Consider the following 142,573-nt stretch of genomic DNA (forward strand, 5'->3'; position numbering starts at 1 on the left):
GTAAGGCAATGGGCACGAACTGGAAAATAGCCTGTGGTGGGCATGGCAATAGAAGGCACATCTGTGCTGGGACTTGCCCTCCTCCTGGGTTTCCTTTAGGTGTCTGTCTGACCCTGTCCAGGATGGGTGAGCACATAACTGGGGTGGTGTAGGCTCACCAACAGTTGGCGGGTATGTGAGGGTTGTTCTGTGTCCACATCCACATGGTAAGGTGTGTGTATCACCGCGTTCCAGGTCTGTGAGCCTGGCCTTGAACTGCCAGACCTGGGTCTCCTTCTGAGTATTGTCCCTCTGGTGGCCAGTGCCCCTTTGGTAGCTTGGTGCCCCATGGCTTCTGAAAACTCTGTGTTGCTGAGCTGGCTAGGCCCCACCCTTGCTGGGAGCATGATGAGGTCAGGCCTGCATTTGCCTGTGTGTGACCCAGCCGCACCCGAGCTGTGGGTGGAGATGTGGAGTGTTGCAGGTATTTGACCCCAGCCTGGGCCCCCAGCTCCAAGGCAGGTGTGGGGTGAAGTTGGCCAAGGTGTCACTGGGCTGGGTCTGTCCTAGGCAGGCAGGCCCTTCTCAGTCAGTGGCTGCTTCATGGTGGCAGTGATGTGGCTGGGCCCTGGCTCTGCTGTGTAGGGATGAACACTGCCTTCCTGACACCCAGCATTCTGCAGGAACGGGGCTGTGACATTGCTTCAAGGTCAGTGAAAGGTGGATGACAGCTAGGTCTAAGGAGCAGGTAGACAGAGGGGCAGGAGGATGGGGTGATAGGCCTTGTGGGGGGCAGATGGCCCGAGTGTCTGGATGTCCTTACAAGACCCTGTGGGTCTGGTGGGTGTCAGGGCCTTCCTACGTACACTTTTCTGTCAGCCTCTCCACAGCCTGGAACACAGACACCCATCTCTTTCCAGGGCTTCTCATTTTATGGGCTCTGCCCTGGGGCAGGCGTAGGGTCAGGCTCCAGCTGTCACCTGGAGTTTCCCAGGGGGCCCACTGGAGTGCGGGTGGGCCTTGTAGACTGTGAGTCATGGTCTGGGGAGAAAGCAGCTTCCTGGGGGAAAAGAAGTGACTGGGCAGGTGACTAGGGCTGCTCTTGTGCCTGTGTCTTGGGTGCTTGTGGGGTTGAGTCTTTGTCCGTTGAAAGGCTGTCTTTTCAAGCTTCCCATGGACAGCGGGGGGGGGGGGGGGGGCTGGCCCCAGCCGGACGTGTGCTTCATTTCTGTGTGTAGCTCTCCGATCTCCTCCCCCTCTGCCGAGCATCTCAGCTCCGTGCACTTTGCCGCCTCCTGGTTTCCTCATTCTTTTTGTGCTCTTGTGTCATAAGGGGCCAGCTCCACACTCTCCTTGCAGAGGTGCCTGGGTTGAGATCAGGCAGGAAGGTCAGCGAGGCCAGACTAGGGCGCTGCAGCCCTCCCTGGGCCTTGATGGTTGTTTAGACCCTCGTATTGCTCTACCCACTGGCCTTGACTCAGGCACCTGGGTAGCAAGCTTTCTCAGGCCTGAGAGTGTGGTCCCTGGAAAGGGAGGGGTCCGGGTCACGGGGTGTCATGGTTGGGAGGGAGACACAGCCCCCTTCTTAGACTTGCTGGGTGTTGATGCACACTGTGCTCTGTGTGGGATACTGGTGTGGTAAATAAATAATGGCTTCAGGAGAAGTCCTCTAAAGGAGGCTGGGCGCAGGGCTGAGAGGGACAGACATTCCTGTGCCTATGCTGTGATTCGCCTCATGGTCACTCTAGAGGGGGGTGGATACTCTCCTCTTCCTCCAGTTGCCAGGCCCCCTTATCCACAGTGACTGCTCCCTTTTGTCTTCGCCCGAAGCTGCCATGCAATAGATCAGAAGCAAAGCGATTGTACTGTTGAGGAACTGAGTGGCCAGGCACCTGGCAGCCCTGAAGCCACTGTTATCCAGCGTTCTGCGTGGGGCCCCCAGAGCCCTGAGGAGGAGCTGCAGGGCAGGGGATCTGTTGCCTGCCCTTTTCTCTTTCCTGTTCTTGGGAGGACACTTGGGAGGTTCCTGTCATTTGGACATGACTTACACATGCCTCAGCTGAGTCCTGGCTTTTACTGCTATCATCATGCCCATAGTCCAGGCCCTGCAGAGCCATCAGTGATATTTGCTGCTTAGAGTTGCAGCGTGCCCACTGACGTGAAGGACAGCATGCCCGACTGAGTCCTGCAAGTGTGTGCAGGGAGAAGGGCCTATTGGTGAGGCGAATTTGGGTTAAGGCCTTTCTTTTAAGTGTGGCAGCAGGTGGGGTTGGTTGAACCACATGCACGACGTAAGGATTGACGAAGTGATTACTTATATTGTTCGATTATTAAATAAAACTCGGGAGTCAGATATTGGGGTAAAAACCTGATTGATCAGAGAAGAGACAAGGTGAGCTCCTCTCTTTCCTCAATCCAAAAGATCTCAAAACTGGGCAGTGGACCAGTATTTATCCCTAGTGCACAAATGGACTTCAGGAGCCCATTCCCCATGGAGGGATACTCTCTTAGCTTAGATACACAGGGGAGGGCCTAGGCCCTGCCCCAAATGACTTGACAGATTTTGATGATCCCTCCTGGAAGGCCTCACTCTCCCTGGCGAGTGAATAGGGGATGGGACTGGGGTGAGCAGGTAGGGAGGGGGCAGGGGAGGGTGGGAGGGAGAGGGAACTGGGGTTGATATGTAAAATAAGATTGTTCCTAATTTAAATAAAATTTATTAAAAAGGGGGGGGACTTGAATCTTTCTAAGCCCCTCCCTACTACTTCCTGTGTCTGTAAGGTCAGCTAGTAGCTAGCTCCGCCCTCTGATTCAATGTAAACTTTATTGACAGTCTCAGGAGTGTATGATCAAAATATCCCACAGCAGGTTGAGGCTTGACTGGCATTGGCTGCTTGCTGAGGAAGCAGTTTGCCATGGGAGGTGGCTGTTGTTCATAGAAGGCCTCGCTGTGGTGGGTGGCTGGCTAGGACAGCAGGCTGCTGATCAGGCGAGGCAACTTTGGGAGCTTGCACCTGGCAAATGTCCACATTGTCACTTTGTGGGGACACCAGAGAGTAGAGAAGTCAAGGGTAATTGTGGGCTGGGCTGACCCCTGCCGGCCCAGGTCTCCACTCAGGATCAACTCCAGTCCTCTGGCCAAGCCCGCTCATCTGCAGCACCCAAGTAGGTCTGACCACCGTGTGTCACATGCAGGCACACATCTGACATACACCCAAGCCATGTCCCATGTTTCACTCCCTGCTTGATTCCATAAGGGTAGCTTGGTCCCCCGTTGACATTCGGTGTAGTATCTGACACCAGTGGGTACTAGGGACTGTGTGCAGGTGGGTGTGAGTAGGAGTGTAGTGGGATATTCACGTTGTCTCCTTCTGTGGCACTGACCACGCCCATTGGTGGGTGGAGCCAGGGGCGGAAGTGACCTGTGGAAGGGGGGTCTGAGGAGGAGCCGGCGGGTCACAGAGAGGAGAGGTTCCGGTGGAACTTGCTGGTGTTCATCTGCCTAGGTTGTAAGTTATTTCTCCCTGAATAAACATCTATTCGGCCTATTTGTTTATCCTGATCCTTATTTAACCGCAATATAGGAGTGTGTGTGTGTGTGTGTGTGTGTGTGTGTATGAGTAGAGGGAGTGTGTGTGTGTGCAGGTGGGTGTGAGTAGAGGGAGTGTGTGTGTGTGTGTGTGTGTGTGTATGAGTAGAGGGAGTGTGTGTGTGTGTGTGTGTGTGAGTAGGAGGGTTTGATGTGTGTGTGTAGGTGGGTGTGAGTGGTAGGGTGTGTGTGTGTGTGTGCAGGTGGGTGTGAGTGGGAGGATGGTATGGATAGGCAGGAATGTGCACAGTTGGTGTGAACGGGTAGGTGTGCATGGTACTGGGGAGGGAGGCCCCTTCTTTTCAGATCAGGGGACATTTCTCCAGAAGGCCTGGCTGCTTACAACAGGCAGAAGGCCAGGCAGAGAGTTGAAGTGGAGAGAAACAGCCAGTAGATAGGGTGTTGGTGAGAAATGGATCAGGCAGCCAACTGTACTTTTCTGAGGTACAGAGATGAGATTTTAATCTGAAGGGAGCAGAGAGCTGTTGATGTTCTGTTTATTCTTTTTATTACATTTATGTAGTGTGTGTGTGTGTGTGTGTGTGTGTGTGTGTGTGTACTTGTTCAAATGGAGGCCAGAGGCTGCCTTTGGCCAATGGATTCCTGAGATCCACCTGCCTCTGTCCCCCAAGTGCTGGGGTTATATGCATTGCCACCTGCTTGACTTTTACATGGGAGCTTGAGACCCCAACTTGGATCCTTTTGCTTATGTAGCAAGCACTGAGCCACCTCCCGAGTCCCTGAGGGTGTCTTTTTTTTTTTTTTAAATAAACATTAGTCAGAGCTGAATTTTAGAGACAGTTGTGCAGCTGTACTGTGGAGGAGTGGAGAGACATGTAAGCGGAGAGACGGTTGCAGAGCACGGCGCAGCTGGTAATAGTGGGTAGTTACCAGTCAGCCATCTGGGGGCCTGTGCTCTTCTCAGGAATTGAGTAGCTGTTGGAGTGACAGCCCACACCCTGCAGTGTGAAGGCATGTGTATGGGCAGACGCTGGTGCGGTTTGCATCCCTCAGCCCTGAGAGCTAGAGGCAGTTTGGTCCTGACACTAGAGGCTGGAGGTGTGTGGTTGCAGGCGCTCAGGGTGGAAGCTCATTACTCTGGGCAGCAGATGGCAGCAGCAGTCATTGTAAACCAGTGCCTTGGTTGCTGGGACCTGTGGCTCCTACAGCAGCTAGTGTCGGCTAGTGTCGTGACTGTGAAACCTAGGGTGTCTCTAGGACTCGGTAGCTCTTGGATCCCTGTGACCAAGGCCTACATACACTCCCTCATCTTTAGCTCTCTGCAGCTCTGTCTGGGCTGGGTGTGGTGATACACACCTGTATCCTAGCATGCCCTCGGGAGGCTGAGGCAGGCTGATCTCTGTGAGTTTGAGACCAGCTTGATCTACACTGAGTTTCATGTCAGTCAGAACTAAACGGTGACACTCATCTCAAAAAAGAAAAAGCCCTTTCTGTACTTTACTATCTTTTGTCTTCTCTGTTGCTGGGCACTCAACTCTTCAGCCTCTCTCTCTCTCTCTCTCTGTGTGTGTGTGTGTGTGTGTGTGTGTTTATGTGTATAGTTGTGTAGTTTTTTTTTTCTCTTTGCTCTTAGGGGTCCCTCCTTCTAGTTCCCAAACAAACAAATAAATAAATACATACATACATAGAGACTTACATACATGAATGCCCAGCCTTGGCTTTAGCTTGGCTTGTTTCTTGCCACCTTTTCTTAATTTATATTATCCTATTTGTCTTTAACTATGTTTTGTCTTACTTTTCTTCTTACTCTGTGTCTGGCTGTGTGGCTGTGTGGCTGGCCCCTGGTGTCCCCCTCTCCTCCCTCCCTCCCTTCCCCCCTCTCTTCCTCCCTCCCCCTCTCCCTCCCTTTCTCTCTCTCTCTCTTTCTCTCTCTCTCTCTCTCTCATTCTCTCTGCCTACCAGCCCCATCTGTTTCGCTCTCCTGCCTAACTCTTGGCGGTTAGACCCATCAGCTGTTTTAGACAGGCAAAGTAACACAGCTTTACAGAGTTTTATTTTTTTAAAGCAACATAAATAATGCAACACATCTTTGCCTCAGTAAACAAATATTCCACAGTGTAAAGGAATATAACACATCTTAAACTCTGTTCCCACAACACCATGTTGGTCCTCGCCTTCTACCTTGTTTGAGACGGGGTCTCCTTATCGTTTGCTTCTGTGTACACTAGGCTAACAGGACAGTGACTTCTAGGGACCAGGGATTAGCCGGTCTCTGCCCCCCTCACTGTAGGAGTGCTAGGGTTACAGCCTCACACCGATATGCCCAGATGACCATGGGTTGTGAGGGTCGCCGAGCCATCTCCCCAGCCTCTTCCGCTGCTGTCTTGCTTCTATGGCTTCTCCTGGTAGCACCGCCACCAGCACAGCTGTCTCCGCTCCGACGTTTCCTCTTGATGGTGCCAGCTCAGACCACTTAGCTTTCTGATAAAAATCTGAAGTAGGCAAAGAGCATTGGAAGAAGCCTTTGCTTGCGACACCAGAGGACAGCACAGGAAAGGGTCTCCCGACTAACCTGAAAAGTGACGCAGTCTCGCTACATGGCCAGGAGCAGTGTATGGCAGGGGTGTTTGTCCCGGCCACAGCCTCTCTCTCTGCCCCCTCTGGTCCAAGTGAGAATATCCGTTTGATAATCTGGAGATTGATGCAGCAATCCCACCCAGCTCTGTCTGAGTGGCTGTGACTGGAGCGTGTCTTCAGCCAGGGTTGTAGTGTCCTCCACAGCCGCTGCAGTGTCCTCGGGTGACCAGGAAGGCCCAGAATGGCCTGGCTGACATGAGGGCACCCTAGCTGTTTCTTGGGCCTGTGGTTTCCTGTTCAATACCTGCCGTGTGCCTACTCCTGGCAACTTTAATCACATACAGGCAGCATTGGGAGGGTGTTTCCAGTGCAGTCTTAGTGGAAGCTCAACACAGAACTCAGAACTCTAGTGTTGTGGAGTAGTGTAAAGAATGGATAATTCAATTCTGCGTAATTGTGTTTAACTTTTCTCCCTTCCCTGGTTCATCGGGGGAGAGATGGGTTCCCTGACCCGTGTGTGTGGGGGTGGGCATGAGAAACCAACATAATGGTCCTTGGTGAGTGTGGCTAGAGCTCCCAGGACATGGTGGGTGTAGAGAGAGGGTGCTAACATGCTTGTTGGCTATGTTGTTCCATTCTGGGTGAGCTAGATCAGGCTGGCCTCAGGTGTCTCAGACCTGCTACTTCCTCAGCCTGTGGTAACCTGATGACGGTGACCCAGCGAGCCCACACTGATGTAGATGTATTATGTGGCATGTTCTTGCAGCAAAGGGAATGAGTTTAAGATTGTGAGTGGTGCCGAAATGTGGTGACATGTGGTGAACTTGGTCATGGGTCAGACAGTTTTCATTGGGCCTTAGCTTGTACAGTAAATTCCTCGCTAGCTATTCTTTTTCTTTCTTTCTTTTTTCATTTTTCTTTTTTTTTTTCTTTTAGGTTTTGTTTTGTTCTAAGAAAAACACACATAATTTTGAAAATAGACACCCACTCTTGCTTTTTTACCATAAGCAGATTGATGCATTGCATTGTGGGGTCTGGGTTGGCAGCAGAGGCCTTCACCGTTTGCTGAGCTGGTACCTCTGGGACAACCAAACCGAGTTCTGCGTATTTGGGGAGGTGGGTGGTGCTTGCAGGCGTTGGAAAGTATGGGCCTCGGTGCTAATTAAAAGCCTTCGAGTTTTTTATGTTGTCTCTAATCTCTGAAGAAATATTTAGCTCTGTGGATGAACTGTTCTCCAAATATTACAGCTGAGGTGCCTGGGCCACCCTTGCGTTCAGGTCTGGCTCAGAGTCATATAAGACCAGGTAAGGGGAGCACTTCTAAGGGATCTAGCATGTCTGTTCTTCCAGAGGGTCTCAGCCTCACACTGAGTGACTGGGGGGTGGGAAAAGCCTTGAGGCTGTGGGCCATAGATTTAAAAAAAAGTTTCCTCCATAGGTCAAGAAGGTGGCCCTTGGCGGTGCCTGGTAGGCAGTGGCCTATGGAGCATGTGTGCTGGGCAGGGTTAGTCCCGTCTCTTCAGGTCTAACCCCCAGTCTCTAAGGCAGCCTTTTCTCCTTCCTTAGCTTGCTCCATGCCCTGAGTCAGCCCATATAGGAAAACAATCAGGCCCACATTGTAGAACAGCCCTGCTATTTACAAGGCAGAGAATGGGGACAGGCTTGTCCCACGACCTGCAGAGAAGGCTCACCACAGAGCCTTGTCCCGCAGCTGAAGGGTGCCTTGTTGTAACAAGAGTGGAGCCGGCCGCCTGCGGCACGTCCCCCTCACCCCATTCCAGAGTGTAACCCCAACTCATTGCCAGAGATCCCATGGTCAAGACAGATGTCTCAGGCAGGTCCAGAGGAGTCCTGAGTGTCGCTCCTGCTAGCAGCCAGGGACACAGTGGCCAGAGCAGGGCTGGGAGCCCAGCTGCAGACAGGTATGCAGGACTGGTAACGGGCTTGGTGTTCCCTCTGGCTTTTGCAGATGGCTTGGGGCTAAGTGGGGTACCCTGAGAGTGTTCCTTCCTTCCTGGAGCCCAGATGCCTGGTGCTTGGAAATGGAGGAACCGGGTACTGAGGCAGAGGGTGGAGGCTTAGTCTGAGCTCACGGCTGTCCTGTACCTTGAAGGCAGTGGGCGTGGCCTGGCTACAGAGCCAGCCAGTCCATCACTCAATGGTTGGTTGGTGCTGCAGGGCCTGGGGCTGACCCTGGGTCCTTCTCGGAGGTAGCTAGTTGTCATCTGCAAATGCTGATGCTGTCTGGGCTCTCCCTCTTCTTTGTTGCTTGAGTTCTTTTATCTCAGGTTTCTGTCTCATACAGACTCTGTGGGGAAGGAGTGGTGGCCCAGGGCTGCTGGCGGGCTGCCTGTGGGTGTGGCCCTGGCAGGGACTTGCCTTGTCCCAGAGCCCAGGGAAGGAAACCTGTATATTTGCTTCAGTAGGCCACAGATGTGGCTGCTGTGTAGGACAGTGGTGCAGCTGGAGTGCCCTCATGTCACTGGGGACTGTAAATCAAAGGCCAGTGTGTGTGGAAGTCAGAGGGCTGGGGTGTGTGTTGTTCTAAGGATGGAGACAGAGAGGGGCCCAAAAAAAGTACAAGCCAGGACCAAATGGCAGTGCCTGTCTTGGGGCTCCTGGGACTGAAACCCTGGAACCAGAGCTCAGAGATTGGGGGCTTCCAGTGGGTGTAGTGACTTCTAAAGCCAGAACCATTTGGTCCGTGTGTTCGCTCCTGCAACTTTCCATGTTCTCCGGGGTCCCGAGGCTCTTACTCAGTCCACAGCCATTGCTCACACCCCTGGGCCTGCCCCTTCTCTGCCTGACTCCAGTGGAGTTCCCATGGACCACACGCTGTGGCAGGTATGCTGAAGTGTCCTCCAGTGACCCTGGTGAACACAGCTTGTTCAGACAGCTGACTCAGGTGTGGGTAGTGTGGACTTCCGCTTACTAAAATACTGGTCTGTTGCTTCCCAGCAGAAACAGGCTTCACCTGAAACAGCAGCTAACGAGTTGCGTGCACTGTAGGCATCTTCCTGAAGGCTGGCAGCTGCCTGTGAGACAAGATGTTGGCTGTGTCCTCAGCTATGGGTTAGCGAGCCCTTTCCCTTTCCTCCTCCCTCATTGGTTCCTAGGAAGTCCATGGACGGACATTCTGGGCCTTGGACTCCCTGAATTCCAAAAGAAATCAGAAGACAGACATTGGCAAAGGAAAAAGGATTAATGTACAGTTTGGCCTAATCGGAGAGAGAAGGAGGCTATGGCCAGCTTTTGATTTCTAGAAACCATGAGACAAAGACCAGGAGATCTGCAGACCGAGCCGTGGGAGAGCTTAAGGGGTCTTTCCTACAGTGGGGGTCTGAGACAACTAGCATAGGTTGCTTGCCTTGGTCTCAGCTGGTGGGGCTGTTATTTACATACAAGTAAATGTATGACAAGTTGGGCTGTAGACAGATACTTACTTGTTTGTCTTTTTAGTGAGTTTATAAAGCAACATGTTTCCTTATGGCATTGGTATACATCCTTAGTTTTGGTTGACTCCCCATGCTTTATTCTTCCTGCTCCTCCTCTCCTTTCTCATTTGAAGCATTTATCCCCCTTCTTCTCCTTTCCTGGCCTCTCCCCACACCCACTTCTAGTTAAATATTTAAGTTAGTAGCTAGGATCTGCATGAGAGAAATACAGAGAAGATTTTTGTTTGTTTGTTTCTTTTTAAGTTTGGCCCAGGGAAAAAGGGTAGACATTACATCTCGGTGATTCTTGTTTATGGAAGAGTCTTTCGCTCGTTAGTTTTATGGGATGGCACGTGGAAAATTCCTACCTGCAGAGTTCCAGCCTTTGTTGGATGCAGGATGCAGGTTTTTCTTTGGAGGTTAGCTTCATGCTGGCTTGTGCTGGACTGCCAAACATACTGATTTTGCTAATGAGAAGAAACCATCCAATGGGTAGGGCACAAGTGTCTCTTCTGCTCTAGCCCCTTCTCTCAGTTTTGGATTTTAATGACAGGTGTGCTATTCTGGGGATCTGTAGGGGGCTGAATAAATGTCCCTGAAGACATGTACCACTCACATCAGAGCCTGTGACTGTTAGGTGACTTGTTGAGGCGGCCTAGCAGAAGATATCATGATCTGGTGTGGGGCCCTGAGGTGGGAGACTGTCCTTGATAATACAGGTGCTCTGAAATGTAATCATCAGGGTACTGCTGGGTGGGTTGGCTGCTTTGGCAGGGTGGGGGGGCACCCCACTTTCTAGGCTCTATTCTCTGCGGCCTGTGAAATAAACTAGTAAAAGACAGATCAAGAGGAGACAGGCTGGCTGACTTTGATATCTTCATGTGTATCGGTGCCTCTCAGAAAAGAACTCAGACCCCAAAGAAGCAGACTCAGGCTCAGATCCATTTAAATAAATGGCGATAAATTACAGAGAAGGGATCAGACAAAAGGGGGTGTGGTGAGGATGTGGGTTGTGTCACAGTGACCTAGAAATGTGGCAGAGGAGGGTCCATTTCTACCAGCCTCGTCTCCTTTCTGGGATATCCTTTCTCGTCTATCCTTACTGGGATAGACACTACCTGTACAGATGAAAATTGATGTCATGGCACTTGGCCCAGCTTTTGTAACTGGAGCAATTAGAGTTAGAGCCTGGGGCCTGGCAGCCCCAACAAGCCAGGCTACCTGTCCTCAATAAGCCAACTAAAAACAAACAAACAAAAAAATTAATGGTGGAAAGCAGAATACGGAGATTTACTCAATGTGATCCCACTGGGAAGAGAAACAAAGAGGTCCCACCACATACACACCAGGACCATCTTCAGTGTCCTGAGCCGTCTGCAAAGCTAAGTAGTGCTGACCATATGTGGTTCCAGCCATAGATGATCAACCATTATTTCAGCTCTACCCCCCCCCCCCCCACCAAGGTGTTCTGACAAGTTGTGGACCTGTTTGAGCTCTCTTCCTCGGAGATGAATTCCTTCTGGCATGTCCTTTTCCCAGTGTGAGATTCCTGAGGAAATTCCAATTTCCTGGGGTCCATTGTTTCAGTGGGCTGATAGCCAAAGGGCAGGGTATAGCGGTCTCTTTAGAATATCTTCATTGCTGCCAGGACTGGGAGAATCTTCACCTGCCTTCAGATCTCAGCAGTGCTGGTGACAGAGCCCTCGTTGGCCTGGGACACTGGGATCCCATTTGCTGGCTGTGGCAATGGAGAAAGGTCCCTGGTACGGGCATCCTTACAGAAATGGGAGGAGCCCAGCAGTACATCCAGGAGCCTAGGCAACCCTGAGATTTCAGCCTGCCCTCTGCGAGCCGGCCCTCTACAGCTGTTCTGTAATGTGCCGGTATTGTTTCAAACCAGTGAGTTTGGAGTCTGTTTCAACAGCAGCCTGAGGGAGGCATCCATACCTGAAAAGATGCTGTCCTTACGGGGAGGGGAATTATGCCTTTGAGAGACAGATGAGGTCAACGATGGCATTGCTGAGCAGGGATGCAGGAGCTCTCTGTGCCAGTGTTGGAGTTCAAAGGACATGAGTTCATTCACCTGCTGCCACTGTCATTGGCCCAGCAGCAGCTTGCAATGGCACTCTGGACCACAGGTGCTGCAGGCCTCAGCTAAAGGCAACACAGAGGGGCTGGACAGATGCCAGGGTGGAGGCTAGGTGAGATTTAAGGACCAAGGAAGGTGGCTTATGTGTCCTCAGTCCTGGGAAGGGTCAGCAAGGTAGGGAGTGTGATGAGCCTCAGTATCCCCACAGGAAGGTTCTTATGGGGATTGGGCACAGCAAAATGCGCCAGAACCCAGCATTGCTGTGCATATGGGGAATCTCAGCTACTCGGGAAGCTAAGGCAGGAGAATCATTTGAGCTCAGTAGTTCAGGGTCATTTTGGGCAACCGAGCAAGACCCTCACCCTGCATCTCAAACTAGATGAAACAAACCGAAAAGTTAGACCATATTGGTCATCTGAGGAAGGGCTGCAGAACAGGCCCTTCTTTGTTAGCACAGCCTCAGCCCCAGGGATGTGCTGGGGTGTGCCTTTTGTGTGAGTCTACTATACGTTTAGAACTAGGCAAGCAGCCACAGGCTCTGGGCTGGCAGAGCAGAGGGGTCAGCATGAACAGAGCCTAAAACCAAACAGTTCCCTGGTGTTTCTTTTGGGTGTGCCCAGGAAGTGGAACCAGTCAGCAAGGTGAGCTTGTAGAGGGTTAGTGGCCTGGCTGCCCTTCTGTGTTCTCTGGGAGGCAGTGGTTTCTGGTGCAAGGTGCTTAAGGTGTCATGGACACTCGGCACGGGCAGGAATGTGATCCCTGGTCGTCTTCTCAAACTGTCTTCGCTGCACATGCTGGTCTGGTGAGCATGGATCCTATGGACTGGTCCCAAGCCCAAAGTAATACCACTGTTGCCATTGCTGGCCTCTGCGGCCTCCCAGCCACTCCCGGCCACCTCTGTGACAGTTCTCTGCGCACAGGCTGGCTCTCTCTAGTGCTTGGAGAAGATTCTCTTCTTATTGTTGTCAAGAGGCATCATGACCAAGGCAAGTTATAAAGGAGCATTTTATTGGGGGCTCGCAGTTATAGAGGGTTAGCGTCTGGCTGTTATGGCGGGGAGCATCATATCATAGCTGGTGGGCAGACATGGCTCAGGAGCAGTAGCTGAGAGCTCACATCTTATCTAAAAGTTGGGCCTCCGGAGTAGGCTTTTGCAGCCTCAAAGCCTACCCCAATGACACACCTCCATGCCTTAATTCATAATCCTCCCCAAAGCAGTGCTGCCAGCTAGGGACCAGGCATTTAAATATATGAGCCTTTGGGCACCGTTCTCATTCAGACCACCACACCGTGGCTGCCACTCGGGCATCTTTTCAGCTTGCACGTTTGCAAGAGACCGAGAGCACTATGGCCCGTGTAATAATGAGGGCTTTCAGGCCCACTTGTGTCTGGCCTCGTGGCCAGCGGGCCCTTTCCTTTGCAGATGGCCTTAGATGGGGTGTCACACCATCTTTCATTTTCTTTTTGTGAGAAAGGGACTCAGTGGGGCCTAGGCTGTCCCTTAACTCTTGCTCCTCCTCTGTCTCCTGTCAGAGAGCTGAGATTAACAGGTGTGTAACACCATGTCTGGTTTATACAATTGAATCTCCAAGTCCCCTTCTTTGTATTGAGACAGGGTCTTGTTTTGTTGCCTAGACCGGTCCTTGAACTCATGGGTTTGAGAGATCCTCCTGCCTCAGCCTCTGACCAGCCAGGACTGAAGGTGCCACCCCTCCAGATATGTGTCTGTATGGAGCTGCCTGGCCCAGCCTCCAGGCTCCATCTTTGGGACTGTGATTTTAGCCAGGGTCCCTGACTTAAGTGCTCTCCTATTGTTTGGCATTTAATGCTGCATTGTGTTGGTACTTGCTGAGAACTGCTGATGTGCCTGGGTTGCATACCCCGCTGTTATTATTTACTTAACCCTTCCTGATGGGCAAGCATATGTTAGGGGGATACTTTTTGCTCAGAAGCCACCCTGTAAATAAGTATCTCCAGGCTGGCAACCCCTTGAACTTGAAGGATAGCTCAGGCCAAGGAAGTAAGCATGGCAGAACTGTCAGTCCCCAGCTAGCTACCCTCATCCGGGACCTTCTGCACAGGGGACAGTGTAGAGCTGGGGCCAAAGGGTTTGCAGGCCCCTCTGTTGGTGGAGGTAAGGTGAGGCTGGGTGTGGCTAATGGGTGGGCTGTGTATGTAGGGCTTGCTGGCCGGGGCAATGTTGCTAAAAAAAAAAAAGAAAAAAAAACTTCCTCTCCTTGCGAAATTTTGCGATATACTCACTCCTGTGCTGAAATCCCCTTCCTATGACTGAACTATTCCCTGAACTTTGTGTCACCACCCCCCCCCCCCAAGGCTGGCCAACTCACAGCTTGTGATTTTCCCACCTTTCATTTGTAGAGATCAGTTCTCTTTTGCCTTGAGACAGGCAAGCCTGCCATGGTCAAGATACTTATGGAAAATTCAGGGTCTGTATGGAACCTGCCCCTCCCCACGCGGGCTTGTCTTCTTGGGGTGGCTAATGTGAATGTAGCACACACCCCATGAGTAGCATAGCATGAGGGGTAAGGACAGGTGTGTGCATGTCTAGCTTAGACCCAATGCTTTTTTTTGGCACGTGTATTTGTATGAGTGCATGCTCACATGTATGTAGGCACACGTAAGTATGCAGGCATGGTGTGCAAGTATGGAAGCCCGAGGTCCATGCCTAGAGTCTACTTCCACTGGACCACCGTTTTTTCACATGGGCTCTGTGGATTGAACTTAAGCCCTCAGGCTTGCCAGGCAAGCACTTTACCCCTGGTCTATTTCTCCGAGCCCTGACTTTCTGTTCCCTTAAACACATGGATGCCTGACAGCCCTGACACATGGGAACCCCTTGTGGTTCTAAGAGTAGAGCCCCCACTCTTGCACAGCTGCCTCTGGTCTGCATTTGGGGCCTTAGATTCTCTGCCACCTGCATTCTTCTGCCTGTGGACACAGGAAGAAGATGGAACGGGCCTGGTGGATACATGTGAGGAGTCTTCCTTTCATCCCAATCATTGGCGTGGAAGGCCCTGGAAAGTTCTGGGCTTCTGGAGTGGACACTGAGCTCAGTTAAGGACAAATCATTGTCATGAGGCAGGGATGAGGCTCCAGGGCCACCTGTCATTTGCATATGCAGCCTAGCTTATCTTGTTGAAAGAATGTTCTAGAACCTTGGCTTTTCTAGCTGCTGGGGTTTCTGACGTTTGGTACACCAGGCTTGCCATGAGGCAGTTCTGCTTATCCACCCAGCATTCCTTTCCCATACTTAGGGCTGAGTCCATCACCTTGCTGTGCCCCCAGAGAGATGCAGCAGTGGACCATGCCACCTACAGCAGCTATGCCGCTGGAAGACGATGGTGCATTGGTGTCTGATGCCAGTGACTCACCAGCTCCCCCATCTCCTAGTCAGTGACTCACCGAGCTTCGCAGTCTCAATCATCTGGGCATGGACTGGGCATGGACACAGCACTGAACAGGAGACCTGCCACCACTCTGATACTCCTGGCCTATAACATACTGTTACAAGCCACACCAGACCAGAGGTATGCAGGGCCAGGGTCTAAAATTCAACCCAGAGTTCTAGACCCTGGGGCCCTGCACGGGGATCTAGGCTGACAGGAGCAGAGGGGCTCTCGTTAGAGGGATAGTGAGGCTCGGGTCCTACTTTCCTGCTTGGGGTGCGCAGAGGCGTCTCTGATTTCTGGGTCTAATGATAGCGAGATCAGTTCCTGGATCCTGCTGGCCACCTCGGGGACACAGTGAGTCCAGCTCTGATGGGGCTATCTTTCTAAATTATTTTCTACCTCCAGTGACTTCTAGCGCCTATAACAGATGCAAGGGCCCCTTGTAGGTTGTGGCCTTATTTAAAGTTGTTTCTTGATGCTTGTGGTTCGCTAGAGCAGCTGTTCTTAACTCAAGAACCACTGGTCTAGAGGAAGTCAAGAAGACGTAGCTCCTCTGAGTGGCTTGAAGAATGGGTAAAGGAAGCTTGAGGATCATTTGTAATCTGGATCGTGGTGAACCAGCCTCTGAAGTGTCGTGTGTGTGTGTGTGTGTGTGTGTGTGTGTGTGTGTGTGTGTGTGTGCGCGCGCGCGTGCGTGCGTGCGTGCGCTGTGCATATGCATGTACAAGCTTGTGTGCCATAGCACATGTGTCAGAGGACTTGACTTAGACACCCATACTTGCTGAGTCTTCTTTCTAGCCTGTTACATCTTGCCTGAGGGCCATCTGGTATTTGGTGACTAGAGATCCTGGCTGGAAACATGACTTGACAGTTGTACCGTAACTGTCTTGGGGCACAGGCACCCCTGGCACCCTCAGCTAGAGAAAAGCACTCCAGGACTTCGTAGCACTTACCTCTTCCCCATGCCGTGCGCAAGGTTGTCTTGTCTCACGGATGACACTTTGGTGGTCTGTCTGCGCATCACAGTGACCACATGCTGAATGTCAATCAAATGTTGGCTACTTTTCCACTGTGGTTAAGAAGCAGAAACACTGAGCTGGGTGAGGTGGCGCATGCCTTTAACCCAGCATTAGAGAGGCAGAGGTAGGTGGATCCCTGAGTTTGAGGCTAGCCTGGTGGTCTACAGAGCGAGTTCCAAGAGAGCCAGGGTTACACAGAGAAAACCTGTCTCAAACAAACAAGACAAAAGCAAATTAAAGAAGATGCAGAGACATGCTCTGTCCTGAGGCTGAGGCAGGAGCCTTAAGATGCAGTGGAATATGAAGTATGGGGTATGGTTGGGGGGGGGCACGGATCCATTAGTTGCTCAAGGTGACTGACACATGCTGTGACAGTTGGCAGTTAGACTGGAAACCCTGATCAGGCAAACTCAGAGAGCTTGAACGTGCAGGGGTTTCTGGAGAGCAGGCAGCCCCTCCCATGGGTGTGCCACATCTCTAGGAAGGAGTCAAGAGATAACTGCCCACTGACCCAGGTCCCTGTGTCTAGTGAATCTTGATTATGACCCTTGTCAAGCTAGCCTGATCTTGTAATTTTGCTGTGCATTTCTGAGGAATTGCTGGAGATGAAAGCAGTTTGCTAGGGTAGCACTTAGTGGTTTGAGGACTTAGAAAACAAATCCCAGTTGGCCATGGCCCTGCCTCTCATGCTATGTGTGTTCATCCATTACCTATGCCTGGAATGGGACTGAGAATGAACAGCAGGGATCAGGAGGAACCCCACAGTCCATAGCCCTGGACAAGGCCAGGGATCTGGGGGTTCTGCTGTATTTCACGCCTTACTCTGTCCAACCCAAGCTTGCTGCTGAGAGTAGAGGATGTTCTGGAATTTAAGATATGCTATCCGGGCCTATAAGCATTGCAGGATGAAGTGGTTCAAAGACCTTGTTGCGTGTAGGGAAGAGAGCTGAGACAGGATCTGATGTAGCCCAGGCTGGCCTTGAACTTACTATGTAGCTGAGGATATCCTTGAACTTCTGATCTGCTTGCCTTTGCCTCCACGGCTAGGATTATAGCCACGCACCACCACCAAACCCAGTTTTAAACAGTGCTAGGTGTCACCTTAGACTTCATACGTGCTAGCCAAGTATTCCACCATCTGAATGCATACCTATTCTACTCTGACCCTTAAAATGCTTCAGGCACATTGAGAGCGAATGCAGCTACACTCTGTGTGTGTGTGTGTGTGTGTGTGGCTGAGCCATCTCAGGGAGGCCTTTGGGACAGGCTGCATTTTACCGGTAAGGGTGCCACCCAGTTAACACTCAGCAGCTAGATCGTCAATGGGTGCCATGCTCAGGAGTTAAGTTCGTCACACTAGATCAACTTCAGACCCTCAAACCACAGGAGAGGCAGTGACCATCACAGGCAACTGCTGTTTGTGAGCTCATCTTCTGAAGGGAGAATCAGGCCTAGAGAGACCCAGCACCTACCTTAAGACCAGCATGATGGAGCCAGACTTTGAGCTGGTTGTTTTGACCTTAGCATCCCCACCCCAGCCCAGCCCAATCCAGTTACTTCTGGGAATGTAGGGGAGAGAAAAGCAGGCTTCTCCTTTTGAAAATGGGAAGCCTTTCTTTTCTCTTCCTTTATCTGGCAAGCCACCAGCAGGTACTTTGTTGAGGAGGCTAAGGGTGCTTTCATATACCCACACGGGAGGGGGGGGGGAATCATGCATGGTAGGGTGACCGGGGTGAGAAAACTAATTATATCTCGTGTGGTTTGTGTTGAGGAAGCAGGAGGAAACGGTCTGAGTATGTGGTGAACACAAGCTGGAGGCCAGGGCCTGAGCTGCTGCTGCAGCCAGAAGCAGGTTGTGACTTGCATTTGGGGCTGGCTGGGTCAGAGATTGGATGGGGACATGGGAACCTTGGTGGGCAGGAAATGGGTACAGACAGTGAGTGCCACTGTCAGAGGCCAGTACGAGAGGGACACAGAACACTCTAGCGACACAGGGACACACTGTCATCCCTGCCCTGCAACAGAGATGACGGGGTCTGGTCAGGCCATATGGAGCAAGCAGCCCTGGCTGTTCCTTCATTCATGAAGTGGCAAACGTATAGAATGCCTCCAGAAAGAGTCTTTTCACTTCATAATTCCAGGCCTTTTCAGAATATAGTGTACAGGGGGAAAAAAAAATTCAGGGTCTTCACGTTGTCCTGTATAAATCCCTTCCTTTGTCTCCCTGGTTTGTTTTCTGTCCTGACCCCAGGAGACTGCCCCTCTCACTACCCCTGTGACAGTGGGTCACCCTGTATCGTTTGCAGAGTCCCACCGGGACTGGCATAGGACTCAGCAAATGGGGTCTCGCTGAGCGGGCTCAGTCTGGCCTGCTCCCGAACCCTGCGGGTTTTCCCTCTGGGTCTGGGAGCATGGGGTCACTGGTCAGGGAGCCTGTTTGGAAGGCTCTGTCCCTGATGCTAGTGGATGTCCTAGAGAAGCCTGGCCCCATTCCGCAGTGGCTACTGTTTCTGTGTAGCTTTAAAACTGCCATGAAAGGCAGGAGAGGGGCTGAGGTTGGCTCCGAGGTGGATTGCTGACCTGGTGTGAGCCAGTCTCTGGATTCTGTCCCAGCAATCCCTAAAACCAACCAAACAAGACAGGGTGAGCACCGTTTACTTCTCATGAGTATGTCGTCTGTGGTTTTGTTTTGCTTTGTTTTGGGGGGGGGGTTCCTTAGGAAGATGAAAAAGATACAAATCTCAAATTAGGATTGGGGAGATGTCTTAGCCGGTAAAGGTGTTTGCTTCTTCCTCAGTTGCCTGAATTGGATTCCCCGGGTCCCACCTCATCGAAGGAGAGAACGATCTCCTGCAAGTTGTCCCTGAACTTCCACACATGCTGTGTGCGAGTGTGCCCACACATATGCACATACAATAAGTAAAAGTGGCAATTGGAGTTTTAAAAATCTGAAAAGAATAAGGGTTATACTCGTTTTTGTTTTTGAGCCTGGGTCTCTCTCATGTAGTCCAGGCTGGCCTTGTCGTGTAGTCAGAGATGATCCTGAATTCCTGATCATCCAGCCTGGGCCTCCCGGAGTTGGGATTACACCACCATGCCCACTTCATATAGTTTATGCAGAGCTAGGGATAGAACCCAGTACCGTCTACATGCGAGACAGGCCTTCTAACTGAGCCTGGTGGTTCTTTTTCTAATGTGTGGACTTTGCTCTCCGTGACGGGACCGTATGCACACACAGGGCGTGTGTTACTCGAAAGTAGCTGTGGTGCCTGCGTGTAGTGACACACACCTGAAATCTCAGCAGTGGGTAGGCTGAGGCAGGAAGACAGTAAGTTTGAAGTTAGTTTGGGCAGCATAGCAACAACCTGACCACAACTGGTTGCTTTTAAATGTATTTATGGTGTGTACATTGGTGGCTTGTTTGCTTAAATGTCTGTGTGAGGGTGTTGGATCCCTTGGCCCTTGAGCTATAGACAGTTGTGAGCCGCCATGTGGTTTCTGGGAACTGAACCCAGCTGATCTGGAAGAGCAGACAGTGCTCTAAATCTCTGAGCCATCTCTCGATAGGTTTTTTTTTTTTTTTTTTTTTTTTTTTTTTTTTTTTTTGAGAAGGAAAAAGAAAGAAAAGAAGGGGAAAGGGAAGTGGTTATGAGGTAAGGCTAGCGCCAGCGGACTCACACTGTACTTCCCCTTTGCTGGCTACCCAGCACCTCAGTTCCTCTGCAGGGTACAAGCCACATAGGTCCCGGATACAGAGGTCATCTGCTTGGGGCCATAAGTTTAAGCAGGAATTTGTGTTCATTGTCTGGAAGCCAAGCTGGGCCTGAGGGGCTCGACTCTTGGTTTCTCATTACTTGCAGAGCAGTCTTCCTGAAGACTCCTTTCTGTAAGTGCCAAGAACGACTCCAGAGACCCACCGTACAGGTAAATCGTTTTGTGTGTGATTTGTGTGCCCAGGTTAGCCACTGATAGCTTCTAGAAGCCTCCATTGGATATAATGAACAATTGGGTACCTTGTTGCTGTGTGTTCATTGGAGCCAAGATTGAGGCATGGCCACCATCCCTCAGGGCAGCATGGGGTTTCTATGTCCTTCTCCATGTTCTCCTCCAACTCCTGTCCCTCCTGGGTTGTGGTTGTTAGTGGCACGATGGCCCTGTGTGCCCCGTGTGTGTCCCTGTGTGTGTGACATGTGTACGTGGCCCTGTGTGTGTGTCCATGAGTGTGTGTGTGTGTCTGTCTGTGTGTCCCTGTGTGTGTTCACGGCTTCACATCTGTGTGTTTGTCTGTGTGTCTGTATCTCCCACATGACCATGCATGCCTGTGTGTTTGTGAGTGTGTGTCCCGGGTCAGTTGTGTCTCTATGTGTGTCTTTGTTGACCAGCACATCCTCTCAACATGGTGTGGGTCGTGGCACCCATACTGGCCTTCACCTTTCTGCCATGGGGAGGCACAACACCAAAGGAGGGCTCCTGATGGCACGCTACCCAGGAGCTGTGGTGCATTTTAGTTGGACAAAGCTGAGAGAAAGAGCCCGAAGAGTGTATAAAGAAGCCTGCCCTCCGTCATCCTTCTCTTCCTCGATGCACGGGGCACAAGTTTTGCCTCTCCTCCACAGAGAGTGAGCCTGGCAAGGCTGTGGTGAGGGGGGAGGACCTCACTGGGAGTGTGGAAGCCATTGTACACACACACACACACACACACACACACCAGACCTATCTAGGTGCACTGGGACAGGGACCTTACTTATGTGAGTCCGGGCACGCACATGCATGCCATAGCCTGCCAGTGGAGATCAGAAGGTAACTTTCAGGTTTTTTTCCTCTCTGCCCACCACGGGTACCAGGGATTGAACTCGGGTCATCGGGCTTGTGTGGCAAGTGCCTTTACTGAGTCACCTCACTGGCCTGAGACCTCCTTATTCCTCAGGAAGTCTAAGTTGGCAATGGGGTCTGACCATTATGTGCTGCTTCTCCCCCTCCTTCCCTGCCCCTTCTGCCTTTTGACCGTTTGTCTTTGGACTTTGTTGGTCTCTGAAATGTTTCTCAGGTTCCTTAGATATGAGGAATTTGAAAGTACAGGCAATTTGATGCACCGAGTGCCACATTAAATAGTAAGAGCCCTGGTCCGTCTGCCCCCCCCCCCCAGCACCGGCACCAGGGGAAAGTGTCTGTCCCTGAATGCAGACCAACACTTCCTCCATGAATGCCAACCTACACCCTTCCTCCAAGTGCAGTGGGGGTATACAACTGGCACCCTATGGTCCAGGCGCACCCACCCTGGGCTCTGACTGTGAGGGTTATCCCTGCGTGCCCCAGCTAGCCTTCTCCAGTCAAGGAACCAGTGGCTGTTTCTGCAGTCCAAACAGTGTCGTGAGTTCTTGCCCTACTGTTCCCAAAGCCACCAGGGGGATGGAGTGTTGCCATGGCTTAATTTCTGTTGTCCCTCCCTGCCGGAACCTTTGTCCCCCAACATCACCAGCACTGGCTGGGACACTATGTGGTGTTCGATTTTACATTTCTTTAGAGGAGTTGGGCATTCGTGTAACTAGAAAATTTGCATTTTTCATGCTTCTTTCTTATAAAAGAGGTGCTCTGTAACCTCTTTAATGGGAATGTCCTTTCTGTCTTTGGGGACGAAAGCACCACTGTCCTGCCCCCTGAGTAAGTACTGTCTGCTGTGTATCTGGGTTTTGATATTAATTGGCTCTCGGTCGTAAGCAGTACAGCTGTCTCAGTTCTGCAGTCTGCACCCAGGACTGAGCCACTCAGGTTCAGTGTCTGGCGATGGCTCGCTCCTGCCTGTCCCCACCTGATGGAAAGGGAGAGGGCCGTAGCTCTGTGGAGCATCTTAAGAGGGCCTCATAACCTTGAAAAGGCCTCACTTGCCTCCCATTACCATTGTTCTGCCAGAGGGAGGAGACTCCACACAGGAGTTTACTGTGTCACAGTAACATTTGTGGTAGCAGCTGAAGGTTACCCAGGGCCAGAAGGCTGGGGCTGGCCAGCCACTCTCAATACAGATATGCACCGACTCTGGGATCCAGGACAGTAACCTGGAGTCCTGCGGGATAGTAAGAGCCATTGTGAGGCCAGGCTTGTACTGAATGAAAGCTTGTGGTCCCGAGGAGCTGACAGAATGCCACCCTCATGCCACAAAGCCGGTGGAAAGAGATGGTGTTGTTAGAATCCATTTGAGGTAGCCTGCCTTTGCCTGGGTGTCTGCAGATGGTCACTGGTCCCCATGGAACCCCACTTCGTTCCTGGCTCTACCTGCCTCTTTAGTGCAACCCTGTCACCACTGCTGTTCAGTGAGCACTGTGGCCATCACTCCACCGGTCCTGCCTTGCCTTATGGCTTCCCAGCCAGCACAGCAGCCACCCACCTGGTGCTCAGGTTTGGGTCTTGCCTGCCCACAAGGTGGCTTGAGGTTGAGTGCTGACCTAGATGGCGATGCCCAGCTGCTCCCACTAGCTGTGTCTTGCCAGTGTTACTACAGTAGAGCATATCCCTGCCATCTGGAGACCTTGGCTCTGGGGATATGCTCTGGGGCCTGGGAACACCAGAGCTGGGACAACAGCTTTGTGTTAGGCAGCCACTCAGGAGCTCCTGGACCCCTCCTGGAACTCTCAAGGGACAGGTCCTCTATAATTCAATGTTCAGGCTATTGGCATCAGCATCTCTGGGATGCCAGCATTATGGGGGTGGGGTGCCTGGCTACTGGCTGGCAGGGAGTGGTTGGAAGGCCACACCCAGCTGGAAGGGAAGATGCAGCTGGATTATCCTCTGTCCTATAGTAGCCAGAGTTTCACCTTATGTCTGAGCAAATGAGCAGATAGGAAGTAGACAGAGCAGGCTCCTGTGGCCAGTGTCTTCAGGGGGCTGGAGTCCAGGGGACAGTCTGCCTTACCACAGCCATTCAGAATCCCCTGATGTGTTTGGTGAAGTTCTCAGGAGGATGCTTAAAAGTTCGTGTGGCATCTTGCCCCCCACAGGAGCACCAAAGGGTATCTCCTCTGTGATCTGCCCCCTCTATCAGATCCCAGTAAGAAGCCTTAAGTCTAAGATGCAGTACACACACGCGCGCGTACACACATACACACACACGCACGCACGCTTGTGTGTAGACACATGCACACACAAACATAGACATACATATTTGCACACATCTGCACATATAGATTTGTGTGCATGCATACATTTATGTGCATGCTATATACAGATATACACATTTAACTTGGCATTTACAGGTGTGGCCATGTACCTGAGTGTGTACATGGGTAAACACATGTGCCTGGTTGACATGATGTACACAGGCTCACACGCACAGTGCATTGCACTAAAGCACAAACACGCACACACAATGCTTTCAAGGTCATTAGCGACTGCAGGCCTGAGCTAGGTACACACCCGTCTTTGACCTTGCCCTGGCTGAAGGTTGTTCCTGTTTTCAGTTGCACCCCTTGCTGAGATTTCCAGGGTTCCCTGGAGGTGGAGAGCTGCCCTCTGGCAGCCCAGGCAGGCTGGCGGGAGGGGCTGCAACTCTTTCTCCCGGGTTGGTTTCCAGCAGGCTCTGTGTGGTAAATGGGGTCTTCGTGACCCTGTCTTTAATGGGATGCCAGGCCCTCTTCTGAAAGCACTAGAGTGACAATTGACTGTCACTGCAGAGAACAGGAGGGCCTCAGCTGTCAGTGGGAGGCCCCAGCTTCCCTTGAGGGAAAGGTGTTGCATCCATTTGTTTAAATTTAAACACAGAGGGCAAGGTCCTGAACTTGGCATTCAAGGATGACTGTGGAGCCGTTCCTGGATGGCACTGTGGCTGCCTGTCTGCGTGGGAGTGGCAGGCGCTTTGTTTAAAGTGAGTTTTAAATTACACCAAACAGTGAGTAGTGTAGAGAAGGGGGGGGGGTCAAACCCAATAGCCCTCCTCCTCCCCTTCATTTTCCACCTCTCTGCTCCCTTTCCCTCTCCAGGCCTCCGGGATCCCTGGGGCTTGTTTTTAAGAGCAGCAGGGTCTAGGCAAGGCTATTGCCCTCTAGTGTCTGCCCGTGAAATAACTGCGCTGTGGGGTTGGGTCTACAAGGTAGGAGCCTGCGGCTGTAGTGGGCACAGAGTGGCTGAGCATGCCCTGTGCTTCTGCAGGCAGTGTCACGGCCCTGGCGGACCCCCCAACACTGTCCTTAACAGTTATTCAAGGTTGGCAGAGGAGTTGCTGCCGGCTCCCACAGAAGGCCAGAAGGCTGTGTGGGATCTCCTGGAACTGCATAGATAGCTGTGAGCAGCCTTGTGGGTGCTGTGAGCGTGCTTATCTGCTCTTAACTGCTGAGCCCCCTCTCCAGCCCTACTTGATGGGTTTTATAAAGCCTATATCCAGCGGCAGCCCTGGCCAGTCTGACCACCCCGGGGCAGTGAGGGGTTTCCATTGTTTCAGTCACTTGGTATTTTCCTTAAAATTTGTTGTAGCTTGTGTCCTGGCTTTTCCATTCCATACACTGTATTGGGTTACAAGCTGAGGCTCCTGCTCTCTGCCCCTTATCTTGAACCTCTACACCCCTCAGTGAGGCCAGTGAGTTATCTCTCCCCCGCCCCTCTCTCTTACACACACACACACACACACACACACACACACACACACACACTCACTCACTCACTCACTCCCTTTTGGCGACTGAGGCTGCACACCAGGCCATGGTAACACATTTTGACTACATTTCTGCTATAGACCAGTCTCTTCCCCTGGGCTCTAATTGCTCCATATTGAATGTGTTTGGTAATAATTCATTCTTTGACTGCAAGAAAATGCAGGTGCAGCATCTTAGGGCCCAGCCTCCTGGACTTCCCACTTTGTAGTTCATAGAATGAGATCCTTATTCTTATGTCAGCCCAGCTCTTAATGTAGCCCAGGTTGGCATCAAACTATGTAACTGAGGATGGCCCTGAACTTTCCTTTCATCTGCCTCCATCTGCCGGTGCATTGCCGTGCCTGAGTTTATGAAGGGCCGGGGGTTGAACTCAGGGCTTTGTGCATGATAGGCGAACCCTCTACTGAAGGAGATACACACCCTGCCCTGAAGGAATGTTTTCTTGTAAACATTTTTTAAGCAGGCAACAGAGTGGCATGTGACCCCTGCCTGTAGGACCTTGGCTGCTGTCCAACCTCATCTGTTGTCACCATTACCTGCTTCCATCAGGAGATCTCCGAGGAGGAGGGAAGAGGCATTGTCCCTATGCTACCTGATCCTCACAGCTGGAACCTTGTGCATACAAATCAGAGGGCTCCCTGTCTGTCACAACCCCCTTGCTCTGGCCACCTCCAGTTTCTGCAAAGCACAGGGCCTTCTGGGCTTAGATCTGTACCATTGTACCTTAGGCATGCTGTAGAAGCTCTGTACCCAGAGGCTGCTCGAGATCAGGTTGGCATTGCTGTCCTGGCTGAGTGTAGACACTCAGCGTTGGAGGGAATTTGGCCCTGGCTCTAGGATTCCCATAGTTTGGACCCCAGCATCACACATCTCCATTCCATACCATGGCAGGAGAGCGGGCTCTATCTAGCAAGGCAGGATGGACTGTAGACTTGCTGAGCAGAACCCAGAGTTCGTACTTGTCTGGGCCACCTCTGTCTGTTTCCCAGCCGCTGCCTCAGCTCTTGGCTTCCTGCTCCTCTGGATGAGGGTAGGAGTCGCCCTCTTGGTGCTGGGCTGCTGTGAATCTGTAAGGTAGGACTGGGGCTGGTCTGATTCCTGTTCTGTGATGCCACTGCCTGTAATTGGAGTCACCCTTCTCGAGTCAACTATAACTGCTTTTGAGCTATAGCAACTGTCACTTAAGGAGAAGATCAGCTGCACTGGCCTAGAACATTCCACTCCTTGGAGGAAGGAGGGGTTCAGGCTATCCTGGCTTTAGGAAGCTTCTAAATGCATTGGGATAGAGGCCAGCCAACCTGTCAGGGCTGCACTTAAGGACAGGACAGACTGGAGACAAATGCTGGAGCAGCTGGCTCCACCCTCTGTGGGAGGCAGAGGAGGCCTGGCTGATGGGAGATGCCATTATGTATAGATGTTTCTCATACTGGTCAATGAATAAAGCACTGTTGGCTAATAGATAATTATCTATGATAGTCAAAGCTTAGAGTTAAGTTAGTTAGGTTTTTCAAGATACACAGAGACATATTTGAGATAGATAGACATTCTTCAAACCTTTCAAAGACCTATAGAATATGGCATTTAAAAATGGTTTAGGGTTTTTCTTGACAATGAGGCACAATTGCTCCTGGCAACACCACCTGCGTCAAAAGGAAGCTGGACATTAAAGAAACTCATTATGGAGTTTACTTCCAATATGGCAAGTCTAGCCATTTAGACAAGATCCTACTCTAGTATGGACTGTTTGACTTTATGCTGTATAAACTGGACATACAGGACCCACAAAAAAGTGACTACTGATTCAAGATGGACATTGCTACAGAATTCCTGCTTCATGGAAGAGTCTGCCAGACAGTCTGTAGGACACAGAGAAAAGTGACTGACAAACTTCCAATAAAAAAAGACAGTTTAAAGTTTCCTACTTTACAGAAAAGTCTGCCAGACACACTATGGCCTATGGGCTAAAGATGGAAGATTACAAAAGAACTTCAGGTGACCAGCAGTGAGATGTCTCTGTCATTTCTAGAGTTTATATACTATCCTTCTGTGGTCTTTGAGGGACTTGAGGACAGAGAGTTATGGTTATAGTTTTCCTTAGTATTAAAGATAGTTACTTAGACTTTAGACACACAAAGATAAGATAGATAATGGAATATTTTCTTCAAGTCTTACTAAATGTTAATGGACTAAATAGTGTTAACTGTGATTCTTATTTGATAACTGTTATGTAATATATTTTGCTATGTTAAGGTTAAAACCCTTCTTTTTATTTAGACAGAAAAGAGGAGATGATGGGAGATGCCATTATGTATAGATTTTTCTCATACTGGTTAATGAATAAAGCACTGTTGGCCAATAGGAAAGGAAGATAGGAGGGACTAGGAGACAAGGAGGAAAGAGGAAGTAGGAAGGAGGGTCAAGATGGAGAGACTGGGGAGACCAGACACCTGCCCCACTCCCCAGTAAGGAGACCACGTGGAAATACATAAAAATGGGTTAATAATTAAGACAAAACTAGCCAATAAAAAACTAATAACGGGCCAACAGAATTATATCAAATACAGAGAAGAGTCTCAGTGTGTTAATTGGAGCTGGCGCGGTGGCAGGACAAGACCAACGGCAGGAGGAAAAACCTTACTCCTTACACCTGGCAGGTGGGTAGATGCTGTGCCAGCATTGGGTTCACATCTGGGAATTGTGCTCTGTCATCTCCTACTGGTCACACTCAGAAGTGAAGCCTACCTGTGTAGCAGGGCCACTGGTGTGTCAGAGCACTGGGCTGTGGTGGTCAGGGCCAATAGGCTCAAAGGCAGGGGTCCTGGTGTGTCAGGCCTAGCTGGGGCAGATGAGGACAGGGTCAGGCTCAAGAGCCCCATGGCCACAGTTCCACCAAACAGAAAAGCCTGGTTTTATGTTTCTTGTTTGGACAAATCATAGTTAATTGCTACTGTTTCCATGGTAATTAACTTCTTCCCAGTGAGGCAGGAAGAGCTCAGATGACCTCCTAGGCTGGCTGTGTGTCCTCTGTGGAGGCCAACTACTCCTGCAAAAGGAGGTCCTGAGAGCATGTTTCCATGGGTGTAAAGGTCAGTGTGTGTGCTCACCTACTGCATGTATGTGGGCACATATGTTTGTATACACTTATGGCTACAGGCACTTTTGTGTGTCATCCCACACACGTGCTCTCTTGTATGTATTTTCAGGCATGCGCCTGGTCCCCACAACCTTCTCATGACTGGTAATTTTCCTGGGTTGGCATGTCAGAAATCGGGAAGTGAGCCTTCCTGGGAACCGAAACCTGGCTTGTTCCTTTCATTTGTGGCTTGTCACTGTCCCTCTAACTAGTTATCTCTTGGTAGATCCATCTTGATGTGCTTAGCCTTGCTGTGTCTCTCTGTAGGATCTGCCTGTCTGGCAGCACCACAGATCCTGGATGCCTTCCATGTCCCTTAGCAGGCAGATTCAGACAGGATAAATGGTGGGAAGGGATGGAGGGGACGAGAACCAGCTGGAGCTGTTGTGACCTGTAGCTTTTCTTTCCTTCTTTTGCAGATTGGAAGGGAGAACCAGCATGAGGTGGTGAAGAAGACCACTGCTAATCTGACATGCGGGGACTCAGGAGCCTCACCACTCATGGACTCCAGTCTGTGCTGCTGGCCCCAGCCCCGGGGCTCTGAGAAGTCCTTGCTGCCACACCACAGCAGCCTCCTGCCATCTATGTGTGTTCACTGCTGAAGGACTCGGTGGCCCTGGCCATGAGGATGTATGCCCCCATTAGGGGGCTGTTCTTGGCCCTGATGGTAGTGTTGGGGACAGTGGTGGCATATGCACCTGTGCCTCGGATCACCTGGGAGCATGGAGGTGAGTTCTAAAGCTGAGTGTGGGTGGCTCTGGAGAGCATGGAGATGCATGCTCTGGATGCTCTGTGGGGTTGGTCAGGGCAGGCTTAAGTTGCTGTGATGGCCGAAGGATGTGTGAGCAGGTGACCCTGGTGCCAAGCTTTAGTCAGTGTGGATGTGACCTCAGCAGCTCACGATTGAAGGACTGCTGACTGGAGGCCAGGCACTCGTGCTGCACTGCTGAGATTACCTCAGCCTCAGAGGTGTTACTGGAGTTTCCTTGTCTCACCAGGTCCCGCCGCTTCAGCCCCAAATGAACACCCAGATGCTATTTTAGTTATAAAACTGTTGGCTGATGACTAGGGCTTCTTATTGGCTAGCTCTCTTAATTATTAACCCATTTCTATAAATCTATGTATTCCCATGTGGTCTAGGCTTACTGTAGAATGCCCCGGCCTGTTACTCCTTTCTTGGCTACATGGCATCTCTTTTCTGCACCTCTCTGCCTACCTTTCCCAGAGTTCTCCTCATCTCCTATTCCCGCCTAGCTTCCTGCCTCTATTAGCCAAACAGTGTTTTATTCATCAACGAATAGAAACGTATATACAGAAGGATGTCCCCCATCACAGAAGTCTCCAGGTCAGACTTCCAGGATGGGGCACACAGGCTTTACAGCATTCCAGGGAGGGAACAGCGTGAAGACAGAGGGTTGGGAGCAAAGTACAGTAAGAATGCCCAACTCTGAAGCCACCTGGGCATGAGGAATACTTGCTTGTAGGCAAGTCCACAACACTTACCACTACCAGCTCATAATGCCAAGCTAAGCGCCCAGTACGTACTGGGAACCCCCACGCTCAGGAGGAGGAGGCAGGAGGGTTATGAGTTCCAGGACTGCTCATGTGCTTCCTAAAGCTGCTGCAGGTACAAAAAGAGTACCACTTATCTCTGGAAGTTAGTAGTAATGACTAGAAACTGCTTAAGTGAGAGATGTGTCCACCCATTTTTAAAAGAGGGTTATGGGAGAAAGAACATGGGTCCTGCAATACTAGGCAAATGCTATACCACTGAGCTACATCCTGAGACCTAATACTGGATTTTTGTTGAGGATTTGAAGTAAGGCATTTATTTCCTGAGTAGGAAGGTCCTGAACTATTACATTCTTTCTAAAACCAAAGTGGATGGTTAAAGACATGCTAAAGAAAAGAGGGTAGACCAAGTGTCTGGTCTGTGATGTGCTAGAAGCCCCCATTGTGAGGGGTTCGGAACTCAACGGGACTAAGGGACAGAGAGGGAGGTGGGGGGGTAGCCTAGGGATGCATGATGCATGCCGGCCTCAAGGCTCCCAGCCACGGGCCAGCTCCTCTCACATTTGATGGATGCACTGAAGTTATCTAGGGCCCCAAGTACTACTCCATGCTGGCCGGAGCAGTGTGACACAGTTGTCCCTTGTGACAAGTCTGCTGCTGACACCTAGGTGAGACCCAGGTGCATGCAGACTAAGCAGTGATTCCTTGGCCCTTGTTTTCCTTCCCTCCTCTGCGCCCACAGAGGTAGGTCTGGTGCAGTTTCACGAGCCAGGCATCTTTAACTATTCGTCCCTGCTGATGAGTGAGGACAGAGACACTCTATACGTGGGGGCCCGGGAAGCTGTCTTCGCATTGAATGCACTGAACATCTCTGAGAAGCAACATGAGGTAGGTCCTGCCCTCCCCGCCCCACGCATACCCAAATGGGACTCCCTTGTGCCCTCACCTCCATGCAGATGTGGCTCAGGACTCCACCAGCAAGCTGACCCACCCAAGAAAAGTCTAGGCTGTTTCTGTGTCAGTCATTTCTATGTTTCAGATCATTTGTGTCGAGTGGTACTCCACACGGTCACCTTTAAAAGGACGAGAGAGTAACGGGCTGAACATGACAAAACCTCAGTGTACACATGTATAAAACTGTCAAGAAACAAATTAGAGAAAGGGAGGGAGAGACGGCTCAGCAGGCGAGGCACATGCTGCCAACCTTATGAACTGATTTAGCACCCTGGACACTCGGGGTAAAAAAGAACCAGCTCTTACAAGCTCTTCCAGAGGACCCAGGTTCCATTTCTAGCTCCCACATGGCAGCTTACAACTCTCTGTGACTCCACGATCCGACACCCTTAGGTAGACATACATGCAAAACCCAGTACAGGCAAAAGACCAATGCAAAAACAAAAACAAAGAAAAGAATCAGGCAGTGGTGGAATAGTCCTTTAATCCTAGCTCTCGGGAGGCAGAGGCAGGCAGATCTCTGTGATTTCGATGCCAGCCTGGTCTACAAAAGGGAGTTCCAGCACAGTCAGCACAGATGGAGAAACCCTGTCTCCAAAATACAAAAGAAAAGATGAAACCCCCCCTTTTTTGGGTGCAATTAAATTGGTTGGTTTCATTCTGTGTGTGTGGTGGTGGAGGTGAGCCTTGGGTATTTTTCCTCAGGTGCTATCCACTTTTAAAATTTTATTGTGTTGAGACACAGTCCCTCGACTGGTCTGGAGCTTGTCAAGTAGGCTGGCAGCAGTCAGCAAACCACAGGGACACTCATGTCTCTAGCTCCCCAGTGTTGAGATTGCCGGTGTATAGTTGCCACACCTGGATTACCGATGTATGGTGCCACACACCTGGCCTTTTCACAGGGTTCTAGGAATCAAATTCAGGTCCTTGTGCTTAGCTGTTGGCACCCTCCCAGCCCCTACCCCTACCCCAGGCCATCTCCCCAGCCATTTGCTGCTCTTTTATATTAAGTCTGTAGCAAGTCTGTCTGAAGGCTGTGCTACCCATTTCTATCAGTCTAAGTTTTTCCACATGGTCTTATCTTACTGGAAAGGGTCCAGACCTCTTCTGTCATGTCCTACATCTTGACTCCTCTCTATTACATCTCCCAGAATTTTCCTTGTCTCCTAGTCCTGCCTATCTTGCTTTCCTATTGGCCAACAGGGCTTTATTCATTAACCAATGAAAGAAACATATTTACAGAATGACATCTCCCATTGTCTCTTTTCTGTCTAAAATAAAAAGAAGGGCTTTAACTTTAACATTGTAAAATTACATACGACAAAGCAGTTATCAAATAGAACTATAGTTAAGAATATTTAGTCCATTAACATTATCAAGAAATAAAGAAAATGTTCTATCATCTATCCTATCTTTGTGAGTCTAAAGTCTTATATATGTAACTTATCTTTAATCTTAACTAAGGAAAACTATGTCTTCAACTCCAACAAAGATCACAGAAGGATAATATATAAACTCTAGAATTGACAGAGACAACTCCCCTGGTCAGTCACCGGAAGTTCTTCTGTGAGTTCTTCAGCCTATAGTGTGTTTGGCAGACTCCTCAGCAAAGCAGGAAACTGAACTGTCTACTTGTATTGGCAGTTTGTCAGTCACTTTTTTCTGTGTCCTGCAGACTGTCTGGCAGACTCTTCCATGAAGCAGGAACCCTACAGCAATGTCCATCTTGTTTTAGCAGTCACTTTCTGTGGGTTCTGCATGTCTAGTTTATATAGCATAAAGTCAAACAGTCCAGACAAGAGTAGTATCTTGTCTAAATGGCTAGACTTGCCATATTGGAAGCAAACTCCATAACGAGTTTCTTCAATGCCCATCTTCCCTTCTGACGAAGTTGGTGTTGCCAGGAGCAGTTGTGCCTCAGTTAGGAAAAACCCTAAACCATTTTAAATGCCTTATTCTGTAGGTTTTTGAAAAGTCTGAAGAATATTTATCCACCTCAAATACATCTCTGTGTATCTAGAAAACCTAGCTAAAAGTTTTTTTTTTTATTATAGGCAACTATCTATAATTTGTACTTAATTATACATTACATTTTAAATGAGCTATATAAACACAATACTTAAACAAGGAATAGAATATACATATTCTATTGACCTTAAATTTGTATCAATAAGGGAAAATCTGTTCCAAAACAAAACAAAGTATTCATTTCTATACCACAATCCCCTTTTTACCTTTAACCAACTCCATTTAAATGAAGACCAACTTTTATAAACAATATTTGGGAATTTGGTTGTCATTCTTTCCAAACTACTTCCTGCTGGTTGGGGATGCTGTAATACCATGGGAATTCTAAGAAGAGGCAGAAATCTTGGCTGTAGTCTGCAAAGCTGCCTTGTCCCAGCTGTTTTGAATGTTGGATCACCTGGGACACTGTTTCAGGTGGTCTTGCTTGATCAAACCATGTTAGTCTAGTAGGAATCCACAGCTTTTAATTTTCTGTGGAAACAAAAATAGAAATTCTTTCCCCCGTAACCTGTCCTTAGACTTAAAATTTGAAGTCAAAGTTACTTTTAGAATGTATAAGTTGGATTAATCCAGCAGCATTTCTTTTAGCAGTTGTTGCTGTTTCCTCAGCAGTTAAATAATTCAAAGACAACACGATAGCATACAGTATCCAGACTCTGTGTATTTCCCATCTTTAGGTGGCTTTTTTTATTACTCTATTTATTTTACCTTTTTTTTTTTTTTTTTTTGGAGAGTGTGTGTGTGTGTGTGTGTGTGTGTGTGTGTGTGTGTGTGTGTGTGTGAACTTTTGTGTGTCCTGAAATTCACTCTGTACTCCAGGTTACTTTTGAAATCACAGTGATTTGTTTGCCTCTGCCTCTCAAGTGCTGGAGTTAGAGGTGTGTGCCACCACACTCAGCTACTCTCTTTTTTTCTATTTTTTAAAAACACTTTATCCTGCTTCTTTTTCTCTCCCAAGCCTAAGTATATTTTAAACACGCTGTAAACCTTTAGAGGTTGTTCTTTATCTTAATCTGTCTTTACTGTAAATCTTTATCTTTTTCTGGCCACAAGTCTTTTATCTGCTAAACAACAACTTTGCTTTCCAGTATGGCAGGGGTACGTTTACAGCCAGCTGAGAGGCCTGTGCTCATTGCTTTGGTCTTACCAAGCAGCATGCTGCCAGCTTGGAGATGTGCTCACTGCCACTGCCGGCTGCTCGTACACACCATTGAATTGTTAGCAGGGCCTCTTAATAGAGCCCAGTGGTTTTTTTCTGCTTATGCTGAGTCAGGAAACCTCCCTTAAAGGAGCTGCTAACGTCTCTGCTTGTCTCTAGCAAAACAGAGTCCAACCCAGAAAAATGCTGCTACCAAGAAGGCTTGCTTGGCTTTCTGTTCTTTGGTTTCTAAAATCCCTTTTGAAGCTTTTGTCAAGTTTTAAGTGGGAGTTCTTAGTCCCCACGTTGCAGGCTCCATGTTTGGGGAGGATGGTCACAGACTATCAGGAAGTCCTGGGGGTGGCTGTGGTCTCCCCATCCCCGTGCTCCTGGAACCTCTTCCGGGTCTGACTGTACTCTGGCTGTTTGCCTTCTGTTGGTGTGTGTTTTATCCCAGCGCTTCCTTTTCAGGGGAGGCTGCGGTGAACTGGGCTCTCATGCATTCCTCCCTCACAGGTGTATTGGAAGGTCTCTGAAGACAAAAAAGCCAAGTGCGCAGAGAAGGGGAAATCAAAGCAGGTAATTGCAGGTTCCAAAGGACCTGCATGCACATTTCTTTTGGATTTGGATTTGGGTCCTCTCAAGGACCAGGGCTTTTCTCCGCATGCCCACTGAGTATCATTTGGTTCTGCTGGGCTCAGTCCCGTAGTCTCAACACATCTGGATTGGTGCTCTCAGGGCAGATCATCAGCATCAGAGCTTTTTCAAATGGCCTGGCATGCTGACTGCAGAAGCTAATTTCTGCTGCCCACTAGTGCCTGGGGTAAAAGTGGCCACACACACACACACACACACACACACACACACACACACACACATTTCTAGGCTCCCATGCACCCACTAAGGACTGAGAGGTTATAGGGGTTTGGTTGGCTATTTTGTTTGTTTGGTTTCAGGGCTTGGGGTTTTCTATTTTTATACGTCAGTGTGGTCCTGATTCAAGGAGACTGGGCTTGTACCCTCTTTCTCTGGAACTTTGGGTACCCTCCCGTGCCTAGCCTGGTGCCCTATAGACATCTCCGATGTTCTTAGACCACAAGAGCCGGCTTGTTTTGATGGTGGTCATGATGGCTGAGTGATGGTAGAGTTTATCAGTTGTTGGCTGATTTCAAAACAAAGGTTAAGAAAATAATAACCCACTATTTTTTTTTTTTAAACTTCCTTGGTTAAATGCTGACTGAGCACTTTCACTGCGATACTGTCTCTAACTGTGGTGTTAACTCAGGAACTAAGGTGGGCGGGCATTATGATCCTGCAGGCAACCTGTGTAGCTGAGTGAGCCGATGTCTTCCACTGCCACACACAATGAACTCAGTAGTGAGCCCTCCTCTGGGTGACTCCCCATCCATTTGAAAGCAATTGTTGCAAAAAAGGGGAAAAAAAGAAAATAAACCTTTGCCTATTTGAGATAATTTCAGGCTATAGCCCATATAATCTGAGCACTGTTCTCTTAAAATAACACATGGGTTCCAAACTGTCATCTTTGTTTTCCTACTTGGCCCTCAGGGATGCACATCTGGCTATACCCTCGGGCCTTGCCTTTCTCTCAGACTCTGCTAGTCACTATTTCTAGTTCCGTGCTGGCGGGCGTATAGGGTGCGGTCCCCAGGAGAGTAGAAGGAGTCTGTCTGTACATTGTCTGCTTTGGTGATATGGGCACCAAAATGAATGGTGTGTTTAGCAAGGGTAAATACAATGCTGTCTGTTGTGGGTACCCCAGTACAATTTGAGGTCAGCTCTTGTTCGGTCTTGGCTTTGTTTGGTCACTAGATACTGGCTGAGCATCTATTAGGAACAGAGCTAAAGATGTGCCTGGCACCTGAACTGCCTGTGGACCACAGAGGTAAAGTTCACATTGCAGAGCCTGGCTCTGTGGGCATAGACAGGCCAACCTGAGCAGAGAAGAGGACAGGGCAGTAGGTGACTGGCCTGCGCCACGCGGACATGAGGGTTCTCTGGTGGCTGCCTGCCTGTTGATTATGTGTGTGTTTCCCTTGTAGACGGAATGCCTCAACTACATCCGAGTCCTGCAGCCGCTCAGCACCACCTCCCTCTATGTGTGCGGGACCAATGCATTCCAGCCCACCTGTGACCACCTGGTAAGGACACAGTATATCCCTGTTATCAGTGCTCATAGGCCAGGCTGGCCGGCGATTAAAGCAGAGCCAGACTCCCCATTCTTTCTGTATGGACCGAGAACTGTACAGTCAGACTGCCTACAGTAAGCAGCCCTGGCCCTCCTGACCAGCATCTATCTGTGTGTTCCAGAGGATAATCTACAGTAGCCATATTTTCAGTTTGGAATGAGTGAATGTATTAAGTACATGTCAAGACAACAAAAAAGAGTAACTACCAAGAGACAGATACCAAAGCTGGGTGTTGGTGGCGCACACCTTTGATCCCAGCACTCAGGAGGCAGAGGCAGGTGGATCTCTGTGAGTTCGAGTCCAGCCTGGTCTACAGAGCTAGTTTCGGAACAGGCTCCAAAGCTACACAGAGAAGCCCTGTCTTGAAAAACAAACAAACAAACAAAACAAAACAAAACAAAAAAACCAACCAAACAAATAAAAAAACAGAGAGATGCCAAAACATCACATTGGATGCTCAAAATGCCCAGTAGAAATCAAGGTCTCATTAAGGCAGTCTGTTCCCAATAGAAAGAGTCCTGGCACAGCAGTGTCCACTTGAACAAGGCTTCTGAATAAAAGAACAAATGGCAACAGAGATGACATCATCAGGTCAGGAGCTAACAAACCGAGGAAGTCGAGGCAGTCAGCTGGAGCCGTCTCCATGGCTGAGCTTTCGGTGTCTGTCCCCCCAAATGCCCCCCCTTCCACTGTGAACGCTTTTATATCATGAGATAAAAAATAGTAACATCTTTTGCGAATGGTTCACCTTCTAGCCGCTCTCAAGGACACTGTGTTCTTAATCTTGGGTTCTTTGCTGCTCTCTCCTCCCTGTCACAGAGTCAGAGGGAAGCCGCATCCCCAGACAGGAGGCTTTGGAAGACACTTAGTGAAAAACATGCTTGAGTCTGAAGTGGGGGAGGGGTAGGCCTGCTTCCCGAGCCAGTTTCTCTGCGTACTCGAACGACACATGAAAGTTTACAGATATAATGCGTATTAGAAATCATTCACTTTTGTCCTTGCTGTGGCTGAATTCTTGAGGGAGGAACTAAAGGAAGGAAGGGCTTACCTTGGTTCACACTTTAAGAGTATAGAAGGCATCTCAGCAAAACAGAATGCAGAGCTGGGACAAGAAGTAAGGCTGGCCTCCCAGAAACCCACTTCCTCTGATGGGTCTCACTTTTACAACCTCCCCCAGATAGCGCCACCTGGAAACAAACCCCCGAACCCATGGGAGACATTGCACAATTAAACCATAACAAATAAGAAACATACGATATGGTTTTCCTCTCTTTACTGGGCATAGGTCCAAAATCTCCACTGGATGCCAAAACTTTGGCTCTTACCAAACTTTATACAGTGTATCTGATGACCACAAGGCATTTATAGGAGGGTAGCATGTACTGTGTGGGTTTGCTGAATATGGATGAGTGACTCCCCGGCAGGGCAGGGCAGGGTGAGGCAGGGAGGGAGACAGGAGACTTAGTTCATTGCTCTGCTGCAGTCGGCTGAAGATGACTGGAACCACGGATGGGGGAAGACTCCAAAAATGAAAAATGCTATTCACCGAAACCCTCAATTAGCTGAAATTTAAAACGTGTTCTCATTTATAGTTCAGTTAGAGCTAGGCATGCTAGCTAGCATGCAAAAGATGTAGGGTTTTGATCTCCAGCACCACACATATACTTACATAAACACCCACTACATGCATACATGCATATCCATCATACATACACACACACACACACACACACACACACACACACACACACACACACACACACGTCCGAGATCTAACCAGACAAAACACAGACTCATTGGAAATTCACTTAGGCAGCTAGCTCTAGAGAGGCAAAGCGGAAATCCCCAGCACGTTTGAGAGGCTCCTGAGTATGAGGTCAGCCTGCGCTACAAGATAAAGCTCAAAAGAGTCTCTCAAAAGAAAGAAATATCAAGAGAGAATTAAGAAACTGAATACTTGTATAGCTGTCTTGGGAGAGAGCCATTGTACAGGTTTGCCCAGCTGACTGTATTCTGATGCAAACAAAATTGGTGCTCTGTGTGTGTGTGTGTGTGTGTGTGTGTGTGTGTGTGTGTGTGTGTGTGTGTGTGTCTGGGTGTGTCTATGTGTGTCTGTGTGTATTTATGTATGGTATATATGCATGAGGTGGGTGTTCTGGGATGTAAAGGCTCTTGGTCCTCCAAGATGGACATCTTAAGTAGAAAACAAGAAAAGCAAACAGAAAAGGGAGGAGGAAAGGAAGAGAGTGGTGTAGTAGGAGCGTTTTCACCTTGGTACCTCCTGACTAAAGCCTGATTGGTCTAGTTGGAAGCCTCAAGCCTATTGCTATACTCCAAAGCAGTGCCTGGGTATGAGGTAAGGGGATAGAATGCTTGGGTGAAAACTAGACTAGGAGACTTGTGAAACTTTTAATTAAAAAGAAAAAAAACCTCAACCGTACAGCAGAGTCCATCCCTGTGGTACATCTGTACATCTGGACCACGCTGCGTATTATGTGTCATTTTGTGCATGTGTGTAGATGTATGCATTTGTAATTGTGTGTGTGTGTGTGTGTGTGTGTGTGTGTGTGTGTGTGTGTGTGCACTTGGTAAAGTGTGCCCCATGGTTCTCATAGGCCTTTTCGCAATCATCTTTTTAGAATGGAGACATCTGGCTGGGCGGTAGTTGTTATAATACAGCAGGAGGTACAAACTCAACATGTAGACAGACAGAGCTTAGTCAGAGCTTACGTGGGAAGTTTTATTGGGGGAAAGGAAGGAGTGAGGAAAGGGAGGGGAGAGAGACCGGCCTGTCTCTTCAGGGGAGAGGCAGAAAAAGCAGGAATGGGCAGAGCTTGACTCTTAGAGGGACCTTTTGTGCCTGCATACAGACTAGTAGTGACACAGCAGTCATAGGACCCTTGGCTGACCAGGGTACTGCCTGAGTGCCTCCTGCCAGGTGACAGAGGACATAGTGACCTATTCCTTTAATTCTAGCACTTGGGAGGATGAGGCAGAGGCAGGTGACTCTCTTTTGAGTTCGAAGCCAGCCTCGACTAGACAGAGTTCCACGATAGCCAGGGTTAAACAGAGAAATTGTCTCAAAAAAAAAAAAAAATTCAGACATTTTCCTGCACAGCTGATTTCATCTTTGTAGCTAAGAAAGCTCAGTACCCTCCATCTTCCTTCCCTGTCCAGTAGCTCAGAGCAGGCATAGCCCCAGTGGCCTCCGAGCATCCCTGTGAGGTGCGATGACAAATGTGTCCTTATCAAGTGGGCCATACTGTCACCCTATCTCACACTTCCTAACCTGACCAGTGACCTTTATTGTTTTCACTGGCCCGTGGGTCATTGCAGCCATTCTTACACTGTGAGGCCCTGTGAGCTTTCTGGCCTGTGGCTTCCAGCCAGCTGTTCCTGACAGGGCTGGTAGCTCCTGACTGGCGGACAACACTTCTCCTCAACCCCTCTAGTCTGTTAAGCTTACAGAGCCTGCCCACTTGAGTTTCCCAATACTCTTGGAGTCTGGCAGGTTGCCCTGCGAGGTGGCTCGTGCCTCTCAACTCTTTGGCCTGTAGTTGTCATCTGCTATACTCCTCCGTATGTGTCAGTAAGCCTGTTGAATATTCAGAAATACCTCATCATCATCTTGTGGGCATTTCCCCCGGTGTGATATTTGCCATTTAATTGTGTCTCATTTTTCCCTATACGAGAGCACTCTGATTCAGTTTGTACTGATGTTTGGATGTTATCTGGGTTTTTGCTTGTATGGTGACCTGTTTCTTGCTTGTTTTATGTTTGCTAACTTGACAGAAGCTAGAGTTATCTGAGAAGATAACCATGGTTCAGAGAATGCCTGCCCAAGATTGGCCTGTAGGCAAGCCTGGAGGGTATTTTGTTATTAGTGATTGATGTGGGCCCACTGTGGGCGGGCGTTCCCCCACGGCCTCTGCTTCACTTCCTGCCTCCAGATTGCTGCCTTGACTCCCCTAATTGGTGGGCCATAAGCTGTGGGCTGAAATAAACCAGGTCCTCCCCAAGGTGCTTTGGTCTCGGTGTTTGTCACAGCAGTGGAAAACTAAGACACAGGAAAGAGGTTTCCTTGTCAGGAGCGGAGAGACTGTCCCACGGTTGCGTGACTGACTAACTGCCAGAAACGTGGACGAACACCAAACACGCTGTCTTTCCACAATGTCAGACTTGATTCAATAACAATAAATTCTCCAGGTTTAGTGGTTTTAGTAACACCAGTTTGCCATAAACATCTCACCTACCTTGGTGATCTGGCTGAGGCAAAAACAGATCTTTTATTCCCATCTTTTGTTTGTTTGAGACAGGGTTTCTCTGTGTAGCCCTGGCTGCCCTGGAACTCTATCTGTAGACCAGGCTGGCCTCCAACTCAAGAGATCCACCCACCTCTGCCTCTTGAGTGCTGGGATTAAAGGTGTGCGCCACCATTCCCTGCTTGTATTTGAGTCTTAATTTGTTGGCTATCATATTACACAGCACATGGCAAATGTATGTGTATGGCATGTACATGGCTATAGCATGAATGCAGGTTAAAGAGGCTGAGGTGTCAGAACTGGGCACAGAGTCTGTGTTGATTTCATATGAGACCAGTTCTGGGAAGGAGCTGTGCAGGCAAGTGTTTAGCACAGCTGTAGAGACCAGCTCCGAGGTACACACCAGGTATCAGCCCATAGTTTGGTGTGGGGCCATCCATGCCAGTGTTAGATGTCCATTGCTTTCTGGGCCCAGATGAGGAAGTTAGGCCCTCTCCTTGGTCTGTTAAATCCCAGGCATCCTTGATGCAGCCATGTGCCCTGGTACTCTCCACTTCCTTTGATGAGTTCACAGAGTTGCCTCCCTTTTATTCCCAGCAATAAGTTGTTGATCAGTTGTTTTGGGTGGATGGTGTGGTTTGTTGGTCTACCCAGGGCCCTACTCATCCTTTTTCCTAACATGAAATCAACACTGTAAGATGGAATCTCCCTGGGCAAGGCACAGCCTGTAAAGCTCCGTTTTATATGACGTCGGGCAGCTTAGAGCACAGCCAGGCTGATCCCCATGCCGCCTATGTTGTAGTGAGCTTGCTTTCGCCTTTAGTAATTGGGATGGATCTTCGTGGAGCTGCTGGTACTGCATGAACATAGGGGAGGGTTCTGTGGTTGGTTTGGTTTGGTTTGTGTTGCCCATTTCTTGGGAAGTGTGGTTGGGCAAGCTGAGACTCCGTGATCCTGCATGCCCCAGGCTGTCATACACTGGAGGCGTAACTTCAGGTGTCACTACTCCCAGGGCAGGACACGAGTGGGTCGGGGCCCAGCTGCCCCACACTTTATTGGTCTTCTCAAAGTAAGAGATCTGTACCATTAAATGGTGCAAGAATACGTCCTTAGCACCCAAAGGTCAGGGGTTTTCTTTTCCTTCCACTGTAGAACTTGACATCCTTCAAGTTTCTGGGGAAAAATGAAGATGGCAAAGGAAGATGCCCTTTCGACCCTGCCCATAGCTACACATCAGTCATGGCTGGTGAGTCCTGCCTCTGGGGCTTCTCCACTCTGTTTATGGTGGCGTGCGATGTTCCCATCTGGGACACTCAGCTCTTCCCTCAGTCCTGTCTTCCTTGGCTTCCCTTTGACACTAGCTCCTTCCACAGCAGGTAAGCATCCCACTGCACGGACCCCTCAGTAAGGGCTTTTGAGTTCGTCATTCAGAGGGAAACTCAGGCCCCACTGCAGCAACACCCGGCTCTGTCAGTCATTGTGCACACCCCGGGACGCTCCTGCGTGCCTCCTACACCCCGGGACGCTCCTGGCACCGTGCTCCTCATGCTGTGCTCTTGCACATCTGTGACGAGTGGGCACACGCTGTTGCACAGACAGTTCATCTTGGGTTCTCTCAGCCAGTGTGAAGGTTTCATCTTCACCATCAGTGTGCAATATCCAGTGAACTTTGAGATATTCAGTGCTGTATTATGAAACAGGCATCATGTGAGATGATGCTTCTGTGCAGTTATAGGCCATGGTACATGTTCAGAGTGTATTGAAAGTAGGGCAGGCTGAACCATGTTTCCTGGCACTGTAGGTGCCCAAGCATCTCTTTTGACTTAAAGTGCTTTCTACTTAGGATGTTTTTCCCAGGTGTCAAACACTAAGGAGTGTCTGTTTTAGCTGTGGGAATTCTCATTTGTAATTAGCTATTACACTTTAACCTAGAAAAATACAATTAAATCTTATGACTGTGATTATTGTGGTAAGAGAAAAGATGTTGATGTAGGAAGCAGAAATGCATATTATGAAAGTCAGGGAGGCCCCCTTTCTCCGAGGGATTAATGAGGGCGTAAGTAGATTATGCTAGCATGGTGTAGGTATGTTGTAGCATAGTGTAGGTCTGATTCCCTGGTGGAGGTGGATGCATGAGGCTTGCTTTTAGGCTAGCCTGGGCTAATGTCGAGATGTTGTGTTAAACAGTTGTTCCCAGCCCCCACCACAGGCAGAAGGGCTGATTGGATTCCCCCTCTCCGCTTCCACCACTGCAGGGGGAGAGCTCTACTCTGGGACATCGTATAATTTCTTGGGCAGTGAACCCATCATCTCTCGAAACTCTTCCCACAGTCCCCTGAGGACAGAGTATGCCATCCCGTGGCTGAATGGTAAGAAGTGTGTGCTGCTGGCTCAAGCATTTCATTTTTCCTCTGGCTGTCCCCGAACCATGGGGAGGGGGCAGGACTGTGGCTCATGTCAGGTCCTAGGCAGTAGAAAATCTTTGGACTGCTCAAGACCCACACTGGAGTAGCTGTCTTGCTCTCTGCCAACAGCATTGTTTTATGTCGGCCTCTGTCACACCCCTCCTCCCAACCCCCTCCCAAAGAATAAAAGTTTGGGAGTCTTAATAAAATGAAGCTCTGATGGGAAATTGAGAAAGCAGACAGAGGATTTGGGGTGTGGCACAGTTTCCGGTGTCTCTGGGGTCTTGTTTAGGTTTACTTCTCTGGCTCTGCAGACCAGCTGCCAGTAAGGGGCCCCTCCTGGCCTCCTCTGTGTACCTTGCTGAATCCTCAGAGAGAGGCAGGCGACATCTACACCTGGGTGATGTGTGCACACTGTAGATGTCCTTGAAGGGAAGCCTCCAGTCCCCAAGGCTGCACTGGCCAGCCTGTGACACCATGGGGGACAGGCAGACCGGTGGCAAGGTGGCTTTGTATACAGGGGCAATCCTGTGATGTCACCCACAGAGCCTAGCTTCGTCTTTGCGGATGTGATCCAGAAAAGCCCAGATGGTCCTGAGGGTGACGATGAAAAGGTCTACTTCTTCTTCACGGAGGTGTCTGTAGAGTATGAGTTCGTTTTCAAGTTGATGATCCCACGAGTGGCCAGGGTGTGCAAGGTGAGTGCCTCCCCCTTCCCCCCTCCCAGTTCCCACCCATAGTCCTGGGCAGGTGCTGCCATTCCAAGATTCCTATCCCTGGAATTACAGTGGTAGCCTTTGGATGGAAACCCTTGTGATAAGGCTTATTGTACAATTAAGGCAAAGTAAGAGACTAAACCACGACTGGCGATTGAAGTGGGTGGCGTTCTCCCTTAAGACTCTCTTAAGATTGGAAGATGGTGCCGTCTTTTGTGGTCAAAATTCTTGCCACAAAAGCAAAAGGACCAGAGTTCTGATCTCTAGAACCCATGTAAATGCTGGGTGGACCCCCTGGAATCCCAGCCTTGATCAAGCCTGCTAGAGAGGCTACCCTCATCAGCATGCTCTGAGTTTGATTTAGAGACCTTGTCTCAAAGAGTAATGTGGAGGATTTCTGATATCAACCTCAGACCTCCAAATGCACCCATACATGAGCACCCACATAGAAGCTCCCCACAGGTGCACAAACGTGAAAGGAAAAAAAAAAAAAAAAATGAAGTGGGAAGAGTCAAAGAGTTAACAGTGAGTGCGTGATTAACCAGGGGTGACTGAAATCTCAGGGACCCTGACCACGGAGGGAGCCGGGTGTGTTTCTCTGTAGCCCTGGGCCGTGTGCTGTTCATAACTGCCCCTCAGTCCTAGGCTCACTGAAAAGGATTAAAGTGCCCTAGAACTTTATCTAGAACTGGGCAGGCAGAGGGGGAGTGAGAGGGTCTCAGTGGTAAACTCACATGTTACCCCGAGATGGTCTACAGGGTCGGGGTCTGTGAGAGGAAGGAGCCCACTCATCACTAGTCTAAGTCTTACGTGTCCCCTCATGGGCCACAGCTCGGAAAGCTGCAGGAGACAAGGCCAGTGGCATTTGTGTGACACTTGGGGTGACAGATGCGGTTGTTTTGGTTGTCACTGCATGTGCCTGTCTCTTTTAGTATTCTGTGATATAACTGTCTACCAGGCTGGCCTGCCGGGTGGGGGCATATGGACTGGCTACCCGTGTGGCTGGCCATCTGTGCCGCCCCTACCACACACTATCTCTGGCATTCCAGGGGGACCAGGGCGGCCTTCGCACTTTGCAGAAGAAGTGGACCTCCTTCCTCAAAGCCAGGCTGCTCTGCTCCCGGCCAGACAGTGGCCTGGTCTTCAACATACTGCAGGATGTGTTCGTGCTGCGGGCCCCAGGCCTCAAGGAGCCCGTGTTCTATGCGGTCTTCACGCCACAGTTGTGAGTTAGTTCCCTTGACGGTTGGGGCCTGCCCACCCTGGTGACCTGCTGCATTCCTGACACTCATGGCTTCCCCTCCACAGGAATAACGTGGGCCTGTCCGCGGTTTGTGCCTACACGCTGGCCACAGTGGAGGCAGTCTTCTCTCGTGGGAAATACATGCAGAGCGCCACGGTGGAGCAATCGCACACCAAATGGGTGCGCTACAGTGGCCCGGTGCCCACTCCCCGGCCTGGAGCGGTAAGCGGGGTCCTGGGCTCCCGGGAGGGCTTATCTTTCCCGTGGGCCTCAAGGCCCCAAGCATGAGACCACAGAGATCCCAGAGCCTCCTTGCGGCACGTTACATGGCAACAGTAGTCGTCTCCAAACTGGGCTGAGCGGCTGCAGGATCTGGCGGTGACGAGTGAGGCTTGTTCCTTTTCTGGTCTCTTCCACATGTTGTGTAACATGCTGTCCAAATGAGAGCTTGTACCACTGGCCTGGGCTCTTTTGAGAAGTTGGTGTTGCACAATGACAGGCTCGCTCCGTTTTCTGTTTCCTACAAAGAAACCTCGTTTGTCAGCCAGGCCTAGGCTGTCTCCTGAGGCAGTCTGTCCATTAGATAAGGGAGCCTCAGTCTGTCCTTCGGAATATAGTAAATTTAAAGGAAAGGAAATTCTTGGGTTGCCTGCACATTGTTGCCATGTGATGAATGGTTGTGCCTTTTGGATAGTGCCCTGTCTGGGTCTTGAATCTCTCCCCAGGAACAGCTTCTCTGTGGGTGTCTGGCCTGCCTCCCTGGTTATTCTGGTGTACCTACTGTGTTCAGTGAAACGTGGTTAGTGAGCTGGGACCAAAAAAAATAATCTTTCCAGGCTTTTTGTCTTTTGTGTTGCAGAATGTGTGTGTGTGTGTGTGTGTGTGTGTGTGTGGTGTATGTATGAGTGTGTGTATGTATCTGTCTTGTGTATGTATGTGTGTATGTGTGGTGTGTGTATATGTATGCTTGTGTGTGTATGTATGTATGTGTGTGTATGTACCTTGTGTGTGTGTGTATGTATGCTTGCGTATGTGTGGTGTATTGTGTGTGTGTATGTATGCTTGTGTATGTATGCATGTGTATGTATTGTGTGTGTATGTGTGGTGTGTGTGTATGTATGCTTGTGTATGTATTGTGTGTGTATGTGTGGTGTGTGTGTATGTATGCTTGTGTATGTATGTATGTGTATGTATTGTGTGTGTATGTGTGGTGTGTATGCACTTGCTCACATGTCTGTTAAACAATATTTTGCAGGGTTTCCTCTCATAGGAAGGCTATGAAGAGTGAATTTTTAATTTGAGAAGTGTACTGTTTTCATTGATAACTAATTCCTCAACTGATCATAAGACAGTTATGTCATGTGCTTATGACTGTGCTTTAAAACCATAGCTTCTGTTGCAGGGGAGGCCAGCTCAGCCCCTGCTCCTCTCTGGAGAAGTGCGGTTGTGGCCCTCCAGGGCTGCCGATGTGGCCCCTCTTCTGTGCTAAGTGGGCATCTTACCCCGATGTTTTTCCCCATAGTGCATCGACACTGAGGCTCGGGCAGCCAACTACACCAGTTCTCTGAATCTCCCAGACAAAACACTGCAGTTTGTAAAAGACCACCCTTTGATGGACGACTCTGTGACCCCTATAGACAACAGACCCAAGCTAATAAAAAAAGATGTGAACTACACCCAGATAGTGGTAGACAGGACCCAGGCCCTGGATGGGACCTTCTACGATGTCATGTTTATCAGCACAGGTGGGTTCCTTGGTAAGACTGGGACATTCACTCAAGGGTTTGTGGGCAGATCTGCTATCTTCAGGTACCTGAGACGTCTGTGCCAGCTGAAGGGTTTCTGAGACTGCGCCTGGGATTCTGAGATTCTGTGGCTATTAGCAGGCCCCTGGGGCACTAAGTAATCCCTGCTGTCATGGGACCAATGGGGCTGACCTGGCATTTCCTAATTGGTAGTGGAAGACCATGCCACCTTCTAGGAGGAGCCAGGCTCTGTCCCTCCCTGATCAGCCTTAGGAGGCACAAGAAAGGGACAAGTCTTCTGGGATGGTGGTGGAGAGTTGGAGCTTGGCAGCTGGCAGTGCCCCAGGGACACTTCCCAGATGAGCATTTTGCTTTTGCTTGCCTGCCTGGGCTCCTAACCTCACCTGGAGGACCAGTGGAGTGCAACAGGGCATTCCAGTGAACGTGACTGAGGTGTCAGGATGTGGCCTTGTTGGTGAAGGTCTTTGGAATCCACCTTGTGGCCGGGGTGATGCTTTATGAGAAAACTGGAGTTCTTGTAACTTGAACTCCTAATTATTTATTTTGTCAAGTGCTGCTCTCCACGTCTACAGAAAGGTGTCCTTGTGGCAGGAACGACTTGAGTATGCAGAAGTCTGAGTGGTTACCTTCAAGGTTGCAGTCTCTCCTAGTTTCACCCTGACTAAAAGCAACTTAAAGGAAGAGGTTTATTTGGCTTCTATTGTATGTTATAGCCTGTCATTTCAGGGAAGTCAGGCGGGAACTTCAGAACTAGTTACGTCACATTTATAGTCAAGAGCACAAAGAAATGAATGCACCCATGCTGCCGGCCTGCTGGGTTGCCTGTGCTTAGCCTGCTAGCTTCCTTCACTTACATAGTCCAGGACCACCTGTCATGGGGATGGTGCCATTCACAGTGGATTAGGTCTCCCCAGGTCAGTCATTAATTAAGACAGCCCTCCACAGACATTGCTACAGGCCAGACTGATCTAAGCAATCCCTCTGCCGAGGCTCTTTCCAGGGAATTCTAAACTGTAGTAAGTTGACACTTAGCACTAACCTGGGTGACACCCTTAGCATTTCCCACTTGCTGACCTGGGTTTTGTCTTTGCAGACCGGGGAGCCCTGCATAAAGCTGTCATCCTTGGGAAAGAGGTGCACGTTGTCGAGGAGACCCAACTCTTCCCGGACTCTGAGCCGGTCCAAACTCTGCTGCTGTCATCAAAGAAGGTAACGTGGTCTCCAGGCAGGCCCATCCTGGTGCTTGTCTCATCTGGTAGCTTCTCTGTGATTAGGACTGGCTAGGATGGCTTCTCAAGGTTTGGTGCCTCTGATCTGATGAGCTAGGCTTTGAACTCTCGCAGCATCCTTCCATAGGATCTATAGCTTGGGAAGGAGGCATGGCAGAGCCAAGGAGGTGAATATATTAAACCACTAGAGCGGGTGGCTGGCACTTTTGGGTAGTCCTTGTGTCTTGAGCCTGACAGAGTGTAGACTGTGCTGGTGGGACATGATGCTGTTGCTAATTTGTAATAACATGTACCAGGTCACCCTGTAGAGCATCTGCCACCTGTCCCTCCAGTGATGGTGGCAGGAGGATGGGGATTTCAAGGCTAGCCTTAGCCACATAGCAAAGTCAGGGCTGTCCTGAGCCAAGTGAGACTGCACTACAAACAAAAAAAGAGGTGTAAATTCCTTTGGCTGGTGGACTAGGTAGAAATGGCTGGGTACTAGATTTAGTCCACTGACTGGAACTTGCTGTTTCTTGTCCACTGGCCTTGGGAAGAGGTGGCCACCACATTTTATAGCTAGGCTAGGGCAGTGAGGTACAGAATGTGAGCTGTCCCCAGATCTCTGCTGTGCTGTGTGTTGCCATGTGACCCAGGGCATCATTGTTTGCTCCCCATAAGGTGATCTCTATGTGTGTTTGTGAGCTTTTCGTTAATGACTGTTATGAGGACATGCGAGCCTCCTAAGTGCTGAGGACTGGGTTTCAGCAGCACAGGACCTGGGGAAAACCAGGAGCAGGACCAGCATCTCCCTGCTGACAGATGCCATTTGCCCAGCTTCATGCCTGCTGGCCAAAGGTGCTCCCCGCTGCTTGCCAGGACTCTGATGTGACCCACTGAGATAGGCCCTGGGCTACCCTTTTGGCTTGAGGTCCCAAGTGCTAACTTCTTGCCCATTCTCTTGTCTTTGATGCCTGGCTTTGTGTGTGTGTGTGACACAGTTGAACTCTGTGGCCCTGTGTTGACTTTCCCTGTGTGTGTGTGTGTGGGGGTAACACATCCGTGTGCTCCATATTTGTGACTCAAACCACTTTAGGGAGCTAGCCACCACAGATACCAAGGGACCGTCAATCACCTACCTGTGTGCTGACTTCTGCCAGCACCAGGTGGGCTCCTGCCCTTGGCCTACAGCCAGTAACATGTCACATCCCCATCCTGGAAGTCAGCCTGGCAGGTCCTGAGCTCTGTGTGGCTACACTGGAGCACCGTGGCTGATTTTTGTGGCTCTCCCATCACAGACCCGGGCAAGCAGGGAGCACATGGCAGTGTCTCCTGCTGGGTGGAATCTGCTGGCTTTCTCTTTGCATCGCGTTGACAGGTGTGGTCACACTGGCACGCTGGAGTCAGAAATGAACGGTCAGGGCAGGCCGTTATTACTGGTGCCTCTTTCCTTGCACAAGACAGGACTGGCATTCGAAGACTGTGCCTTCTGACACTAGCTGTAGTGCTGCGTCTCCTACAGTGCGTCAGGGGGGCAGTGGGCTGTCAAGTTGGGACTGGGAGGCAGCTGAAGAAGGGCACCATGGACAGACTAGTGTAGCTCAGTGAACTAGAGTTTTGGGGAGTCACCTACAGGGTAAACAAGGATCGTTTACAAGAGTGTGGGTGACTCAGTGGCAGCTGCATCAACAAACAGTCTACTCTAGCATACGTGGCATCCACAGAAGCTGCATCCCTGGAGCTCCCTGCACAGCTAGCAGGCAGCTCAACAGGTCAGTCTCCTCTCGCCAGCGATTGCTTAGCGGTTATGTAACCTTGGGGAAGGGGGACTTGTGAATCTTATAACTTTTTGAGCTTAAGTTTCCTTTAGTTTCTAGTCTTGCCAGCCTTCCTCTACCCTCTAGGAGTGTTTCAGTGGGGGAAATTGGGATAGAGAGAGGCTGATGCAGAAATATAATGCACTCAGCCCAAAGTCCAGCCCAGATACAGAAGGGTGGCCTCAGATCCCAGGCCCTGTAGCTCCTCAGGTGGTGTTTGAGTCTTATTTTGCTTTTCTGTTACTGGGATAATCGATTTTGACCAAAAGCAACTTGGAGAGAGGAAAGGTTTGTTTCCGCTTACACTTCCACCATCGAGGGGAGCCTGGACGGGACTGGAGGCAGGAATCGAGGCAGAAACCATGGAGGAAACTGCTTACTGGCTTGCCTTCTGGCTTCTGCTTAGCTACCTGCCCAAGGGTGGCATCACCCATGGAGGGCTGAACCCGCCTACATTAATTAGCAACTAAGACAATGGCCCACAGACATGTCTACAGGCCAATCTGATATAAGCAATTTCTCAACCACAGGTCCCTCCTCCCAGGTGTGCCAAGTTGACCATGACACTAATGAGGACACCGCTGTTTAGCTCTTGGAGGGAGCCCTTCCCTCCATGCAGGGCTTGAATGCACCACGCCTTCCCCAGAGTTGGTAGAGAAGCTAGCAGCCCTGCCAGTGCCTTCGTCCTCCTCACACCCGTTTGCCTCCCGTACACAGGGGAAGAGGTTTGTCTATGCTGGCTCCAACTCCGGAGTGGTCCAGGCTCCCTTGGCCTTCTGCCGACAGCACGGTAGCTGTGAGGACTGCGTGCTGGCACGGGACCCCTACTGCGCCTGGAGCCCAGCCGCCAAGGCCTGTGTTACCGTGCACCAGGCAGTGGGCACCAGCAGGTATGAGTGCAGATGGGACTGTGGGTGTGTGCCCCGTGCACAAGCTGGACAGTAACGTGTGCCTGTTGTCGTGCAGGGGCTGGATTCAGGAGATGAGTGGCGATACGTCCTCGTGTCTGGGTGAGTGGCTCTCCTTTGCTTTCCTGACCAGGGTGCCGAAGTTCCTGGTGTTTTCCATCCCGCAGTGTTCATGTGTGTTTTGTTTTCTTCCCTCCTCTCTGCACAGAGGTCGAGCGGCATGCTGTGACCAATCCAGAAAGAGTTCTCCAAGCCACACAGGGTGTATTGGGTCACTGGGAAGTATGCCCAGTCCCACACCAAGCTCTTCTATCTGCCAGGCTCCTTAAACAAAAGCCAAGCTTGTTAAGATTGAAAAGGAAGGAGCCCTTGGGTATGGCCCAGCAACCCAAATCTAAAAAAACAGTGATTCGGGACATTGTGGTACATGCTGTGTCATGCTTCAAGGAGATAATCTTACACCAGAATGGGTAGTTTCCTATGTAAAATACCATCTGAAGTATTTTCAGGCTAGAGAGATGGCTCAGTTTGTAGGACTTGACTTTGATCCTCAGAATCCATGTAAGACAGCTGGGCGTGGTGGTTCAAGTTTGTGTCCTAGTCCTAAGGAGGGTGAGACAGGTGGATCCCTGGAACTTGCTTGTCCCAGACAAACGAGAGACCCCCCCCCCATCACAAAAAACAAACAAACAAAAGTAAGGGAAGATAACTGTTGCCTGATCAATGACACTGGGTAGATTTCTGGCCTCTATACGTAAACACATACTTGCACACAGAAAATTGTATAAAATTACCTTCAGGCTATAAGTGTGAAATCTTATGTTTAGATTTTGGTCCCTTCCAAAGATAGCCATCTCATTTTATACATGCAAGTATCCCCACCCCAAACTTTTTCCATTTTAGACAAAAGACACAGCTTTAATTAGTTCCTATCCTCCTGGGGTCCCACAGCTGATGGCTATGACCAGAGACAGACAGAGTCTCGCGGGGATTCTGGTCTGCCTTCCCAGCACCTGAGGACAGATGGGCCCCAGCCTTGTGCACTCTCTTCTCACCAACCATGTCACAGTAAGAGCCATGTAAAAAAAGTCCCTGGTTGCTAGCTGGCCTGCCTCAGCCGATAGCGCAACATCTGGCAGCTGACCCTCGGTGCCACTGCAGGTGGAGGGGCTGGCCAGTGCACAGCCCTCCAGGGGACAGGGTGAGAACGGGATTTCTCAGAGCTGTCACCGATCTCTTCATTTCTGGGGGCTGCTGTCGGGTCACGGATGTCTTTATCTTGGTCCTGAAGATTCCATCTGGCTCCAGCGGGTGAACCGCTCGTGTCGTCCCGTGGGTATTAACCTGATTTTGAGAGCGAATGAGTAATCAGACAAAGAAGTTGTTGATGCTGAGCACATTTATTTTGATGTTCCAGATAAGAGTAAAGAAAGTTCCCATGAGCATTCCTTCAAGCACGGTGGCATAGCAGAACTCAAATGCTTCCAAAAGTCCAACCTGGCCCGGGTGGTGTGGAAGTTCCAGAACGGCGAGTTGAAGGCTGTAAGTCCCAAGTATGGCTTTGTGGGCAGGAAGCACCTGCTCATCTTCAACCTGTCGGAGGGAGACAGCGGCGTGTACCAGTGCCTGTCGGAAGAACGGGTGAGGAATAAGACTGTCTCCCAGCTGCTTGCCAAGCACGTCCTGGAAGTGAAGGTGGTTTCTCGGACCCCCACGTCACCTGCCTCCCAGGCTGTTCAGACAGAAGGTAGTTGGATCACTTCCAAAATGCCAGTGGCATCTACCCAGGGGTCCTCTCCTCCTACCCCTGCTCTGTGGGCAACCTCCCCCAGAGCTGCCACCCTACCTCCCAAGTCCTCCTCTGGCACATCCTGTGAACCAAAGATGGTCATCAACACAGTCCCCCAGCTCCACTCAGAGAAGACAGTGTATCTCAAGTCCAGTGACAACCGCCTGCTCATGTCTCTCCTGCTCTTCATCTTCCTCCTCTTCCTCTGCCTCTTTTCCTACAACTGCTACAAGGGCTACTTGCCCGGACAATGCTTAAAATTCCGCTCAGCCCTGCTGCTTGGGAAGAAGAAGCCCAAGTCAGATTTCTCTGACCTGGAGCAGAGTGTGAAGGAGACGCTGGTGGAACCTGGGAGCTTCTCACAGCAGAATGGCGACCAGCCCAAGCCAGCCCTGGACACCGGCTATGAAACCGAGCAAGACACCATCACCAGCAAAGTGCCCACAGATCGGGAGGACTCCCAGCGGATCGACGAACTCTCTGCCAGGGACAAACCGTTTGATGTCAAGTGTGAACTGAAGTTTGCAGATTCAGATGCTGATGGGGACTGAAGCCAGTGTGTTCCAGCCCATGTCCCGCAGTCTTTGTGGAGAGTGTTGTGTTGAGCCCGTTCAGTAGCCAAGTCTTGTCACCGTACGCCAGCCTCAGTCCTTTGTCTTCTTTTTCTCTCTGGTTGAGTCTGTGACTTGTTCCTCTTTGTCCTTTTGGGAAACAAATATCTATTCCAGTCTCAAGTCCTACAGTCGCCGGAGCGCTTATTTAAGATGTACCTGAGCCCTTTGTGTCCTGGGGGAGCAACGACCACCTCTGTGGCCTGAGAAGAATGGCCCTTCCTCTTCCCCTTCTCGTAGCAGCCACTGAAAGATAATTTAATTCCAGATTGGAAAGGACCGTCTAGTTTATCAGATTGGTAACGTATCACCTGCTGTCCAGATTGGCACGGACTCTTTCTTTCATTTAATTATTTTTGAGGATTTTTGTGCTGATTATGTTGATGTCTTAGGTCTTTTTTTTTTTTTTTTTTTTTAAACTACCGAAGGAGATGTTTTACTATTCATGAGAAGATGTGCATTTTCTAGATTTTTTTTGTTATATATTGAGATAAAATATGGCTTATGTCGCTTAAGATTCTCAGGGATAGACTTATTTTTGCTAACTGCATTCTTTCGTGCTGTTAGGAATGTAGGCCTAAAACTGTCTCTTGAACTCACTCACCCTTTCATTTTAGTGTTTTTTTTTTTTTTTTTTTTTTTTTTTTTTTTTTGTTTTTTTTGTTTTTTGTCTTTTAATCTCACTCATTTTGAAGGCAGTACCATTTTCCAAGGTTTTCTTTCCGTACTTTTTGTCTTTCCTGCCATACATCTACAAGGTGGGTGTTGAGTGAGGGCAGGTGGTCTGGTGGCTCTGGGTGGCCTTGGAGCTGGTCCTATGAGGAGAAGGTTTACACCCGGATGGCCCTGCTGCTTCTTGGAACCTGCTGCCCTAATGGATGGCGCCTTCATGAGGACAACTTTGGTTCTTGATCACTTCCTGTCTCTCGATTGCATCTCACATCACTGCCCCCGGACATCCACCTTGACTGTCCACGCAAGACAGAAATGGGTTGGGTAGTGGGCTCCCGGCCCCGGACAGTGACCACAACGTCCTGTGTGAGCAGCCGCTGCTCCAGCCTGACTCCTGCCAGTGTCTTTCAGGATGTTAATGGGTGGTACGAGTCTAACTTTTGTTTCTCACTTACTGTGTGTGGAGCGCTCATTCCATGTAGAGAGTGATGAACTCTGGATTCCCCATCTTCAGCATGACATGATCTCACCATTCGGTGTAAACATTTGTGTTTATAAGATTTACTTTGTTTTTATTTTTCTACTTGGAACTGTATATATTTGGAAAGTACCCAAATAAACCAGAGAAGCTTTATCGTTGACTGGGCTGGCCTTTCCGTGGTGGAGGCTGTGTGGGCCTCCTCTTCTTGTGTGATGGCCCTGGGTGGGGGCGGGGCTTTTCTTTTCTCATCCCCAGGGGTCTCTTGCTGTACTTTCTCTGGCATGGCACTTATTCTGATGACCACCTCCTCAATGCCTCCTTTTCTGTCCTCTGTCTCACAGCCTCATCTCCTAAGTCCTTCCCTCCTCCTGGCTCCTCCTCTCTATCCTGTCTGGGCCCTGACTCGTCTCCTCCCAGAAGCCCTTGGCCAGCTTTGGCCTCAGGGCCCAACAACCGTAAGCAAGTTACTTTGCTGCCACCCTTCCTGAGTGACCAGGCACAGCAGGTGCAGGCGTTGGGGACCTTCTACCTCTTCTGCCAGGCAACAGGTGAGTTGAGGGCCTGAGTGTCCATGGCTGTCCCTTACTCTGCCCTTACCGCTCACTGCTTTTCTTGTCTTCCCTGAGGTCCAAACATCTTTGCTTTCAGCTCCTATGATCCTGAGATGAACTGTCTACAGCGTGAAGCTATTGCTAGACCGCATCCAGCTTTTTGCCGTAAAGATACAGGTGTTAGGTCTTTTGGACTTGTAGGCTGCTATGCTGTAGAAGCAGCTCCAGCTGAGGCTTGGGCATTGTTGTATATCAGAAAACTGGACCTATGGGACAACCAAGAGCCGGGTGCAGTGTACAGGCCATGGTTTGCTAACCTGGGCTATGGAGCAAACGCAAGGCCAACTTAGTGATACCACTAAATAGGAACAAAATGACAGAATTGTAACTAGCATGTACAAGACCTACTAATGGCATAGATAAATAAATACATAAGTAAAGCATAAAAACCATAAGGTGAGGGTTTTTCCCTATGCTGTAGAATTCGGCACAGGACATGCACTCTGGAAAGCTGTTAGTTTATCTACACCAGAGGCGAGGAATGGTGTTGATTGCAAGGAAAAGCAAATCTGGTTTATCTTAAAATTGCTTTTTAGCTATCAAAGCTATGGAGAATTTGAAAGTGCCACATGTGTTGTTAGCTCTAGGATCCTGGGGCCTGTGTCCTCTGCTGTGACGGCAACATGCCACCTGGGGCAGCTGGTGGTCCCTTAGCGGCTGTAGCTGGCATAGAGGACAGATGTTGCTGTGGACCTGAGTGCTATGCCGTCTTCAGTGGAGATGTGCGCTGTTTGGTTCTCCTATTTGAGTTGGGATCTTATTCTGTGGCTGCCCAGGCTGCCCCTGAACTCCTGGGCTCCAGTAATGCCTTTGCTTAAGCCTCCCAAGCTGCTAAGTCTCCTGGTGTCTGCCATCGTGCCCAGTAGTTCCTACTCTTGTGCTCGGTGCTGTGGACCAAGCCTTCATGTAGACACCTGCTCGTTCTTCAATAAGGTATTTCAAGGTTCATCATTTATTTATAAGTGTGTGCATGAGTGAGTGCATGAAGGAAGGGGGCCAGAAGAGATGCCCTGCAGCCAGAGTCATGTGTGGTTGCATGTCACCTGATGCGAATGCTGGGGCCTGAATTTGGGTCCTCTGCAAGAGCAGCAAGTACTCTTAACTACTGAGCCATTTCTGGAACCCTTCAGCTGGGTATTTTAGCCTTAGGTAGCCAATGAAAACTCCCATGTCTCCAACAGCCTTGTGTCTTGGGCAGTAGTGTAGCTCTTTATGGGTACTCTCAAGGGAACTAGAGAAGCTCAGGCTCAGGTTCATCCAAAGTAGCAAAGGACCCGAGGCCTCGTTCCTGGGAATCAGGCAGCCTGTGGCCAAAAGCATTACATTCTGGAGATGTTCTCAGGTACCTGTTACTCTTAGCAAGGGTTTCAGTGGCACAGGTCCTGGGCTTGGGAGAGAGTGAATGACAGGGGCCTTGGGGAAGATAAGACTTGGCTGTTAAATACACAGAAACCACACCAGGCATTTCAGCACAGGGACTCTGAAGCAGGGAGCTGTCTACTCGGGTGATGGGAAGGCTAGGCATGAGACAGGAAGGTGGGCTTCTCCAAAGACAGAGCTGTAGGAAGCCACCAGCCCGGGCAGCCGGGCAGCCGGGCAATGAAACTGTATTAACTCACATTGCCATGTCTCTGAAGCTCGATCTGCACAACCTGTATCTGCAAACTGATGCCCTCACCACCCCTGAGAGCTACCATAAGGCTGGAGATGTGTTCTTCATAGGCTTTCATCAGTCTTCTCCCAGCCAGACTTAAAGGAACACTGGAGGCCAGGGACCAAAGAACCACAGCTGGGGACCGTGGGGACCAGAAGTGTGCAGAGTGGGGGTGGGGTGGGAACTGAAATGGGAGGAGTGGGTTTCTTTCCCAGCCCCTCAGAATGATTTAGGGGCTGGGGCGATGGCTCCGTCGTTAAAGTGTTTGCTGTGAAAGCTTAAAGACTGGGGATGACCCCAGAACCCATCTAAATGCTGGTTAGGCATGGTGACCCACGTGTCATTCCAACCTCAGTGGAGACAGGATCCCCAGGGCGTGCTGGCTGGCAACAATAGCCAGGTAGCCATGCTCTGGGTTTGATTGAGAGACCCTGCCTAGGAATAAGGTGAAGTGAAGGTTCCCGGTAAGCCAAGCCTCCACATGCACATACACACCTGCACTCATACACATGCATACAACGTGTGTGTGTGTGTGTGTGTGTGTGTGTGTGTGTGTGTGTGTGTGTGTGTGTGTGTGTGTTGAGTGGATACGAGAATCCCCTCCCTTGCCCTTTTGCTCCTGTCATTATTCTTTCCACAACCAACCACATCTGGGGCCTTTGTTTTCTGTCTGTCCTCCACTGAGGCAAGGCAGCTCTGGAAGGCATTGCATGCTTTGGGTGGTTATGGCCAGGTGGGCTTTGGTGCCGTGAACATGTGGGGGCCTCTACTGTCCCTGAGCAAGTGGCCGGGTTGTGTCTAGGTCTGCAGACATCCCGATCTGAAGCAGAGGCTCATGTGGCTTTGAACTGCAACTTTTCTACAAGAAGCTGTGTATGTTCAGGTTCTGTCTCTAGTGTCTGCTGAGGAGGCAAAGGCAGCTGTCCCAGGAGAGACTGCAGTTGACTCTCCCAGGCAACCACAGCCTCATCCTAGAGCCCAGAGCAGGGTGGGGCAGGTTGGGAGCCATGATCTAGGTTTTTCTCCTTCCTACAAGCAGCTATTTGCATGGTTGCTATAAGTGGCTTGGGGCTGGCTGATTAAAGGCCTGACAAGCCGTTTTTAGAATATGAGACTTAAAGAGAGGGTGGACAGGGAATCTTCAGGTCCTTGGCTTGTGTCCTGGTGCCCACACTGGCTCTATTGGTGATCCTGAGCTATCTTGGGAAGCCTCTACCTTCCAGAGAGGGTTGATTAGGGGTCAGATAGCTAGGATTGCACTCAGGACTAGTCTGCCCGCCCCCCGCTCCCACCCAGGGCCTCCATGTCATCTGGGTTAGATGAGTGTTTCCCAAGTTCTGAGAGGCGTTGAGACACCCCCTGCTGCAGGAAGTAAGATGTCCAGGGCAGATAGCATCAGGAGGCACCAGAGCTGCCCCAAGCATGAAAAGTTAAGCTGCCCATAGCCTACAGCTTGCAGGACCTCCCCTTTAATGCCAGGACCCCTTTAATGCTGCAGACCAGCACAGCACTGAGGTCCCTGTGCATACTCAGCCAGGAGCCCCACTGTGCACTGCAGTCCTGATGTGACCGGTAGGCTCATGTTTATTCTGTTCTGCTGCCCGCTGCCATAGGTTGGCACATGCACACCATATGCCACACCACACATACAGCACACTACACTGTATCACGCCACATAGACCATATATACCACACATATTCCCAACGCCACATACCACACTACATATACCACATCCCATCAGCTTTACCACATTACACGTATACCACATAAAGCACACCGCACCACAAGTAACAAACCATGCCATACATGCTCCCCACACCACGTATACCACATCACATATGCCATATGCCATACCATGCATCCCAGTTATGCAGCACCACATATACTGTATCATACATCCCCCACCCCACATACCATACTCCACAGACATGTATGTACTATTTACTTAGTCCATAAACACATCCATCATACAAATACCATATACATCACATAGCACACAGCATCACGGAACATCGATACCACAAATCACGCACACCATAAAGCACCAGTCAACACCATGTACACATTCCTACAATTGCCACTGTAGACACATAGCATACCCACCACATACGGCATGCATCAGGGCCCACCCTGATAGCCTGAGACACTAACTTCAGCTCCCTCACTAATGGCACAAGCAAAGTCCCAGGCTGAGCACCCGCACGTCTCGGGTCCCTTCAGCTGGCCATTAGCTGCGCTGGAGCTTCGATACGGGTTTGGGGCCCCCAAGAGCTGAGTATTGGGTGGTGGGGATTGCGGGAGCTTCTTCCTCCCTGGTCCTCCTGGGGTCTGTAAAGCTGCAGGCTCTGAGCTCACAGAGGCTCTTTGGGGTCCTCTCTGCCCCTTCCTGTCCCTTCCCTTGTCCATCAGTGCTGAAGAGTTCTAACCGTGACCTCTGTGAGCAGCAGGTGGGTGGGTCTGGAGGAAACAGAGTGTCCTCCTTTCTCAAGGAGGTTAACAGAGAATGTGATCTCCCCCAACCTGGCATCCATGACCCTTTAGAGCATCTTCAGCCATTGGGCCTCTTCCTGGTTCTGGTCCTTCAGGGGGTGGTTGTAGTAAAGATCACATGACCCTAACCCTGAGACTCAGGGCTGGGTGCCTCATAATACTTCCTGGAGGATGCTCAGGGTCCAGGCTGCTGCTGCTTCAGTTCACTAATTCATCCTGAAGGCAGGTGATAGAAGCCTAGAGCATCACTCATGGCTTTGAGCAGAAGGCTTTGGTCCCCTAGGTCCCAAACCCAGCATACTTATTATGGGGTGTGTTTCAGGTTCACAGCCCTAAGAAACCATTGTTGGTGGCTAAATTGTCACCTGTCAAGATCCCTGGGTGTAGTCCTGACCCTCTGCATGATGATGTGTCTGGGGACAGCGACTCAGGGCCAGGGAGATAGGCTGGCACACTTTCTTCTGACTTGAGCTTAAGCCTCCCTCACAGATAACAGATGTGCCTGTACTTGGTCAGGCTAGCAAGGGCCAAACTGCAGTACGCACTGCTCAGAGCAGTCTGTGCTAATGGTATATGGCCGCTGGGGGAACTCATGAAATCTGAGTATGAGAGAAGTTTCTAGAAAAAACAAAAAGTTACAAAGCCCCACATTGCTTATCTGTCCTGGGTGAAATGGAATGGATTCTGACCAAGGGGAACTCTGGAGCTAAGGGAAGCTTTGAAAGAGCCTTTGTGGCTGCAGTACAGGTTTTTGGGGGAGTGGGCAGTCCATGGGAACAGATGGGTCAATGAGATCTTTACCAGAATCCTTCCTGGCCAGGGGGCTTAGCGTCCCCCGACTTGATGCCAGGAAGAGCCCACATAAGTATGTCCACGTTGGTGTTATGACAAAATACCAGGGAGAAGGTTTCATTTAGGTTCAGAGTGCATCCCCGAGGAAGGCGAAGGCACGGTAACAGGAGCACGAGGCAGCTGGTCACACTGCATCTGTAGTCAGGATGCAGTGATGAATGCCAGCTGTGCTCAGTTTGTGCTCTCAATATCTGCCTCTCCTCTCCCTTCCCCCTTCACCTACCCTCCAGGGTATCACTGTGTAGCCATGGCTGGCCTGGAACTCAGTGTAGATCATGCTGGCCTCCATCTGCCCCTGACTCCTAAGTGCTGGGACTAAAGGCATGCGCCACACATCCAGGCGTTCTTTCTAGGACTCCAATCTAGATGAAATTCTCATAGGCATGCCTAGAGGCCTGTCTCCTAGGTGATTGTAGACCCATAAAAAGGTATTTAGGATGGTCTCCCAAGGCAGAAACAGTTGTTTGTTTGTTTGTCTGTTTGTTTGTTTTTGAGACAGGATCTCTCTGTGGCTTTGGAGGTGTCCTGGAACTGGCTCTTGTAGACCAGGCTGGTCTCAAACTCACAGAGATCCGCCTGCCTCTGCCTCCCTAGTGCTGGGATTAAAGGCGTGTGCCAACACCGCCCAGCCAACAGCTCTTATCTTTAGCAAACCCCTAGATGGGACATGAGTAAAAGAACTTTGTGAGCCAGGGGATGGTGGCACACACCTTTAATCCCAGCACTTGGGAGACAGAGGCAGGTGGATCTCTGTGAGTTCTAGGCCAGCCTGTCCTCAGAGCAAGTTCCAGGTCAGCCAAAGCTACACCAAGAAACCCTGTCTTGAAAAACAAAAACTCTGTGAGCTCTGGATATGGGATGTGTCTGGGCAACCTGTGGCACATAGGTTCAGTTCTGGACCCACCACCCAGTGCCAGCGGCACAGCGCTGATGGGCTTGCACTGCCTGTGGTTTTAACACTCCTTCTCCCTCTCTTTAATTTCTGCTCTCAGAAGGAATTGGACAGTTAAAGAGCAGAGAGTAAGTACCACTTCATCTTTCATGTCTGACAGTTATGCGATATTTAAGGGTATAGGTACTGTCCTTGTGGTGCAGGCTTTGCAGCCAGTACAGGGGAGCTTTGCAGTTGGAGGTTCCTGTTCATGGGGTTTGGGGTCTAGCTCCAACTCAGGCTACCTGGATTCTCTGCCCGAGGGTTTGGTCATGAGAATCCTCCTGTGTCCTCTGTGCTCACATTAGGGCAGAGCTGGTGGATGTGGGAGGGCAGGGTTCTAAACACACACACACACACACACACACACACACACACACACACACACACACACACGGAGTTAGTGTCTCATGGTCATCCCTTGGTCATAACACCACAAGAGTTAGTTCTTCAAGTTGGAGTTTAGATTGATGCCCATCTGCCAAGGAATGGCTACTACAATACGGTTTCATGAAAGGCACTGAGTAGCTCTGTCGAAAGAGGTCCCTGGCTCTAAGGTCTGCAGGTGTACACCCTGGATTCTACCAGCCGTGGATGCAGGTCCTAGACATGTACAGGCTCTGCCATGCCACTGTCCCCTAAACAAACTGTGTCATAGCTATTTAAGTAGTGTCTGCATAGTAATAGGCATTATAAGAAATCTAGAAATGATTCAGTCTTCAGGAGGAAGTATGTGTAGGTCTTCTGCAAACATGTCTTTTGAAGTCCTCAGGGATCTGGAACTAATGCCCTACTACACTACACTAAGGGATGACTCTGTCCGCTCCCAAGTTGATGGACAGCTACATGTGTATAAATGTGTGTGCATACACATGTAGACACATTTATATACATCTATAAATGCACGGAGTTGTCTGTGGCTAGAAGTAAAAACACTTGAGTGGAAAACATATTACCGAATTTATTTAAAAATAATAGGGCTTGTCCATTGGTAGTCCGTAGCCAGATGGATAGCCACAGGTGCTTCTGGAACACCTTTGGGATGTCCCTCAGACACTGTGGCACATTCCTTGTTTTTGTTTGTTTGGTTGCCAGTAGATATTCATCTATCCGTCCATCTATCTGTTTCAGACAGAGCATCATCATGTGCCCTGGTTAGCCTGGAACTTTGGGACTTGCTATAAAGCTCAGGTTGGCCTTGAACTTATGGTTAGTCCTCTGTCTCTGCCTCCTGAGAACTGGGATTATAAGTGTGTGCCATCCAGCTCAATTCTGTTTCAGATAGTGGCTGTTTAAATTATAAAAGTAACATTTATTTACTAGCTCTTGGAAAATGTATTTTAAAAATCCAAGGGGCTGGAGAGATGGGTCAGGGATTAAGAGCACTTGTTCTTGGAAAGGACATGGGTATGATTTCCAGGACCCACATGGTGGCTCACACTACTGGCAACTCCAGCTTGAGAGGAAAGCCTCTGACATCAACACGGTGTGGTGGGGGAGACTGATGAAGGGGTCAGATAGATACAGGTGATGCCAAGGTTGGCAAAGTCAAGAGAGTCCATGCCCAAAGCAATAAACTAAAAATCTCTTCCAAAAGTCCAGTCTGTGGGGCTGGGTCTCAGTTGGAGAATGGTCACCTAGCATGCATGAAGCCAGAGGTTAGATCCTCAACACTCCATCAGCTGTGTTCAGGGGTGCATGCCTATAACCCCAGCACTTGGGGGGTGAAGGTAGGAGGGACACAATCTCAAGAGCATCCTTGGCTACATAAAGTTCAAGGCTAGCTTGGGCTACATTGAGATCCTGTCTCAAAAAGAAAAAAATGTATCCTACCTGTTACCTGTGACCAAGTACTAAACTCCTTGCCTAGCACCTCAGCACAACTAGAGCAGGGAGGCTGAAGGAAGTGTAGGCATTGTCAAGGACCAGGGTGTCCTCGTTCCTGCTGGCAGGGTGCTTAGCCCAATCCAGGCAGACCTGCCTCTCTCTCTCTCTATCTCTCTCTCTCTCTCTCTTGTGTGTGTGTGTGTGTGTGTGTGTGTGTATACAACAAGAAAGTGGCAGGGCCTGGCTGAAAGGTCCTGCCTGCCCAGCTCAGCGTGGCACAACATAAACCCAACAACAGTAGCAGACAAAAATGCAGCATCACGAGGCCGGTTTAAACCATCAGGCCATCTTCAGCCAAGTCCAGGGTAGGGCCATGGAGTGAACCATGTATGAGAGTAGCTGCCTTGGCTTGCCTTTCCTTAGGGTGGATGGAGTGAGCCTTCCTGGCAGAACCCAAAGCTCTTCTCAAGGAGGACGTCTAAAACCCAGACTACACATGCCCATAAATCAGCAGTAACAGAGAGGTGATCTGTTGCCATCCCAACCGTTTTGGCCTCGGGGACAGAGCTCAACTCCTGTTCATGATTCCCCAAACATGACATCCCCCAGTACCCTATAAGGAATTCATGGTCTGAGGCTGGTCTAGCTTCTGCCTCCTTGGGGGGTCTTCTGTTTGGGGTCACAGAGCCTCTTCCCAGCACTGTTCTGTATGTCCCTGCCTTGCCCACTTTCCAGAACCCTGTCAGAGAAGTTGAAGCCACCCCTTGTGGCTTGAATGGGTTAGTTAGTGTGGTGGAAATAGGTAGCCTTAGTCTTTTTCTTTTTGAGACAAGATCCCACTATGTAACCAGGCTGGCCTTGAACTCACAATCTGCCTTTGCCCCTGAGTGCTGGGATTAAATATGTGTGGCATCACACCTTAGACTTCACTTTTGTGTTTGGGACGGTCTCACCATACAGCCCTAGATGCTAAAAACTTACCGTGTAAACCAGGCTGGCCTCGGACTTACATGGGCCCTCCTGCTGCGGTTGACTCCCCAGTGCTGCAATTGCAAGAGCACACCATCACACTTGGTTTGTCGTTTCAATAATTAGTACAGAAACTCGAAGAACCAGGCATGGTGAGGTGATGCACATGTGGAATCCTGACATCTGGGTTAGACAGGTCTATCAGGAGTTCAAGGCCTTGTGGAATTCAGGTTCAGACACCTGCAGAACAGGTACCATACTTCCACTCACTGGGGAGGTTGAAGCCATGTATTATGGAAGGCACAGGCCATCCAAGTATCAGAACAGGAAGCCACAGAAGGCTAAAAGCAGGTGTGGAACTTTGTGGCTCTGCTCCTTCAGGAGAGGCTGGAACAGAGCCGGAAGCTCCTCCCAAGTCATTATCGGTCCAACTGGGACCAGCATGGCCTTTCACTTGGGCAGCTCCCTTGAATCTTGAGTGGAGATGTGGAGGGAGTCCATGTGTTCACAGGTCCAGCAGACGTCCGCTTCATCTGGGAGAAGAACAGACATGCCCTGGAGATGTGTGTGCCTGTGCAGACCCACATGCTGCCTGACGGCACGGCTCATGCGCTCAGCTGGCTCCGGGACACCATCCAAGAAACCAGCGAGTATAGCTGCTCTGTCCTCTCCTCAGCAGGGAACCAGACCTCAAAGGTTCAAATTACTGTGATGAGACATGGTAAGTTTAGGCCACTCTGACAGCAACACTTCTAGAGTCTGGTTGTCACTATTTAGCCTGTCTGAAGACACTTGTGTGTAGCTTTAGTTGGAGGGTTAACCTATTTGCTGTAGAAGATGAAGATGTAGCTTTTCACTGCTTTACGGTGAACCGATACACACATGCACAAGCACTAAACATACCCCCACATGTGTACATATGCCATTTGTGTATGTATGCCTGCAAATAATACATGCATACCAGACACAGCTGCACATGCCACATACGATTACGCATGCACAGCCACTTACATAACACATACACACAACACATACTATATCCCTATCTGGTTCCTACTTTCCCATAAGGGGAGCTGAATTCATGTTACTAAGACAGCAGAGGCTGGGAAGATGAGGCTCTTGATAAAAAGCCATGCAAACATAAGGACCCAGGTTTGACTCCAGGACCCAGGTTAAAAACAAAACAAAACAAAAAACCAGTGTGGGGTTTGTGAGGCTAAAAGGGCAAAAATGCAAAAGTGCTTGTCAGATGACCTACTTTGATCCCTGGGACCCATGTAGTGAAAACAGAGAACAGACTCCAAGTTGTTCTGACTTCCACACAAAAGTGAACATGTGTGTTCATACACTCTCTAACACAAGAGTGTAATAGAAAATCTGGGTGTGATGGTATGCATCTGTAATCCCCTTGCTGGGGCAGAAGAGACAGGCAGATCCTTAGGGGTCACTGGGCTACTGGCCTAGTCAAGTCAGTAAGCTCCAAGACCCAGTGAGCCTGGGGTTGGTATCTGTCTGTCTCTCTCACACACACAACACAGAGCCCCGCTTTCCTGTGCCATTTCTCATGTGGGTCTACCTCTGCTGATTTCCAGTTGCAGATACCGAGTTACCATAAACTCAACACCAGGCGCTCATTTGAGCATTAAATACACAGCTTTGTTTCTAACCTAGAACTTTCCAGCATCTGCTTCTCAGAGGAGCCAAGGTGTCACGTTGGGATGGCATTTTGAGATAATCCCTCACTTTGCAGTGGTCCTCCTGCCTCAGCTTCCTAAGTACTGGGATTGCAGCTTTGCACAACACCTGGTTTGGGATCTTTTATCACTATGAGACCAGGGTTCTGTCTTCGTGTTGGGTCGAGGGTCTGATTTCCGGTGTCTTGTGGCATACCTCATAAAACAGGCATGGAAGTAAACATTTTGAAAGCTTGATCTCTGTGTACTAGTTTAGTTGGATACCCAGACAGTCCAGACATGCCACTCTGGCATCTGAGGTAATGGTGATGCTGGGCACTCCACCTGAGGCCCCCCACCCAACTTTTCTGAGACCTTTTTGATATTCTCTGGGAGCTTGTTTTCTCAAGCAGAGACAATTCAAGATGGCCTGGTCTTTCCACGCTATTCAATAGGAAGCCTTTGCCCCCCCAGTTCTGTGACATTTTCTTGATTATGTTCACTAATCTCCATCGAGTGTTCAGAAATTTTCCAAGATGTGAGAGCTGGACCACTCCCCTAAGGAGCTACCTTGTTTATTCCTGTCATCGCTTATCTTTTCTACTTCCTCATACATTTTCTCTACTTGGCCTTCTAAACCTTAATGGGGTATTGGGTCATTTAGAAATGAAGTTTTGGTTTTATTGCATTCTGCTGGTATACAGCTGGTGCTCTTCTCTCTACCTTACACAACATGGATAGCGCCCATTCTCCCCAATTTTCTTCTCTCCAAGTTGCCATTTTCAAAGTGTGTGATCTGACCAAGTAGCATCTGCATGGCTTGGGGCTTGCCAGGAAGCCAGTGGTTACAACTGCAGGGTGAGAAGTTCAGAAGTCCCTTGTAGGTGACACTGTGCATCGTCGTGAGGGAACAGGCTGGGACCCAGCTCTCCTCCCATTGAGCATGCTACAACCCCTGCCTCCCTTGGCTCTTACAGAATACAAGTTCTCTTAGCAGTGATGGGACTCAGCATCAAAACCCAGCAGTAGCCCAGACCTAGAACAAATAACAGGAGACAGCATCTAGAGACTTAACTGGGGGAGAGGGCAGGGCTTCCTCCTTAAGTTTTGAATGCCCACTGAGTCTGCTTGCTGTGTGCCCAACCCATTGACCGTTTGTTTTGTGCTAGGGAAGAGGGATCGTGGTCCCTGGTTGTGCAGTCTTTTAAGCCATAAGCACCTTAGCATGCTACCATCTGGGCTATCCAGAGGCTGTGAGGTCTTGGGACGGCCACAGTGTCTCACAGCTTTCCACTTCCCAGGTCCCCTGCTGCTTCCTTTACTACTCTCTTCATGGTCTTACACATGTTAACATAAAAAGTTCTGTTGATGTGTTTCAGGGGGTTCTAGAGAAAACTCCAACAATTCACTGTCCACATCTAAGCAATGGCCTGATGCTTTGCCATCAGGATGAACCAGAATCAGCAGAAGGGACCTGTGACTTTCAAATTCTCACCAGGAGGTAGGGCAGCAGTAGCAAGCAGCTACAGTTACCAGAGAAGCACCAGGCAGGGGACTGATGCTGACACAGAAGCCCACAAAGGCCAGTGATCTGCCCAAGGTGAGCAGCTAATGAAGAACAGGATGGCAGTGCCACACCTAGACTATTCTACCTACACACACACACACACACACACACACACACACACACACACACACACTGAGGCAGACACACAAGCACAGACACACAGCCACAGACACACACACACATCAAAGATTATAGGATACAATCATGCTAGGACGGTTCAGAATCTGTGTCAAAGTGTTTCTAGGTCCAGCAAAGCTGCAGCAGGGTGAAGTGATTCTTTGTTAGTTGGAAGGGGACACAACACTCACCTGTGCTATCAGCATCAGTCTGCAGGGCCCCAAGGATCGAAGGGAAGAACTAGCTCCCTCTCCCCGTGGCCTGCAGGTCCGAGCTTTAAAGGGAGGGGCTCCCACGGCATTCTGAATGACCACTGGGGTATTGTTAGCTGTTCTTCACGATGGATGGGCTCATGTTCATGAGATTATTCTGACATTGGCATAAGTAGCAGTTCAAGGACACAATGTACCTCACCCTTACATGCTGTAGGTTTGTTTACAGAATCTAGAAAGACACTCCCCCAACCCCTGAAGCCAGTCATGCTGGCTTCCCAAGATTCTACCAACTCTGGTGAGAGCTAAGCTGAAATTTGGGCTTCAGCGTGTGTGTGTGCGTGTGTGTGTGTGTGTGTGCGCGCGCGCGCGCGCGCGTGTCTGCCACCCAGGAAGTGACAATGGAATGTAAAGGCCAGGTCCCCTGAAGCCTTGGAGAGCAGCTGTGGCTGGGAGAAAGGGGATGAATGGAGACATCGACTGTGAGGTGAGGTGGCACATACTTGGGAGTCTCAGAACTAGAAAGGTTGAAGCAGGAGGATTCCAGTTTAGATCCAGCCTGTGCTACAGAGTGAGTTCAAGGCCAACTAGGTCGAAAAAGCAAAACTCTCAAAAACCAACCATTAGTGAAATGCCAAGCCCACTGGCTGCCCAGAGCAGTGGCCCACTCAGAGCAGTGAGAAGATTCCCCAGTGAGACAGAACCGGGACTCACCCACCCCTCAGCCTATGGTGTGGTCCTGATGGACAGTGTGCACCTGTACCACTCCGGAGGTCTGAGAGCTATGACCTTGACACTGCTTGTCTTCCAGAGGCATTCCAGCAGGAAAAGTGGAGCCAGGAGCTTGCTGCATGGCGCGCTGTGGCTGGGGAGCATGATCGGCTGATGCAGGGCTGGAAGAAGGCATGGGTACGTACCTGGCTACCAGGGAGCTTTTGCAGGGAACCCCAACTTTGCCACTGGGCCCCTCTGGCTTCCTCAGCCTTTAGAGAAGTTTTGCTTCTCTGTTGCTCCAGGGAAGTCTGGGATGTCACTGAGGCTAGCAGAATCAAGGTGGTAGAGGAGACTAAGAGGTCTGTAGGTCATGCACAGCCTTATAGCTATTAATGCCCCGGCCCCTGGACAGTCTCCTGGAACACACTTCTTTCATTCATGAGAGGAGACTAGCTGCTGTTGTGGAACATGGAAAGGGGTGCCCTGGCACAGCCTGGTGGGGTTCTACTACCTACAAGCCTACAGAAGTGAGGGCCTTCCAGCCATGATGCCCTCACATAGGTTCAAATCACTGTGCTGCACTCTGGCAGGATTTACCTTGGGATGAGCTGCCAGACACCAATGGAGAGCTATGTCCTCGGGGAAGCCTAAGTATGTGTGTTAGATGACTGCCAGATTGTCAATAGCATTATGAGTCCTCTCTCATCAGAGCCTATGCAGCGCTCCCCTCCAAAGTCCTCTGTGACACTAGGGGATGCTGCTCAACTCAGTCATGTGACAACAGCTGCTTTCTGAAGGCAGGATGCTCGGCTCACCTGTCTGGAGCACACGGGCCTGGGTGCTTAGGGAAACCACCTGGGTACTCTTATCCTTAAACCCTGGGTTGGTGGGCTCTGCCCCAAAGCAAGAAGGGCCTGTTCTATTAGGTCACAAACTCAACCTTGCTTGTTTATTTTTAGGAAAGCTGTAAGGACACCTTTTAACCACCCGAGGCAGCAGTTCTCAACAGATCCCGGCAGACCTTGTTGACACAGCTGCAGACACAGCTGTTGAAGACACCAGCACCTGTGGCACCAAGCCCTTTTGGTCTTGGTTGGCTCCACACATAGCCCCTGGCCACTGCCTGAGGCTCCTCCTGGAGGCTGGTAATCTCTAGGCCAGAACCCCATTGGTGGCATGAGACAGAGACCAGGACCCTTTTATGCTAGCTGCTTATGTAACAGAAGGGTCAGCTGCCTGGCAGGAATAGCTAGCTGAGCTGTTTAGGAGTTGATAGAGCAGCGTGTGACAGCTAACCTGAGGGCGGCCTCCCCTGCATCATCCCCAGGACTTCACTGCACACTCATGCCCCTCCCCCAGGGCCAGCAGCGTTAATATCCGCTTGTTTTGTGGATCTAAGTCAAGCCTGCTGATGTGGCTCCCTTGTAAACAGGTCATTGATTTTTGTACCCTGGGATGGCAGAGGTGAGATTTCATGTAAGAATATTTTGCCTTAAACCCTGAGTGAGGATGAGGAAGCTGCTCTTTGCTAATCTCAGAACACAAGGCTGTTTTCCAAAGCACAGTGGTTCCCACCCATGTTTACCCTGTTAGCGCTCCGCTTCTGAGGTAGAAAAGACAAACAAGTCAATTATGCAAACCTTCTGGTGCCGTATTAAACTGTTTTGCCAGTGCTGAGTAAATGCGTCTTGTAGGTGCTTCCAAGTCTTTATATTACAGTCTTTGAAGCTTGTGGGTGTGTGTGACCTGAGGAGGCGTGGCCCAAGAGATGCTCAGCCTTTAATCTTGTAGACATGTCTCTTCTTGTCAATCATAAAAACTACAACTCTGTTCAAAACAAAGCCATGCCCTTCTATGATCCCTGGAGACACCGGCTTGCTCAGTCTGTTCAATGTCCCTTCTTTCTGGGACAAATGAGTCAGGTGACCTTCCAGGTGTACGGTTAGCTGGTCCCTCCTCAGTCCAGTGTAAAAAGGGATCCTGAGGCCAATTCTAGGCAGAGACACTCTGGTGGTCATGTGTACTTGTCCCCTCCTCTAGACACTGCCTGGCACCTACTCACACATCTGGCCAATGCACACTAACCACACTGACAGTCCCCTCATACCTTTGCAAAGGAGTTCCTTTATAAATGATTTTCACTGGTTAGATCTGAAGTGTGGCTTCAGCCATAATGCCCTGGCCAGCCCCTTGCCTCACCGTTGCTCCCTGTGTCTTCCCTGAAGTCTGGGTTTGTCAGGAGCTGCCTGTGCCCCCAAACAACCACACACTTGAGGCTGCAGTGGACGCTTGCCTGGGAGTATACTTAAGAAGACTCCCTGTTCAGCCAGGGGTGGCGCATGCCTGTAATTCCAGCATTGGGGAGACAGAGGCAGGCAGATCTCTCTTAGAGGCCAGCCTGGTCTACAGAGCATCCAGGGCTACACAGAGAAACCCTGTCTTGAAAAACCAACCAACCAATCAAAGAAAAAAAAAAAAAAAAAAAAAAAAAATCCCTGTTTAGCTGTACCAAGAGTGGGCACTTCACGGGCACTTGTGTTCAGTTTGGTGTTCTCTCCTGTGACCCTTGGGCACCCTTGGCACAGTGGGGGCTGGGGGAGACTAGCAGACTTCATCTAAAGCACTGGCCTTGGCAAGAGTCCTCTACTGCTAACAAAGTGATGGCACAACCATGGCGCCACAGAAGCAGAATGAGAAGTTAGAAAGCTGCTCATGGGTTCTTGCGTGGGCCAGGAGCCTAGGCTGGCAGACATGCCATAGTCAAGGCAACCGCAGGGGAGAAGGCCCTCAGATCAGGACACATTGCAGAAAATTTTTTGTTTTATCAAATTTCATAATTCTACCTGCTGAATGTAGCTGACGGGGTAGTTTACAAACTTCCCACAAACTAATTTCAGAGCCTTCCCCTCAAATAATCTATTTCCAAACTTCCTACAACCACCTTGATGCCTACTGACATGGATGGGAGGGCACCAAGTCCATCCCCCACTGAAACAGTGTCAACATGGGGCTCAAACCAATCATAAGCTCCAGATGGCAGTCGGTGCATGCAGCAGCAAGCTCAGGCCACACGGCCAGGCCAGGCCTGCTAGGCATGCCATTTCTGACTCAGTTTATACTATCACTTCTCAGCACAGGCCACTCCTCAGAGACAATGCTGAATGCAACTGAATTCAGCCAACAGAATTCCCAAAGCTCGGGCATGTTTGCTTGGCAGGCAAATAGTAGAAATCTTTCCTGACACAGAGCAGACTTGGTGAAAGATGCTAAGGATTTAGCAGTCCCTGGTTCTGTGACTGGGCATGATGCTGTACCTGTTAGGCCTTAGCAGTGTGAAAGAGGAAAAGCCCAATATGGAATTCCAGTGGGAATAACCAGTAAAACTGCAACCACTCAACTAAGATACCAGAGTCTGAGATGAAATTAAATAATCACTCTTTATTCAAAATAAATAAGCCCTCTCACTTGCAGAGAAAATACGCAAGCAAGCTCTGTCCTCTAAGACAGAAACCACATTCATCATATGTTCATTAAAAAGATTTGTAGATACCAAACTGGAATCTACAAATTTGATATATACGGCTTCTTTGGAAAATAAAAACTAAAAGGATTAATTTATGTCAAAGTCATGTTAGAAACTAATTTTCTTCTGAGGCTCATTTTAGCAAATCCTTGGCAGCACAAAGTGGCAGGGCTCCAACCCCCGAGAAAGGGCCCTCCCTCCACAGTCCCCCAGGGCGCACAGTCCCGTCCTTCCCGTCACTGGGTTATTGGCTCTGTAATGGAGTGTCTCCTGGTCAGCACAGGACCCAGGATCACCTTCTCCAGCATTTTCCAGGTCCAGTGTACAGGGAGAGCCAAGTTCAATCACGGGTCCCTGGGGAAGGCTCTCATGAGTCTATTTGTGTCCACTTGATGGACTCGCAGTGCTATACCAGCTGCTTCCGCTGCCCTTAGGCAGTGAATTTCCAACTCTACAGTCATATAAACTACATCAGGTCAGTAAAGAATTGAGAAGGAAGTCTTTTTCCTGCCTCTCCCATCCTTACCCAATACACAGACACACAGGCAAGAACTCTTCTATAAATTCAAGTTCATCATCTGAGAGGTTGACGCCTCCAGTGAGTCCTCCAGCTGACTGTACGCCTCCAGGTGTTTTCTCCAAATCTCAACTGAAACAGGAAAACAGCCCAAGTGACACACTGACAAGTCACACAGCCCCATCAGAAGCAGGAATGAGGTGGCATGAGTTACAGATGTTGCCAGATGTTTGCTCTCCTCAGAGCTGTCCCTGGCCAGCTCTATTCACTCTTCCCCACCTGTAAGGCTGGCTCCCCCCTTACGGAGCAGCATCAGTCACAGCACTGAGAAGCCACTCGCCTTCCCAAACTGGTCTCAGGTATAGCTGCCCTTAAGCCACCTCTGTTCAGGTGACATTTAGCTCAGGTATAAGACCATCAACGATGACCTTGCAGCTTCTGACGTCTGATGATTAAGATCTCAGAAGCAATGGGCCAGCGTGATGGATTCAGTCCTGCCTGGAAGTACCATGGCCCACTGCTGGTAGCCTTGGCATCAGAGCCATGCTGCTCTCCTAACCTCCTGAGGCTCTGATTAACCCTGAACTCAGAGGTCCCCTCCCCAGAGCACTTACTGTAGTGTGGTTCCTTTCCAGTGGAGGCGAGGGTGCCTTCTTCAGTGGACTGGATGGGGCCCTGTATGGGTGGGCTGGGAGGGGCCTGAGGCCCAGGCTGTCCTGCCAGCTCCTGCCGCACCGTCTCCAGCATGGTCTTATATGCCTGCCGGGCCGCCATGGTCAGCTCAACCATTTTGTGGAACTGGTCCTTGAACACAAGAGAGCACGCACATTGCAGGACAGCGAGGTAGGGTAACGTGGGTTGTGACACCCTGCTTAGGAGTAATACCAGGAGATGAGGAACCTGGCCAGAGATTTAGGCAGGTGGTACCTCTCGGTTGGTAACAGACACAGAGTCAAATTCAGGACCTTCACTAGGTGCCATTATGGAGACAAAGGCTACTGCTCTCTAAGAAGGTTCTGTTTTGAGATGAATTCTCCTAAGGCCAACAGAAGCTATGGTCTGCCTGTTGGTAGGCTTACATTATAGGCCATGACCTCAACTTCTTCCCATGGACAAGGAGCTAAGAGGCTGGGGCCCAACTCACCTGGGCCCCATCATAGCTGAAGATTCCCACGATGCTGACAGGAACCGCTTTGTTCAGACTACGCCCCAGTGCCTTGCGGTTGAGTGCAAACACGAAGGGGATGTTCTGCTCACAGGCACAATCGATGATGGTGTGCAGCGTGTCGTCCAGTCCACCTGGTCAGATAAGCACAGGTCCATCCACAGGGTGGGCTTGATGCTGACTCTTCAGACAACAACACACCCCACTTATAACCACAACAATCGGTTGCCCATAGCAAAATCCACCAGGAGAGAGCGGGTCATAACCACAAGGAAGAGTCAGTAAGACTACACAATTCCCATGACAGCACTCTGTGACAGGCAGCTGACCAGCGCTCTACCACACTGTGCAGGCTCAGGGGCCTGGCTTGCACGGGCTCCTGGCTCCTACTACCTTGGGCCTGCTTCTGATGAGGCACCGGCAAGGCCAACACAGGGAGGAGATGAAGGATCACCTTGCACAGGTGACATACCTGGTCACTGGGAACCCAACAGCACTTGGGGATCACTCCCAACAGAGGGGAGGTCAGTCAGGGTGCTGGTGGCACACACTTCTATGCTCCAACAACAGCAAGAAGGAATGAAGAAATGACCATTTACCTCAGAAACAGAAGACCAATGGGTAAACTCACAAAGCCCATGGACAATTTTCAGAACACCAACATGCTAACAGAGCTTATCTAAAGTGACTAAATGTCAACTCCACATTCACCTTGAGCCCCTGACCCCTGCTCTTTGTACAGGATGATCTGAAGAGACCAAATTTCACTCCACATTAACCTTTAATTATGGCTTCCTATAAGTGGGATCTGAGAAATTTTGAAAATGTGTGGGTAAGGGGAAACAGGAAACACGCTGCACACTCTGCCTTGTACAGCTCTTCCCAGACAGCTGGAAGTATGGTCCTGGGCTCACAGGCCTCCCACATGCCTGTTCTCACACGGCCATCGCTCTACAGCCTTTACCCCAGGAAACCACAAAAGCACAGAGACACCCAGCTCTCATTACTGCCCCCTGCCAAGGCAGGGCCCCCATGCTTCACCTGTGACTGCAGGGGAAGGACTCACAGGGAAAGCTGACAGCGAACCTGCCCTGCAAGCAGAGGCAGAAAGAGCCTTCCAGAGGCTACAAGTAGCTTCTACTGGGTATTAGGAAGCTAAAAACACACCAGGCAGTGGTACCCAAACCACCAAGGTTTGCCTAAGGGTCAACTGCTGAGGTCACTCAGGGGCAGGAAGCCCAGGCTTGCTTATTCGAAAAGCAGGCTGTTTTGAGCACTTCAGTTTCATCTGTACAGACACACACTGTGGACGAGGGCCAGGAAACATTCTGCTGCTCCTCTGCTATGGCCAGCACTATCGAGCATGCTGGCAGCCTGGCACGCCACTCTAACCTGGCACGGTTTGGCTGGTGGTCATAGTAGAGCAGCAGTGAGCCAGCAGAGGCCAGCTGCTATTGTTCCGAAAGGTAACCTGAGATCATGGCTCAGGACTTGCCCCGGGATCTGGACCTGACTCTGGCTGAGCCGAAAGGTTACACAAGGGAGGAAGGAATGGGTCAGGGAGACTACTCGTGTGTTTTAAGATTCTTGCTCCACTTCCTGTGCCATGCCAAGATGAAGAGGGTGTGAGAGTGGCGGCGCTCTTCCTAATGACTCCTTCCACCGCCGGACCCAGGACGCAACATGGACAGGCAAGCCCTCCCAGAGCCACGACAGGAGGGCAGACAAGTTCACCATCACCTCACACACAGCCTCCTTCCAGCCCAGGCAGGCCAACTGCTGGAGTACTGCGACAAATCCACGTTAGCAAAGCATGAGCAGAGGCGTAAAACACAGACAGTAACTGCAAACAGGACCAAAGTCCCTGCACAGTCTCCAGCAACCCTACACCCTACGGAGCCTAGAGCAGCAGCTCCACCCTGTCAGAGGAAAGCCTGCGGGCTGGCCTCAGGGGAAGGCCCGTGGTCAGAAGCAGGGTTAGATGCACACTGGGAAATGACTGCTCTGTTAAAACTGAAAGCAAGCTGACAACACGCCCGCTGGCCATGTGCATGGCTGACTGTGAGGGCAGACACCGGGCACTGGCACGGGAGCCCGAGTCATGTGGGTGCTGTCACCTTTGGATTGTGTCTTCTCACAGTTGGGAGAGATGATGATGCACTTCAGCTTCCGGAGCTTCAGGTGTTTCAGGACTTCCCTCAGCCCCAACACAAGCCGGCGTTTGGTCTTGGCCTTGACAGGATCCTTCTGGTACATCCGGTCTTGGAAGCGCACCAGTTCCTTGAGCAGTCCCGTGACACAAGCATCTACTTCTTTACTAAGCATCTGGCTGCAGTAGCTGAAAGGAAGGAACCCCACACAATGCAGACAGCATCAGACAGAAGCCATTGGAGACACTGATGCTCAATCAGGAACATGCAATTCCCGATATGCTTGCGATACAAGGGGGAATGCAGCCCTCTACTACAAGGGGGGAATGCCACGGGAGGCCCAGCCCCGCCTGCCTTCTGGCGGCCCTAACAAGCTTCTCCTCTGCGTTGCCCTGCTCTGAGCACAGGTACCTAGGTGGATAGGCTGCCCCAAGGAGTGCTGTGAAAGAGGAGATATGAGAAGTGCTGAGTGCACCATACACTGGGGAACTAAACGGAGGCCAGGCATGGCGGGCCACATCTGTAACCCTAGTATTTAGAGGCTGAAGAAGCAAGAGTGTGAATTCAAGACCAAGGTTAGCCTGGGCTACACAGTAAGAAAAGGTAAATACATAAAGAGGAAGAAGAAAGAAAGAGAAAAGAATGGAGGGAAAAGAAACTTCCGTGAAACTGATACATGGAAGGAGCTAGTCATTATCATTGCTACTTCACCCACCCCAGCTTCAAAAACAGACTCCGGACACCTCTTCAATCATTACCAGCAAGACAGAACCACAGACAATGAACCACAGACACTCACAGGAAAAGATGCTCACATCCCACCCCTACCGCAGAACTAGCTCCTGAGTCGACTTCAGGCACAGGACCAAACACACTGTGGCCACACTACCACAGCCCCAACCCCAGCAGCCCGTGCTCACTCACTCCCGGAACCTCCGGCTGTGGATCTTGGGGAAGGTGGCACTGCCAGGGGCAGGCGGGCAGGCCTCTGGGTCCTTCTGGAACTCTGTGCCGGTTGACTCTTCTGATTCACCCTCAATCACAGGTGTAGAAGACACTGATTCTTCTGTCTTCTCTGGGCCTTCGGGGGGGGGGGGGAGAGAAAATAAAACATCACTGTGCACCCCAGCAGGGCCTTGCAAACAGAGAGCAGCCTGCAGAGCAAAAGTTTCTTGGTGCAAGTGACATAAGCAATCCATCAACTTATAGAACCAGCCAAAAAGAACGCTGGCCTTAGAGGGAGCAGAAAGTCTGCTATGGACTGTCACTGCTGGATCAGTGTTCTAGTCTTTCTATGCCTTCTCCCCTTCCCAAGCCTGTTCACGCACTCATTTTCATTGTGTTAAAAGACAGAAAAGTTACCATTAAGTGGTGAAATTTGCCATTTATGTTTGGAATCTAAAGAATAACTTACTAGAAAATTTTATAAAGCAGGGTTAGTTGCCAAGCACCCAGGAGATAGAGGCAGGTGATCTCTGTGTGTTTAGGGCCAACTGGTCTACATACTAAAGTCCAGGTTAGCTAGGGCCAGAGTGAGACCACGCCTCAATAAACAAACAAACAAATAAAAATTCCCTATGGTTAGCAGCATGCAAGAAGCTGAGGCAGGAGGATTACCATAGCCAGGCACAAGAAAGGCCTAAGCTATAGTCAGTTTGAGGCTAGTGTGGGCAGAAGCATGAGACCCCGTTTCAAAAACCAAACAACTCAGAGTTAGAGGTCTGAGGTTTTCTGTTAAAACCTGAGCTATTCTTTTATCAAATAACCTTCTAAAACAGATAACTCCTGCCTCTAACTAAGGGAGCATTGGGCCTGGGGTACACCGCTGGTGTACCATAGGTCTGACCCCCCAGCACTGCCAAAAATAAACCCCAAACAAAAAACCAAAGCAACATAGAAAACCAAAACAACTAACCAACCACAACAACAACACCCGTGAGTATTGAACTGGGGCTAAGTGTAACACTCAAGATGGAGTCAGCAACAGCTTGGCATGTCCAACCAGTTACTTCCAGAGAGCACCAGAATGAAAGCAAGGCAACATCACTAGGGGGACAGAATTCAAGAGCACACTCCTCCTCCTCCATTGTGGCAAGCACAAAGAGACACTGCGATGGGGTAAGGGTGGGAGCGCCTACAAGGCTAACCCACCCAGCTGGTGACCGCAGAGCGCCTGGAGATGGGAGGCAGGGGCTCCGACAGCAAGCCCACTCAGGAAGTGCGTGCTCATGTCTTCCTAGAGATACCAACAACACTGCCGAGGGCAGATTCATTTCATTTCTACCAAGTGCCTTGGTATGCTCCCACACCAGGCACACTTACCCGGCCAAATACTACCCAGCACTGAAAACTGTGTAGGCTCCACACTCCAGAAAAGGAAGTGGAGTCAGTATGGCCCACACCGCAGCGGCACTGAGCCAGGTCCCAGCCCTATGGTTGGACCAGGCTGGGGAAGTATTCCTGAGGAGGCCTCTAACTAGATGACCAGGGGAGGGTCCCTGGGTTGTTCTCTCGTGCTGTGCAAAGTACTTTATTTACTACACACATTTGCACTATATACACTCCCTGAACGTACAACTCTGGAAAACCATACACATTAATTTTTTAATGGCACCAGGTTTCACACACTTGGTAAATAGAAATAGCCTTGTGGCTAGAGCTCCCAGTATCACACAAGGAAGGGGCTCCTCTGCCTGTAAAACTAGGTTATGGAAACCACGTCCTCCAGGTTCCATGCTAACTTCCATCTTACCACAGGGTCCATACGGGGCTGGAGAGTCCCTGCTTCTACCACAGCTCTCCGTTCTCAGGGCGGCTCCCATCTAAAGGCTTAACAGACGCACACACAGAATCTGGTACCTGTGGGGTGGACTTGCCGGGGGGCTTGGTCACTGGCGCCACCCTCTGTGTCCTGTGCATCATCACTGGCCACAGGCAGGCTCACAGCACTTTCTTGGAGTCGCTGCTGCATTCTCTCTTGCCGTTCTTTTAAAATTATCTTAAAAAGACAAACAAAAACCAATTAAAACACCTAAATACTTGTATCTAAAAGATAAGCTCTTCTGCCCAAGAAATGACCAAGTTCACCTTGTTGATGACTTTGGAGTGATGACAGTCCCCCCATCCCACATCTGGAATTCTTTCTGGAGACACAAAGCTCTGAGGCCAGTTGTGTGCTCCAAGAATCCATCCATCACAGATCCCCCCCCCCCCCCCCACAGATACAGGGTTTCTCTGTGTAGTCCTGGCTGTCTTGGAATTCACTCTGTAGACCAGGCTGGACTTGAACTCACAGTGATTCACCTGCCCCTGCTTTGCAAGTCCTGAGATTAAAAGAGCACACCAGCACTGCCTGACCCACCATGGACATGTAAAGGGACTCAGAGCACACAGCACAGGGCTGACTGGTGAACCTTGGCCTGCAGAGAAGCCTTGACAGTCTGGCAGAGTACCAGGGGAGAGTATGTGAGGAAGGAAATGCACCTCCCCTACATGGAGGTGTAAGAAGAGATTTTCTTGTCCTACACCCTCTATCTCATTACAAGGAGAGGGTGAAGGATCATTTGCCACAGGAAACCAACATGATTTGGTGCAACGTTGGTCTATAATATAAACTTTAAAAGCCAAAGGTGTGGGCCTGGGATATGGCTTGGTGGCGGAGTCTTGCCTACATAAGCAGTGCTCTAGTTTCAATGCCGAGAGCATCACCTGGAATACTAGAGGGCTGAGAGAGGCAGGTGTACAGTACAGTCCATCAGTCTCCCTATCTGCTCCCATGGAAACAGCCCACATACCTTCTTCAGTGAGGTGGGCTTCTTGGCCTTAGGGATCTCCCTCTGCTTCCCCTTCTTCATCAGGGGGGCGCTGGAGTCCAAAGGGTTGTGTGGGGTCTTCACTTGACTGGAGCGGCGACCTCGCTCACCCGAGGAGGCATCCTTGGAAAGAACTGGCACTGCTCCAACTGCAACACAGTGGGGATGTCCTCTGGTCCCTGCCTGGACTTGGCCGGCTCAGAGCAGCCTGAGGATCTGTAGCACTCACCCAAGCACCCTTCTGGCCTCTGTCAAAACACCTCTTACACCTTCCCACAAGCACGGATTCCAAACAATATTCACTCTTTACTTGGGATCAGTTTGGGAAGATCTGTCTAAAGCTGCAAGGATCACACTGCGATTTGGGCTATTTTTGAGGTGGTTTATGTTTACTAATGGTGGTTCCTGGGAAACTGTTCATCACCATATACTCATGCCTCCTATACTGCTTACTGGTTTCTTAGTAACACAATTTGTCTAGCTATATTATATGGCTCTTAAAAAGTTCTAGTCATGCTTCTAGTTAATTCTTGAGTTTTCTGGACACAAACACTTTCTGAGTTCTACCATGTGCAGCTGATCTCTCCAATCAATTTTTTTAAAAAAGATTCATTTATTTATTATAAATATATATATAGTGTTCTGCCTGCATGTATGCCTGTATACCAGAAGTCACCATGTTGCTGGAACTGAACTCAGGACCTCTGGAAGAACAGCCAGTGCTCTTAACCGCTGAGCCATCATCTCTCTAGCCCTGCAATCAATATTTTTGATAACTACTTAATAACAGAGTTTAACTCTCCCATTCTACCCTACTTCCCGCCACAGCACTGTTTCAAGGAAAGTCCTTCTGTACTCCACTCCACTCGCGGTTTAAAGCCTTTAACATGGCTAATTTCATGCTGAGCATATTTCTCCTCACCACTCCCTTTTCTTGCCCCTTCCTGCTCCCATCAATCCCCATGATTCTAGATGATTTTACGATTTCTAAAATAGCATTTAAAAAAAAGAAGAAAGAAAGGAATGGTAACCCATAAACCCCATGCCACACCTTGTTCCGAGAAGTTCCATCATCTGTCCAAGCATGTCTGAGGCGCTCCTTTACGGAGTGTCATCTTAAAATAACTACTGTTACATCATCCGACCTCATACATACAATACTGGAAGTCACCTACACAACCTGTCCAGACAGGTTACACTATCTTTTCTAGGCTGCTTCTCATTGTATAGCATACTATCTTGCATCTACAGAGCCTTATTCTCACATGGTGTTTGGAACAGATATTGACTAGGTGGCCCCTATTTACACCTGTTTACTTGCCTGGCACATAATGGAACCACTGAATCCAGCCCTTTATCTGGACTCCTGAATTGTATAGTTGAAAAGTTTAACTGATATAAATTTCATATCAACAAACCAAAGGGGCTAGAGAGATGGCTCAGCATTTGAGTGCTTGTTCTGTAGTTACATGGACTGCAGTTTGGTTCCCAGCACCCTTGTACCAAGTTAGGCATCCTGTGCACACCTGTAATCCCAGTTCCAAAGGGATCAGAGAGGAAGACAGCTGAGCCTAGCTGAGAAGGAAAGGGCACCAGGTTCAGGGAGAAACCCTGCCTCAAAAGGAATGGACAGGGAGACAGACAATATCCAGTGTGCATGGAGGCTAGAAAACGACCTGTCAGAGAGGAGTCCCGTTGGTACTGACTGTGCCCTGTCCACAGTGCTGGCTGTGGTGGTTTGAAAGAGAATGGCTCCATAGACTCATATATTTGAATGTTTGGTACCCAGTTAATGGAGTTGTTTGGGAAGGATTAGGAGGTGTGGCCCTTCTAGAAGAAGTGTGTCATTGGGGTGGGCTTCAAGGTTTTAAAAGCCCATGACAGGTCCAGTGTCTCTCACTTCCTGTTGCCTGTGGATCAGGATGTAAACCCCTCAGCTACTGCTCCAGCACCATGCCTGTCTGTTTCCCCCAATGATTATGGACGAACCCTCTAAAAATGTCAAGTAAGGCTCCAATTAGATACTATACTGTAAGAGTTGCCTTGGTCAAAGAGTCTCTTTGCAGCATAGAATAGTAACTAAGACAGTATCCTCCCCTCCCCTCTCCACCCCTCCTCACCTCCCCTCACCCCACCCCACCCTACCCCATCAGGGGGATCCATCTGGGCATGCGGAATGCAGTGAAGGTCCTGGGAACAGCATCTCACAAGGAGACTTTCTGCCACAGAATCTCATCATATGAGCCAGCAAATGGCTCATCCAGTAGGAACACTTGCTCTGCAAGCCTGACAAAATGAGTTCCATCCTGGAACTCATGGTAGGATTAAGGGGGATACCTCTTTAACTTTAAACAGATGGTCCTTGATTTTTTGTTTTGTTTTTTTCAAGACAGGGTTTCTCTGCATTCCTTTGGAGTCTGTCCTGGAACTCGGACCAGGCTGGCCTTGAACTCACAGAGATCCGCCTGCCTCTCCCTCTTGAGTTCTGGGATTAAAGGCGTGCACCACCAACACCTGGTGGTTCTTGATTTGTAAAGATCATATTTAAATGTATCTGAGATACATTTAATGTAGGCCACGCTAGTCCATCTGAGCTTGTTTTCATCTGTGTGGTGAGTAGACCACTCTTCTCTACCATGCCATCCCAGCATCTTTCTGAAGAGATGCTCTGTTTTCTAATGGAGTTGGCACCCTTGCCAATAGTCAACTGGCACAAATGTTCAGGTTCATCTCTGGATCCTCTACTCCCTTTCACTGGCCAGGCTAATCTCAGCACCCTCTGTGGTGGTGATAGGTAACTCTCAGGAAGAAGGAAATGCTTACACAACGGCCTCAGGACAGTTTTGAGCCCTTGCTGAAGTGCAAAGGCACCTACCTGAGAACACAACGGGCCTGGAGGATGGCTTGGCATGCGGGACCTGCTGCTGCTTCTCCAGCGCTGCCAGCATGCCCCCCAGGTCCAGCTGCACCGGGGTCTGGCTCTTCTTTCCACCACTTTTAAAATCACTCTACAAAGAACAATTTACAAGTTTACTCTGGACACTGTGTTTTACACACCATGATTTACATTTTTAAAAAGATTAAAGGAACAGATTAAGAGAGTATAAAATTCACATTACCTGCCACCATTACTGTGGTTGGTTATGCCTGTCCATTTCTATCTATATCTCCACTTTGGGTTAACAGCATATACTGCAAAGCTTATGTGAAATCTTTGGCTACAGGAGTCTGTGAAGGTAGGAATGGAGGCAAATCCCTATAACCCTAACCCTTGAGAGGCTGAGGACGAAGGACTGCTGCAAGTTCAAGGCCAGCCTAAGCTCTAATGTGAGACCTTGTCCTGAAAAACTCAAACAAAAACCCTAAAGTTTTTGTGTGAGGCTACCTGGTTAGAACTATGGTCTCCCTTGACTCAGTCCTGACTGGGCAGGGTAAAAGAGTGCTTCCCTCTTTAGCTTCTAGGCAGTGTGGCCCTCTCCTGACAGCAACTGTAATTACCAAGTCTTATTTCAAAAGGCACAGGCTGCTTCCGTTTAGCAGTGGTCAAGCTGTTCTCCTTGGGAGAACACATCAGAAGAAAGTCTTCCATGAAGACACAGGAGAGCAGATTCTCTCAACAGTTCGTGTACGGGGCAGTCACGTCGGAAGCGACAGCGGCTGCATTCTAAAACTTACCTGCACCTGCTGTTTACTCTGAAGTTTCGGGGATTCTACTCTGTGCCTTCTTTCAGATGCAGCCGACAGGTTGGGGAATTCCTCGGCATCCTGAGGAAAGTACACTGTCACCTTCCTACGTGGGTGATGAGCAGCTACATAAAAGCTCTCCCTGACTCAGTTTTCTGTGAGACTCACAAAAGTTGGGGTGATTATACAACATCTCCACAAATGCTACCTAACATGGAAGTTCCGACTTTATTTAACTCTTAGAGCACATTTTAAGACCACAGCTCTAACACCTACGTACCGCAGGAGGCCCCAGAACTGACCATACTACCTTAACACAAGACTATCAAAAAACCTGTTTTTTAAAAGACTTATGTTTTTCAGCAGAAAAACTCAGAAATCCAAAATCAGCAGATTTAAATACTTTGGGACTTATACCAAACAGGGCAATAAACAGAGAGAGGCAATAAGCCTGCTTAAAAAAATTAAAATCACATCATTTTGTTGGAATTTTTGTCAGCACTTTGGGTGCCCCGGGATAAGTCACGTCGGAATTAAAGGGCAAAAGCACCGCCAGTGAACTGGCCTAAGCACAACACTCTGCCCTATACCTAACCTTATTCTGGAATGTTCCAAGACTTCCGAGAGTGGGCAGCAGCCCTGGGAGATCTTGTGCCTATACAAACAGCAAGGCCCCACGTCTGGTAGGGGAGTGTGAAAAACAGAAACAGGCCAGTGTGAAATGCAGTCAGAACGCAGGCTGGCTCTTTAGTGTATGTGAACTGAGTACAGGGATCCCAGGACAATACGTTGACTGGAGTCTATAAGAAACCTATGGTGTCTTTACTTCCCTCCAATAGTGAAGCACTTCACAGGGTACATGGTAAGAAAAGGAGGCCCTAGGAAATCTGGCACCAAAAGTGAGTAACACAGGGAAGAGGAGACGGGCGGGGGCGGGGGCATGAGTGGTGTGGAATAGCAGCTACAAGACTCCAGCCAGTTGTCAGCCATGTGGATACTCATGAGCTGACTGAGGGTCTGCAGGGAGAGGCTGGGAAGGAGGAAAAGGTGACAGACGATGCTATTCTTTTTTTTCTTCTTTTTTGTTGACGGGTTCTCAAGTAGCCCTGGCTATCCTGTATCCTGGAACTCCGTGTGTAGCTGAGGATGACTTTCAACTCCCAATCCTCCTGCCTCTGCCTCCCAATTGCTGGGAGCATGGGCATGCACTACCATGCTAGAGGAGTGCTAAATTTTTTTATTTTTTTAGGTTTTCGAGATAGGGTTTCTCTGCATAACAGTCCTGGCTGTCCTGGAACTCAATCTTCAGATCAGGCGAACTCACTGACATTCACCTGCCTCTGCCTTCCAAGTGCTAGGGCTAAAGGCGTGCTCCACCACTGCCTGGCAGACTGTTAAATTCTCACACAAACCTCAGAGTAAATACATACTTCAATCCTTGGTGGCTCCTGAACTGTCAGGACTTCATAATTTGGTTTAGACTTTTCTTTCTTTTTCTTATTCTTTCTTGAGGTTTCATTTTGTTCGAGGTCTCCCCCTTGTAATGCTTTGGCCTAGATAAAAACACAAAAGAAAAAAACTGTGGGATATTAGGGTACTGAATAGCCTCTGACCTATGGCAGAACAAAATTAAAACAAAGTGTACTGCTTTCCTGGAGGCTTGTGGGCCTGGACACGACGGAGCACTCACATGAGAAGTCAGGCGGTTAGAGTGCCGCTCACATGCAGGTGCGCCATTCCTGCCAGCCACCAAGGCAGGTTCCTGTCGTCTGCATGGGTGTCACACTCCGGGATCGCTAACAAACTGCAGCCTGGCCCCAAGCCTGCAAGGCTGACCCCCACTTCCACAGACCCCACAACCTGCTCCTCCTGGGGCTGCTGCACCCTGGCCCTGGGGCTCTTATACGTCCTGCTCATGTTGGACTGCTCATTCTGTCCGGCCCAGCTCATTTCTGGCTGGCTACTCTCTCTGTTCGGTGACTTGCTAGGTTTTCTCTTGAGTGCTAACCCTTCTGCTGTGTCTCTACCTGCACTTTCATCGTGTCTGACCAAACCCTGTCAGCACAGGGCTTTATTAGAGCTGCTCTAACCCGGCAGAGTTCACCCATCAGGAGAAGGCTGCCGTGCTACCCCGACTCAGTCCCTGGAGGAGGTCAGAGAAGGACACAAGGGCTCACACTTGCAACCCCAGTTCTTGGAGACTATTGGGAGTTCCAGGCCAGCTGGAGCTACCATGTGTGACCCCACCTCAAAACCAAACAAAAAAAAGACCCCTTTAAAAACTTCATGAATTTAAGGGGGAAAGCTATTCTGAAACCCTACCTTATAACAGGTAAACTGAAATTAATAGCATGTGCCAGGTGATCACAAGCCCTGAAATTCAATTATTTTATTGCCATGACTTTAGCCCACGCACTAGTTCTTTCAATGGCACTGAACAAAGAGAAGGAAAAGGGTGCATCACCAGACAGCAGCAGAAACTTACGGCAGCGGCTCTTCTTTACAGAATTCAAGAGCTGTGAGCATGGCTGGGCTAGAGTCCTAGCATGCATGAGGCACGCTCTCTCTCTCAACATGCTGGTGCTCTTCTAAGACACCTCTTCTCACAGAGTAAAGCTCTCTCATTCCCTGACAAAGGCCCCGTTCTCTTGTCAAGGCTCAGGTACAGAGAGCTGGTTAGTATGGGAGAGACTGCAGCACTCTCAGCGAGGGGCTGAGAAGAAAGCGCAGCAGAGCCAGACTCAGCAGGAGGCAACACCTCACTCCTGGTCCCTACCGTGTACGGTGTACGGCATGCAACATAACTGGACCATCCAAGCATGCTCAGTGCACACACAGGCCAGTGCACTACATCCACGCACACATTACTATAAGCAGGAAACCTGAGAGCTTTGCCCAACCCTGTCACCAGTAAGCACTAACTGCCCACTCTTTTCCCAGCCCATGACACTTGACCATCTTAACCGCTATTTTATCTTAACCGCTATTTTGGAGACAAGGATTCACTGTGTCGCCTAGGCTGCCCTTGAATTTACAGTCCTCCTGCCTCAGCCTCCCAAGTGCCACCACTCCAGTCCCATACTGTCCCCAGTGATGCAAACCTTTGTAACCGGATGAACAAACTTCTCCCTGTTGTAGGAGGGATCTGAAGATGAACCCTCAGATGTCACACTGGCATTCTTAGCATCAGCTGATGAAGCAGTCTTCTTTAGATTCATCACAGAGCTAACGCTTTCAGTTGCTGCCACTGATCCTGAAGACACTGTCTGCCGAACAATATAACCCATTGGTGTCCAAGATAACTCTGCTTAAAGATAACCGTAATTACCGAACAATCTCAACAGTAAACGGGAGTTCCTTGGTATTCAAAAATGCACCTTGTGATATTGAGTTATTCACAGCATAACAAAAATGATGGTGCCTAGAACACCACTTGGGAAACTACAGTATCTACCAACCAGCTGCCTAGACACCCCTTAGAACGACAGTATTCACCCACTGTCTAGAACACCTCCTAGAACTACAGTATTGACTGTTCAGAACACGACCTTAGGACTACAGTATGAACTCTGCTTGTTTTCCTTCTGGAAGAGTGCATACTCGGTCTCTTCCCCTTTAACTTATACATTAACTGTTTGCCTAGATTTCTTAATTTGCATAACATAGATGGGGAGGCAAATCAGTTTTGATTAAACAAGAACATCAACTCACAAAATATTAATGTGGCAAACACAGAATTAAAGAACAAAGACCCACTTTGGGCCTGTCAACCTTGCTCTGAGCCTTTAAAAGCAGAAATCAAGGATCTGCAGACCTGTGCCGTCACAGTGACTGGTAACTTACTTCATTACAACACAATGTAAGCACACTAAAGCCACTCCTTAGCTGCGCATGAAACTCTACATATACATCAAACAAAAGGACATCCACCATGACAGGGATGACAAATGCATGTCAGCCACACTACTGAGATAGCCTTGGCAGTGAAGAACCTTTGGGCACACCACACTAAACACAAGAGCCCATGCACCAAAGAATGGGCTGGACTCTTTGCTAGGAAGTGCCCTGTAACCATTTTAGAAGAGCAATCCCCTTGGCACTCCCCGAATACCTGGCTGCTGAAAGCCCACCAAGTTGTGTTTTCTTGGCAAGAGAAAAAATTCCTGGTAGTCTCCCTCACTCCTCACTCTAAGGAGCATCCCTTGTGGTGCTCCAAAGACCGCGTGGCATTACCAGTGGAAGAGCCAAATGCCAAATCAGACTCACAGAGCTACATGTTCAAAAACGTACAAAACAAGGCTACTCTAGCAGTAGTCTTCTAATTATGGAAAGGGTTATTTTTTTGTTTTTGTTTTTTTTATAAAAATTCATTGTATTTAAAATACAATGCATTGTTTTAAGGGGAGGGTTTGTTGTTTTATGAGACAGATTCTCATTGAGAAGATGAAGTTGCTCCAGAACTACTGTAGACCAGGCTGCTCTTGAACTTGTGGACTTGTCCTGCCTCAGTCTCCCAAATACTGGGGTTACTGGCCTGTCCATAAAGTAGTGTTTGTTTTAAAACTTGATCTAACTTTGAATAATGCCAATATTAACAGTTATCACTTAAATATATAGCTGCTCTGGGACTCTGACATGTTAAAAGTATACTGCACCCTACAGTATTAAAAGAAGTTCTCATTTTTGGGTTCATAAAATTCTCATTTACCAAGACTTCTGTTCATTTAGAATATGGACTCTCATTTTATACTGACTGTCATGGATATGGGCTCCGATATTCTAAACTAACACTGATGCCAGTTTTTAAAAACTCATTACACTAAATGATACTGGCACTAGCGGTGCTTAAAAGCCAGCATTGTGTGGTCACTCTTACCTCGTGTACATGAAGGGGCACTGGTGGCAGCACTGTCAGTCACAGCTCCATCTGTGTGATTGGCCTTCACCATTTTTCCCTACAAAGAGGCCATCTAACATTAGGAAAACTCATTTACAACCACACTGAACCACACTCCTTTGAGAAGGACCAAGTCATACAACAGTGACCATCTGGGGTGGGGACGGCCCCGTGGGACGCCCCTGGGGAAAGGAGGCAATGGCCAACAACTGAGCTGACAACACAGACCAGTGCGTGTTACCAAGTGAAGGCAGCTACACAACATGTGACAACATGTGACTCCAACTCTTTAGTGTTCCAGAAAAGACATGATCGGAGGCTGCAGCTGCTGTGGACAGTCCACAGGTGGAACACAGACTTTTGAGGCAGCGAAGTTACTCTTCACGACACAACGAAGACCACATGTTATTCATGTATGTCCACCTGCAGTGACGCAGATGTTAAATAGGAATGCCAGGGGCAAGTGGCACGCCCATGGAGCTGTGTGACTGTAACGCACCACAGGGGTGGACTGACGTGGAAGCTGGGGGTGGATGAACGGGGCAGGCAGCAAATGGGAAAGACTATCCCCACCTTTCAATTTGCTGTGATCCTAAAACTACTCTCAAACAATATCATTAAAGAAGCACACAGAATCCAGCCTGTTATTTGCTATCTCAAACAGAATGGAATCACTCAATTTTTAAACATAGCTTTCCCTGATTTCCTAAAACCTATAAAAACATGCTAATTAAAAATTCCAAATATCAGCCAGGCATGGTGGCACATGCCTTTAATCCCAGCACTCAGGAAGAATAGGCAAGAGGAAATCTGAGTTAAAGGCCAGGCTGGTCTACTTTCAGGGTGATGGGGGCCAAATATCTAAAGTTAATTACTTTTTTCCCAACGAAATTTCCCCTAGAGTGGAGGAAAAAAAAAAAAAAAAAAGACTACCTGAAGTCTACAGCTTAGGTAGTACCTTTCAACCACTCTGCCTACAATGTAAACATTGTATATTATTTTCACACAAGTGCCAATAACTACACCACATTACTTTAAATAACATGCAACTTTTATATACTATCAATAGTGAATAAAAGTTTTACATGTGGTGGTATATGGCCATACATACTCATACACACAAATAAAAGTTAAAAAAAAAATTATACCCATATACCCCATAAACAACTTTTCAGGACAGTATCCCTCCCCTTCTATAATTTATTTATTTATTTTATTTATTATTTTTTTGTCTAATATTCACTTGTGAGTACATATTACATTTGTCTTTCTGGATCTGGGTTACCTCACTCAGGATGGTTTTTTCTACTTCCATCCATTTGCCTGTGAATTTCAGTATGTCATTGTTTTTTATCACTGAGTAGTAATCCACTGTGTAAATGTACATTTTCCTTATCCATTCTTCAGTTGAGGGGCATCTAGGTCATTTCCAGGTTCTGGCTATTATGAATAATACTGCTATGAACATAACTGAGCAAATAAATATCCTTCACTTCTGTAATTCTTAAAATGCAATGGTCCGGCTGGGAGTGGTGGCAAGGGCTTTAATCCCAGCACTTGGGAAGCAGAGACAGGTGGATCTCCGTGAGTTTGAGGCCAGCCTGGTCTACACAGTGGGTTCCAGACCAATCAGAACTATATAATAGACCTTGTCTCAAATTAACAAACAACAAAATCCCCAAAACTCAATGGTCCTAAAATGAAGTTCACATACTAAAACAAAACAAACAAACAAATAAACAAACCAATCAGATCTAAATATCCACAAAGTCAAGAAAGCCTGAACCTTCTTATGAAGCGGGACTTTTAGGATCTTATATTCTATAAATGTACTCTACTTGCTATTTTATTATTCTAGCATGTTCAGTAACCTAATTACAATTATTAGAACATAGCCTAGGCTCAGGGATACAGCCCAGCAAGTGAACATTTGCCTAGGCTGGTCAGTACCTCCACTTATCCTCAGCACCACACATATATGCACGCACGCACGCACGCACACAGACACACACCCTCACACCCCAAAACAAAATGTCTGTGCTTTTTATAAACATAACTGTCAGCTTATAAAGACTGACGAAAACTATAAGCAACTTACTTATTCAAGATGGTTTAAATGAATTACAGCTAGCAATAGGCTACATCCAAAAGCAATAGTTATTATAAAAAAAGTCAATAAAACATGAAAAAACCCTAAAGATTTTATTTATTCATTTATTTTTATTTTATTTATGTGTTTACTTATTTTTGGTTTTTTTCAAAACAGGGTTTCTCTGTGTAATAGTCCTGGATATCCTGGAACTCACAGAGATCCGCCTGCCTCTGCCTTCTAAGTGCTGGGATTAAAGGTGTGTGTCACCACCACCCAGCCCCCAAAGGATTTTAAATATTAAGAACATACATGGACACTCCCTAATTGAGGGAACTCTCTTTTATTTCCACTGTGCATTATCATTGTTATTTTAGAAGAATTAAAAAAAAAATCTTGTTTGTGTTGCTGAAGCTATGGCATGATGCATGCTGGGGAGGTCAGAGGGCAACCTCAGGCTTGGGTTCCTGTCCTACAACTTGTTTCAGACAGGGTTTCTTGCTTACCACTGGGAACCTCTTCCAGGCTGGCTGGTCCTAGCTTTTGGGTGATTCTGTCTCTGGCAGCCAGAGGTTCTCCTGGGATTATAGACATGGGCTATGTCTGACTATTTTGCTGCTTTTGGGGATTCAAGCTAAGGTCCTTCCTCATAGCAAGCCCTGTTCCCCCTGAGCTGACCCACAGTCCCCCACTGTGCACGGTATTCTTTTAAAAACAAGTGCAGAGCTGCAGAGATGACTCAGCAGTTAAAAACTTACACAGCAATTGCAGAAAACCGAGTTTGGTGCCCAGCCCCCATGCAAGCAGCACACAAACAAAAGTAACCCCAACTTCTGGTTGGAGTACTGTTTGAGGAGACAGTGGAACCTTTAGGGCATAGAAACTAAATGCTGGAAGCAGGGTCACCTTTTCTGAAGGTTATACCCTGCTCTGGTTCAGATGTGCAGTTTCCTGTCCACGTAACGTGAACAAGCCACTGCCTAACATGCCCACCATCCCTTCCCATTATGATGCATTGTACAATCTGAAACCATAAGCCAAACTAATCTTCCCTCACGTTCTATGTCAGGTACCTTGGTCATACCAAGAAAAAGTAATTAAAATGAATCACTACTTTTCAGTCCCTAGATTTATGAGTCAGTCTTTGGAAAACAAAATGGTTTGATTTGGTAGAGTAAAACTTGGAGACCATTGCAGTAACCACTGCAGAATTTACTGTAATTAATGAGGTAAGACTGAGATATAGGTAAGAGCCTAGACATTTTAGAAGCTATAAATATTAGTATTTACTTATTTGTGTATGTGGGAGGTGGTATGCAAGGGCCGCAGTGCGTGTTTGGAGGTCAATGGACAGCATGCTGAGTGACCTCACCACACTTCCCTGTCTCTTCAAATGCTGTCACTCTATCAGAACCTCCTCCTGAGGCACTGCACTTCACCTTCTGCTACCAGGTTTAAAGGAAGCACATCAGAGAAACCCTTTGGAGACAGCAGCTCCAGATGGTACATCTTGTTATAATCAGGTTGGCCAAGTGCAGAGTAGTCAAGGCCTCTCCCCAGTGCTCTTTCCCGAGCAATGTGGTCTTCACAACCCAGAGTAGGGTTTAGCATACACAGTGTTTCAAGTGACAGAGGACAGACACAGAAGCATGTGCAGAGAATAGAGAAGACTCACCTCTACCATCTCTGCAACTGGCTTGCGTACATCTCCCAGGAGAGACATGTTACTGGCAGCAGAGCCAAGCGGTCCCCACCGGGCCTGCTTCTGTGTCTCTTGCACATTACTGTTCTTTGGACTCTGAAGTTCAGGAAAGTCCAACCTGCTAAATTCAAATTCAGGCTTGGTGGCAGACACACTTTTTGCAAGGATTCTGGATTTTCGGTCTGTTCGCTTGTGATAACCATCTGTAATTGCAGGATGAAAAGTTGGGATAAAAGTCAGGTTACAGCTTGCTCACTAGCGCTCAAACTTGAACTTCAGAGCAGCAAGTAGATGCAGCAGGCTGCTGTTAACACACTCAAGCTCGCTCCTACTGCTAACCTTTGCAGATACGAATGACAAGAGGCATCTCCCGGGATGCACATTTCTGAAATAAATCTAAAGCTGATCAAATGACAGCCAGGACTGCCCGCACAGCTGCACACCTGAATTGCTCATGATTTTGAGTTGGGCAAACTTAAGGGGAATCTCACAGATTTCCCCATATTTAACCAGCTTCCCCTGTTTCCATCTGCTGGAGCAAAGTAGATGGACACTGTGGTATAAACTTTTTGACCTCTTTCCCATACTAAGTGCCAAGGATAGTGAGAGATGGCTGCAGTTCCATGAATCCCTCATCAAATTGTAAGTCCAAAGCTAGTACCTTTAACACTGACTTTCATATAAGTCCAAAGCTAGTACCTTTAAAACTGATTTTCATATAAGTCCAAAGCTAGTACCTTTAAAACTGATTTTCATATAAGTCCAAAGCTAGTACCTTTAACACTGATTTTCATATAAGTCCAAAGCTAGTACCTTTAACACTGATTTTCATATAAGTCCAAAGCTAGTACCTTTAACACTGATTTTCATGTGCCAGGTGGTTCATAAGTAGAGTAGATGAGAACAGAAAAAGTTTATTAAACCAAGTGATAGAATTACACATTAAGTTCATATCCCAGATTAAGTACACAAAAACAAGCCATAAGCTCGATGAAGTGACACACACTTTAATCCATTTGGTGGCACAAATAGACAATCCATCTCTATGAGTTGCAGGGCAACCAAATCAAACCCAAAACCAACCAAACAACAACAAAAATAGCAAAACTGTAAGTCATTATAGAAATAATTGTGGGAGCCGAGGAGATGGCTCAGCAGTTGAGAGCACTGACTGTTCTTCCAGAGGACCTGGGTTCAATTCCCAGCAGCCACATGGCAACTCACCACTGCCTGAGACTCCAGCTCCAGGAGATCTGACACCTTCACACAGAGGTGCATGCAGGCAAAATACCAATGCACATAAAATAAAAGTAAATAAACCATTTTTAAAAAGGGAAAAGAAAAGAAACAGCTGTGTGTATGGCCAAACAGTACTAGTAAATGATTTATAGGAAGAACACATACAACTGGGAATTCTCTGTGAAAACTCAGAGGCAGTGATCCTAGAAATAGCTTTTCCTAAGCATAGAGGTATATTAAAATAATCCCAGAGTTTAGGAGACTAGGTAGGAGGCCCAAGAGGGTTCAAGGCCAGGTTGGTCTACACAGTAAGGCCTAGTCTTCAAACTAAAAACAATACAGGTATCAGGTAGACTCCCTAGCTTTCAGCCAGGTGTAAACAGGAATATCTTCCAGCTGGGAAATGAATGTGTAATCTCTAGTAACAGGAATGCCCAGGTTTGGCACTGTTTAGCATGGGATTTTAACTACCGCCAAATCTTCCTATTACCTCACAATGGAGAAGCAAGTTCAGGCGTGAGCATGGACACACACACAGTAAAGACTATGGATGTGATCTGAACTAAAGGGATGTTCTGAACCTCGAGGCCATTACTTGCATGCTATGTGGTGGTCCTAATAGGCTACGGAACCTTCTAGGTATACAAAGCAACACACACCCCACTGTACAATCCTTCCCATCCCCCATCACTGCCTGAAAGAAATGATGTCTAGAAACCACCACCACGAGTCTGATGGCCTCAACGAGGCCAGGCTCCAGGACACATTTTCTTTGGAGCAGTCATGATCACAATCCCACCGGATGGTACTGTTTTGGGAAGGTGCGATGACGGGCATTACACAAGTTTGCTAGTTTACCTGCTCTCAAACTGCTCTCGGCACGAGTGGCCAGATGACAGGACCCTCTAGCCGGTCTCATCTCGGGTGCCACTGCACTGTCGGCCCTTCTGTTGCTTGACTTTAGCTCATCACATGGCCTTCTCTCATCGGAGGATCTTTTCTGCAGCAGAGAATTAAAAAGAAACAGTATGAAATGAGAAAACTACTACCACACCGAGAAAGAAACTTTAATAGAGCAAACCAGTAAGTACTCACAACCCAAGCATTTAAGGAAAAACAGACCAAACCACATGTAAAAAAGCTGATTATTACAAAAAGGTAAGCAATACTTGAATGCAACATGCTAACTTCTTACACTTTAAACAATCAAATGATCAACGTCAGGACACTAAAAAACCACAGCATTTCCTCACCTTAAATACACCTTTTGCTTCCTGAGGAGGACACGTGTACTCATTTTGGGGCTTTGCTGTCCGAAAGCCTGGGTGACACTGAGGTTGGCTGTAATCATACTGCAGGGCTGGCACTGAGCAGACACTCTGTGCAGACTCAAGGGCATAAGTGGAATAGGCAAACGGATGCAGTGTTATCTCAGAAGATACGTACTGCCTTGGAAATGCAGGGGCTCCAAAGGCCATGTCTTCAGGATAAACTTTTTGTCTAAAAAGTGTAAATTTCAGTTGCAGACTTCATAACACAAACCAAGGATGATAATTTTTTAAGACATAATTTAAACTCTTTAGTTTTGGTTTTTTTGTTTTTGTTTTTTGTTTGGTTTTGTTTTGTTTTTTTGGATCATTTACTCTAGCATTGGAAACTCCCCTATCAACAACCGAAGGAAGGGTACAGAGATGGCTTGTCAGTAGAGTGCCTGCACCACAAGCACAGGGCCTGAGTTTGGTCTCCAGAGCCTGTGGCAAGCAGTGTGTGGCAGGATGTGTCTGTGACTCCAGCCTGCAGCCAGGCAGAGAAGATCCTTGAAGCTCGATGGCGAACCAGTCCATCCGACTGATGAGCTTCAGGTTCAGTGAGATGCTTTTTCAAAAAAGAAAAATACAACTGACAAAAGACTCAACATCAACCTCAGGCTTCTGTGTGCATGTGCACACACGTGGCCATTCGCTCACATGCACATGTGTGCATACCACACACATACAAAACACATGTGCATGCATATACAGCCAAAGAGAACCTCCTTTCCTTCCTGCAAAGAGTGTTGTTGACCTTTTGTTTAAAACCAATGAGCTAGAGCTGGGCAATGGAGCTCAATGGTAAACAGTTTTTATAAAATGCACAAGGCCACGGATTTAATCCAAAGTAGTCACAAGTTGAACAGGAAGTTCCTATGCCGTGTCAGCACAGAAAGAATACGGACCAATAGTTTTGCACCCTACTGTCGTGCCAAGTCCTCGACAATGCCTCTGCAGCCCTGGGCTCAAAAGCCAATAGGCCATTCATTCCCTTTGCTGAGCAGTTGCCCTACAGCCTGCACAGTTTCTCCCCAGGACCCCAGGATCCTTCCCATTTCAATCCCTCCACCAAACCTTGCACTGTGCTGTGGGTACAAAGTGGATACTGCGCAGCACAGACGCAGGGAGTCACACAACACAGACACCTTAATAATTAGCCAGTAGAGTGGGGATAGAACCTGAGGCCTATGGCAGAAAGAGCTTACCACAGAGCTACAGAACTCCAGTCTAGTTTTTACTTTGTTGTAAGACAGGGTCTTGCTAAGTTGCCCAGTTTGTCATGTTCTCTACCTGATCCTTTCTCTGCCCCCTTCCCATTTCTTTTTCCCATACAAATGTGAATTTGGTTCCGTTTTGCTTTGGTGGCTTTTAGGATCAAGCCTGCGTTGGATGATGGCAAGCAAGCACTCTACTGCTGAGGGGCAACCCCAGGTCCTAAATTTATGAGTTTTATTGTGAAAAAATGAACCATGCACCTGCACTTTCTAGGAAGTTCAGTCGTTTCTGTCCTTGACTGTCCTTGACTTTAGCAAAGTACAGTTACGTTGCAGACCAGAATCTTTCCTGGGCAAAGAGCTTTCTCTGCTCGCCTGCAAGATGCTAGTATGTTTCATGTATGTGGAGGTATGTGATTAACACTGTCTCCAGGAACTAAACCTCTTACATAAGGCAAGGCATTTAGAAAATACATACTCAGTCACCGGTGATTCCTGCACAAATGGGTAGTAATTGGCTGCACAGCCTGGGAAGACACGTGTTTCTGAGGACTCTGACCACGCCACATTGAGCCCAGCAAACTTAGGGACAAATGGTTTGACATCGGCTGACAATTTGATGCTATCCTGAGGAAGAAAGGGTGGGTTGGGCTATAACACTCTGAGATTTGCCAAATGCAGACAAAAACCAAAAGAAAGATGCTTTAACAAGCCCAATGCTGATTAAAAGGTGCACAGCAAAGACAAAACTTTCTTTGGTAACAATATCTCCTCAATGCTTTCTTTTTTCTTTTCTTTTTTATTAGAAAAAGACGTGAAAGTGTTGACCTTGAATTAAAGTCGAAGCAAATCCAACATTGTTATGTAATAGGAACCACAACTTGGACCAGTTCTGAGGATTTAAACTTGGAAACAGTTATTTTTACCTCTCTCATCTTTATACATGAGATACATAAGAATCCTGAACCTACTGTAGCCCGATATACCCAGGGAATGCTCAAAACTGTAGTTAAAAACACACTGCCGAAATGTATTGCCATTTAACAAAAACCACCAAATATTCGATTTGTGCTTAGTATACCACATATGACCTTTACGAAAAAACCCATCTCATGGTCATAAGTCCCTGGAATTCAAAATTGAGCTTTGTCTTGCAATGGGGAGTAAGATCATTCTGACAACTTCACCACTGTTTGCCAATTAGAGATTTGAGGCCTCCGGTGCGCCCCCTAGCGGTCCCGCAGACGCGGTGAGAGGGGCCGAGGGCGGAAGGTGGCCTCTGTGGCATCACTCGGCGGGCCGAGCCGTGGGAGGGTCCAGCCGCCCCACCCCGAACCTCAGCCCTGGTGGCCCCGCGCGTGTGCCTAGGCCCGCAGCCCGCCCCTTACCTCGCCTTCGGGCTCCCGCGGCCGCTCCGACGCCATGGCGGCCACGGAAGAGCCCGCGCCGTGAAGCGAGCGACGGGCCCAACCAACGACTCGACGTTTCCGCCTACAGGCGCGGCAGCGCCGGGATGTACGTCACTGAAACGCGACGGAAGCCTTTTTATGCCGGAAGTGCCTGGCGGCCCGGGTCTAAGGGGCGCACGTGGGAAGAGAGCCAGTGCGGCTGCTCTTGGGGAGAGTTGCTGCTGAGCTCTGCTTATGCACAGTAGGAGGGAGCGCAGGCTCCGAGTTCCCAGACAGGCCCTCACTAAGGTGGTGGAGGCTCAAGGAGGAAAGAGGGAGGCCAGCAAGGTCGGGTAGAATTCTAGGGGAGATAGGATGGCAAAGTATGGTGCTGGCAGGCAGGTTAAGAAACCAGAACTACCCAAGGGTGGAATGTTTAGTTGTCTGAGAAACCTGTGCTGTGTCTGGAGAACGGGGGGGGGGGGTGGGGGTGGGTGGGGGCCTCAGCAAAACAGTGGGAAGAGACGAACACAGAACTGTGAAGAGAACCAAGGGCAGAGTAAAGTCACCTGCAGACTGCAGGTTTAGAATTGACAGGACACCTCCAGTTCTGTTTACCATACATGCCCGCACACCCAAGCCTTGCTCACTAGTGTTTACTGTTCTAGTGCAAGTCACCCTTGTTAATCTAATCAGGGTCTTTTAGGAGAGGGCAGTCAAGACAGCGTTTCTCAGTGTCGCCCTGGTTGTCTTGAAAAAGGACGGAATTCGCCTTGATGACTTTAAAGGTTGTGTGTCACCACTGCCCAGCCTAATCAGGGTCTTATGTTACATTTCTCATGGCAATCTACTAATGTGTCTATACTTAATTTCCTGGCCGACAAAAAGACAGCAGATGTAAACATATGGTGTTTCAGTGCCCCCCCCTTTGGTTTTTCAAGACAGGGTCTCTCTGTAGCCCTGGCTGTCCTGGAACTTTGTCTCTGCCTCATTAATGCCAGGATTAAAGATGTGCACCCCTCCCCCCATCCCAATGCTTCCTCAGTTTTCTCTGAAACCACTGGTGTTCTGTAGACATTGTGGGCTTTTCTGTTCACTTGAAGAATTCAGTTATCTGGGAAACAATACCAATAAAGTGAAAGTCTATTTTGACTTTAATAGGTTAAATATCCCCAGTAAACTGGGCGGTAGTGTACGCCTTTAATCCTTTTTTAAAGTATGTTTATTTCTTCCAGGGCTAAAATGATTGAATGAGTCAAGTCAAATTTCAACAGTGATAAATGCAACATACAAACTTTATTTAACAAAAGTAACAGGTAAAGTAAAACAGGCACTACTTATATTAAGAAAAAAAACTACAAGAAAATTTATCTTTAACAACTTAAAATAACCTACTTGCAGTTGCATTTAACTGAGCTCTGTTGCTGTGAAGAATACAGCTCATGCACAGGTATGGGTGAAAGATTTGTACACTTTTCAAGTATTCACTGAATACTACCTTATATACACATATACATTAAATTGAAAAAGATTAGGCGATCCCAGCTGCATTTCATTTTTGTTGTTCTTTTGGAAGAGGTCGTCTAAAGAGAAGAATATGCGGCTCTGTGGAAAGGAAATATTCATCATTAAGTTTCATGCCAACAACTAGTCACTATTAAGTGTTTAGTCTCAATATAACAAACACCAAACACAGGCAAACTATCTCATAATAGCTTTGCTCCACTGTTTAGATCTTTAGTTTATTCTGGAGAGAATGGCTTCTACCTGCAAAATCTCATTCCCAGTGAAAAGATAAATGTGAAACCAGTATCTCATCCAAAGTAGCTATTGGATCTCATGCTAATGCACTTCAGAAAAATCAATGTTGAACATATGTATGGCATAGAATGGCTGTATATGGTGGTGGGAGTATTTGCCTAGCAAATACAAAGGTCTAATTTTAGCACACAAAACAAGCCATCAGAAAGCAAGGCGTGGTGTATTCCCTGCATTTAGCTAAGAAAAGATGGAACATTTAGACTCTAGGAAGACTTTAATTCCAAAAGATAAAGATAACTAAACCAGGAGTCGACCTAATACCTCCCAATTCAATGTGAGAAAGGCTGGGAATCTGTAGTTAAGTTCCTCCATTGCTTTAGTAGGGAGAATCTTTGAACTCTTAAATATGTGTCATATCCCTTGAAAGTTTTAACACAGACTCAAGACTTTAATAACAATATTGTTTTTCTTTACATAATATCTAGAAAACTGGTTAATATCATACACTAGCCTAAGAGACTTCTATTTAGTCAATATTTTATAGCAAAGCTTACCTGGCTCATGAATCATGTAATGAACCCAACCTAGACTCTGTTGGACACCAAGTCTCCTCCACTCCTCTTCAGACATTAGATGAGTTTTTGGTACTTGTTTGGAGAGTTCTCTGGGAAGCATGACATGCCTGTCAAAAAAGATTGAGCCAAAGATTAGTGCTGTGTCTTCCCACCATTATCACTTTATACTACCATGGAGACAAATACATTTTGAAGGGTTGGTCCTCAAAACAGATTTCTCTAAAGCAACTCTAGATTACAATACTATTTGTATCAATCTTGGGTATTCCCTATAACTTATACTTCTGGCTTTTGAGGGCTTATGTTCAAGTATTAGGCCAATAGTAAGCTGCACAGAAATGAAAGGCATTTTACTCTTTAGAGTATTTGCTATTGAGTAATATTTCAGGAATAGTCACCCTCTTCTAGAGTTTCTTTTGATCATGAAACAACTCTTGGTCTACAAAATATAGGCAGAAAATTCTGAGATGCATACTATAAGAAAAAGATTATATCAAAGTTAAAAATATAGCCACTTTTTCCTGTTAGATACAGACTGATGGTATCTGGACAGCTACAGCAGCAGCTAAAGCCAGAGGTAATTATAATAGTGAGTTACACAGGTAAGAGTTAAGGAAAGAGACTAGCCCCAGGATTAGTAGTCATCTCAACCTGGGATTACTAAAGGAGGGGGAAGAATGGGCAAGACGATGTGTTTTCTGTTACACAATACTAGATCTGCAGTATATACAAGTTCTTGTATATATAGAAGTGTTTTACGAGGAGAGGGCATTCTCCTTCCTGTTGAGCAGGTTAGCCTCAAATTCCTTATGTTTTTGCCTTAGGCTCCCAAGTACTGCAATTTACAGAACTTCGTACAATACCCACCCAGTCAATTTGTTTCTTTCTAATGAATTGACCATTAGATTTCCAAATTTCTGAAATGGCCAACAGACCATAGGAAGACATTTCTTTAGGCTCCTGCTTGAAACCAACAGCTCCATCAAACTGCCAGCCTTGATTCAGGGCCAAAACAAATACATACAATTTTAACAAATATATGTACAAACAAATCTACACTCTTACCTGAATAGAGCATTTAATTATCACAAAGTATCTTTTTCTAAAACCTTGATTGTCAGCCTCATTTTACCCTTTCTGGTACTAAGTTTATGCAAAGTTAGTAATTAGTAATTTTTAATCACTTTAAGTATGAGACAGAGATTCAAGAAGTGCAATTCAGTTCTGGTTTTTGGACCTGGGATAGCTCAATCCATAACCCTTTCTATGAGCCAATTGTCCACAACAAGGATTTTAGGCTGTGGCTTATTATTTGAATGGAAATAATCCTGAAAACTTAAGATAAATGACTCCAAAATTATGCTTACTACCATGGCATACCCCCTAGACATTTCCAGGCAACTATATAACTGTCCTTACTCAAACCAGTTACCATTTCCTTAAAATACTACTTAATATTTTTGTTATTTGATGCTACACAGATCATAGTGGAGGCAAGGACTGCCAAATTTCAGGGCACCTCATAACTATTTTGTCTTTCTGTGTAACCCAGGGAGATCTCCACAGCTTCATCCTAAATATCCAGTTTTTAAGACTGTACAAAATACCCTGTGTTGCAAAGGTAAACGTGATGCCTATCTATTTACTTTCACAAATAACACAGGCAGATCTCTATGTTCCCTTCTGTAAAGACAGACTCCAAAGAGTTATGGTGGTGTGCATCTTTACTCCTACGACTTGGGAGGCAGATGCAGCCAGGTATCTGTCTAGAGACACCCATAATCTCAGCTACTGGGAAGATTTAGTTAGGCAGAACGGTAAGCTTGAAAAGCCATTTAATCTGTACCTGGTTCCAAAATAAGCCTCCTGCGCTCTCCATTCCATTCCTAATACAGCAGCGGTAGGAGACAACTTCTAAGTTACACTGTAATAAATTACTTTGGACAGGCCAGCAGCAGCTTCCAAATACAAGTACAACTTACAGCACAAGTTTAAAAATGAGCTCACTCTGGCAATTATGTCCTAAAATGTATACAAGCCCATAAGCCTGTATGCTAAACACTTGGAATTATTTGCAAAATTTAGGAAAGCAGTAAAAACCACTCTCTCTTGATTATTGGATATCCCCAAGCTGGGATTTGGGTTACTGTAACTATCGAATATTGTGCCAGCTGGCTCACAAGGTTATAATTACTATGTAAAAACATTAAAATTTATAGTTTAAAAAAACCCACGAGAGTTTCCTAGTTAAAAGCATTCAAGTTCAAATATTACTAAATCGTAAAACAGATTAGAGAATGTTTTCCAAGAGTGAGGATTTCTTAACTAGGGGCGTGAGAAAATTGTGTGTGGGGTGGTCCACTCTCTCAAAAGAATGTCTTATTTCTCAAAAAGCATGCTGGCGACTAACCTAAAAGGGCAGCAGACAGAAAACACGGTCACTGTTTGGCCAAGGGCGGCATTAGATTTTACCCACCTGGGTATTTTGACCGTGTCCCAGAATGCAACGCTCTAGTCCCAACCTAGTTAGGACCCAGCGGCGGAAAGGCCTTGAGACCACACCCCAGGTCAGCACGAATTTAAAACAGAGCCGACTCTAATCATCCCCCTACTTCCCACAATCTATTTGCTTACTACAGTACTTTCTAGAGCGTCTCTGGGTTCAGAACCCGAACTCCCTCAACAGCCCCACACCAGGCCAAAACACAGGAGCAGTTGAGGGTAATGGGGAGAGGGGGGAGACCCAAAACCTTCCCGGGGCAACCTCGAGTTTCCAAGCTGCCCTCGAAGCTCTAACAAGGCCCCGAGTGGCTGCGTCTGTCGAGCTACTCCAACAGACACTCGCAAACCGCGGCCCGCGCATCTCCCCGCACTTCCCCCTCCGGGCCAGACCGGGCGAGCGCCGGGTGCGGTGGCGAACCCCCGGCTGAGGCGCTGCCGAACGAGCCATCGGACTCCGCAGCTCCTGCGAACCCCAAAGGGCGCGGCCGGAGGCCTCTAAGGGACCCCCGAGTCCCGCCCGCCGGGCCTGCCCTCCCGGCGCGGGCCTCCTCCGCAGGCGCTCTCACCGGTACTCGTAGTGCTCGTCGAAGTACTTGTCCGAGTAGTAGATCTGCTTGTGGGCCATCCTGCCGGCGCGCGGAGGAGAAAACGGGGGCAGGGAACGGGTCGCAGGGAGCTCCACGTCCGCCCAGGGCCGGCGCAACGACTCGAATGAGGCCAACGACCGCAGGCCCAACGCTCTGGATTTGAATCGGACAGCCCGTCGCCGATTGGACGGAATCACTAGCCAATCACGTTCCACGCCGCCCGCGAGGACAGGTAACCAATCAGGGACGACGAGGGCGGGAGTAAGGATGGCACGGCGCCGCGCTGGGGAGCGCCCGGCCATTCCCTAGGGTTACGAAAGAAGGGCGGAGCCGAGTCGTTACGGACCGCATGGCGCGTGCGCAGTGGTTTAGAAGTGGCCGTTGGGTGGGCGGGTCCGGGGTGAGGTATCGCGGGGTTTGCGGCCCCAGCGGGGCTGCGAGCTTCACCCGCGCGGCGGGAGCGGGCTGTGGGTGGCTGGGGTCGGTGGGTGGTGAGGAAGGTGGCCCGGGCAGCGGGCTGTCCCGCTCTTCCTGCCCGGCACGCGGAAGTGAGCGAGTACCGCTGGCGGCCGCTCTGCCGCCCCACGCAGGGACAGCCCAGGTGTGGAAACTTCTGGGCGTAGGCTGCCCTCCGCCGCCCCACGCTGCAACGCTAATTACTGGCCGGTGCCAGCTTAAAACGAAGCGCTCGTGTAAAACTGTTACTGGAAGAAAACGTGCCAGGATGTAGGTAGAGATTTGATGAAGCAAGTTACAAAAAGCCGTTATTTTCTGCGGTGTCAGACTTAACGTTCAATTCAGTTTTGTGCGAATTGTTAGTCGCAGTACCATGCGGAGCATAACGAGCCTCTCCCCCCCCCCCCCAACCCTCCGCGACCTGTCTGCTTTGATCTGGTGGGGCTGCTGGGGTAACAACTCTACCCTTGAGGCATGGTGGCCTACGCCTTTAATCCTTGTACTCTCCAAGATCTTTGACGGGTGTGACCCTATCCCAAACAGTAAACACGGAAGACAACAGGTCAGGTAGCCTCGCTGTTGCAAACTTAGTATGGTGTTGATCAGGTTAATGCGTAGTCAGTCACTCCAAGGACAGTTTTCCTAACTTCACTTGGCCTTGGGTTAAAAACTGAGCACAAGGTCTTCTCACTTGTTTTGTTTTTCGAGACAGGGTGTTTGTTTGTTTTTGAGACAGGTTTCTCTGTATTGCTTTGGAGCCTGTCCTGGAACTCGGTCTCTAGAACAGGCTGGCCTCACAGAGATCCATCTGCCTGCCTAGTGATGCGCTACCACCGTCCTGCTGTGTTGTAACTTCTTATACTGCTTAAAAGTTTTGTTGTTAGCACTAAAATAATAAAGGTGCTAATTGCCTCCCGAAGCTATCATATGTGACTGAAATTTCAACATGTGACTATGAGGGGGACATAAATATCAGTTCCTTAACGCGCAAATCCTTGAGTTCTGAGTGTCTTGTTCTGAGAGGTCTTCCTTAATATCTGGAAATACCTTGCTTTTCCAAATAGTCTCTATTGACCGAATCCTTTAGGTTTCCTGCCCACCATTTACTGCACATTTGCCTACTTGTTGTTTCCCGTCTCTTCATGCAACGAATGTAGGTAGCATATTTATTTTATTCATTACTCATGCTTAGGGCATATTAGAGTCCCTGTGCATGGTGAATACTCAATAATGAACTTGTAAAAAAATAATTTAAACTGTCAGCATAGGGATATATTCCAAAGTAGGCATAATAATGTACTGTGATGGTAAAGATGTGAACAAACTATTAAAGGAGAGAAAGTTGCTAGCTAAATAGAATGTGGGAAAGGAAAGGAAAGCTTCATAAGGGATGTATTTTGAAAGAAAGTAGCCAGAGCTCAGGAGGCGGAGGCAAAAGGATTGCTTAGAGTTCAAGGTCTCCCAGGGTACATAGTACCAGTCAGCCATGATTAGGTAGTGAGATCATGTTCTCAAGAAACAAACGAGGCACTTTTCAAATACAGAGCATTGCAATCCACTCCTCTATACCAATGGCTCAGGGTTAGTGATTAACATTTTGCTTATGTTTCACTCATTTCCTTCCCTCAGCCCCTCATACCTTTTTTCTTTTTCCCTTTCGGAACATAGTCTAACACGATGTAGTCTGGGTTGGCCTTGAACTCATGTTCCTCCTGCCCAATTCTGGAATTACAGGCAAGTACCACTGTGCCTAGCTTCAAGAAACATACCTACATACCTTTATCATATAAGGAGATCTGGAATGTTTTAATATTATATGCTAAAAATCATGGTCAGCAAATATATTTCTAACAGTATCACCGTGTAATTTACCACATAAAGCAAAAAAGAAATGTTAGTATCTTAATAGATGGAGAAAATAATACAATTCACATACTTATAATTCAAACTCAGCAAATCTGCCAGGCACTGATTAATCTACTCAGAAAGTAGAAGAAAGGGGAAAACTTGTTAACTGGTAGAGTATCCATAAAAATACAATAATTCTTATGAAGAAGCATTAGAAGTATCCCTTAAATTTTTTATTAGCAGCAGGAAATGCAGCTGGACATTGCAGGCAAGTGTATCCTCAGTCCCTTTCAGAATAATCACAGGGCCTCTTCTTGTGTCCCTGTGTCCTGGACATCTGCCTCAGTAATGGATTTCGGAATGAGAACGTAGACTTGAAGAGAGTCAGTTGGGGGTGACTGTGTTCACCCAGTGGAGTAGTCTAAAGTAACATTTGATTGCCGAGGCTAGTCCTTAGGAGGCATACCAGCTTCTAGTTTCTCCCTCTTGGAGGACTTTCTTCAGGAATGCTTTCATCAGGAAGACATATAGAGAACAAATTTGACTAGCCTTTAATTAGTACCAGCTGCCAGGAACACAGCACAAACCAAGAGAAAGAAGCAGTGGCCCAATTCTGTGAGGGCCCAAGTTCAAATCTCCAGCACCCATGTGAAAAGCCAGGTGTGGCCATGAACAGCTGTAACCCAGCACTGTAGGAGGAAGGAAGGGGCGGAGACAGGAGGATTGCTGAGGCTTGCTTGCCTCTAGCTGGTACCAGGCTCATACAGAGACCTTGTCTCAAAGGAACACAGCCAAGAAGAATTGAATAGCATCCTCTTTTGGTCCCCATATAAACACACACACACACACACACACACACCAACTGAAAAGATAGCTCCCTGGATTAAGTTGTTTGCTACTAACCCTGACAACCTGAGTCTAGACCAAAGAAGCCATCGGTGAAAGGAGATAATTGACTCCACAAAGTTGTCCTTCACTCAGGCCTTAGCACATCCCCCTCCTGAGAGATAAATTTAAATACATAAAAACAATTAAAGTTCTTTCTAGGTACATATATGTTCATTAGTATGTGAGTCAGATTGGCTCATTACCATTAAATTAATTGCTGATGTGTGGTGTATGGGTCATTAATTATACAAAATGTATGGGTTGTTAATTATACAAAGTTGTTTGGTGTATGGGTTGTTAATTATACAAAATTTGCATACCTGTTTATCATACTTGTTACTTTGCTCATATTCACTTCACTATTACTTTTGAGACACAGACTACTTTACAAGATGCAATTTTAAGAGAAATGGTATGTTTAACTGAAATAAATTCATACCATTTAACAGCAAGTGGACTTAACTTTGCTTCGTTGTACTTCCCCTTCTCAAAGTCTGGCATAAAGTCTACATTGGCCTCATCAAATGAATTGTACTGGTTTTCCTCCTTTTTAGTATTCAGACCAACTTGCTTAGAGATGTAGCTTACTGGTTTTATGTTAACAATATAGCTCATTTTTTTTTTCTTTTTTGATTTTGTTGAGACAGGATGTCTAAGGAGCTGTGGTCATCCTGGCACTGTGGTTACATCCATTTTCCTCCGCCTCCTAAGTTCTAGGACACATAATGGTATGTGTCAGCACTTCTGGCTCAGCTCAAAAATGTAATGATCTCTTCCAATACCTTTCAAATGCTACAGAGGTTGGAAAACTTGGAATGTTCCACGGATCTCATCACACCAGAGAGTCTGTCTGTACATGTTAACTGTCCAAAGGCTGCTTCTACAACAAATTAAGCATAAAGATGGAGAAGGGAGCTAAAATAGTTTTTAATTGTTACCTAACAAACTACCTCCTAACAGTAATGACTTTAAATAGATTTTCCCCCTTTCATAGCGGTCTGTCTTGCTGAGCCATCTCTCCTTTCCAAGAAGAAGCTTCTTAAAAAATAGAGCTCTGATTTTTAATAAACATTATCTGAACAGTAGGAAAAAACTTCATAGACACTCCAAATGATCCATGGCCAACATATGGAGAGCTGTCCATATGTCTACTTTAAAATTGGAAACTGTTAAGATGCCTGTTGTTGCTGAGGGCAAATATGATCACATCCTGTGTGCTGCGATGTGAAAAAGATTTCAAAACTGCTACTAAGTATGTAACCCAACAACGAGTGCCCCAGATCTTTATGGAGAAAAGCCATGATTAATTCCAGAGGTCAGCTCAGCTGGATTAAGAAACTATGGGCATCGGTGTGGAAGAGTACTGGGTATATCTGTGAGGGTTTCCCAGAGAGTATTAACTAGGCACGGTGAGCTGTGAATGTGGTCACCGCCACCAATGGTGGATGGAAAAGCCAGCTGAGACGTGTCCCCCTCGCCTCTCCTGCTGACCCATGCAGATGTGAACGAGCAGCCTAATGCTTTTGCCACCATGCTCTTCCCACAGTGTGGGCTATACCCCCACACTGTGAGCCAAAATAAGCCCTTCTTCCCTGAAGTTGTTTCTTATCAGGTGTTTTGTGCCACTATGAAGAGTAGTGCTAACACAACCAAAGATGGTTAATTAGGAGTACCTCTCTAAACCAGCGTACATTCTGGAGAGTTCTGAGTGGACCTTTTTTCTGGATTCATCATCTATCCCTCATGATAAACATCTTTTTCATCTTTGGAGTGTAAGAACGTTAGGTTTAAATAGAGGAAGAAGTGGGGCATGAGCACAAGGCACACATAACTAAGCTGTCCTGGCCAATGACTTCAGACCTTTGAGAGCGGAACCAGACATTATAAAAAGCGGATAGCTCCAAGATACTCTCACATTAGTGCTCTAGGCTCGAGGAAGAATGAGGTTAGTATATCAGTCATTTGCCTCCTTGCTTTGAGAAAGTACCCGATAGAATTAACTTATGGAAGGAAGGGTTTGCTTGACTCCGGGTTCCAGGGTACAGTCTATCATGGGAAGGCTTGGCACCAGGAGCTGGAGGAGCCATGCACACTGCATCCACTCCAGGAAGCAGAGACATGGATGCCAGTGCTTGGCTGGCTTTTTTGTTTGTTTTTGTTTTTTTATATTCACCCCACAGTTAGGATGGGTCTTCCCATTTCAATTAACCGAGATAAGTAATCTAGATAATATTTCATAGACATGCTCAGAATTTTGTCTCCATAGTGATTTTAAATCCCATCAAGCTGACAAGGTTACCTATCACAGATGCCACTAGCTTCTAGAGGGACAGTCATTGAGTGGTCCGCATCCCTGCATGCAGAGGTCAGCAGGTGAAGCAAGATGGAGAAGACAGGTACAGAATAAAGACAGATGCCAGGCTTTCATCCTACTTTTGGCTTCCTTGTAGTCTCCAATAAGGTCTCAGTGCTTTCCAGACAAACGCTATCTTAAGTGCCTATTACATGAGGTGTTGAAGGGAGCAAGCAAAAAGCACCATGAATATGCCATTTTACCTTTAGGCTCCATTTTACCTGAAGAGTGAACTAAAGCCCTAGGGGAGCTGGGAACTTTCTAATGGGTAACCAAACCTCCTCTCTAAACCATAGAAATAGTTGTTATGCATCTTTAGTTGTCTAGAAACTTTATGGCTATTCCTAACAATAGAAAGAACAAATTAATCTGATTAGTTGGGCTAAAAGGCTTGCATTGTGTGTTGTTTGCTAGTGATGGAAAGTCCCTAGTCAGATGTCAGCGTAAGAACCTGAATGATCAGAGAAGTGGCAGAGAAATGACCAGTGGCCTCCTTTCTCCTTCCTTGATCCAAAAGGGCCAAATCTTCCTAAGCCCCGCCTTACCATTTCCTGTGTCTTTCTTTATATCTCTGCTCCCCCAAAACCTCTATGGCTAATTTTGGTCAGCTAGTAGCTAGCTCTGCCCTCTGATTGAAAGAAAACTTTATTGGCAGTCTTGGGAGTGTTAAAGTGTGATCAAAATATCCTATAACAGCAAGGCAAATCTTTTTTGTAAAAAGAGTATGTCCCCATAAAAAGAATCCTTGAGCAAGAATTAGGTTCCATAAGTACTCTCACTCATGTGGACCATGATAGTCTTGACAGTGAATCCTCTATAATCTGTTCTATCACTTTGTTCTGAATGAAGTATCTTCTTTGGTAAACTTGTGTGCTTTGTGGCATGGCCATAGTTCTGCCCTTCTGTGTGCTGGCAGATGGGCAGCCACCTGTGTCCAGGGACCTAACCCCAGGGTTCATAACATAAACAGCGGAGGTAGCCCACCCATCTCAGGTGGCTTTGATGAGTACAGTGGTTTGAATAGGAATGGCCACCATAGACTCATGTACTTGAATGGTTGGTCCATAGGGAATGACACTATTAAGAGGTTTGGCCTTGTTGGAGGAAGTGTATCACTGTGGGGGCAGGCTTTGAGGTCTCAGAGGCTCAAGTCAGTTCTTTCCCTGATGCCTGGGGATCAAGATGTACTCTCAGTTTCCTTCCATGATGATGATAGACTAAACCTGTGAAACTGTAGGTCAGCCCCAATTAAATATTCTCCTGCTGGAGGCCATGAGAGTATACATCAGGTGACACCTAGTATTCAACAGGCCAAACTACTAGATGAGTGACTCTCTGATGGGGTACCTCACTTGGCAAGGCTGTGGGGCCACTGGACTGTGGACAACTGTTTGTCTCTGTAATTTTTCTCATGTGCCACTAAAAACAGCTATGGGTGTTTTCCATCTACTGGGCCCCATATAGCTGTGGGTGGTCAGGAAGATGATTTCTGCTTAATGGTATAAATATGATGAATAGAACTAAATCTAGGATAGTTTTCATTACTCAGACTGACATAGGAATGCAATAGTATTCTCAGTCACAAAGACAGATAAGCTGACTTCAGAACAAAACTAGTGTTGCCCCTGGAGATGAATATCTGGGTTGTCCCTGGAGATGAATATCTGGTTGCTCCTAGGTACAAGTACTTGAGGTCAATTTCTCAGGTGTTTATTGCTGATTGAAGGTCAGAGCTTAAAGCAACATAACTTTCTCAGCAATGGACTATCTGCACATACTTCCAACCTCAAAGTTTGGCCAGCTTAACTGTCCAAACTTTAAGTCCTGAATTTCAATGTCACTTTCTGTCTGGGAACCCTGACCACTCAGAGCTGTGTGCTTACTTTACTCACTGGCTGTTGGGCCTAAAAAGGCCGGAAGGTGAGGCCTAGAGGAACTTCCTGAGCCTGGCTAAAGTTTGTCGACCTGTCTTTGGCCTGTAACCTCCACACAAGAGTAACTCAGCAAGGCCTGATGTAAGACTGCCCCTGCCTAACTAACAGCTAGCGTGGTGGAATATTACGAGCTCTTATGCCTCACATCACCTTACCCTATCCTACGATTCCTACCCCCTTCCTCAACCCTATATAAGTCCCTGCTTGATACAACAAAATGAGACCCTGCTTCAACAATCTATAGTCTCCTGGCTCAGCATGTTTCTCCCTGGTAACTAGGAGGGGGGAGTTCTGAGTCTTTGACACCCACCTTCCCACTCCTCCTGGGAGGAGACCGGCTGGATGGGCCCTTTCCCAGCCCTATCTGCTGGAGGATCTGGCATCCGGCAGGTCAATGTTACCTCTCTAGCCTGAGAGAAACTGTGGTCAGTTTGGTTCTGTTTCTTACTGTTTATTCAGGAAGAGCTGCGTGAGCCTGGAAATGTGATTCATATTTGTTCAGAGGCTTTTGCTGAGGGAGGAGATGAGAGATAGAGAGAGAAGTGGTATGTAGCTGTATGTAAAGAGATGTACTAGTAGAGAGATTGCCTAGAGAGATTATTGAAGACAATAATAGAAGATAATATAAAAGAGAAGGTTGCCATCAGGAAAGCATGTGTTTGTTCCCTTTTTTAAGTTACCATCAGAAAGTGTATGTTTATTTACTCTCAGAAAAGTCTAGCCCAAAGAAAGAGAAGAAAATTTTCTAAGATCCTCGGTGCTCTGAGAAGGCTTTCTTTTTGTTACCCTGGGTGCAGTTCTGGGAGCTGACCTCCAGGGCTGCGACATTTTCCTTTATAAGAGTTGCTATGGTCATGGTGTCTCTTCACAGCAATAAAACCCTAAGTAAGACAATGGACGATATAGAAGGGGAGGATATCTTCAAATAAAATCAATTTGAGTGAAATTTTTCAGACTGAAAACCATGATGGCTGGAGTTTCAGACCTAGGCTCATTTCTCATATGAAAAGAAAATGAATCAAGGGAGGAAGAAAGGCAGCGGAATTCAGTGTCATGCTGCAGGGTCTGTGTCAGGCATGTCAGAAGTGGTTGCCTGCCTCCAATACAGCTTCAGTCACACTTAGAGAACACAAGCCCCCCTCACTGGAGGATGATTTCCAATAACTTGTGGTTGCATTTGATTTCACTAACTAGGGATTTAAAATATATCTTTAAAAATGTTGAATTCCTTGCATTCTTGTTCTGATGAAAGTAAGCTAGTGACTGTTTAGCCTCTTTCTAATTTAGTGGTTTTTGGTTCAGAGAATGATCTACAATAGCTAATATTTTTTTTGTTTGTTTTGAATCAGTGAGTTAATTATATAGCAACTCAAAGTAAAATAATAGCAAATGATATATGATAGATAGATGATAGACAGTCAGGTAGACAGATAAATAGCAAAACATTGTCAGCTCACACATTCAGAATGACCCACAATAATCACCTGGGCATCCTCAAGGCAGCCAGCTGGAATTCCCAACAGTCCCAGAGTAGAATGATTTCTAGGGTGAGGCTTCCAAGTAGAAGAACAAATTGCTGCTGATAAGGATAACATCATCAAACTGGGTGCTTACAACATCCAGCAGACACTGGGTGAGGAGGCTGAGGCCATTTCTTGGAACTCCTAATTGAGCTTCCACTCCATATCTGAACTCCCAGTTCCTTTTTTCACTGGGGCACTTGCTGTGGAATAATCCTTTCTGTACACCATGAAGATTTGCCACTCAGGTCCAGGTAGAAATTATGGTGAGGCAACCAAACTGAGAGAATGATGGGAAGAAAAAGGGTGGAGTCAGGGAGATACCAGGTAGCCCCCGAGGAAGCAGGACGTGTAGAAAAAGAAATAACGTGGGAGAAACCCACAGAAACAGCTGACCTGACCAAGTGGGAGCACACGGTTCCCCAGTAGTAAAACTGGGGAACCAGCATTGGACCAAACCAAGCCTTCTGAATGTGGGTGTCAGTTAGGAGGCCTGGCCAGTCTATAGGATTTCTGACAGTGGAACCAGTATTCATCACCAGTGCACAGATGGACTTTGGGAGCCCATTCCCTATGGAGGGCTGCTCTCTCAGCCTAGGCCCTCCCCCAAATGATATGACAGACTTTAATGATCCCCCATGGAAGGCCTCACCAAGGATGGGAAGGAGAGGAAACTGGGATTGATATGTAAAATAAGATTGTTTCTAAATTAAATTTTAAAAAAGATTTCAAAAAAAGAAGGAAAGAAAAAAAAAAAAAAAAAAAAGACAATGAGGTGACAAGCCATGAGTCACATGGCAAAGCATAGATAAGGAATATGTGTTAATTTAAGAGTTAGGTCATAATGAAAGACTCCAAGAGTTCAGAGCCTGTCAGGGGGAGGCCCTTGCCCCAAGAGACGAGACCAGACCACTGGATGCAAGTGCTAGAGGCTGTTTAATGTTTACACACAGGTACCTGTGGATGCTTCAGTCTTTCGGAAGACTGAGAGAGCATGTGTGGTTAAAGCATATGCAGTTTCTATAGGGTTGGGGTGACAAGAAGCAGGCTTACAGAAGCAGAAGCATGGTTACAGGGATTTCATTGTTTCATCTAAATATAGCAATTGTAGTTAACCAAGGACAGTTGGTTATTCGTGTTGGGCACAAAGAATACAAAGAATTCAGTTATGACTATCTCAGCATCCCAGATACCGTCCTGCTGACCTTGCTTTGGTCCAAGCTGCAAACCACAGATATCTGGTTGGCGTTGGATGAGAGCAGCATCTGGTTCCCTCCTGTACTTTTCCCATAACTTGACCTTGGCAAATTGGCAAGAGCAGTTCAAACAGGCAATATGCATAGTGGGGGTCTTTCAATAATAAGCCTGAGCTATTGGCTGAGCATTTATACTTTATAGTAAGTCTCCTAGTCAGTTATTTGGGAAGCTGCTGCTGGTTATTTGGGAGCAGGTGGTCAGGACAGGAAAACTCTTGTCTACAGGCACTTTTACATCATGGGATAAGAAAAATTGCAACTTCTGTTGGGAACGGTTCACCTTACAGCTGTTCTCAAGAGCACTCTTTGAATTTCTCATCCCTGTCTTTGGGGGACACTTTGTGTGAAATATACTTGGGTCTGAAATGGGAGAGGTATAGCCCCACTTCCAGAACTTCCCCCCTCTCCCTCCCTATCTCTCTCTCTCTCTTTTAGTTCATTGAACTATTTTTGAAATTTTGTTATATACAAGATTTGTAATCACTTAGAGCATTTATCTTAATTTTTAAATATTTGAACAGTTTTAAATTTAAATATATTTTGGTCATATGCTCCTTCTCTCCTAAGTCCTTCCAGAGCCTCTTCTCCTTACCCATCCAACTTTAAGTTCATCCTAAAAGAACAAAAACCCAATACAACAACCAAAACCCCCAAACAAGAAAACAAACTACAACCATACCCAAAAGAATGAAGAAAACAATAAGAGCAAACAAACAGAAAAACAACCCACCAAACTGTAACCAAATAAAAGCACACATGAAAAACTATGGAGTCCATTATATGTTGGTCAGCTACACCTGAGCATGAGGCCAGTCCTGGAATGGTTGATATAATCCAGTATACTCTGTTGGAGAAAATTGATTTTCCCTCTCCTAGCAGGTATAAGTGACAGTTCAGTTGTTAGCCTTTATCCTAGTGGGTAGACTTTCAATCATTCATTTTTTAGAATTATAAAAAAAAAGACCTTAAAACAGCCTCTGTGCATATGATAGAGGTCCTTAAAGAGGAAATCGATAAATCCCTTAAAGAAATTTATGAAAACACAAACAGTGGAAATAAATAAATAAAACCATTCAAGACCTGGAAGTGGAAATATAATCAATAAAGAAAATACAAACTGTGGGAAATCTGGAAAGAAAAATATAGGAACTTAACAGAAATCACAGAGGCAAGTTCCACCAACAGAATATAAGAGGTGGAAGAGAGAATTGTAGGTATGGAAGACATGGTAAAAGAAATACTGTAGCAAAAAACAACAACAAAAAAGTTAAATCTAAAAACCTCCTGCCACAAAACTTCAGGAAATCTAGGATACTATGAAAAGACCAAGTCTAAGAATATTAGGAATAGAGGAAGAAGAAACACAGGTCAAAGGCACAGAAAATATTTTCAACAAAATCCCAGAAGAAGCTGGGTGGTAGTGGTGGCACACTCCTTTGATTCTAGCACCCAAGAGGCAGAGGCAGGAAGATCCTTATGGTTTAAGGCCAACCTGGTCTACAGAGCAAGTTCCAGGATAGCCAAGGCCACAGAGAGAGACCCTGTCTTTAAAAAAAAAAAAAAAGAAAGAAAGAAAAGAAAATCTAACTCTAACATAAAGAAGGAGATGCTTATAAAGTATAAGAAGCATCCAGAACACAAAATGGACTGGACCAGAAAAGAAAGTCCCTTTGGCACATAATAATCAAAATACTAAACATATAGAACAAAGAAAGAATATTAAATGCTGCAATTGAAAAGATCAAGTATCATATGAAATCATACCTATTAGAATTGTACCCAATTTCTCAATGGAGACCCTAAAAGCCAGAAGGGCCTGGACAGATGCCATGAAGACTCTGAGACCACAAATTCTAGCCCAGTATATACCCAGTAAAACTTTCAATCACCTTAGATGGAGAAAATAAGACATTCCATATTTAAACCAAATTTAAACAATATCTATCTACAAATTCAGCCCTACTCAGGGTGCTAAAAGGTAAATGGCAACACGTCCAAAAAAGCACAGGGAATAAATAATTCCACCCCAGCAAAGTAAAAAAAAAAAAAAAAAAAAAAAAAAAAGGGGTGGGGGGAGGCGTACCACCACAGACAACAAAAATAACAGGAATAAACAATCATTGGTCATTGATATTACTCAACATCAACAGTCTTAACTTCCAAATAAAATGATAACGCTAACAGAATAGATGTGAAAACAGGATCCATCTTTCTATCCATTAAACCTTAACATCAAGGATAGATATTACCACAGGTTAAAGTGTTGCAAATGGACCTAAAAAGCAAGCTGGTGTAGTCATTTTAACATCTGACAAAATAGATTTCAAACCAAAACTGATTAGAAGAGATAAGGAAGGAAAGAAAAATCCACCAAGAGGCCATTGCGATGACTAACATCTGTATCCCAAACACAAGGGCATCTTTGTTTATAAAATATAAACACTTCTTCAGTTTAAATCACATATTGACCCTCACACAGTGATAGTGTGAAATGTCAATACTCCATTCATGCCAATAGACAGGTTATCTAGAAAAAAACTAAGCAGAGAAATGTTGGCAATAACTGACATTATAAACCAAATGGACTCAACAGATACAGAGCTAGTTACTCAGTGAACTCAGACATGTGACAAACCAGTACAATGTACATATCAATTATCAATACACTTAGCCAATGTTACTACAGTGACTTCTCTTGAGCATGGTTTCCCTCTACTTCAAGGAGGAATAGAAATGCTAAGAAAAAAAAATTCTCTTAAAAATAGAGCAAGAGAAGTTCAATTTTATTTTTTTTTAATTAAGAATATGTAAAAGAAACAAACTTATTTTTAGGAATTCAAGTGACTTCACGTAGGAAGTTTCTAACCCTACCATCAATGAATCATGAGTGTGATATTTGTAACACGTTATTTCTACAATGACATTTAGAATTGAAACATTGCCTTTGAAGCAATACAGTCTTTCTTTAAAAATGTGCTTAGATAATGAAGGGGGCTCCCCCACACAATGGGAGCTTCTTCCTGGACCAGGGATTAGGCACAAACCACACCCAAACACCTGTTTTCCAGAGAGATCCTTTATTTACTGGGAAGAAAAGTTAAAGTGGCTGCTTCCTGACTCAGGCAGAAAACAGCAGCAAAAGACCTTGCAGGTGTCATTTTTAAGAGGTGGAAAAGGGGAGGTCTGTGTTAGAATGGGCTAGGATGTGGTGTTAAGGAGATAGGGGAGGAAGGGGAAGCGGGGAGAGGTAAGGGAAAGGGGTCTTTGTCCTGGATAGAGGAGACAGATATGACACATGAACAAATGGCAGTTAATAAAAGTGGAAACCCTGTGTTATGGTGAGGTGTTTAATTTTAATTGGGCATGCTAATTAGGTGAACCAAGGGACCTTCTGATTGTTGAACTCAAATAAATACTTTGATAGTTGGACCTTGGTAGTCAGTCTCAGGAGTCAAATAAGGGATGGTTTTTTAATAAGGCAGAGGGAACAGGAGAAAGGCAAGGCCTGCCAGAGCGGTGTTTGCCATGCTCAAGCTGGCCAGAGTCCCTTCTGATAAGGTCTCTGTAGCTCTGGCTAGCCTTGAGCTCACAGATCCATGAAAGGCACAATCCTTTCTTTTAAACACTGTTTTGCAATGTGCTAAGATAGGTCTATTATGTGAGTTCTGGTTATCTTTTTCCCTCAGAGGTACAAAGGATGACTTGCAAGTTTTAATTCTCTGCTTCAAAATCATTCCAGAAGGTGATTCTGGATAATATAGAAAAGTTAATGGTAATTTAATCAACCGCCTTGATTTAAATCCTGTAGAGGGCAAGGCCTAATAGGAGAAATTTAAGTTGTGGGAGGGTGAATTAGTTACTTTGTTTGTTGTTGTTGTTTTGGTTTGGGATCCCACCTGCCTCTTCCTCCCAAGTGCTGGGGTTAGAGGTGTGCACCACCAGTCCAGTTAGTTACTTTTCCTATGGCTGTGACCAGATAGCTGGCAAGAACCAACTTAAGGGAGGAGGAAAGAGTCTTTTTCCGGGTGGGAGGTGGGGGTTCATGGTACTCAGTTCACTTCCTCCTTTCTTCCTCTTTCATTCCATGCATGGCCCCAGTCTTTGGGCCGGTACCACACAGGGTAGTGTGGGCTTTTCCCCAGTTAGTCCTCTCTGAAACTTCCTCACATCCACTGGGAGCTGTGCTTCAGTCCAGCAGCTGATTGAGTCTAAGTCCAGTCAGGATCGCCATCACAGGGTGAGCAGAGTAATCCACTTCTTTCTTTTCTCTTCCTCCTCCTTTTCCTCCTCCTCCTCATTCTTTAAAAAATATTTATTTTTAAGTGTGTGTGTGTGTGTGTGTGTGTGTGTGTGTGTGTGTGTGTGTGTGGTGAGGGGGTAGGTGCATTCCAATACAGGTCCCGGTAGAGGTCAAGAAGAGGGTGTCAGAGTCCCTAGAGCTGGAGTTGTCGGCCATCTGATGTGGGTGTTGGGAACTGAACTTGGGTCCTCTGCAAGAGCAGCCTGTGCTCTTAACTGCTGAGCTCATCTCTCCACAGCCCAGTGGATACTTTTGTGTGTGAGTGCTTGCTCTGCTGGGACTGGATAACTTTCCCACAAGGTGTGTAGTAAGAGTCTGGCTTCTCTTAGCTCTTTTTGTGCTCATCTCTGCATGCGGCCAGTGAGCATGTGCATGGCTGAGTACTGGTTAGAGCACTGTATTAGTGATAACACACCTGGCACAAGCAGCTTAAGAAAGGAAGGGTATTTGGTTCACACCAATGGGTGTGCGTGTGTGTGTGTGTGTGTGTGTGTGTGTGTGTGTGTGTGTGTGTGATTGAAGTGGCTGGTCACATTGTATCTACACTCAGGAGACACAGATAAAAAGAAACTTGCTCAGCTGGTATTTGCCCTTTTATGTAGGCTGCCCATGTTTGTATTGGGTTTTCCCATCTCAGTTAACCCAGCCTAGAAACTCACCTCCAGATGTGCCAGGGGCTTGTTTCCTTAGTGAGTCTAGATCCTGTCTATGTGACAAGTTTAACCTTCCCTCAAAGCAGAGTGGCTTGTCAGCTGTCACTTGTGTAGCAGCAAGGAAGAATGGGAGCTAGGCTACCAGGACCAGGGTGTAGGAAGAATCTTCCTGTCCCACAAGCCCCTCTCAAATAATCACTCAGAGGCTTAGTATCAATTACAAATGCTTAGCCAATAGGTCATACTTTCAGACTTGTTATTAACTAGCTCTTACCCTTAAATTAAGCCCATCCCCTCCATTTTTTTTTTGGGAGGGGATAGGGTTTCTTTGTAGCTTTGGGAACCTGTGCTGGAACTTGCTCAGTAGACCAGGTCTTCAATTCACAGCGATCTGCCTGCTTCTGCCTCCCAAGTCAAGTGCCACCACCGCCAGGATACATATTTCTGCCCATGCTTTGCCTCGTGGCTCATGGCTTGTTACCTTATTTACTGCACATCCTGTCTCCTCGGCAGCTAGCTGGCTGGTGTGTCCCCTGACTCCACCCTTCTTCACCCTGTCATTCTGTTTGACTTTCCCTCCTAACTTTTATCCTGTCCAGCTATTGGATAGGCAGTTTGTTTATTAAACCATAGTGGCATATATTCACAGTGTGCAGGAGGACTGTTCCACAGCACCAGGGTGCTGGGTGAAGGGTGTGAGTTCTGAAACTGACATGGGTATGAGACAGACTTCTGGCTTGATGTGACTGACCTTTAATATGCAGAGGTGAGTGGCTTTTGTCCCTCTGTGGAACCAATGTACACATTGAGGGACACAGATGACCTCGGGTCATACTGTTTTCTCTGACATGGCACTACAAACCATAGCAAAGCCACAGTATTAATAATAACAGTCTTTGCAAGCAAAACAAAATTTACTGATGGCTGTTTCCAGTTCTTGGTAGCACCATTTAAATCATGTTCCTTTGATCTTTTGAGTAAAGCCTAGTAAGAGTCAGGTGGCATTTAACGACAAAAACAGCCAATCCTTACATAAAACGTGTTTGGGATGAAATATTGATCTTTAGCCTCCCATCTTCTGCAAGGCTGAAAATAGCCACAAGAGGGTGTAGTGCTCCTAATGTTTATCAGCAGCCAACTTTAGAAACAGGACAACCCATCCCTCCCTCCAACTCCTTCCTCTCCCTTCTCTTTTTCCCTCCCTCCTTCCTCTGAAGCATGGACTAACCCCAAATAGCATTCCCTTCTGCATCAGATCCAACCTACCAAATGTGTAGTGATACACTCACAAGATCCTAAAGGTTTAGACACGAGAAAAGCCTGCTGGGCAGAGAGAGCCAGCTCTGGCATCACTGGCTAAGGATGCTGAGTGGCAGAAGATAACCAGATTCTGCCAGACAGGAAGCAGAAGATCATAATGAGTTATCCTGTGCGTTGGCTTGTCTCATTAACAGTTTTTAAAGTAGCAAATAAAACACTGTAAACATAATCAATAAGCAGAAAAAAATAAAAAGGTATGTTTTTCACATAGCATTAAAGATACTAGGAAATTATGTGTTCTTCCTCAGAATAATACTATTAAAACATTGAATGTTGCACATCTAATATCAATAAATAACAAAGTTTAACACAGTTTTGACCTTTTAATACATCATAATGAGATATGTTCCAGAATTTTAGTGGCTCAGTAAGCAGCTAACCCATGGGGCTTCAGCTAAGAGAATGTCTATTCACTTTGATGTGTGTGTGTGTGTGTGTTTGAGTGTGTGTGTGAGTGAGTGTGTATGTGTGAGTGTGTGTGAATGTGAGTGTGTGAGTGTGAATGTCTGTGTGCACGCATACATGTTTGTGCTTGTTATTTCAGAATAAGTATAAAGTCTTTAGTTTCCTGGGCAAAAAGAAAGGGAATCGTGTTTTGTTGTCTCACTCTAACCCAAACTAGCCTGGAACTGTCTGTGTGGTTCGGACTGGTCTTGAACTCATGATCCTATCACCTTAGCTGCCGAACTGCTGAGCTCATAGACCTGTACCTCCACTTCTCACTAAGAAAAATCTCTGTTTGATTTTTTTTCAAACAATTGGATCCTGTAAATTAATGTGTGAAATCTAAAACAAAACAATGAGAATTAAGGAAGAATACCAAGGCAAAAGTAAAAAGTAGTCATTCATTTCGTGACTCACAAACCAACACACAAGTATTGCCAACGTGGGCTGAGCAGGCACTGTAGCCCTTAGCATCCCACAGACACACTGATTTTGGCAACCACCCATGGATATGGATGCCTTTGTGGGAGGCTGGGAGTTCAGCAGAGAGACTCCAACTCCTCAACAGGGAGAGAGAGAGAGAGAGACAGAGAGAGAGAGAGAGAGAGAGAGAGAGAGAGCAGGAAAAAAAAGGAACAAGCATATCACAGGTGGTAGAACAAGCAGGTTCACTGCCTCATAGACCTGCCCCCAACTGCACAACTCAGTGACAAGGAGGCTCCTACAGCCATGGCTTCTCCCACGAGGGAAAACAGGAACATAATAAATGCCTGGTGTCCTAGCATTGTGGGAGTCCAAGAGACCTGGTTCTCTTTTGTCTATTCTAACCCTGATGACTTGTCATAAATAAATAGTCTGGGGTTAGATAGAAACAGGGAAAAAGGGTAGTGTCCATAGCAACTGGGTCATGGAACTCAACAAAGAATGATGGCAGCTCTATTAAGAGGCCCAGGCATACACCTCCTCGAATGTATCACCTGCAGATGCTTCTGCTCATAGCCTGTGTGGGCCCTGGCAACTCTCCATGTACCCCAATAGCTGCTGTTCTCTGTGCCTTCTCGTAAACCAATACTGATAGTCACCTTGGCAGGACCTAGGCCATCTAGAAGGCGAGTTCCTGAGCATGCCAATGGGTCCTATGTACATTATGTTATCCTCTGGGTGTATCTTTGAGGGATTAATTACCTAGATTAGATTGGCTGGGGTAAGAAGACCTACCCTGAATGTGTGTGACATCATCTCATGGGCTAAGATTCTAGACTTAAAAAAGGACGTGAGGAGAGCGCCAGCATCCATCTCTCCGTTTCCTGACTGTGGCTGCTGTGTGACCAGCCGCCTCACACTCCTGCCCCTATACTTTCCACACCACGATGGACCAAACCGTGAGCCACAATAAACCCTTCCTTGATGTTTTTCTGTCAGCTTAGCTGCTGCACATGAATCTACTGAGATTTCGATTATCACCTGTGGCCTCTCGGCCCCCCAGTCAGCATTGCACCTACCATCCAGGCCATGACCTGTCAGGGCGTCCAGTCCCAAGGCCCTGGCTCTGCCACAGCCATGATATGTAGGTTTAAATTAACTTTCTATCATTCTATTTATCAATAAGACTCAGGAGGCAAGGGCTGAGGTGAAAAACCTGCTATCTCAACTATCTCAAAGCAGTTGAGTAGCAACGAGCTGACTTTGGCTTTTGACCAGAAATGCTGCAAGTCTCTTCCCTCATCCAAGAACAAAAAAAAAAAAAAAAAAAAAAAAAAAAGGTCTCTGGAGTGAGAGTGCAATCAAACTACCCCACAACACTTCTTTCCATTGCTTTAGCCAGGTATTGTGTCATTGCCATGAGCTGACTATCCAATGCAGTGTGTTTTAGCTTCTGTATATCGTTCACAAGCATGTGCAGGCCACCACTCAACTCTGCAGAAGTGGGAGGAAGCAATTAACCTTGAACACTCAAGGCACTGCTGTAGGGAAAAGAATCAGCTCCCAACTTGGCTGAGCTTTGTGAGAGTCAGAGGAGGTATCCATTCCCAAGACATTTCCCAGCCGTGGACCAAACGGGCAGGATGGCTAAATTCACAGAAAAGACAGGATGAGCACCCAGAATCCCAGCCCACTAAGCCTGCCTCTTCCAAGGTCAGCCGGTAATGACTGGAGATGCCTGCTTTTCCAGATGTCAAGGTAGCAACACAAGGCTGTAGGAACATGGAAAATCAGAAACATCAGTGAGCTGTAAGGGAATTGTAGTGGCTTGAATAAAAAGGGCTCCCATAGGCCCAAAGGGAGTGGAACTATTAGGTGTGGCCTTAGTAGAGTAGGTGTGGCTTTGTTGGAGGAGGCGTGTCATTAGGGGTTGGGCTTTGAGGTCTCAGAAGCTCAAGCCTGGCTAGTGTGTTACCCCCTCCCTCCCTCTTCTTGCTGCCAGCAGATCCAGACCTAAAGTGCTTAGCGACCTCTCCAGCATGTGTCTGCCTGCGCCTGCCACACTCCCTGCCATGATGATAATGGAGTAAACCTCTGATCTTAAAGCCAGCCCAATTAAGTAAGTACGTTTCATTTCTAAGAGTTGCCTTGGTCATGGTGTCTCTTTACAGCAATAGGACCTGGACTAAGACAGGAGTGCACAGATATATCATGATGAAATCAGATCTTGGGTAAAACGAGAAGTTCAGCAAGCAGGATTCTTCGAGAAAGAATTAGTTAGACCTTTGGAGCTAAAGAATACAGAAGTCAAGTTTAGAAATGTGACAGAGTTCCCATAGCAGGCTTGCTTACACAGGAAAGTGATTCTGTGGTCTTGAAAAAGGTCATTTGTAGTTATCCCTCTAGTCAGAGGGGAAGAAAGCAGAATGACAAAGAGTGAAGGGAATTTGTAGGATTCCTGACACCTCACAGTGTGAACCAGTATGTGCATTCTGGGAGCCCCACAAGGAAAAGACAAAGATTGTAGTGGGATAATCACTTTGTCTGCTTCTGTGGCACTGACCACGGCCATTGAGGGTGGAGCCAGGGGCGGAAGTGACCTGTGGGACTAGGTCTGAGGAGGAGCCTGGGAACTTTCTCTCTCTCTCTCTCTCTCTCTCTCTCTCTCTCTATATATATATATATATATATATATATATATATATACATACACACACATACACACACACATATGTAATTATTAAAAGTCAGAGACAGAGTTTAGAAATTATCAGGAGAATCCTGTCACATACAACAGAACCTTAATAATGCTATCAGCAGATTTCTGAGAACTCTTTTTAAAAAATGTTCTTTATGCCACGTAGTGGTGGTACACCCCTTTGATCCTAGCACTCGGAAGGCAGAAGCAGGTGGATCTCTGGTCTATAAAGTGAGTGTCAGGAGAGGCTCCAAAGCTACATAGAGAAACCCTGTCTCAAAAAAGGGAAAAACAAACAAACAAACAAAAAAACGACAAGTTCTTTATTTATAATGTTTATTTTTAAATTTATTTTATGTGCATCGGTGTTTTGTATGTAAGTTTGTGTGAGGGTGTTGGATCTTGGAGTTATAGACAGTTGTGAGCTGCCATGTGGGTGCTGAGACTTGAACCTAGTCCTCTGGAAAAATAGTCTGCTTGTAACACAAATAATAAAAAGACCCAGAGTCAGATATTGGGGTTCCAGCTTCAAGCTGAAGATCAGAGAAGCAAAGCAGCCAAGCCACTAGCCCCTTACCTCTACCTCAGGCTGAAAGAGCTGATCCTGACTCCCAGGCTCTCACCAAGCCTGTTGCATGTAACTCAGTGTAGCCTTGAACTAAGAGATACCTCTACCTCCCAAGTGGTGGGATTAAAGGTGTGTACCACTACCTCCTGGCTTCTATAGCCAGCTAGTGTGGATGGCCTTGCTTTCTGTACCGTCAGGCAAGCTTTAATAAATCATAAATACTATAGCACCACAAGTACTCTTAACTGCTGCACAGAAATCCTATAAGGGAAAAGAGTGGGATAATATAATCAAAGTGGAAAAAGCCAAAGGGGCAGAGGCAGTAACTCTGTCATTAAGAGGACATGCTGCTCTTGCACAGACCTCAATTAGGTCCCCAGCACCCATGCTGGATGGCTCACAATGGTCTGTATCAATAGTTTCAGAGGAATCTGTCACCCTCATCTGGCTTCCTTGAGCACCTTCATCCACATGCACCTATCTACATACAGACAGACATATACACACATAATTAATAAGGGAAATTTAAAAACAAGCATGCAAACAAATGCCCAAACCCAAACTAAAGCCAACAACACCCCCTGATCCCTGACAAACACAATACTATACCCGAAATGAAGAAATGATGGAATTCGTCATGACTTGCACAGTCATGCCAGCAGTGCTAAAGAGAGTTCTTCCAGATGAAATGAAAGGATGATAATTTGTGACACAAGATATGAAACTATAAAGATGAAATATGGAAGTATAAAGCTCACCAGTAAAGGTAACCGCATAGTCAAATTCTGAATAGTCTATCACTGTGATGACAGCATGTGGCTACATTTATCTTTAGCACACAAGTTAAAAGACTAAAGTGTTAAAACCACCTACAGCTAGGTGAACATAATAGTCATCCAGCCCCAGTATCTGGTAGCTGAGATAAGAGTATCTTGAGTTTGAGACCAATGTGGACTCTATATCATAATCTTGTTTCAGCAACAACAAATCGGAATAAAGCAAAAACCTAGACACATTATATGAAAAGATTTAAATTGTGATATCAATAAACTGTAGCAAGAGAAGTAAAATGTAGAATTCATATAACTGAAATTGAGTTATCAGCTTAAACAATATGATTGTAACCTGTATGATGTCGTGTTTAAGCCACATGGCTTAAACCCTCCAATAGATACACAAAAGAAAACCCTCCAATAGATACACAAAAGAGGAAGAAAAAGGAATTAAATCATACTATCACACACAAAAGAAAGAGAAGAAAATATTTAATCATGAATGGAGATACACACACACACACACACACACACACACACACACATACACACACACACGCTCATTTATACCATATGTGTAGGGATGCCTGTGGAGGCCAGAAGAGGGTGTCAGATCCCCTAGAAATCGAATTCAGATGGGTGTGAGTTGCCTGGTCTGGATGCTAGGAACCAGATTCCAGACCTCTCCTTTACAGGAGTTGCCTCTCCATTACCAAGTTCATTTTTTTTCTTTTCTTTCTTTCTTTTCCTTTCTTTCTCTATTCCTTCCTTCCTTCCTTCCTTTCTTTTTTCTTGTTTGATACAGGGTTTCTATATAACTTTGGAGCCTGTCCTGGAACTTGCTCTGTAGACCAGACTGGTCTCAAACTCACAGAGATCAAGCCTGTCTCTGCCTTGAGAGTGTTGGGATTAAAGGTGTGCACCACCACAGTGTGGCCCCCAAGTTCATTTTTTTAAACAGATAAAATTGAAAAACATTTAAAAAGAGGTTGAGATTGAAGGCAGGGGAGTGGGAAGACTCACACAAATCAAATTATAAACAACTAATATAACAAAAATACCACCAATCATAATACCACATGACTATAGTTGTGAGCCAACAACTTAGATAACATACACAAAATAGATAAACTCCTAGAAATGCAGCCTATCAAACTGAATTATAAAGAAATGAAACAATATTAGCAGAACAACATGAGTAAAGAGATTAAATTACTAATCAAAACTCCTTAACAAAGAGTGATCCAGGACAAGAGATGTCACTGGTCAAACCAGCAAATGTTTCAAGAGATCATTTTAATTCTTCTCAGACTCTTCAAAAACTTGAAGGACAGAAACATTCCCAAACTTTATAAGGCCAGCATTAACCTGATACAAAACATTACAGGAACAGAAAGCTAAAGACCTATATCTTTGATGAACATGGATGCAAAAATCCACAACAAAATACCAGCAAACAGAATTCAACAGCACATTAAAAGGATCCTTGTTAGGACTGAATGGAACATATCTCTGGAATAAAATGACAGTTCCATATACAATAATCAAGAAGGACAATGCACCACATAAACAGAATAAATAATGTTGCGTATCCTAATACACGTAGAAAATGTGTCTACTGAGACTTTTTTTAATTTTTGTTTTGTTTTGTTTTTTGAGGCAAGGTCCCTCTTTGTAGCCCAGATTGGACCCAAACTCACTATACTGCTACCCAGTCTTCTAAGTGCTGGGGTTAGAGGTACATGCTACCATGCTTAACTAAAATCCAACATTTTAAAAAAAAATGTAAAAGAATAAAATTCCACAAATTAGAAATGGAAGGAATGTATCCCAGCCAATTATGGTGCTTCATGCCTGGGATCCCACTTCCTGGGAAAGCAGAAATAGGAGGATGTCTTGAACCCATAAATTCAAGGATAGACTATACAATATAAGAAAACTGACTAAAAAGATGAACGAGAGAGAGAGAGAGAGAGAGAGAGAGAGAGAGAGAGAGGGAGAGAGAGAGAGAGAGAGAGAGAGAGAGAAGAGAAAGAGAGAAAGAGAAAGTGACGGGAAATTTTAGTGTTAACACTGTGCTCAATGATAAGAGCTGAGGGCCTTTCCTTCCTCTGTGGTCAGACATAATATAAGAGATTCTCCTTAGCCCTGTATTCATCATGGCACAAGAAATTTTAGCCAGAGCAATTATGTAACGAAATAAAAGAAGAATAGAAAGAAGTAAAATTCTTTTTCAGAAGACATGAACTGTAACACTAAAGACATCCAGAAAAATATATAGGACCAATAAATGAATTCAGTAACGTTGTATGATAAAAAATTGAAACACAAAGACCAGTTGTGTCTCCATACAGCAACAACGAACTATTCAAAAAAGAAAATTTGAGGAATTCCATTTACAGTAACATCAAAAAGAACAAAACACCTAGGAATGAAATTACCTGAGGAGGTGAGATGTCTCACTGTGAAAACTAAACGACACTTCAGTGAGAGTCATTGAAGATTCACATAATGGAAAGACAGCCTGCACTTACAGATCAGAGGAATTAATACCATTAGAGTGTCAATACTGTCGAGAGGGCTAGCATCTGTGCTAACCTGTGCTAGCATTGATCTGTTCAGTGCAACAGGCCAACATTCCATTGGCATTTCCCACAGAAATAAAAACAATCATTCTGAAAATTTCCATAAAGACATAAGCTACTCTGTGTAGTCATAGAAATCTCAAGTAAGAACAGAATATTTCTGTTTAGATATAAGTCACAATAATAGAAACAGTTACCTAGTCCAATGGGAAAGAAGAGTCTGTATGGAAATGCTCACACTTAAAGTCAGATATTCCCAACAGCAATGGCAAGACCATGCACAGAGAAGGCAAAGTCTCTTCAGTGGGCAGAGTGGAGACCCACACGTCCTGGGTGGAACTGATCTCCTCACATTAACACAAAAACCAACCAGATGTAGATGAGTAAACCTAAGACTTGACACTGTAAAGCTAGTCAAAGGAAACGGAGAAAATGTTTTATACAGATGTAATGGGCAATGTTTTATAAATGTAATCCCCAAAGTTCAGGCAATAAAAACAAAAATGACAAATGTGATTTCATTGAACTAAAAATTCACTGTGTGGCAAAGGAAAAATAAAACAGAAGACAACCCATGTAAGGAGAAAAACACAAGCTAGACACCCAAATAGTGGGTAATGTCTAAATACAGTAAGAACTCAACTTGATAGCAAAGCCCACATAAACTAATTAAAAGGACAGAATTTGACAATGCATTTCCTCCAAAGATGTGCATATGGAAAGGCGATCAGTATCACCAACGGGAGAACTGAGTACCAAAAGTACACACAGTAGAATAACTTCAACCAGTTAGATGAAGAATAATAGTTATTATGTGAATACAAAGAAAGAGGTATTAGCTCACAGCTCTGGGGGGTCCAAGAACATGGTGCTGGCATCTGCTTGACCTGAAATGTCCTCCTGGCAGATGGCCCCGTAGTGGTGAGAACATGTATGACAAGACAGCATGCAATGGACTATGGAGAGGCTCTCTCTTTTAAGGACCCACAGTCTTGGAGGCTAATCCCCTCCTGGAAGACTCAGCCAACTCTAAGAGGTCCAGATCCATCACTACAAGGGTAGAATTTCAGTAATCTACTCACCTCCCATCCCGCCCACTGCTTTGTTAGAGTTTCTGCCCCGTATAGCTATAAAGGGACTAAGCCTGATGGAGACAGGCACAGCAATACCAAGTGTTGGTGAGGAAACCACGTTTTGTGCACGGTTTGTGGGAAGGTGGGTACCACTATAGGAAACAGAAGAGTTCTTTAAAACTTAAAAAGGGAATTTCTATGTGACTCAGAAAGCTCCAAGAAAATGAATTTGGGGATTGGATCCCTGAAACCTGTGTTCACTCCAGTGTTATTCACAGTAGCTGTGGTTTTGACTTGTGTGTGAATGTATAAATAGATGACTGCATGAGAAAATACTCTGTGGAATATTATTCAGGCTTGAGAAGGGAGGAACTATTCCATGTATGAAGACATGGCTGAGTGTGGAGGGCATTGTGCTAAGTTAAATAAGCCAAACACAGAAAAGACACATGACCTCGCTTATATATGGAGTCAAAATATATTGGGCTCAAGAAAGCAGAGAGTAGAGTGGTAGCTTCCAGGGATCAGAGAAGCAATAAGGTGATTGGGATTGAAGGTGATCCAGTTTCAGCTGTATAAGATGAGTGCATTCTGGATAGCGAATGTCCAGATGGCCGAGCGTAGCTGGTGCTGCTGGACTGTACATTTGAACTTGGCTGAGGGAGGATGTTTTAAGTGTTCTTATCACATACGAAGAAACAGCAACCATGTGCAATAATGGATGTATTAATGGCTTAATTGTGGCGATTCTTTAAAATATTTATATATGCACATATACCCATCAAAATACTGCATCATACAGCTTAAATATATGCATTTTTGTCAACTACATTTATTCAAACCTCAAAAGCAGTCTGTGTTGGAAAACTGAAGCTAGCCCAGTGTGGTATCTAATCTATGTGACCCTTTTTAAGCTCATTATTCAAGCCAATGGGGCAAAGTCATTTTCTGTCCTGTGGGGCTTTGCTGGCCTAGGCCACTACTCCAGTCTTCACAGGCTGGAGTCTCTTTTCACAGCTCTCAGGCATATGCTGGAGCATTGTCAGCTTTTATTTGTGCAGGTATGCCCATAATGGCCATTACCTGTAGTAGGTGTGTGATAACAGAATCAGCCTTTTCAGAACTCAGAGCAGCGGCTCATTGAAACCCTGAAAAATGCATCTGTAGTATGGTGCACATAATTCAGTTTTCCAAATTCTGTAAAGTGAAACACATCCATCTGCCAGATTCCCAACAATGAAAGAGTAGAGCAAATAAAGATGGCAGAGAAGATGCCCGTCATAGTGAATGAACAACCCAGAGCACAGGCTCCCAAAGTGTGTTCCTATAGCAGCAGCAGCATCAGTAAAGTCACGAGATTCTCAAGATGCCCAGATCTCTGGAGCAGGAACTCCATGGCAACACCCTGCAAGCCTCCATAGGAGCAGAGTGGTCTGAGTATCATCACTAAGAACACCTCAGAATGTCTCTCCTGCTCTGTCACCTTATACTCAACTCTTGTGTTTGGAATAGGGAAATAGTTGCTTTTTTTAAAAAAATAGAATTTCATCTGGAATAAATCTCAGCTATGAGAGTGATTTAATGTAGATACACAATTAAAGGGAGAAGAACATAGAGCATGCTCCCTGCACCCAGTTTAAGAATTCAGATGGTCCTGGGTGTCTGTCCAGGATGTCTATTACATTTCAAAGCAATTGCTTTTAGGGATGGAGGCCATTGGGCAGTGAGCCAATTTTACAAAATCTCCTCTGTTCTGGGCGAGCAGGTGAGAGCATTGGCCGCTTTTGCAGAGGATCTGGCGCACACGGTGGCCCATAACCACCTGCAACTCCAGCACCAGGGGAATCTGATGCCCTCTCTGGCCTCCTCAGGCACTGCATATATGTGGCACACAGACATACATGCAGACAAGACAGTCATATACATGAAAAGTCTCTCTTTTTAAAATAAGAGCACACAGTATCAGTTTTAAACCATTTCCAGGTTGAAGCATAGCTTTCAACCGTTCTGTGTTCTTATTTATGCCAGCCACCCTCATTGTCATCGATGTCCCACACAGACCAGACTTCCCTAAAAACTTCAGATGCCATACTACTTTTAAGGTTGAAGTAGATTAGTTCTAGTTACCTAGAATCCCCCCCCATCTTTTTTTAATTCATAGGGTCCTCATTTAAATTCTGTGATTCAAGTCTTCCTTTAATTTTTTTCTCTTTTTTTCCAGAAATGTCTGGGGCTCAGGCAAAGACTGATTAAACTAACTATACAAGCATTAAAAGTTAATGCCTTTGTTTCATTTTTACCCACATACCAGTGGTTACCATGGTTACCAAGAAGGGTTCAGGTGGTGCCAACTTGCAGATGTGCTAAAATGTTTTCCTGGCTCTGTCTCTTAGTTACTACAACACTGTAGTCTATAGTTTTCAGGGAAAACATTCTTTTTAAACATACCAGGCTAATTTGGGGGAGCTTGTCTCCAGTTTTACACCATTGATCCAACCATCTCACTGGGGGAATATAGTTGCCTAACAGCAGGGAGAACTTAGGAGCCATAGCCCTCCTTCCTTTCCATGTACTAGTTTGGTTTTCATCAGGAATCACCTCCTTTAGAAGGTGAGATGGCATCCCAGTGTCCAAAGCCCATGATCTCTGTAGGAGTCTTAGAACTGCTTGAGCTGAAAGCAGCAGGCACCAACTAGAGAAATGGCTATTTCATGGAACAGGAACCCAGAGCAGGGTCGCAGCTGGAACCAGACACTGGAAAGCTCCCAAATGTTATCTTCTCTTTGTTGTTTGTTGCAATCGGTTTTGAATGTAATGGGTAGAATACACATAGCTGACCTGTAAGCATTTGTAGCAGTTCATGGTGCCACTATGTGTCTTTCACGCCTTCCATCACCTTCCATCCACCTCCAGAACTCTGTCTTCTTCCACTGACCTAGTGACTCTCTGGTTCCCAGGAGCATTTTATTTTATTGTTTAATTTTTACTGAGATAGTCTTATGTATCTAGCCCCATATTCACAATGTAGCTAGGGACAAGCTTGAACTTCTGATCTTCCTGCCTCCACCTCCCACATGTTGGGAGTGCACCACCATGCCCAATTTTATGTGGTGCTGGAAACTGACCCCAGGGCCTGGTGCATGCTAGGCAAGCACTCTAACCAACCCTATCAGACCCCCTCCCCCCCAGACAGGGTTTCTCTGCGTCATCCTGGCCATCCTTGAACTTGTTCTGTAGATCAGGCTGGCCTTGAATTCAGAGATCTGTCTTCCTCTGGCATGCACTGCTGGGCTATCCCGCCTAGTTTTTAATGCTGATTAACATTCCATTTTGTGGAGGTATCTCATTTTTTTGGTTCATTCTTCTATTGATGAACACTGGGGTACTTCCCCCCATAGGCAGTTGCAAACAATGTGGCTGTGTCTATGGATATGAGAATCTTTTTTTGAATCACTGCTTTCAGTAGTTTGGGGTATATACCCAGAAGTAGAATTAAATTAATTGCAATAAGTATATATATATATATATATATATATATATATATATATATATATACGTGTGTGTGTGTGTGTGTGTGTGTGTGTGTTGTTGTTGTTGTTTTGTTTTTCAAGACAGGGTTTCTCTATGTAATCCTGATTGTCCTGGAATTCAATCTGTAGATTAGGCTAACCTCAAACTCAGACATCAGCCTACCTCTGCCTTCTGAATGCTGAAGTAAAACATGTGCCCCTGTGCCCAGCTTCGTGCTTGATATATTTTCAATTTCCATGCCGTTTTTTCACAGTGGCTCATGTTTCTCTGTATCTGCACCAACACTTAGCATTTTCTTTTTGCTGTTACACTGGTCTTGGCCGTTCTTGTGGGTAGGAAGTCTCACCTTAAGTGGTTCTGATGGATCTATCCCCAATTGTTAATGATGCTGAATTTATTCCCAGGTGCTTATTGCTTTGCAGAGGTGTCTCACAAGACCTTCCCCAGTTTTAGTTGCCTTGCTCTTGTTGAGTTGTGTGAGGCTTTGTGGAGTTTTTCTATGTGTTCTGTATCGGATACACAAGAGACAAGTGCTTTTCACTTTTTGAGATGTATTTTCACTTTGTTCATAGTGTCATTTAGTTAGTATTAGCTTTTAATTTAGATGAAATTCAGTTTACCTATTTCGTTTGCATGTTGCATTTTTCTTTCATAGGTAGGAAATCATCGCCAAATTCAATGTCATACTTCCCCCTGTTTTCTTTTAAAATAATTTATTATTGTTGTTATTGTCATTGTTATTAGATTTATCTTTATTTTGTGTGTATGGATGTTTTGCCTTCGTGTATGTCTTTGCATCATGTATGTCCATTATCCAAGGAAGTCAGAAGAGGGCATCAAACCCTCCGGAACTGTAGTTACAGATGGTTGTGAGCCACTGTGTGGATGCTGGGAACCTAACTCCAGTTCTCTGCAAGAACAGCAAGTGCTCTTATCACCGAGCCATTTTCCGGCTATTAATGTTATTGTTATTATATTATTATTGTGTATGTGTGTGTGTATATATGTAATGTGTGTTGAGGGTGACCAGAAGACCAGAAGAGGGTATCATCAGCTATCATGGAGATGGAATTATGGAGATGTGGGTACTGATCACTAATTTTTAGATTGTCTTTAAATTTTTTTTATTAGGTGTGTGTGTGTGTGTATGAAAAATCAGGTATATTTCTTGATTCTTCTCCACTTATTGAGACAAGGTCTTTCCTTGAAATAGAGCTTACCAAATCCACAGCTCACTTTGGGGATCCCTTGTCTCTGCCTCCCAAATGCTGGGATAACAGGCAGGCTGTCCCACACTCTTGACTTTTATGTTGGTTCTGGGGATCTGAACTCTGGTCCTTGTGCTTGCTATCTGAGCTATGTACTCAGAAGAAAATTGTTTTCCAGTCTCGGGGTTTGGGCCTGACATGTGGTAGGCAGATGCTCTACACAACTACACCTCAGGATGAATACTGCTGTCTTAATGGAGGGCTTATAGACTCACTGGCCAAGGGTTGAGGCCTCTGGACTATTAGGATGCTTTACTAAAAATCATTATTTTTTTAAAAGATCTATTTATTTATTATGTATATAGTGTTCTACCTACATGTATCCCTGCAGCCCAGAAGAGGGCACCAGATCTCATTACCATGTGGTTGCTGGGAATTGAACTCAGGACCTCTGGAAAAGCAATCAGTGCTCTTAACCACTGAGCCATCTCTCCAGCTCCCTAAAAATCATTATTATAACAATTATGTTATTATTATTAGTTAATGTTGTTTTGAGACAGCTGGCCTCAAACTTGTAATCCTCCTGCTTCAGCCCGGAGTACTGGAGTTACGGGCATGCAACCCTGCATTTTTTCCCCTTTATTGTCTTTTGAGACAGGTTCTTGCCCCACAGCCCTGGCTGGCCTGCAGCTTGCCATATAGACCAGTCTTAAATTTGCAGGAGACATTTCTCTTTTTCTTTTGAAAATGGTAAGCATATAATGCTCCCAAGTACGGCATGGGGCAGGGCTCAACCATCTCTGTTTCCTGTCTCCTGCGATGCTGCCTGGAGCAGGGTCCAGCGTGTGTTCACCTGGCTGGCCGTGCCACTGGCCTTCTTGGAGCTGGTATCCGGTCTCCGTGGCACCACTATGACTTTCCTGTATCATGGACTCCAAGAGCACGTTCTCAAGCAAGAAGGGAAAGTCTGTCTGTGATTCCTCTCATTTCAAACCACCCTTCCCCCATCTTCTTCTACTCTTCCAGCCCTGAGCATAATGCCTACCCTGTCAGAGCCCACAATAACTTGGGTTTTCTGGACACATTCTGTCCCCTCTGATGCCTCCTCTGGCTTTACCTTGCCCTCAGCTTTCTGCTGGGGCTGACATCTTTCTTGACTCCTGCAGCACGGATTCCTGGTATTTGACTTTGGCTCATAACCATTGTTAGCTTCCAGACATCAGGCAACAGTTGGAGTCCCATTGCACCTGTGACTCCTTTAGTCTTGTTCCGTGGTCTCTTCCTTCCAGATGATGCTGTTTCTAAGGGCTCTTGCTCCAATCTTACACATCTTACATGATGCAGGAATTTATAAACAATGATGAAACAGCAGGACCATTATATTAAATAACAGAAAAAGTGTGGGTTTGGAGCCATAGTTCTAAGATTCACTTGACAATGTGTCAAGCAAGAAATTTACCAGCCGTTCTCTTGGATCTTTGACTTAAGTCACTAGACTGGAAGACTTAAAACTCCCCATGCTCTTAGAACCCCCCCCCCCAGTCTGCACAATGTGATATTCCTGGCATGTTCCTCCCATACAAACTCTACATACCCTCACACTCTACACATTCATACCCACATCCCATACTCATATACCCCATATTCACCCCATTCACACCTTCATACTCACACACACATCACACTCATCTCTCATACTCAGATATCACTCATATTCATACATACCTCCCGCATATACTTGTGTGTATCCATACTCACACATTCCTCACACTCACACACACTATGTATTCATACAACCCACTCACCCATACACTCATGCACACCCACATACTCACAGCCTGATCCACACACTGCTCAACACGAATACAATAATACCTTCACACACATCCATTCACTCACGCACGAGCACTTTAACATACGGACTTTTTACATGGGTGAGATTGTCCATTCACGAGCACCATAACATATGGACTTTTTACACAGGTGAGATTGTGTCAGGTTGACTCATTCACACACCTTGCTTGCACTTGGCAATGTCCTAGGACATTAAATCTCACTCTGTAGCACCTTTTAAAACGAGTGCTTAGAACTTCAAAATACTAATACAGTATAATTTATTTAACCAACTCTGCTTTGGACATGTTTCTGGGTTTTTATTATTTTAAAATGCTCTCACTGGATATTCTTGAATCTAAATATCTGAGCACATCCCAATTATTTTCATAGAATAAGTTTACATAATTAGCGTATCAAGGAAGACCCTGGCTACCACGTGAGCGGTAACCATCATGGCTGGATTCACTTATGTTCTCTTCAGCAGAACGCATTCCACCAGTTTCTAGGCATTCTTACACAATTAGCTATTCAGAGGCTTTTTGTTTGTTTGTTTGTTTTTACATTCTCGGTATAGGTAGACGCTGTGGAAGGTGGGTGGGGTGATGAGGACAGAGCCCTAATCTGATGGAGACCACAAGAAGAGGAAGACACCAGAGTGCTTCTCTGTTTCTTTCTCTCTCTGTCTCCATTTGTTAGGAAAGGACATGCGCACAGGGCCACACATGGGAGGCTGGGCTCCCTCATTCTGATAGGCTAGCTGGCCAATGAGCTCTGGGTATTATTTTGTCTCCACTGCCAGAACTGGGGTTACAGAGGTCTCAGCCATATGCACCTCACAGAACTTAATTTAAATGATTAAAAAATTAAGAAATCATTTAAATGATTAAATGATAAAAAAAAAATAGAGCTCTTGGGGCCTTGTACATAGATAACAGCAGACACTATAAAATGCAGAATGATGATTAACATTTCACTGTGGCTGCGATGTTTTTAGAAATGATAAAAGGGGAAATCCTGGTCAAGGAATGCTACAGATTGTAAAGGCTGTTTGTGGTGGCCACAGTCACCCAGAAGCCCTCTTGATTGAGTATGTGCAGGGATTTGGGGGTAGCTGAATTAGTACCCCTAAAACATAGAACCTGGCTGCACCCATGCCTTTCTGAGGTCCCCCTGCCTCACTCCACCCCTGTGGCCTCCTTCCTATGGATCCTCCTTGTGGGAATGGGAGACAGGGGAGGGGATCCAGCTGCTGCAGAATGATCCTCTCTAAGGGTCTTCCCCTTGAATGAGAGTCCAGAGCTGTCACAGTTGCTATGCCACCAGCCCCAGAGCACTGTGCCAGCGTCTGGGGTTACCAGGCCATCTCTTGCAGAATCTCTGTATTGAACTCTTCTACAGTGGAAGATTTCAGTCTCTTTCTTCTAGGACTCTGACCAACATGGTTGACCAAAGAGAAGGCTGTTGGTGCGTAAACACTTGCTGCATAAGCATGAAGACTGGAGATTGGATGCTAACCCACATCAACACCACAGCGGTCCATTTGTAATTCTAGCACTCATAGGGCAGAGGCAGGGCACCCCTGGGACAGCTGGATAGCTAAATTAGCCAGATTGGTGATTTTGGGGTTAAGTGTCTCAATATATATGAAGAGAGATTGAGGAAGATATTAGATATCAATCTCTGGCTTCCATACATGGGCATTGATGTGCATCCACACTCACAAGCACCTCATACATGTTTACATATCAATATATATACCCCTTGCACACACAAAAGGAGAGCACATACACTGACCTTCACATACACTTGCATGAATGAGCACACCTGTACATACATGTGCACACATACATATACCATACACAGAGAGAGAGAGAGAGAGAGAGAGAGAGAGAGAGAGAGAGGAAAGGAGAGAGGGAGAGAAAGAGAGAGAGAGAGAGAATGGGATGATGAAACATGTTCTGAAACACATGGGCAGTACCAAAAACATGCACTCAAAGAAGAAACAAGGGAACTGTTTATATCAATAAACATGGCCCCACACATGGGTTTTTGCATACAAACACACACATGACAGCACTTCAACAGAGCAGGTGACTCTAACCCTGCCAAACCCCTCGTGGAGGGACTTGAGGTAGATACGGGAGGAAGGGACAGACAGGCAGGTGTCTCTGAAGGGTAGAGCAATGGAAGACAGGAGCTGCTGCCTCACAGAGGGACTCTAATTATACCCAGACCACAGAGAGTGTAGAGAACGGAACTCGCATCACTGGAAGCTCAAAAGGCCCACTTCATGAAGGCCCGCTGGACGCTGTTTCAAGTAGCCCGTCAATTGCTGAATATCTGTGATTTTCTTACTATATACTTCTTCCAGTACTTTTTCTTTTCTTTTCTTTTCTTTTTTTTTTTATTGCTTTTGTGTTTTGCAGAAGGCTTCCTGCTGCCCAGAGAAACTGGAATGGATTCTTTCACTCTGTGTTATGGCAAAACACGTGTTACCATGGTTTCTGAAAACAAAATTCCAATGAGCAGATGGAGTGGCTGAGGGGAGAGCGTCTCACTGGTGTAGAAATGGGGGGCAGAACTCAAGCTAAAATAGATGCATTTCAAGAAGTCTTGCCATGTAGGATTACACAGAATTGCTGCCAACAGTATGGCGGTGTGCTAATTATTGTGTTAAACATTCTTAATTGATATATATCTCATAAAAATTAGCAAATTCAGTACCAACGTTTATTGTACAATATGCTTTGTTTTAGTCAGCGATATTTTTAAACTTGGTGAATGTTGGATAGGCATGGATGGAACGAAGGGATCGATTTAGAATTCACTGTGAACGCTGGTGAACGTTGGAAGCGTTTTTTGAAACGAATCGATGGAGACTGTCTAAGTCGCCAGTGGAGTCTGAATTGTTACTCCGGGAGAGAACTTGGAATATTCGGAAGTCACGAAGTGAGAAAGCGAGCGGGTAGCCCGTTATCACCCCCACTGTTTTCCTTCACTGTGATTTACTTTGCGTGGCCGTGCAGAGGGAGGACTGTTTTTCTCTGCCTCCTTTGCAGCGTTATGTGGCCATGTGGCTAAAGTCACAGAGCAGGTCAGGGTATTTCACTGTGCTGCTCTTTTTTTACACTGTGTGTGTGTTGTATATATGTATATGTATATATATTTCTGTTTGTGCACATGTGTGTGGTATGTGTATGTACATGTGTGTGGAGGCCGGAAGTCAACATCTGATGTCTATCACTCTCATGCCGGTGCCCATAAGATGGCTGCGCTCCATCTTGGCTCAAGGGCAGAGAGTTCAAAACTGTCCTCAGTTTTGAGACAATGTTCCCCTTTTTGGTTAGGGTATATGAGAGTGGTGAAAAATAAACTCGTGGCTTTTCAGTATTGACTGATTTGCCCTCCTGACTTTATTTCTGTGTTTTCATCTTTTCCTTTAACGTCTTTAGCCAGTCTTTCCTTAGTCCACACTCCCTCTCTCAGGTATGAACTTCAGGCTGCGTGGCTGGCTCTGACCACAGCCCTGCAAAGACAGTTCTCCACACTCTCCACCTTACTTAACTAATGAATGTATTTATAGCTTTTTGAGACAAGGACTTTCTATCATGTCATCCAGGCTGCCCTGGAACTCCCTTTGGAGACCAGGCTAGCCTCACACTCACAGAGATCCGCCTGCCTCTGCCTCCCCAGTGCTGGGATTAAAGGTGTGTGCAGCTACCTATACCTGGCAATTCCACCTTGATAGAATCTCTGAACCTGGAGCTGTCTGTGGGATTCTCCTGTCTCAGCCTTCCTGTATACCACCACACCCAGACAGAAGTTTTTATTTTTATTATGGCTTCTGGAACTCAGACTCAGGACCTCATGCCTCTGCAGCAAGCACGTTTCTGTTGAGCCATCTCCCTAACCCCTGTTTTGTTTGAGGCGGGAGCTCAGTATACAGCCCAAACTGGCCTTGAATTTATGACCTTCCTATCTCAGCCTCCAGAGTGCTGGATTACAGGCACCTATGGGTCATCCCTACCTCCTTTTCCTTCCGGAAGCCTTCTTTAAGCTCCATCAGCCTGCATGCCTGATTATCTTCTTTATTTATGTCTCCTGTTTGGTTTCTGGGAAATAGGTGCCACTTAAGCTTGAGTTTGGTTTCAGTTTGAGGAAAACCGGCTCCTATCCAGACTGAGTGAAAGCTGCTTGGAGTTTGCTTGCCATTTATAGAGAATCCTAACTCTAACCCTGTGCTACAACCTCTCAGGGCTGGGGAAATGGTTGTGGGAAGGTGACTCTTGGTAAAGTCTCATCTTACAAGCATGAGGACCTGGCTTGGATCCCCAGAATCTATGTTAAAAAGCCAGATGTAGTTGTACAGGCTTGTAATCTCAGCATGTGGTGGGAACAGGTTATCCCTAAAGCTTGCTGTTCAGCTGCCTTTGTCTCATCGATAAGTGCCAGGACAGTGAGAGACCCTGTCTTTACACAATGATAGATGGATCTGGAGGAACCACAGCTGAGGTGGACCTGTGGTCACAACACACACACACACACACACACACACACACACACACACACACACACGGGGGAGGGGTGTTGTTATAGAAAAACACAGTTACTATCCCTGTTACAAGTGTCAACAGTTATTTCACATTCCTGGCTCCCAGTGTTCTGGAGAAATCTAGAATCTAGTCCCAGTGAATAAGAGCCAGCCACTAAGCACTTTGAGACCCACAGGAGGCAGCCAGACCTAGACATTTAGGACTGTGAAGTGCAACTTACTGGTGTCTTACTGCAAGAATCATGTCTTGGGCAGTAGCAAGACGTGGATTTCTGTGATCTTGGTCATAGGGAAAGACATTCAAAGGTGACTTTAATCCAAGCTGGAACTAGAATATAGCTGGTTTATTTCAAGTTAACAATCAGAGAGCCAGGCAGGGTCCAGAGTGCAGTTGGAAGTCCTGTTTACCATTCTAATTGTTTTGTTTATTGATTGGGTGCTGGGAGATGGGATGGTAGGGTGGAGAGACAGACCAGAGTCACCTTCTGGCAACCATGGCCTTTTCGGTTGTTTCTATACACCAAGGTGTTACAAGTAGTTTTCCCTGCCGCCGGTCTTGTCCACCACCACGCCAGCCCCAAATAACACACATAGACTCTGCATTTGATATAATGCTGTTGGCTAGTTACTTGTTTCTTATCAGCTAGCTCTGTCTTAAATATTAACCCATTTCTATTCATCTAAGTGTTTCCATGTGGTCTTATCTTACCAGAGAGTGGGGCTGGTGTTCTGCTCTCTCCAGTCTCCACCAGGGCCTTTGTACATTTTGCTCTATCATTCAGAAACACCAGCTTTCTCTTCAAAACTTAGAGGATACAGTTCCTACAGCTCAGGGAGTCTGCCCAGTCCCTTCTAATGGGAGTATGGCTCTGTTAAGCTTTCAGAGTGGGGTATATGGTGGTTAATTTTGATATTGGCCTGCCTTCCCTCTGCCTCTTGGCATGCATGGTACATTTTTCTTAGCTAATGTCCTTGGACACCAGACTTCCAGGTTCTGCTGCCTTTGGACTCAAGACTGTCAAGGGGCATCAGGCACAAGCCTCTGTCTTGGAGCTGTGTCTGGGGCTGCCAGTGTTGTGGGTTGAGCTGTTATTGGCTTCTCTAGCTCTCCTGCCTACAGACATCCAGTGTGGAACTTCAGCCTCTGAGATTCTGCAGACTGTTCTAATGAGCCTCTTCCTGGTTATTATTATTAGGAATTATTAACTCCTCCTACAGTGTGCTCTAGTCATTGTTCCTCTGGAAAGCTTCGTGGAACCCAGCCAGAGCCAGGTTCTTAACTCATGCTGAGGGATACATTGGGAAACTCTAGGATGATACCAACATTAGAACCCAGTTGTCCTCTCTGAACATTATTCTGAGGAGCTACATAGGAGTGATGTGCTCAGCTGCCATGCTAGGCTTTAATTCCAGCTGCACTGTGTGGGAACATAGTTTGGCTCACATAACACACCATCCTTCACCTCAGCATTTTGTTACACACAGACACTGGGAACAGTCCTTGGAAATGTGGATCACCATTGAATGTAACTTCAAAATGCCACCCAGCCCCCATTTGGTGGAACAGATGTCCCTATAATTACTCAATCCAGTGGTGTCATTGCACACAAGGCACACACTGATCTAATAAAGGACAGCTCCCAAACCAAGAGCTTCTGAGACTTAGACTCTGCTTCATGTCGCCTTTGATTTCTAGTCAGCATGGTGCTGGCCCCACATTAGACACACAGCAGACATTCTTTAATCAATTTAAGGATTAAAAGAACCAGGCTCCAAAGTATTCTGTCTAATCTATCCTCTATCACTGACCTAAATGAGTCATCTACCATCTATCTACTCTCTACTTGTCCCTCATGTACCTATAAGTTACCTAAACTATATTTTATCATGTATCCATTATCCTCTATATAATCTATCAATCCACCTAACATCCACCTATCCATCTGCTATTGGTCTTTCTATCCTATTATCTACCTACCTATCTATCTATCTATCTATCTATCTATCTATCTATCTCCTATCTATCCATCATCTATGTCTCATCTGTTATCCCACAACCATCTATCATTTCTCTGTCATCTATCATAGCCATCTGTCCTAGTGTGCTTTCTACACCCGTGGCTTTAATCAAATACCCACTGGACCTAAGCAGGGATCAGCTGTTTGTTTGCATGGATTGAGGACTGCCTGGCACCTGGGGTGATCTCGGCAAATGACACTAGTATGTTACCTTAGGCTACATGTGTTTGATCACTGTGGTGGTTTAAATGCAAGTTGGCCCCAAAGGGGCACATATTTGAGCACTTGGTCTCTAGTTGGCAGTGCTATTTGGGGAAGTGCTTTATGGAACCTCTGCGTGATGATGGAGCCTTGCTGGAGGAGGCACAACACTGGGGAGAGGCCGTAAGGGTTTATGGCTTCACTTCACTCTTTCTCTCCTTCCTGTGTGTAGCAAGACATGGGATCAGCCATGTCTTACTCCTGCCACCTGACACCATGCCTCTCCCTCCAGAACTGCAAGCCAAAGTGAACTTTCTTCTATAAGTCTCTTTGATCATGGTGTTTTATCACAGCAACAAAAAAGCGATAGAGTCGTGTTTTCCAACAGAGAAGAAAAACCATGCAGAGCCATGGGTGAGCTGGTAGGAACACCCCAGAAGCAGAGCTTCTACACTTATTCTATCAGATGCTCAGCTGTCTGAGCGTAAGCTGATCAACTAAGGGTGTCTCCTCAGGACTCAGAGCCTGGTGGAACAAGACTTGAACTTGGCTTATGAGTGGGAATTGTCTACCTCCAACTTCAGAGAGCCAGGGAGTCCCAATTGCCTTCCCCCTGCATGCTTTCTTGATGAGAGATGTCATTCTGTATATGTTTCTCATACTGGTTAATGAATAAAGCATTGTTGGCCAATAGGAAAGGAAGATAGGAGGGGCTAGGAGACAAGGAGGAAAGAGGAAGGAGTAAGGAGAGTCAGCATGGAGAGTCTGGGGAGACGAGATGCCGGCCCCACTGCCTGGTAAGAAGACCACGTGGAAATACATAGAAATGGGTTAATAATTAAGATAGAGCTAGCCAATAAGAAACTAGTAACTGGCCAACAGGATTATATCAAATACAGAGTCTCTGTGTGTTAATTGGGGCTGGCGCGGCGGCGGGACAAGACCAGGCGGGCGGAAAAACCATACTTCTTACACTTTCTTGCCAGGATTTGGCAGGGAGGGACTCGATTTAGAGCATGTCCCCTTCTTTGCTAGCCATGTTGCCTGTGTGTACATTCAGAGGTTAGAAGTCAGTCTCAAATGTCATTCCTCAGGAGCCACCCACCTCGTTTTTTAAGATAGGATCTCTCATTGCTACCTGGGACTCACCTAATGGCTAGGCTGAGGCCAGTGAACCCTAGGTATCCAGCTGTGTCTGCCTGCGCTGGCGGAACCTCAAGCACAGGCTTTCACACCTGCTTTCTTCAACATGGGCTCCGAGGCTTGAACTCCGGTCCTCAAGCTTGTGCCTCCCCACACCTGCGTGCAGTGCTCCTCCGAGGACATCTGTGGGACTGAGGCTTCATTGTTTTACAGACACCTTTCCCCTTCTCTCTTATTCTGAAAACAGGAAGCGAATTTAGAATAGGTCTAATCTGGGAGGATAAGGAACAGGATTCAATGGCATGAATGGTGTGAAGTAGCTTCCAAATGAGGACTGTTTAAAATAGAGGTAACTGGCCACACAGAGTGAAGACTAAAGAGGGATTTGTCCCCCCCCCCCCCAATGGAATCCGTCAAAACCAACTTCTTTCCAAGCTTTCATTTGCTGTGTCACCGGGAAATGCTTCCATCTATTTTGAGCCGTATTTGGAGAGAAGGTTGGGGTGTGTTAGAATGCCAGTGCTTTGGTGCATCCTGATGTCTCTTCAAGAAAGAAACTAAGTAGTCTTCTATCAAGAATCCTGGGCCTCTGATCAAAGAAGTCCTGGGTTGGTGGAGTTCAGACCTGTGGACATCAGCTAGCACAGCTTCGAGGAACAGACCCCACTCCTTCAGGGGGAGGGCTGGGACTTGTCCAGGGCACGGATTTGAGGTTGAGTTGCTCTCACATGGTCCAGCTTAACCACCAGGGAGACTTTGATAATGCCCCCTGATGTCCCCAAGCAGGGAGGCCAGCCAGTCCTGGGGGAAGGAGGCCAATGACCTATTTAGGCAGCACATGGAAAAATCAGGAAATTGAAAAGAAAATGTCCTTTCCCAAGATTTACTCTGTGTGAGGGTCTCTCACTGGCCACACTAGCCAGGTTCTTGGTGGCAGTGGTGGGACTTTTTCTAGCAAGGCTTCAATTTCTTAGTTTTTCTGGAACGCACATGCCGTTTCAGCATTTGAGAGAAGGCCTCACCCTCCATGGCCCACCCCTAGGGAATGAATGCCCAATCACCCTGGCCTGCCTTCAGCAAGTACCCTGATGGTGGATATAGCCAGAGCCCAATTCCCTGGTGTTTCCCCTCAGAAACTATATTTACTGACAAATCTTCCCCTCTACTCCCTGTTCTGTGCCACAATTCTCGCCTTCACTCTCGGTGTTTGAAGGTACCATTGGGAGTCCGGCCTTTCTTCCCTCTGGATTCCTTTGAAATGGTCCCTTCATCTTGCCCCGTTGCCTCCCCCAATAGTCACTTGACAAATGACCACATATGGGCTGTTTTGGCTCCTTCACAGGGTTCCTTTGCTTCTGGGGTCCTTAGTGCGCTGGCTGGAGGTGCAGGGATTTGGACAGGGTGGGGCCCAGAGGCAGATGAACTGTCATTGGGACACTGCTCTCTCAAAAATGAGTGTGACTTCTGTGGGACCTTGGTTAGTTCTCTGGAGAGAGCTATGAAAGAGCAAGACTGGCCCCTCCTCGGTCACAAGGGCATCACATCTAATTATGTGATCTCAGTCTTGTGAGCACCCCTGCCAAGCTACAGTGAGATTAGGTCCTTTGACAAAGCCCATCCTGTGCTCTTTGGACCTGTGGCCTCCCAAAGTATCCTGCCCTGACTTCCCTCAGTGACAGAGCATTAAGCGGAAAGAAACTTTCTCCTCCCC

General features: G+C 47.1%; 3 protein-coding genes and 1 non-coding gene across 9 annotated transcripts; 1 reads left to right on the forward strand and 3 right to left on the reverse strand.

Annotated features, from left to right (window-relative positions):
• Window positions 1-19,902: 19,902 nt before the first annotated feature.
• Sema4d (semaphorin 4D) lies at window positions 19,903-68,847 on the forward strand. 2 transcript variants are annotated; one of them, XM_051194285.1, is made up of 19 exons: window positions 19,903-19,982; window positions 28,250-28,558; window positions 30,085-30,230; window positions 33,979-34,041; window positions 35,523-35,621; window positions 41,084-41,177; window positions 42,187-42,300; window positions 42,883-43,034; window positions 44,102-44,277; window positions 44,361-44,517; window positions 45,818-46,040; window positions 47,155-47,270; window positions 49,804-49,976; window positions 50,053-50,096; window positions 51,412-51,741; window positions 53,889-54,095; window positions 63,394-63,603; window positions 67,263-67,360; window positions 68,125-68,847. In XM_051194285.1, exons 2-19 carry the CDS (start codon window positions 28,453-28,455, stop codon window positions 68,146-68,148), a joined length of 2,532 nt encoding a protein of 843 aa, XP_051050242.1. In that variant the 5' UTR covers window positions 19,903-19,982; window positions 28,250-28,452; the 3' UTR covers window positions 68,149-68,847. The 2 variants fall into 2 exon arrangements, with proteins under 2 accessions (XP_051050242.1, XP_051050241.1); XM_051194284.1 differs by lacking the exons at window positions 53,889-54,095; window positions 63,394-63,603; window positions 67,263-67,360; window positions 68,125-68,847 and having other exon boundaries at window positions 19,906-19,982; window positions 51,412-53,024.
• A 1,736-nt stretch (window positions 68,848-70,583) lies between these two features.
• On the reverse strand, window positions 70,584-95,993 carry Secisbp2 (SECIS binding protein 2). 5 transcript variants are annotated; one of them, XM_051194287.1, is made up of 17 exons: window positions 95,856-95,993; window positions 94,946-95,094; window positions 93,197-93,443; window positions 92,802-92,943; window positions 90,678-90,907; window positions 86,893-86,971; window positions 85,118-85,320; window positions 83,447-83,569; window positions 82,008-82,097; window positions 81,208-81,340; window positions 78,315-78,481; window positions 77,380-77,518; window positions 75,445-75,601; window positions 74,488-74,708; window positions 72,350-72,504; window positions 71,820-72,009; window positions 70,584-71,337 (listed from the first exon to the last, which is right to left on the reverse strand). In XM_051194287.1, exons 1-17 carry the CDS (start codon window positions 95,889-95,891, stop codon window positions 71,246-71,248), a joined length of 2,553 nt encoding a protein of 850 aa, XP_051050244.1. In that variant the 5' UTR covers window positions 95,892-95,993; the 3' UTR covers window positions 70,584-71,245. The 5 variants fall into 5 exon arrangements, with proteins under 5 accessions (XP_051050244.1, XP_051050243.1, XP_051050245.1 ...); XM_051194286.1 differs by having other exon boundaries at window positions 85,118-85,323; XM_051194288.1 differs by lacking the exon at window positions 94,946-95,094 and having other exon boundaries at window positions 85,118-85,323; window positions 95,856-95,952.
• A 1,139-nt stretch (window positions 95,994-97,132) lies between these two features.
• On the reverse strand, window positions 97,133-101,424 carry Cks2 (CDC28 protein kinase regulatory subunit 2). The gene is made up of 3 exons (XM_051194087.1): window positions 101,260-101,424; window positions 98,171-98,298; window positions 97,133-97,460 (listed from the first exon to the last, which is right to left on the reverse strand). Exons 1-3 carry the CDS (start codon window positions 101,316-101,318, stop codon window positions 97,408-97,410), a joined length of 240 nt encoding a protein of 79 aa, XP_051050044.1. The 5' UTR covers window positions 101,319-101,424; the 3' UTR covers window positions 97,133-97,407.
• Window positions 99,066-99,202, reverse strand: LOC127229449 (small nucleolar RNA SNORA2/SNORA34 family). Its single transcript, XR_007835139.1, has one exon. It is a non-coding gene; the product is annotated as a small nucleolar RNA SNORA2/SNORA34 family (small nucleolar RNA).
• Window positions 101,425-142,573: the final 41,149 nt, after the last annotated feature.

This window comes from Phodopus roborovskii, unplaced genomic scaffold (assembly GCF_943737965.1).
Source record: "Phodopus roborovskii unplaced genomic scaffold, PHOROB, whole genome shotgun sequence".
Lineage (NCBI taxonomy): Eukaryota > Metazoa > Chordata > Mammalia > Rodentia > Cricetidae > Phodopus > Phodopus roborovskii.

What these genes read in the sequence shown, in the direction of transcription:
- Sema4d (XM_051194284.1), top strand. Translation starts at nt 28,453, where the DNA reads ATGAGGATGTATGCCCCCATTAGGGGGCTGTTCTTGGCCCTGATGGTA. An exon ending in CCACTCCCCGGCCTGGAGCG is followed by an intron (nt 44,518 to 45,817) that starts GTAAGCGGGGTC and finishes TTTTCCCCATAG; the next exon opens with TGCATCGACACTGAGGCTCG. An exon ending in TGTCATGTTTATCAGCACAG is followed by an intron (nt 46,041 to 47,154) that starts GTGGGTTCCTTG and finishes TTGTCTTTGCAG; the next exon opens with ACCGGGGAGCCCTGCATAAA.
- Secisbp2 (XM_051194286.1), bottom strand. Translation starts at nt 95,891, where the DNA reads ATGGCGTCGGAGCGGCCGCGGGAGCCCGAAGGCGAG. An exon ending in AGGAGCCACCAAGGATTGAA is followed by an intron (nt 82,098 to 83,446) that starts GTATGTATTTAC and finishes TACTTTCCTCAG; the next exon opens with GATGCCGAGGAATTCCCCAA. An exon ending in TCAGCTATGATGGGGCCCAG is followed by an intron (nt 72,010 to 72,349) that starts GTGAGTTGGGCC and finishes CTTGTGTTCAAG; the next exon opens with GACCAGTTCCACAAAATGGT.
- Cks2 (XM_051194087.1), bottom strand. Translation starts at nt 101,318, where the DNA reads ATGGCCCACAAGCAGATCTACTACTCGGACAAGTACTTCGACGAGCAC. An exon ending in GACGAGCACTACGAGTACCG is followed by an intron (nt 98,299 to 101,259) that starts GTGAGAGCGCCT and finishes CTTTTTTGACAG; the next exon opens with GCATGTCATGCTTCCCAGAG. An exon ending in TTACATGATTCATGAGCCAG is followed by an intron (nt 97,461 to 98,170) that starts GTAAGCTTTGCT and finishes TCCTTTCCACAG; the next exon opens with AGCCGCATATTCTTCTCTTT.